This window comes from Schistocerca gregaria, chromosome 2 (genome assembly GCF_023897955.1).
Source record: "Schistocerca gregaria isolate iqSchGreg1 chromosome 2, iqSchGreg1.2, whole genome shotgun sequence".
Classification (NCBI taxonomy): Eukaryota; Metazoa; Arthropoda; class Insecta; order Orthoptera; family Acrididae; genus Schistocerca; species Schistocerca gregaria.
Window position 1 is genome coordinate 500,827,833 of NC_064921.1, and position 144,179 is coordinate 500,972,011.

The window sequence follows — 144,179 nt, forward strand, 5'->3', positions numbered from 1 at the left end:
TAGGCCGTCTTCCGCTCACGCCCCAACATCGTGCAGCCCGCCTCCAGTGGAGTCGCGACAGGCGTGAATGGAGGGACGAATGGAGACGTGTCGTCTTCAGCGATGAGAGTCGCTTCTGCCTTGGTGCCAATGATGATCGTATGCGTGTTTGGCGCCGTGCAGGTGAGCGCTACAATCAGGACTGCATAAGACCGAGGCACACAGGGCCAACACCCGGCACCATGGTGTGGGGAGCGATGTCCTACACTGGCCGTACACCTCTGGTGATCGTCGAGGGGACACTGAATAGTGCATGGTACATGTAAACCGTCATCGAACCCATCGTTCTACCATTCCTAGACCGGCAAGGGAACTTGCTGTTCCAACAGGACAATGCACGTCCGCATTTATCCCGTGCCACCCAACATGCTCTAGAAGGTGTAAATCAACTACCCTGGTCAGCAAGACCTCCGGATCTGTCCCCCTTTGAGCATGTTTGGGACTGGATGAAGTGTCGTCTCACGCGGTCTGCACGTCCAGCACGAACGCTGGTCCAACTGAGGCGCCAGGTGGAAATGGCATGGCAAGCCGTTCCACAGGACTACATCCAGCATCTCTACGATCGTCTCCATGGGAGAATAGCAGCCTGCATTCTTGCGAAAGGTGGATATACACTGTACTAGTGCCGACATTGTGCATGCTCTGTTGCCTGTGTCTATGTGCCTGTGGTTCTGTCAGTGTGATGATGTGATGTATCTGACCCCAGGAATGTCTCAATAAAGTTTCCCCTTCCTGGGACAATGAATTCACGGTGTTCTTATTTCAATTTCCAGGAGTGTATATACAGTTCAGGAGATATGACAGCATAAACACAGAGCTCCGTGAAAAACAGTTCCGTAATACATGACATTTAAATTTAATACTTCTTTGCTGCAGACTCTAGTCGTAAGACATTTGCAGACAGTATCTATCTACGCAGCTCAATGTACACACAGAATTATATAATTATGTGACATATAGTTCAAAAGATATGACGTGAACTTTGTGATACATGAAAACGAAACTGCAGGGTGAAATTCTACACATGCCGATAAAATATATGTATAAGTATGTGCATAATATATCAAATATATGTAATACGTGAGTATGCGGGCAAAGCCTCTAGTAATAAGCTCCTTCTAAATCCATGAATCGATAACAGCGCTTGGTACACATACTACTTATTATCTGGAAAGAAGTATTTTGGAGAGAAAAATGGTTCTAAAGGCTCTGAGCACTATGCGACTTAACTTCTGAGATCATCAGTCCCCTACAACTACTTAAACCTAACTAACCTAAGGACATCACACACATCCATGCCCGAGGCAGGATTAGAGCCTGCGCCGTAGCGGTTGCACGGTTCCAGAGTGTAGCGCCTAGAACCGCTCGGCCACTCCGGCCGGCATTCATTTATATAATATGTTTTATATATAGAGGGTGGTCAAGAGCTAAAATGCATGTAAGTGTGTTGTGGGGTATGTTGTGCTGAGAAATAATTGCTAAGAAAAAAATTTAATCGGTGCGCCGAAGTTATCCAATTGAACCGCTCGCACATTCAAGCGAAGTGCTACATACAATTAGTGTCGGTTGTTCTCATTGCTTAGATGATAGCTTACGAGGCTGTTCAGCCTTTGAATCGGCTTCGCTTCTCATTACCATCCAATTCCCTATTTCTGAATCCCTCTCTTGTTCGGTTTTAGGAAACCAAACCAAGAATACGTCTGTTCCACTGTCTGTGGCAGAAGACATCAATTTCCGCGTGCAACAGCCTGATTGGCTAACTTCAAAGCTAATTAACCTACAGAATTTTTGCTGATCAATTATTTCTCAGCATCTCAGCACAACCTACTCCACAACACCCTTACTATCTTTTCAGACTGTTTCTGATCAATCTATAAAAACAAAACAATATTTGCTACTGATCAATCAGTCACTGTACTGGTATATAGCAGTAGTCGTGCCCAAAAGTTGTTAATGTAGCAGCAATGCCACGAGTGCTCGTTTCTTACTTGTGACCTCGTGAACTCGCTCACCTTCTACGCTGGTGGTCCAAGCGACGAATTCGAGGTAACATGGGAAAAGTCGAGTCTTCGAGTTACGGAGATGAAGAGTTCGGAAATTATGTCATGGGAACTGATAGCGAGTTTAAAGTGACTATACGGAGCTCACTTCTGACTTCTACCCTCCAGAGGCAAGTTGGTCCAAACTTTTGTAACTTGTCCTTGCTATGCTGGATTCTGATACCGGAAAGGAGCCAAAGTCCGAGATGGTTCCACGCGACGTGTTGCGACATATTGGGGATCTTCGTGGCCACGTGACTACCTCGTCATCACATCAGTTCACACAGACATCTGACATGATTGGACGAGAATTGTCCTGTTGAACATTGGTGACATGATACTGCCGCATGAGAGATAACGTATAGAAAAATGTCTGCGATGTACCTACCATTGCGCCGTTGGAGTTCCCGAGTAACAGTTTTGAGTTTCTCGAACAGTGGAATAACTGGACCTCTTTCAATGTCGACGTTGTACATGCGGACGACGGTCCTCTGCGGTAGTGCAGAAGTGTCATTCAACACTCAACACAATGACATAACATTGATCAGCTGTCCATGCTTCTCAGTCACGGCCTGTGCTGTGGTGCTAACGCAGCCTGTCGGCTCCGACCGATAGTGCAGGATGACACAGTATGTTATGGGAGGGTCCGTTACTCACGCTCAGATGGCAGGCGCACATATAGAGGGAGTTACGATGTGTTTAAGCCGTCTGCACACGAACCGTGCTGTCGAACGTCAAAGTTGAGCGTGCTGATATCAACGTGCTGTTGAACGCTCAGAGACGATGCGACTCGTGTGTACGGTACGTGGGACCCAATGTGGTATACGCGACCGCAACGCACTCCAGCGGTAGTTGCGGGATGTTTCTAGCTCGTAAATCACTAAACAGACGCGCGTAAAATTCCCACGTTAGCTCTACTAAAACGTACATTTCCTCCATTGTCCATATGCTAGTCATATTGTTCTATATGTAATATACACAAATAAAAACGTCAATATCCAAGTACATGTTTTAAGACGAAAAGGAAAGTACCATGTCCAACCAGTAAGGCCACAGGATAATAAAAGTGATATTAAAGCAGTGCGATACAAGTTTTCAATAGTTCTCCACGTAAGATAAACATTATTTCATCGTTCCCACATTTCAGTAAAACACTAAGGTCATTCTTATTTGACCATTGTTCCTACCCAGTAGCAGAATCTTTACAACACGTGAATTACGAAACTTAAAAGAAAAAGGAGCAAAATACCTTTATACAAATAGTGCAAGCCGTCCTGTAGATTAAACCAATCGAACAAACTCAGTCCTCAAAAAAAGGTGAACTTATATTTACGTAACAACAAATATTACAGTATATACTTATATTAAAGCATTAGAACCTATTAAAAACGCGAATGTTAGGGAAAAAAATCTAGACGCGACGAGACGCAAACCACCACCACCAGATCACACGTCATATTGACAATCGTTCTCGCTGTCCACCACACCACACCAACATGTCCGTCGTGTCTGATCCTACCATCTTTGCACTTTCTAAAAGTATTAATTGTAGCTGTGTTACTAATTGAAATTTAACTATGACAAATTGTACCAAGAACAGTGGATTTCAGTGTGTTGTGGCCTTCAAATGGCATATTCTCATAATACACAAGTTACAATAATTTTTTAGCCACGAATATTATGTTTCTCATAATTTTATTGCAACGAATCGCACAGTTAACAATGGGATTTCGAGTTATTCTCAATTTTCTGGTGCTCACAAACGCCATATATACGTATAGACTTCAACTGAATGTCAATATGGTGCCTCACAGCTCTGTGCTGAAGGGAGATGGCGTGCACGTGACGTAGGTTGCGTTCTGTCAGCCCATTGGTCAACGCTCGGACGCACGCTCAAATATGTGCTAGATATCGCTCTGCACGTTCGGAAAGACTCCAGAACGTGCTATTCCACGGCACGACGTCAGAAACTCGGCACCCTCAACGCTGAACGTTCGGATGCAGGGTCCGTGTACCGACGGCTTTAGGCACAAAACGGTGATCCAGCCTTAGAATAGTGAGAGGTGGTCGATCGGAACCTTGACGCAGAGCGTATCTGCCCTCACGTTCCCGTGCAGCCCAACGTTGGGGCAACGTAACATTTGAATGCCTCACAAATTTGGATATTACACCATACCACCAACTGGCCAAAAACAGACCCACAACGAAGCCCCTTTGAATCTCTGTCAGTTGATGATAACGCTGTTTCACACAAGTTGACGGCGTCTCCGAATCCTTCACAGTAATCACTCAACATCTGATGTTATTTGCGCCCCTTATATACCCTATCAGTCTTGTTAACATTACGAAACACGAACAACTGTAATGCACTCGGGTGGCCTTTCTACCTGACAGTAATCATTAATGATTTATGTACCCGTCAAGTTGCATTGACGTCCAAGCATGTCTTGTGGATGCTTTATTTTTTATTTTTGTTACAAAATGTGTAATGTCATAGACTCACAAGACAAAGGTCAATTTAAATAAAATCATTCTTCGTATTGTTGTTGTTGTTGTCTTCAGTCCAGAGCCTAGTTTGATGCAGCTCTCCATGCTACTCTATCCTCTGCAGGATTCTTCATCTCCCAGTACCTATTGCAACCTACGTTATTCTAAATTTGCTTGTGTATTCATCTCTTGGTCTCCCTCTACGATTTTTACCCTCCACGCTGCCCTCCATCACTAAATTGGTGATCCTTTGATGCCGCATAATGTGTCCTACTAACCGATCCATTCCTCTAGTCAAGTTGTACCACAAATTCCTCTTCTCCCCTATTCTATTCAATACCTCCTCATTAGTTATGTGGGCTATCCATCTAATCTGGAGCATTTTTCTGTAACACCACATTTCGAAAACTTCTATTCTCTTCTTGTCTAAACTATTTGTCGTCCATGTTTCATTTCCATACATGGCTACACTCCATACAAATACTTTCATAAACGACTTCCTGACGCTTAAATCTATACTCGATGTAAACAAATTTCTCTTTTTCAGAAACGCTTTCCTTGCCATTGCCAGTCTACATTTTATATCCTCTCTACTTCGACCATTATCACTTATTTTGCTCCCCAAATAGAAAAACTCATCTACTACTTTAAGTGTCTCTTTTCCTAATCTAATTCCCTCAGCATCACTCGATTTAATTCGACTACATTCCATTATCTTCGTTTTGCTTTTGTTGATGCTCATCTTGTATCCTCTTTTCAAGACACTGTCCATTCCGTTCAACTGCTCTTCCATCTCCTTTACTCTCCCTGACAGAATTACAATGTCATCGGCGAATCTCACAGTTTTTATTTTTCTCCATTGATTTTAATTCCTACTCCGAATTTTTCTTTTGTTTCTGTTACTGGTTGCTCAATATACAGATTGAATAACGTCGGGGATAGGCTAAAACCCTGTCTCGCTACCTTCCCAGCCACTGCTTCTCTTACATGCCCCTCGACTCTTATTACTGCCATCCGGTTTGTGCACAAATTGTAAATAGCCTTTCGCTCCCTGTATTTTACCCCTGCCACCTTCAGAATTTGAAAGAGAGTATTCCAGTCAACATTGTCAAAAGCTTTCTCTAAGTCTACAAATGCTAGAAACGTAGGATTGCCTTTCCTAAGATAAGTCGTAAGGTCAGTATTGGCTCACGTGTTCCAAAATTTCTATGAAATCCAACCTGGTCTTCCCCGAGGTCGGTTTCTACCAGTTTCGTCTCTAAAGAATTCGTGTTAGTATTTTGCAGCCTTGACTTATTAACGTGATACCTCGGTAATTTTCACATCTGTCAACAGCTTCTGTCTTTGGGATTGGAATTATTATATTCTTCTTGAAGTCTGAAGGTATTTCGCCCGTTTCATACATCTTACTCACCGGATGGTAGAGTTTTGTCAGGGCTGGCTCTCTCAAGGCTATCAGTAGTTCTGATGGAATGTTGTCTACTCCCGGGGCCTTGTTTCGACGTAGGTCTTTCAGTGCTCTGTCAAATTCTTCACGCAGTGTTACATCTCCCATCTCCACTTACGACCTCTTACGTTTCCATGCTATTGCTTTCAAGAACATCTCCCTTGTATGGACCCTCTATATATTACTTCCACCTTTCTGCTTTTCGTTCTTTGATTAGTAACGGGTTTCCATCTGAGCTCTTCATATTGATACAAGTGGTTCTCCTTTCTCCAAATATCTCTTTAATTTTCCTGTAGACAGTATCTATCTTACCCCTAGTGATATATGCCTCTACATCCTTACAATTGTCCTCTAGCCATTCCTGCTTAGCCATTTTGGGTTTCCTGTCGATCTCATTTTTGATACGTTTGTGTTCCTTTTTGCCTGCTTCATTTACTGCATTTTTATATTTTTCCTTTCATCGATTAAATTCAATATTTCCTTTGTTACCCAAGGATTTCTACTAGCCCTCATCTTTTTACCTACGCGATCCTCTGATGCCTTTACTATTTCATCTCTCAAAGAAACCCACTCTTCATCTACTATATTTCTTTCCCCCATCCTTGTCAATCGTTTGCTAATGCTCACCCTGAAACTCTCTACAACCTCTGGTTCTGTCAGTTTATCCGGGTCCCATCTCCTTAAATTCCCATCTTTTTGCAGTTTCTTCAGTTTTAATCTACAGTTCCTAACCAATAGATTGTGGTCAGAGTCCACATCTGCCCCTGGAAATTTCTTACAATATGAAACATGGTTTCTAAATCTCGGTCTAACTATTATGTAATCTCTCTGAAACCTTCCAGTATCTCCTGGCCTCTTCCATGCGTACAACCTTCTTTCATGATTCTTGAACCAAGTGTTAGCTATTATTAAGTTATGCTCCGTGCAAAATTCTACCAGGTGGATTCCTCTTTCATTCCTTACTCCCATTCCATATTCACCTACTACGTTTCCTTCTCTTCCTTTTCAGTCACCCATGACTATTAAATTTTCGTCTCCCTTCAGTATCTGAATAATTTCTTTTATCTCATCATACATTTCATCAATCTCTTGATCGTCTGCTGAGCTAGTTGGCATATAAACTTGTACTACTGTCGTAGGAGTGAGTTTCGTGTCCATCTTTTTCGTATTAGGTTGCATCATTATGAAACACTAAAACAAATAGAATGGCGACGTTTCGACTGACTTTGCAACAGACTCTCCAGAGCGACAAACTGTTCAGCACACGTTTAAAGAGCTATCCTAGAGAAAACCTGTGGCTCTGATGGGGCACGCTGCTCTGTGGTAGAATGCTAATATACCATTTGGATGGCTTGGTTTGGATGACCATCCATGACAAAAATTTTAAGCAAAGGTGCTTATTAGATGATCATTTCTGTGAAGCATAAAACACGTAAAGATGATAAGAAATGAAGTAACTTTTCTAAAATTTAAAAACTCTTGTATAAAAGATCCGTAATCAAGAATTTATGTTCACCGTGAAAACTGAATTTTTATGTACGATATATACAAATACACTGCGTAACAGTAACAAACGAACACTTCTTCGAAACCCTTAATGGTCTCCCATTGCAACGCATATCTTTCAAAAGATGTCGAATAAAGATAGTAACTGTTCTCGAAAGAACAGATACCACTGATGACCGTGCACCCTCTCCAGAATTAATGACAATTAATTGAAACCCTGAGCTGCCGACAGGTGTTGTTGACATACCTCGATGGGGACAGCCGAAAATATGTGCCACCACCCGGGACTCGAACCCCGGATCACCTGCTTACATGACAGACGCTTTATCCATCTTTTTTTTTAACTCATTTTATTCGTTCATGTTCGTAGCCTTGTTCTCGGCGGACGTCCCATGACAGCCATTGAAGTTCGTTATTGATCCATTAACTCATCTTTTTTATTGAAGAGGGCTGATAACCCACCGATCGAACACGGTGAGCTACCGTGCCGGCAAAAATCTGGTTTTCAATTCATCTGCGCCACCGAGGACACAGATAAAAAGCGCGACTGCAGGGACTTACCCTTGCACGCTTCTCGTGCGACCGACATTCCCAACTGTCCACAATCTATATACGTAATCTACCCAATAGATATTTGCCTATTCACTCATTAGTCGCGCACGCTAAGGTGACGATTACCTCAAGAGTTTGGGAAACCTGTGCGCATTCGCACAGACTCTTACGGGAATCGACACCTTAGTGTGCGCGAGTAATGAGTGGATGGGAAAATATCTGTTAGGTACATTACGTTTGTAGATTGTGGACAAATTTGGAATGTGGGTCTCACGGGAAGCGTGCAAGGCATAAGTCCCTGCAGTCACGCTTTTCGTCTGTGTCCTCGGTGGTTCAGATGGATAGAGTGTATGCCATGTTAGCAGGTGATCCTGAGTTCGAGTCCCGGGGGAGGAGGGCAGGAAGGTCGTGAGTTGGGCACATACTTTCGGCTGTCCCCATTGAGGTATATCAACACCTGTCGGCAGCTGAGGGTTCCAATTAATTATCATTTATGTTGAATTAAACACCTTTCACCCATCTAGTTTCGAAACTTATTTTACTTGGCTTCAAGTTTCGACGATTTACTACGCCATCTTCAGGCCCCTGACAGACGTGTAGGAAGACTCCTCCTTGGTTCTGAAGAAAACAGGGCCAGCAGTACTGGTATTAGATGATGGCGTAGTAAATCGCCGAAACTGGTAGCCAAGTAAAATAAGTTTGGAAAGTAGACAGATGAAAGGTGTTTAATTTGTCAACCTGTATGGAACAGCCGAGTCTCGCAACCGTCTTCAAAAAGATGGACATATCTTTTAAATCTGGTTCACAGTTGTCTACAGCTTTACTTTGTAGTGGTACAACAGCGAGGCTCCCTGCGATATCGCACTCGGGCTCGGCGACGCTTCACACGCGAGAAAAATGTCACAGCTCAGAAGTTCATGTGAGCTGTAAAGTGGGCTAATGGTGTCACATTGGCACCAGATTTTACCGCAGTCCTGCCTAACACCATCCTGGAAGTGTCACACGATGCGAAGGTCATCACAGTTCCTTTTACCCACGCTTCACTCCTTCTTTTGACGTCTCTGTGATGGCGGTCAGAACCGCGACACCCTGCGTTGACACCAGGTGGTTTTCTTATGAGTGGCCGAGGAAAACATTTCAGACATACCATACCATAGACACGAAAAGGTATCAGGAGGTGTAAAGGCCGTCAATGAAATCGCCGCCTTCCCTGGCGCATTGCTTTCCACATACACTACTGGCCATTAAAATTGCTACACCAAGAATAAATGCAGATGATAAACGGGTATTCATTGGAGAAATATATTATACTAGATCTGACATGTGATTACATTTTCAAGCAGTTTTCGTGCATAGATCCTGAGGAATCAGTACCCAGAACAACCACCTCTGGCCGTAACAAAGATCTTGATACGCCTGGGCATTGAGTCGAACAGAGCTTGGATGGCGTGTACAGGTACAGCTGCCCATGCATCTTCAACACGATACCACACTTCGTCAAGAGTAGTGACTGGCGTATTGTGACGAGCCAGTTGCTCGGCCACCATTGACCAGACGTTTTCAGTTGGTGATAGATCTGGAGAATGTGCTGACCAGGGCAGCAGTCGAACATTTTATGTATCCAGGAAGACCCGTACAGGACCTGCAATATGCGGTGTGCATTATACTGCTGAAATGTAGGGTTTCTCAGGGATCGAATGAAGGGTAGAGCCACGGGTCGTAATGCATCTGGAATGTAACGTCCACTGTTCAAAGTGGCGTCAATGCGAACAAGAGGTGACCGAGACGTGTAACCAATGGCACCCCGTACCATAACTATGGGTGTTCCGCCAGTATGAAGATGACGAATACACGCTTCCAATGTGTGTTCGCCGCGATGTCGACAAACATGGATGCGACCCTCATAGTGCTGTAAACGGAACCAGGATTCATCCGAAACAATGACGTTTTGCCATTCGTGCACCCAGGTTCGTCGTTGAGTACACCATCGCAGGCGCTCCGGTCTGTGATGCAGCGTCAAGGGTAACCGCAGCCATGGTCTCCGAGCTGATAGTCCATGCTGCTGCAAACGTCGTCGAACTGTTCGTGCAGATGGTTGTTGTCTTGCAAATGCCCCGATCTGTTGACTCAGGGATCGAGACGTGGCTGCACGATCCGTTACATCCATGCGGATAAGATGCCTGTCATCTCGACTGCTAGTGATACGAGCCGTTGGGATCGAGTACTGCGTTCCGTATTACCCTCCTGAACCCACCGGTTCCATATTCTGCTAACAGTCATTGGATCTCGACCAACGCGAGCAGCAATGTGTTGGTACGATAAAGCGCAATCGCGATAGGCTTCAATCAAACCTTTATCAAAGTCGGAAACCTGATGGTACGCACTTCTCCTCCTTAAGCAAGTCATCACAACAACGTTTCACCAGGCAACGGGGGTCAACAGCTGTTTGTGTATGAGAAATCGGTTGGAAACTTTCCTCATATCAGCACATGATAGGTGTCGCAACGGGCGCCAACTTTGTTTGAATGCTCTGAAAAGCTAATCATTTGCATATCACAGCAACTTCTTCAAGTCGGTTAAATTTCGAGTCTGTAGCACGTCATCCTCGTGGTGTAGCAATTTTAATGGCCGGTAGTGTACTTATCGATTGAAAACGACAGGATTAGCAACAGGAAGATATCCTTGACAACCTTCGACACTGCTGACAATTCGTACCCTTCAACGCTTCAATAAAGACATAGTTGGTTTGCTTCCGTACTGAACGTTTTCGCACCCTTTTGCTGTGCAGTGTGACCGCAGTTTTGGCTTTCGTGTACAGGCTGAAATCACTAGCGACCGTTCGTTACCATTCAAAGAAATCTGATTGCGATTCGAAGTAATAAAGAGTACTTATGCTTTCTGAACCCTCCTATTTTCCGCTCGTCTGTGGCGTGATCACGCGGGAGTGCGACATTTACGTGCGCATGAATAAAACTGCAAAGGGGTCTCTCTAAGCTCCTCCCCGTCCCTCTAGTTCGGTAACACCCTCGGTGGGCACCCACGCTACCATCGAGGAAAGCCACCTTACTTTAGTGTATCAAGGATGGTCCGAAAAATTCAAATTGAATTTTCTCGACAATTTCTGAGGGTTGCGTCGAACTGCTTGGCAAACTGATATCTGAATTCTAGACTTCACGTACCACAAATAAAAAAAATTACGAAAATCTGACTGCCGTGTGGTCTCCTTGTAAGGTGCAGTACTCATGAAAGTAATCGGGCTAGGGCAATAGAATCACTGACTTCTGACACATCATCGTCCTGTTACTAAGAACGCTGTGTACTTTAGTGTCTCCATCAGGCCAGGAATATTCAAAGATCCCAGGGCACGACGCAGGAGTAGCATTAATCAGAAGGGATGCCTGTCAGTTTGATGTAACGGTGCCGCAACAGCTTTGAAACCGTATCAAAGGTGCGCCATTCCTGGGTGGCGTAACAGCCAGGTGGATAAAACCTTCCGGTATGTAGCCGTCCATGACTCACATATCAGATACGAGCAGCAGCGCAGACAGCGTAAACACATAACCCTGAGGTTACGCGTGTTCTGTCTAACATCACTGCAAAAAAATGGTTCAAATGGCTCTAAGCACTGTGGGACTTAACACCTGAGGTCATCAGTCCCCTAGACTTAGAACGACTTAAATCTAACTAACCTAAGGACATCACACATCTCCATGCCCGAAGCATGGTTCGAGCCTGCGACCGTAAACATCATTGCAAAAGACTACTTTTTCCAAACGTACGTGTCATGTACGGCAATATTTTTAAGATCATAGCAAGAAAACCTAACAATAAGTACATAGATTCCATGGCCACTGTTACTGTCAACAAAATACTTCTGGGTGTGATGTGACAATATTGTCAATATGTAAGATTCTCCAACGTATTGGCCACTGTTGCAAAAGGCCTTCCTTAGGGTGTTGTATTGAACTTTGAATGACTTCGTATTAGATCTAGACGAATTAAAAATATTTTTCTTCTTCGTTTTTGGTTACGACGACACATTTTTACCTCTTAGAAATTAGCTAACCGCGCTTGAATTTCTACGTACATCGACAGCTATTTGCGCTTGAGAATAATTCTTGGAAACCTTAACATTTGTTCGTTACAGAAGCAGTATTCCGAGGCTACTGAATGCGGGAGATTTAAATGTTATAGTAAGGGAGGATGGAAAAGAAAAAATAATTGAGTATACGGGGTGATGGAGAAAAAGTGGACGAAGAAGACTGAAACTTTGAGATGGATTTTCATTGGCTGCAGGCTACAAATCACTACATCTCTTTCCCACTGTTTAGCCACTCCTATGGGGAGGGAGAACCGATAGAGGTACTCAGGGTACCCTCCGCCACACACCGTCAGGTGGCTTGCGGAGTACGGATGTAGATGGGGTCCGGTGTTCTCATGGTTTGGCAAATTTATTTTAACTTCATGGCCGGATTATCTTCTTGCCGCCGCAGTCGATAGTTAACACAGCAGAGGAATGTCGTGTGCGACATCTCTGTGTGAACTGTGCAAACTTTGATGTGTGTGTTATCATATTGTAACAACTGTTTGTGAATCTTATTTTGTGTGGTGGATATTGGGTTCCAGCTCTCTCACCCACCCTCCTCCCACCGTCTTGTTTTAGTGATCGTTCTTTTCACTAGTTTCAATCCCTGTCTTCCACCACAGTTTTTACACTCTACAGCTCCCTCAAGTAGTATGCAAATTATTTCCTGGCGTCTTACCATACCGTCGTATGTCCCGTCCTCTTTTTAATGTTTTCCACATATTTTTCTCCTCGCTGATTGTGCCTGGTACCTCCTCATTTCTTACCTTATCAATCTACCTAATTTTCAACATTATTCTTTAGCATCACATCTCGTATGCTTCGATTCTGTCCTGTTTCGGTTTTCCTGCTGTCCAACTTTCCCTTTCATACAAAGCTCTGATCCAGACGTACATACCAAGAAATTTATTCTGTAAGTTAGGGCGCATTTTTGATACTAGTTGACTTCTTTTTGTCTAAGAATGCTCCCATTGCTTGTCCTAGTCTTCTTTTTATGTTCGTCATTTTCTTTTCCGTCCCTTCTTCTACTTCATGGCCACCTCATCTCATTTCTGCTACAATACTCGTCATTACTCTCGTCTTTATTAGGTTCACTGTTGACCCAGAGTATGAGCTGGTTAGTTTGTTCATTTCATTTCAAAGGTTCCTCAATTCATCCTCACCTTCACTACGGATGATAATGTCATCAGAGAAGTCGTTATTTATATCCTTTCACCCCCACTCCCAAACCTTTCTTTACTTTCCAGCATTGCTTCTTTGACGTACAGATTGAACAGTAGAGGCGAAAGAGTGAATCCTTGACCCATTCCTTTCCAATCCGAGTACTAGCTTTTGAGTAACCGCGCGTGGAAAAACGACTAAACAGTACATTAAAGCTGGTCGGCTGCCGCTCGGATTCAGTCTTGTCCTGCAATCTGCTGTGTTACGCGATAAGCTATGCGCATGAGTCAACAAGGGTTCACCCATCTCAGAAAAAAACTGTTTGGCGAATTACTTGCAGTTTTCTGTTTGTTATTGCCGTAATACGTATTCTTCTGTCGTTGATGACACGTGTTTACCATCTTCTACATTTATGGACCGTTAGAGATATCTTCTCACCGTAAAATGCTGGAGTTGGCTGTAACGGTAAGAAATTACGAGCTTGTTCGCAGAACTGTCAAGGAAAGAAGTGTGTGGTAAACACTAATTTGAAAGAGGGGCAGAAGCATAGAACGTGTGTTAAGCCATTAGGGCTTGATTGCCATTATAAAAAAAAATAGAATATCTTGGAAGAGGCCAAAGATCATGTTTAAATCTCCATAGCAATAGAGCTGCAGAGGGAAAAAAGTATCGCGGGAAACAGAGAGCGAAATTAAAAAAAAAAAAAAAAAAAGGTAACGGAGTACGTGCGGTGTAAGAGCTACTCTGAGACTAAAAGAATAATTTCGTAGGTAATTCAGTAGTAGGTCATCTGAGATTATCAACTAGAGTATCTATCTCATTTTCGTGGCGAATTGTATTCACTCCTTAAATGCTGTATTATGAGGACGGGAAAACATTTCACAAACTGTCAACGAAAAATTTTATTATTTAAGATGAAAAATGCTAGTTGATCTTCTGTAGAGATGCTTTTACCCCAGTGCACTTCGTCCACCGTTTTCCGATAGTTGCTAATTGCAAGGTCTCTAAAACATCCATATAGATGTGGCGTAACCTACTGATAGAAAGAGAAACTTTTTCGATAGACTAAGAGTAACATCTTAAGACATGGAAGAAAGCAAACTAGAGGATGCCAAATCTGGTGAGTGGTGGCCTCCTAATACCTCACTACCAATGCATATTTATCTTTTTTTCTCTAATCCACTCTTTCTCTCGCATTTTTTTTATATGCGTGTTCTTCAGAATTGCGAATTTTTTTTCACTATTGGATTTTCTCTTTGCAACGTAATCCAAGAAGTATTTCTTTTGCATTTCAGAGGAAAACTATCTTGAGACTATTTTACTGTTTCATTGTATTACAAAGTAGTACAGTCCCACAGAACCTGGTGTGGTACATTTCAAGTACCAGACATCGTTCATTCATGAAAAGTGAACATTTGTACTTTACTTTCGTAGTTAAAATTTATGTTCTTTTGGGGACGAGGCTGAGTTCAAATAATACGTGAATTACAAGTTTGTTTGTGTGGCCATCCTCCGCAGCAAGCATATAAATACTTGTTTTGCAAATCAAACTGCATTTTCCTGCTGCTAGTTATTTTATTAATCCCACACCCGTTTCGCCTTCTCCTTTTCTAAGGCATCATCAGTGGGATCTATAATGATATAGATTTTGTTAGTTATAGATTATCAAACAGTAAGTAATTACATTTTTACAAAAAATCGCAAAGTGAACTGTGTGATAATCTATAACTAACAAAACTGTATCATTATAGATCCCTCTGATGATGGCTTAGAAAAGGAGAAGGCGAAAAGCGTATGGGATTAATAAGATAACTAGCAACAGGAAAAGGCAGTTTGATTTGCAAAACAAGTATAAATACGTGGATTGCTTAAAGTGACTTCTTATAGATGGCAGTATTACTTTTTTTTAAATAAAATTGAATTTCTGTTGATACTTTGTATGTTAACAATTCTCCATTGCGCAATATTATAGCATCTAAACACCATTCACTATAATGTATGCATGGCACACTCTCAGGATTACATTTCTACTTGGTATGCAGATACAATAAGACTGTTAACCAAAAATGCTTTTAATACCACGACTCAAAATCAAATGAGCACAAAGGAAATGTGAAACCCTTGTGCCCTCCAAAGGACACGAAAATCCACGGTGGTGACGTCAGCCTGAACGGCTTTCGCACTCGACTTACAACAGCACAGGTATCATAGATCGACCGTTAAAAAGCTATTCAGTTATACAAGTTGTAACTATTTTGAAAGATGAAACCCCCCACACCGATACTCTATAGGAGCAAATTGTACCTGTGTAGCCCACATCAGTGTGGCAATGAAAACGGTCACTCAGTGTTAATTGCAGAAAGTTAGATAACTGAAGTTGAGTTTTATGACTAATACAAGTCGTGTGCATTTGACTACATCTCTTTACGACTGAAGCGAATGTTCGTATTTAATACTGAGCTTGGATGTGAGCATGATATTGTAATTCCAGACAGTAAAGTAATTTGAAGAACAGTCGAATGGAGTGGGTATTCTCAAAAATTGATTCTCAGGTAAATCTTAAAAAAACTAAAACAAGAGTAATAGAACATCGTCGAATTGGGAAATGAGACAATAAAACAGTCGATTAGTTTTACCATCTGGGCAACAAAATAACTGACGTTTTTTGAAGTGGAGAGAGCATAAATTGCAGTACGTCATTAAGAAAAAAACTTTTGTGAATTATAAAAACAGTTAATATGGAATATAAATATAACTATTAGAATGTCTAATATGAAAGGATTTATCGGGAGTGTAGCCTTGTACAGAAGTGAAACATAGATGACAAACAGTTTGTCCAAAAGAGAACAGAAGTCTTTGAAGTGTTATCTCGTATATGAATGCTGAAGATTAGATGGGTAGATCAGATAAATAATCAAGAGGACTGAGTCGATTAGGGGGGAAAGGAAATTTCTCACATACCTTGTCTAAAAGTAGGAATCAGTTCATAACACATATCCTGACATAATGTGGAATCGAAAGTTTGGAGGGATGTAAGGCAGGTGCAAACTGCAGAGAGAGACAAAGTTTGACTACGGTAAGCAGTTTCGAATGGATGAATGTTACAGTAGTTATACAGAGTTTGCACAGGACAGACTAGCATGGAGAACTGCTTTAAAATCATTTTCGGAATAAAGACCACAACAACAACAGCGAATTCTGTACACCTCCGGTATAAATTACAGAAGTTCACTCTGAAAAGACGTGATACCCCTTACACTAATTCTGATGACTGTCGGATACCCATCTGGTTTTTCGATACGGCATTTATTTATATTACTTTCTCTTTCTACGAGTCATATTCATTTGAAAATCGGGTATCAAGGATTAATTTATGATTCCAGTTTAATTTATCTACACTCCTGGAAATTGAAATAAGAACACCGTGAATTCATTGTCCCAGGAAGGGGAAACTTTATTAACACATTCCTGGAGTCAGATACATCACATGATCACACTGACAGAACCACAGGCACATAGACACAGGCAACAGAGCATGCACAATGTCGGCACTAGTACAGTGTATATCCACCTTTCGCAGCAATGCAGGCTGCTATTCTCCCATGGTGACAATCGTAGAGATGCTGGATGTAGTCCTGTGGAACGGCTTGCCATGCCATTTCCACCTGGCGCCTCAGTTGGACCAGCGTTCGTGCTGGACGTGCAGACCGCGTGAGACGACGCTTCATCCAGTCCCAAACATGCTCAATGAGGGACAGATCCGGAGATCTTGCTGGCCAGGGTAGTTGACTTACACCTTCTAGAGCACGTTGAGTGGCACGGCATACATGCGGACGTGCATTGTCCTGTTGGAACAGCAGGTTCTCTTTCCGGTCTAGGAATGTTAGAACGATGGGTTCGATGACGGTTTGGATGTACCGCGCACTATTCAGTGTCCCCTCGACGATCACCAGAGGTGTACGGCCAGTGTAGGAGATCGCTCCCCACACCATGATGCCAGGTGCCGGGTGTTGGCCCTGTGTGCCTCGGTCGTATGAAGTCCTGATTGTGGCGCTCACCTGCACGGCGCCAAACACGCATACGACCATCATTGGCACCAAGGCAGAAGCGACTCTCATTGCTGAAGACGACACATCTCCATTCGTCCCTCCATTCACGCCTGTCGCGACACCACTGGAGGCGGGCTGCACGATGTTGGGGCGTGAGCGGAAGACGGCCTAACGGTGTGCGGGACCGTAGCCCAGCTTCATGGAGACGGTTGCGAATGGTCCTCGCCGATACCCCAGGAGCAACAGTGTCCCTAATTTGCTGGGAAGTGGCGGTGCGGTCCCCTACAGCACTGCGTAGGATCCTACGGTCTTGGCGTGCATCCGTGCGTCGCTGCGGTCCGGTCCCAGGCCGACGGGCACGTGCACCTTCCGCCGACCACTGGCGACAACATCAATGTACTGTGGAGACCTCACGCCCCACGTGTTGAGCAATTCGGCGGTACGTCCACCCGGCCTCCCGCATGCCCACTATACGCCCTCGCTCAAAGTCCGTCAACTGCACATACGGTTCACGTCCACGCTGTCGCGGCATGCTACCAGTGTTAAAGACTGCGATGGAGCTCCGTATGCCACGGCAAACTGGCTGACACTGACGGCGGCGGTGCACAAATGCTACGCAGCTAGCGCCATTCGACCTCCAACACCGCGGTTCCTGGTGTGTCCGCTGTGCCGTGCGCGTGATCATTGCTTGTACAGCCCTCTCGCAGTGTCCGGAGCAGGTATCGTGGGTCTGACACACCGGTGTCAATGTGTTCTTTTTTCCATTTCCAGGAGTGTATATGCATTGACGTAAAACATCGCAAAACAAAAAAATGATGTTGAGTGCTGAAATTTTGGGAATACATTTGTCTAAGGATAATATTGAACTGATTAACATTGCAAGATCACAGGTTAATCTCAGCGAGAGATAAACCGTTGCAAATAAGAACTGCTGGTACAATAATAACCCAGCCGGCCGCGGTGGTCTCGCGGTTCTAGGCGCGTAGTCCAGAACCGCGCGACTGCTACGGTCGCAGGTTCGAATCCTGCCTCGGGCATGGCTGTGTGTGATGTCCTTAGGTTAGTTAGGTTTAAGTAGTTCTGAGTTCTAGGGGACTGATGACCACAGCAGTTAAGTCCCATAGTGCTCAGAGCCATTTGAACCATTTTTGAATAATAACCCATGTAACCGCCAACATGTTGTATGCAGGCATGCAAACGTGCATGCATTTAATTGTACAGCATCAGGATGTTAGTTTGTGAGATGGAGTTCCAAGCCTGTTGCACTTGGTCGCTCAATACAGGGACGGTTAATGGACGTTGCGGATGGTGCTGGAGATGTCTGATGATGTACCATATGAACTCGATTCGAGACGGATGGTAATCGAGCAGCCTGAGGAAACGTGTCGATACTCTGTACAGCGCAGTGGGCTACAACACCGGGATGTGGACGAGCGTTATCCTGTTGGAAAACATCACCTCGAATGGTGTTCATAAACGGCAGCATAACAGGTTTAATCACCATATTGACGTACATTTTAGCACTAAGGGTGCTTGGGTACCCACCAGAGTGCTTCTGCTGTCGTACGATATTGTACCCCAGACCATAACTCCAGGTGCAGGCCCAGTGTATCTAGCACAGAGACAGGATGGTTCCAGGTCTTCAACTGTCGTCCTTCTAAGTAACACATAGCCATCACTGGCACCGAGATAGAATCATCTTTCATCGGAAAACGCAACAGACCTCCATCCTGCCCTCCAATGAACTCTCGTTTGACACCACTGAAGCCGCAACTGGCGGTGGTTTGGGGCCAGTGCAATGCACTGTCTCGGAGCTGCCCTTGAAGTAACCGATTTGTAACAGTTCGTTGTGTCACTGTGGCGCCAACTCTTTTTTTTCTTGTCGCTGCTGCACATGCACTATGATGTGTCCTAGCCATACACCGAACACGATGGTTTTAACTCTTGGTAGTACCACGTGGCTGTTTGGAGCCTGGTCATCTTGCGACTGTACATTCTCGTGGCCACCGCTGCCAGCAAACATGTGAGTGGCTACACTTCTGCCAAGTCTTTCTGCAATATCGCAGAAGGAACATCCAGCTTCCCATAGCCCTGTTACACGACCTCGTTGAATCCCAGTGAGTTATTCATAATGGAGTCTCTGTCGCCTTAAAGGCACTCTTGACTAACGTCAACGCACCATGGCCAGTCTCGTAGGTAACTAACTCTCAGGACCGGTACAGGGTGTATGTGAAGTAAAGCTTATTTGCATCCTCATAGTGACGCCACTAACGACACACTTATGCGACTGGTTCTAAATTTGGATAGACAATTTCGTTCAGATGTAGAAGCAACTCCTTCTTGGTGTTGGAATTATTTTCCATCACTATATAACATCTCCAAATGACTGTACTGAAGATGTGTAACTGTGATAAACATTGCCTTTTGTAAGAAGTATTGTTCCTTATCGTGTACACGGTGCATTTCGGGCCCTGTAGGTTCACCTTTAAGTGTAATTTTATTACTTATCAATTGTCCTTCTTTCTCTCAGGGGAAAAACTAATTCCAATTAGAGAAACATACAAAATTATATTTTATAAAGGACATGGCGAACAAAACAAAACAAAAGTAATGAATTTTAAGCAGTCTGTGATGTATCTATTATGTACCTGTAGAAAAAAGCACGTCATAAGTATGGTTTTCCGAAGGGTTAGGCAAAGGTAAAATTTCTTGCCCAGTACCAACTTTACATTATTTAGTACCATTTCTCCTCTTTTTATTACTATTGTTTTAAATTATCATTGGACCATCGCCATACCATCTTGCATCACATTTACATCGTTCTTCTTTGTGGTTATTCTACTGTGCATTGGTTCATTGCTGCTTACAAAAAGTACGATCTGAATAAATGCTTGAAAGACAACACCGCTATCAACTAATCATTAAATAATTGTACTGTAATAAAAGACCCTTGCATCATATAAAATACCCACACATCATGTACACATTATATCTGGGTAGTTAAATCACTCGTGTTTAAGTAGTCCACTCTTCTGTGTTGACAGAAGCACTGCGTTGCGTGAAATTTTAGTATTAAATGCTATGAAGTTGTAGAAAGTCCTTGAAATAGCCGCAGCTATTATTTCGGACTTTTTGTGTTTTTCTTTACGTTGTTATAATACGTTTTGTGTTGAGTGTGAGTTAAAGAACGATTTCTCGAAATGATTTAAAGAAACCCATGAGAAGTATTTGTTAGTATTTATATCATACCCGACCTTCCAAGCTCTTCCATTTTACCCTCTCCATTTCGACAGTAATTGTCCCTGAAAATTAAGTGCCAGCCTCCCTACCCTGTTGATAGTTTCGCAAATGCTTTCATTTTCTCATGTTTTTCGTTTCCTGGTGTCCATGTTTCACTTCCGTGCAGTACTGTTCCCTAAACGTACTGACCAAGAACCATTTCTTCTAAATCTTGGCCGTTATCTTACCTAGAGAGAAACGTTCTTCACGTGCACCGTTCTCTCCATTAGACGTTTGTCTTGTCTCAGACATCTTATATAATATTGTTTTTCTTCTGCTTAACCCACATTTTGCTCTTAGCAAACCGACCAGCTCATTTTACAGCCTTCCCGCGAGAAAGGTATTTGCGAGGCTGTGTGTTGGTATTTGCTTGTACTCCATTTGCTTGTACAACACACTTTCACTGCCTTAATTGTCCTTCGATTCGTAAATCAAACATATGAGACAAAAACTCTTATTAAATACGGCCTGCTTTTCTTAACTTTTACTTTCATTTGACCTTCCCCTACTTCAGTATGTGTTATACGTTATGCTTGTTGTCTTATCTCCTCAGAATTTCTGACATTTTTAAATTTCACGTTGTTCGAGAGCTATGCAGAATGAACAGATATAGGTTTATTTCAGTGCATCTTAGTTTTTTTAATGTATAGAATAAAGTCATAGATTCGTCCCCAACTCTTCTGAAACGGAAACCATCGAATGTGTGGAGCTCTAGGTTGTTGTTGTTGTGGTCTTTAGTCCTGAGACAGGTTTGATGTGGCTCTCCATGCTACTCTATCCTGTGCAAGCTTCTTCATCTCCCAGTGTCTACTGCAACCTACATCCATCTGAAACTGCTTAGTGTATTCGTCTCGTGGTCTCCCTCTACGATTTTAACCCTCCACGCTGCTCTCCAATGCTAAATTTGTGATCCCTTGATGCCTCAGAACATGTCCTACCAACCGGTCCCTCCTTCTAGTCAAGTTGTGCCACAAACTCCTCTTCTCCCCTATTCTATCTAATACCTCCTCATTAGTTATGTGATCTACCCATCTAATCTTCAGCATTCTTCTATAGCACCACATTTCGAAAGCTTCTTCTCTTCTTGTCTAAACTATTTATCGTCCATGTTTCACTTCCATACATGGCTACACTCCATACAAATACTTTCAGAAACAACTTCCTGACACTGAAATCAATACTCGATGTTAACAAATTTCTCTTCTTCAGAAACGCTTTCCTTGCTATTGCTAGTCTACATTTTATATCCTCTCTACTTCGACCATCATCAGTTATTTCGCTCCCCAGATAGGTAGTACTCTCATTTCCTGTCCTACTTTTGTATAGAATGAGAAAATAACATTTTCGTCCATATGGAAGTCTGACCACGTTTCTATAGCTTTATTTAGGGCAGCAGAGTGAATAAGCCTCTTTTCTTACGTCTGCCAATGACGTTAGTTATTAAAAATGTTGGTCTTCGATACCCCCTAGTTTGTATGAGCTAAACACATTCAATTTTACTTACAAATTCTAATAGTAACAATGCATCAAATGTATCACGTATTTCTGTCACAGCTTCTTTCTCTTATGTTTTCCTAAGCGTAATTATTTCTCTCTTTAGTGTATTAATGTTTTCTACTGAGCTGCCCTCTGTATTTTTGCATATGGCAGCTGTCATCCCGTATGAATTTCTGTTTCATCTAATCAATATCAGATTTATCCTTGTCACACGTCATAGTAAGGTTTCTTCTTTTTTAAAATCTTTTATTACCCAATATTCGATCATCTCATCAGACAGTCTGTCTGACATATCAGAAATTTCCTTCACGTATGCCATCCTATCCCGTGATTATTTTTAAATGGATGCACCAATAGAAATAAGTTTACCTCTCTTTTCTTTTCCTTATAGGGTATATTCACAGAGTTATCTGCCTTATTCACGTTATCAGTATGTCACATTCCAGTCTCTCTTTCCCATCTGTTTTTCAAACCTTTCTTGTGTTATGCCACCCTGATGTCTTTCTTAAATGCTTTTCAGTATCTTGTCAGTTTATGAGTTAGGTACATAAACTTCTACAATGTGATTCCAACTGTGATCAGAATAATTATACAACTATGCTATGAGTTTTTTGACACAGCATACCCAGGAGGGCAGACTCTCTTCCCTCTTAACATACATTTACGAGTATCATTAGCGTACAACAAATGACACAAAGTACACAGACTTAAGATATCAATATTACGTTCCACCATTATTTAAAAGGAGGACTACAATATAGATTATTTTATTACCGATAAAACTGTGTAGATCAGGGATTCAAAAACGTGATAATATCTGGACATTTCAGTTTTTTTGCTTATCACGCAAGGAAGAGCAAGTAAGTAATAAATTAATCACAGACACACAGTCACACTTTTGAAACGTTTTAGCTTGTTCCTGAGAACATAAAGAACAAAATTATGATGAATCACAAAATGTAGCTTTCCTCCACTTTCATTGCCTAACCAAGCAAGCGGAGCCTTTCGTTGTAGAGTTCTCAGGTCGTTTTAGCCAAATCTTAGCGATGTTGTCTAGGGGCAAGGTGTTCCTAATTGAAAACAGTTGGAAATTATCATTTTCTTCCTTTGGCTTACGACGATGGTAAATTGCCTGGAAACCTATATCAGAATATAGAGCTTCTTTTTTCTGATTATTATCTTTTACACAGTGCATACGCAAAAACGAGGGCAAGTTGGCTAGAATTTGTTTTCTCTCTAATCCGACCAAATATTGGGTGGGGTGAAGGGTTCCCGTTTGGGAATATTTGTAGTGGGCTTTTTTCAGTTCCAACAGTTTCCTGATAGCAAATCATAAAACGGTATTACGAATGGCATTTTAACAGCAACTGTCCACTATTCTTTCTATTTCAGCGTAAAATATAACCTTGAGAATTTGTGTTATTTTCTTTCTGTGATATCCCTTTTCACTATTGAGTGTCTTTCATATATTCATAGTCTTCACGCGGTTTACATTACCTTAACTTCATTCATTTTGTGTGTTTCTTAGATATCAGCTTTAGTTTGCAAAATACGTGGATGTCATTTCATCTCCGAGGATATTTTTTTTATTTCGAACTAGATGTCCGCTGATGAGCTGTAGCATTATGATCTTCTCAACAACGTATGGGTTCACCTTTGGAATCCATTACAGCACCCATTTCTATAGGCATGACTTCCACAAGTTCTTAGCAAGTTTCAAAAGGTTTGTGGCACCTGCTGTCTAAGCACAGGTTGCCCAAACCATTTCAATTAAAGGTCGGTGGTTTGTGGGCACGAAGGAGACTCCGTGTAGCGTTCCAATAGTGTTTCATCGGGTTCCGATCAGGCGAATTTGGTGGCCAAAACTTCAACGAGATCCACTGTCATGCCCCTCAAACCACTGCGTCTCGAATTTCGCCTTGTGACACGGATAGTTATTTTGTTGGAAGACTCCGTCACTGTCGGGACAGACGGTAAGCATGAAGGGACGAAGGTGGTCCGTAATGATGTTCAAGGTGTCCACAGTTGTGATGACGTCTTCGACTACTACCATTGGTCCCATGGAAGCCTACGTGAATATCGCTCATAGTACAATACCGCCCTCGTCGGTCTGAAGAATGAGGAGGTCCTTATTTCAAGCAACCGTTCCTCTGGGTATCGTATCGTATCGTATCCGGACACGACCGTCGACCTGAATGTAACAATAAACGTGATTCGTACGACCATGCGACAGATTTCCATTCATTGATGGCCCAATATCAATTATCCCGTGCCAGACGCAGTTGTAAGTGACTATATCGACTACATGGGAATATGGAGTGTGTCATACCGAGCCCCATGATCAACACAAGACCAACAATGAGCTCTGATAGGAGTGCTCTCAAATACTTGTACCTGCTTCGGCACTGTAATCTGTCATCAGGTCTGCCACAGATCACTGTTTGTCCTGCTTCACAAAGCAGACAAGTCTCAGACCTCCACGTTCTGTGATGGACATGAATGGTCAACACTCGTGGGTTCACCGTCCTTTAACGATATTCTGTACATGCTCACGACAGTAAAACGCTAACAGCCGACTAGCCTCTCCTGTTCCAGGATCATAGCTCCAAGCGACGGGCCATAACAATCTATCCTTTGTCAAAGGCGCTTTTCTCAATGTATTTGGTAGCGCCCTCCTGAATATAACAACAAACATACACCATGAGTGTTTGGACTCTCGTCAAATCCATTTACAGAGGAGTTCAGGGGAAAATGTCGAGTCCGGCGATAGGGGTACGGATTCCAGCGAGGATATTCTCGCGGTGACCTCGATGGCCTCGTGTAGCCAGCACGAGTGTCCCCTGGCGTACCACAGGCGGCGCTGTCGGCGAGTTTCTTTATACTAGGGAAGAATTACACAGACCAGTCAAAGTGCAACCACCTGATATCAAGTTACCGGCTTTGCAGAGCTCCAGTGAAACCAGCGTCCTCGGACATGCACTTCGTTGACGGGTGTGTTTTAACTACAACTATCGCTACATTTCTGGAGTTGGTTTGGCGTCGTGACCCAGCTGGTGATATAACAAGTGTTCTTAGACCACTTCGGAAATCTGTGATGCATGAACTCCTTGTTGTAATTGTCTTGTTAATAACCAGAGACTTGAACTTTGGAAGGATGCCTTTTCATATTTGTTAAATCTGTCTTCAGTGTGAACGTGATTCTGTATGATTTACATCTTTGTGATTGAAACGCCTAAGGTCTCAGCCCTTCATTTTCTGCGTCTTTGTTGCATTTTTTTATTATTGAAAACAGTGAATATAGCCATAAAATGAGGTAACACGAGGTAAGTATTTTAATCGTGGTTTGTGTTTATTTAGGTCCTAATTGGACCACCTCCTCCTACGATGAGTATTGGAACTAAATTATACTTTCATTATAGTTCTAACTTTTTTTCTCTCAGTTTTCATTGCGACGTTGTTGTCCAACGTGCCGAAGTCACTGTCGCTTTACACAGTAAACTGTCAAGTTAGGTGAATACCTTCAGACACGACTTATTTTCTACTCCCGGTATAATACTTTTGTGCAAAGTACGTAAGCCGTCAACGAATTACGAAAAGAAATATTGCATTTCTCAATATATCAATACAACACACCGTAAAATGCGCTTTCTAAGGTTGTGGGAAAAAAGATTTCTTTGTTTCCAACTGCAATTGCAATATCGAGTCAAAAAACGCAATTTATATTCGATTTGTGTCATGCTTTTGTTGATGTCGGAATCACTTTGTGGAAACTAAGGAATCCTACATTAAGACAGTTTTTCGAGAAGTATACGAACGTATCAAAGCCCAGTGAGCCAAGTTTGCGAAAATGTTGCTTCAATGAATGCTATGGTGAAGTAATACTAATCGTTAAAGATGAAATAAAAAATGAAAAACACCTGGATTTCAATTGACGAGTCAGCTGATCCTTTGGGTTAATTTATTGTCAGTGTCATAACTAGATCATAAATCCTTCAGGAGGTGCATTAATAAAGCTATTCCTGTGTACAACACAGGGTCTAGGAAAAGTTTACGATTCAACTAACGCGCAATTATTTACTAATTCATTTAGGGTAATGTGACCTGAAGGGATTCAATGGAACAGTGGATTACATTTCATTTCAGACACTGCACCAAGTATGTAAAAGTGTGGGACAACTGTAAAAGCGCTATTTACGCCCGAGTTTCACCATAGTCTGCGTAGCACGTGATGTCAGAAGAGATACCAGACTTGAGATGTGGAATTATCGGGTCTACTGCCCGATGTGTGTGTCGCTCGGGCACAATATTTCGGCCACGTAACTCGTTGCCTTCTTCAGGTGCTACCTAAGACTGCCGCATTGGAGGATATTGTCCAGTATTTATGCCCAGAGAGCGCTGGGTGCCCTCTCTGCCGTCCGCGCCCGACTTGGTCGCCATTTGTGGCAGCTATCTGAGGCCCATCCCGTGTCGGGCGTTCCGTTAGCGGTCCGCGCCCGCCTGGTGCTGCTCCTGAGGCAGAGAGAGCTCCCAGCGCCCTCTGGGCATAAATACTGGACAAGATCCTCCAATACAGCAGCCTCAAGTAGCACCTGAAGAAGGCAACGAGTTACGTGGCCGAAATATTGTGCCAGAGCGACACAAACATCCGGCAGTAGACCCGATAATTCCACATCTCAAGATCTCGCCGGAAAAGCCTGAAGGGATACCGAACTTGTTTCCGGATGTCGACAAACTCATCTTCAGTGCTAAGAAGAGCTTTTTGACTGTCCCGTCAAAGATTGAGACAATTAAATGCATTGCACCAAATACCCCTGTTCCCCTATCATAACAGGACGGAGAACAGGAATTTCAGCAGCTTACTACACTTAAGTTTCCCGAGTATGACGAATGTGGTAAATACTGCGCATCACCTTTAACTGTAGCAACTAATAAACTCTCTAATCCTAGGAAGTGAGAAACGACTTAACTTTCATTGTGGTCGAATTCGGTCGGCCAGCATTAAGAAACAGGGCAGCCTCTGATGAAGTCTGTGAACATTGTGGATGATGCAGAGTAAAGATTAGAGAGTATACCAGGGAAACACGGTTCATTACTTGTACTTTGGAAAAAGTGTAAAACGGTGCATTTGAAAAATGCTAGCCTAGACAAATTTAGAAACATTACAAATATTCCACGAAGTGACAATGCTGTTGTAGCAGAAATAGACCCTATAATAGCTCAGTGTTTTATAGTTACTCCATTACCTCTATAGACACGGAGACAACATTTTATCAGTTGAAAAATATATTATCTGACAGGAGACTCAACATGATTACAGAATATTTCGAGAGCATCTGGTTCACATGTGCAACCAATAAACCTATAAGGCATTGTAATAAATAGGCTTTCAAGAAACATTTTCAATTTTCTGATAAGTACAATAAGCATTTTGTTTAAAACTTCAGCTTACTTTAAAAATATATCACAACATCGTCCAATTAGTGCAATCAAGTAAATAATGGGAATACTTAGTTCTTCTGCATTGCCCATTATTGCCTGTTTTAGCAATTTATAATGCCTTTTGCTCCATCTGTCTCAGGTAATAATAAGACCATTAATCGCCATCCAATTTTCTCCTCAGAAGCAGCAGTTAATATCAGTTTCCATACAAGTAATTTTTGAGAACATTTATTGTGGACAAAAGTGGTCTGGTAAAAAGTACTTTAGAAATGGACACAGACTCAACATTTTTTCCCCAGTTCTATTATTTCTCCTGTGTCTACCTGTATTGCTGTAGAAGGTTCATTGGAATGAGTGACTTGTTTTCTTTGAGGAAAATAATTGTATTATCTTAGGAATGTACCATTCATCTATCTGATATTATTCAGTATTGCTTTATTTCCGATTATGTTTCAAATTAGTGCTCCATGATTCAGCTGAGCTGTTGACTCTCAAACAACTGTTTCAGATCAGTATCAGATTTGAAATTATCATTTGCTAATAATCTATACAGAAAATAGTAATTGGTATTTGCTACCTCTTCAGGTTTCACTGATGTGGTTTCATTGTTGAAGTTTTTATGTAGCCTTCTTGGCAAGAAAAATTATAAAGAAATGCATAAAAAAAGAGATCTGTGTCAAGATTGTCTAACGATATGAATACTGTTTGGAGTCTAGCGATTTTTTTTAGAACAATCTCAGACCTTAGTCTTTTTATATAAAATAGGCAGTTTTTTTTGGTTTTTGAAATGTTCTTTTGTGTCCCACATTTCATAACAGATACTGCTGAAAATGAGGCAAGGAAATGTTCCTTTATTAATTAAGTTATAAATACACATGGGTTTCATATCACATATATAAAACACATTTATATACATTTGTATCAATTACATACTATAGTAATTTCACATTTACATTTTTAGATATCATGCAAAAAATGACTTTTTGAAAGGAAGAACAGCTTTAGCAAAGCACCATGATTACATGCAGAATTGTGAGAGTGGTTAGTCATAAGCCTCTGAATGCATATTGCTCACAGTGTCTCAGATATCTCCGTTTATAAAAAATTAAGGTAAGGTACTCGAAGGACACAAGTGTAAGGCAAATTTCCGAAATTTACAATATTCGTTTCATTCACCTTTTCTTCAATGTGTGAGGATGCATTGATCAACTAACATATGCATAACCGATTATGGAATACTATAAGTTTTACCAGACATCACCCTATGTAACTTTTAGCGCTTCACTAACTTCTGCACATTAGTATCTTAAGGCGATTTTTCTCTAGCTTAAAAAAAAGCTGTACAAATTTACATTCTTATTTACACGATAAATTAGAATGGGGCAGTAATGAAATACCCACTTCAGTCTATATCTGTGGACTCACATAACCCTCTATAGTATTGTAGATGTATCTGAGGATGTATAATAATAGAATGTTATCATATGATTAAAATATTTGAGAGTAGTACGAACTGACGATCGTCCAAATCTGTTATTTTCCAGTTTGTAAGAGCTAATATTATTGTTCAGTAACCAAATGGAACAACGTCTTCTGCATTCAGTCACCTTTACAGGTATAATTACTTATTGTAAGTGTACGTACAAATAGTCAAAATGTTTCTAGGCATTTCAAAGAAACTGCAGTCGCTACATTTTTGTAGCACATCAGTTGTTTCTGTAATTTGCACTGCTCAGAATATTGGGATCGGCAGTACATTTGTAGTGACAACATTTGAAGAAGGGGAAAGTGGGGCTTGATCGAGGTGAGAATGGAGATGGAGAGAGAGAGATAGGAGAGAGAGAGAGAGAGAGAGAGAGAGAGAGACCACATTGGCAGTAGGTTGACGGGCGCGAGGTTGGAGCATGTCGTTGCAGTGGCGGGTGCCCTGGCCTACTCATCTGGGAAGAGTAGATTGAAAGGTATCCTCGCCAGCACTTTGTTCGCCTCGTTCCTCATCACTTTGTCCCAGCCCTCATTGGCAAACGGCAGCAGTTCGGTGTACAGCACTGGCCAAAATTCGTTGGCAAATGCCAGCGCCGCTTTGTCTGAAACAGAATGGCTTTGTGTCAGTAAAACTCTCTTGGTTGCTATCAAATAATTCATCCACTTGTTTCCTTGTTTACTTATTGTATTTTTATTTTGGGGCGCTCTTGAATCAGGAAGCATACATATTTTCGAAGCTTAATCTCTAAATTCTTTAATCAGATTACATATGTGTGTCACTGCTCGAACAGTTAATGTTAAGAAATAATTATTTTACTGTGGTAATAGTGATAAGAGAAAGAAGAAAAACAATTTCAAAAAATACAGATCACAAGCAAATATATTAATTTTTGGAAACTGTGGTAATCAGAGGCTATTAAGTTGAAAATACAGTGACAGTGCCTGTAAGCGATAAGAAAGAGAAAGGACACTGTTTCAGTAGATGATTGCTTGGGTGAGGTGAAGGTGAATGAGGTTTCTCATAGTGGACTAACCTGTTGACAACTTTACCGGAATGTTTGTTGTTGTATACGAGAGATACCATTAGCTGTTTTCTGAAATTAGATTTTCTTTTAGTTTCTATGAGATTCTGAGAAGGGTTATCTTTGAAAAAATTAGTTATTGAAAGAATTCAGTTTTAGATTGAAGAAAAATAGGAAGGGCTGTATAAGCTGAGCAGAATACAAGACAAATGAAAGTAACACAATATCTGTGGTTCAATGTGAAAGATTTGTAAGCTAATGGCACTACAGACCTGAGTTGAAGACGTGTGTGAAATCTCTATGATATGTACTTCCAAGAAAAATTGTATAAGGAAAATGTACTGACACATCTGTTTGTGTATTTGTTTGCCCCAAAAATAGGTTTTTGTATTCTCCCTCGCTAATGCAGAGTGTAGAAAAACTATATTACATACATGGATTAGCTAAAAGCAACGTGTATGTGAATAACTAACAACTGCATAATTCATACTTGATGTCAAATTACACAAAATAGAAAAATGGTTATATCCATTATGGAAATAAGCATTTACTACTAACTAACAAACTTCAGCATTGAAACTATAATGAGTTACAAATGTTTCCACATTGATTATACTAATATGGGTTCCATTCAATCTTTTACTATATTTATAAGTAATGTTTCTTGAGTATTTTTCTTAGTCTGTCTCTGAACCCATTCTAGTTTACATATAGATTGTGAAATAACTTACTGTACATGAGTACCTCTATGTATCTGACACTACCATAAGGCTTATGCAAATGCTTTTTCACTATAAAAAATATTATTTAAGTAGTGGGTTTGGTGTTGGTTCACTTTGATGAATAAAACGGACATTTTCAAGGATATACATACATGGTACTGACAAGACATTTGGTTCATGTTATAGGTTGTTGGTACTAGAGGGTAATGAATATTCTGTCATTATTTTCGTACATACTTTTCTGCATGAGGAATATATATCCATAATTCAAATTGATACCTTATGAGATAAGTGACAACACAAATCAAGTTACACTGTTTTGATCATTTATTATTACAGGCATGGTTCAGGAAACAAACAGTATCGAAAGCTACTTCAGCTGCTTGAAAGTTTTTATTTATGTGTAAGCTATTGCAAGGTGTCATCTGTCCACATACCAAAAATTTTTATTACTTTTCTTACTTGATAAGGGTAGTGTCAATGACTATACAATGAATTTCACATGTTTACTCTCACACAAAAGTAAAATTTATGTATGCAGTCTTTGCTTTGTTTGGTAACACTTTCTTGATGTTAAGGAAATTTATCGCCCTGTGGCTGGTATTATCAATCATTTTTACTTTGAAGCAGCAGTAGTACAAACAAAATTCACAGAGGCAGAACATCTTTCAATACGAATATATCGATCAACTAGCTCAAGTGTTGAAAATTTTTTATTGGACGATAAAGGCATGAATAAATACATTTATTTCTGTATTAGTAGTATGAGACTCAAATATTGCTTTGCTGAAAGACAGTGGCTATGCAAGAAGTTTTCATAATATTATGATGATGGTGTCCTTTTGCTTAAAATATTCCAGAGGTAAAATAGTCCCCCATTCGGATCTCCGGGCAGGAACTACTCAAGAGGACATCATCAGGAGAAAGAAAACTGGCGTCCTACGGACTGGAGCATGGAATGTCAGATCCTTTAATGAGGTAGGTTGGTTACAAAATTTAAAAAGGGAAACAGATAATAAAAGTTAGATATAATGGGAATTAGAGAAGTTCGGTGTCAGCAGGAACAAGACTTTTGGTCAGGTAAATACAGGGTTATAAAAACAAAATCAAATAGGGGTAATGTTGGTGTAGGTTTAATAATGAATAAAAAAAATAGGAGTGCGGGTAAGCAACTACAAACAGCATAGTGAATGCATTATTGTGGGCAAGATAGACACGAAGCCCACACCTGCTACAGTAGTACAAGTGTATATGCCAACTCGCTCTGCAGCTGACGAAAAAACTGAGGAAATGTATGATGAGATAAAATAAATTATTCAGATAGTGAAGGGAGACAAAAATTTAATAGTCATGGGTGATTGGAAGTCGATAGTAGGAAAAGGTTCAAATGGCTCTGAGCACTATGCAACTTAACTTCTGAGGTCATCAGTCGCCTAAAACTTATAACTAATTAAACCTAACGAAGCTAAGGACATCACACACATCCATGCCCAAGGCAGGATTCGAATCTGCGACCGTAGCGGTAGCGCGGTTCCAGACAGTAGCGCCTAGAACCACACGGCCACCCTGACCGGCTGTAGGAAAAGGAAGAGAAGGAAACGTAACAGGTGAATATCGATTGGGGCTAAGAAATGAAAGAGGAACCCACCTGGTAGAATTTTGCACAGAGCATAACTTAATCATAGCTAACAGTAGAATTTTGCACAGAGTATAACTTAATCATAGCTAACACTTGGTTCAAGAATCATGGAAGAAAGTTGTACACATGGAAGAACCCTGGAGATACTAGAAGGTTTCAGGTAGATTAGATAACGGTAAGACAGAGATTTAGGAACTGGATTTAAAATGTAAGACATTTCCAGGGGCAGATGTGGACTCTGACGACAATGTATTGGTTATGAACTGTAGATTAAAACTGAAAAAAATTGCAAAAAGGTGGGAATTTAAGGAGATGGGACCTGGATAAACTGACTAAACCAGAGGTTGTACAGAGTTTCAGGGAGAGCATAAGGGAACCATTGACAGGAATGGGGGAAAGAAATACATTAGAAGAAGAATAGGTAGCTTTGAGGGATGAAATAGTGAAGGCAGCAGAGAATAAAGTAGGTAAAAAGATGAGTCCCAGTAGTAATCCTTGGGTAACAGAAGAAATACTTAATGTAATTGATGAAAGGAGAAAATATAAAAATGCAGAAATTGAAGCAGGCAAAAAGTAATACAAACGTCTCAAAAATGAGATCGACAGGAAGTGCAAAATGGCTAATCAGGGATGGCTAAAGGACAAATGTAAGGATGTAGAGGCTTATCTCAGTAGCGGTAAGATAGATACTGCCTACAGGAAAATTAAAGAGACCTTTGGAGGAAAGAGAAGCACTTATATGAATATCAAGAGCTCAGATGGAAACTCAGATCTAAGCAAAGAAGGAAAAGCAGAAAGGTAAAAGGAGTATATAGAGGGTCTACACAAGGGCGAATACTTGAGGACGGTATTATGGAAATGGAAGAGGATGTAGATGAAGATGAAATGGGAGATATGATACTGCATAAAGAGTTTGACAGAGCACTGAAAGACCTAAGTCGAAACAAGGCTCTGGGAATAGACAACATTCCATTAGAAATACTGACAGCCTTGGGAGAGCCAGTCCTGTCCAAACTCTACCATCTGGTGAGCAAAATGTGTGAGACAGGCGAAATACCCTCAGACTTCGAGAAGAATATAGTAATTACAATCCTAAGAAAGCAGGTGTTGACAGATGTGAAAATTACCGAACAATTAGTTTAATAAGCCACAGCTGCAAAATAGTAACACAGTTTCTTTACAGACGAATAGAAAAACTGGTAGAATCCGATCTCGGCAATATCAGTTTGGATTCCGTAGAAATGTTGGATCACGTGAGGCAATACTGACCCTACGACTTATCTTAGAAGAAAGATTAAGGAAAGGCAAACCTACATTTCTATCATTTGTAGACATAGAGAAAGGTTTGACAATGTTGACTGGAATACTCTCTTTCAAATTCTAAAGGTGGCAGGGGTAAAATACACAGCAAAGGACTTGGAAGAACAATTGAACGGACTGGACAGTATCTTGAAAGGAGGATATAAGAAGAATATCAACAAAAGCAAAACGAGGATAATGGAATGTAGTCGAATTAAGTCTGGTGATGCTGAGGGAATTAGTTTAGTAAATGAGACGCTTAAAGTAGTAAAGCAGTTTTGCTATTTGGGGAGCAAAATAACTGATGATGGTCGATGTAGAGAGGATATAAAATGTAGACTGGTAATGGCAAGGAAAGCGTTTCTGAAGAAGAGAAATTTGTTAACATCGAGTATAGATTTAAGTGTCAGGAAGACGTTTCTGAAATCGTTTATATGGAGTGTAGCGAGGTATGGAAGTCAAACGTGGACAATAACTAGTTTGGACAAGAAGAGAATAGAAAATTCGAAATGTGGTGCTACAGAAGAATGCTGAAGATTATATGGATAGATCATAGAACTAATGAAGAAGTACTGAATAGAATTGGGGAGAAGAGGAGTTTGTGGCACAACTTGACTAGAAGAAGGGATCGTTTGGTAGGACATGCTCTGAGGCATCAAGGGATCACCAATTTAGTGATGGAGGGAAGGGTGGAGGGTAAAAATCGTAGAGGGAGACCAAGAATTGAATACACTAAGCAGATTCAGAAGGATGTAGGTTGCAGTAGGTACTGGGAGGTGAAGAAGGTTGCACAGGATTGAGTACCATGGAGAGCTGCATCAAACCAGTCTCAGGACTGGAAACCACAACAACTACATGAGGATATTCAAACTTCAGTTTCATGTAAAAACTCCAATAAGGTATATAGAAATTTCAAGTACATTAACAGACCAGATTCTCTCAAATACACCCAGAGATGTTCAGGTTGTGAATACCATTATTGGAGATCATTTTAGACACACAGTTGAACTGGGAAGTGAGGCCAACATAGTGACTAAATTTAGACAAATTAAACTTTTTGCCAAAATCTGAAAACTGGAATGATTTGTTCACAGAAGGCAGCGAAGACTCCACATAGATTAGCTCGTCCTAAAATATACAGAAATATTTGCATCAAACAAAAGAAAAAAATGGCATACCATAAAACCTTAAAAAGGGAGGTCAATTGATTGAGCTCAGTGATAATAACCGGCAAGGTAAAAGGCATGACAGTAATGTGGCTTCAAGGTGCAAGAAGAAAGCATAAACTAGGATAATAACAGAAGCAATGGGTAGTCATGAAGAAGTTGAAATGCAAAATTCCTCTCGTTTCTCTAAAATAGCCCAGAAATTAAATAAATGATTACAGAAAAAATTGACATCTCTTAAAAAATATAAATATAATACTGAAAAGAGATGGGGAAGAAGTAGCAGACTCACAAGAACTGTGTAATGTTTTCAATCAGTATTATATTGATGTAATGGTGGAACTTCTGAAATAAAACATAACAGTACCAAAGAGTATGGAAAGTCCCAAAAGGGTGGCTGAGAGTTTATATCTACACCTTAATGATGAATTGGAAGTTTCAGAAATAATTGGAGCTCAAAAAAATAAAAATATAGAGGGTCTGAATGGCACATCAGCAAAAATTGGTGAAATAATTTATCTTGCAAAGCCTCTGACATTCCTGATGGTTAAAAATGAGCAAGGTAGTGCCAGTATTTACAGGAGGGGAAAAAGAAGGTCCAGGAAACTATAGACACTGTGCTAGTTTCCTTGCAAAGGCTCTGACATTACTGCTAAATTCAATAATAAAGGAAGGATTTTCCCAAAATGTTTAAAAAGGAGCAGGTAGTACAACTATTTAAAGGAGGGGTAAAAAGATGTTCATGAAACTATAGCCCCATAACAGTCATAACTATTCCCTCTTAGTAGAACCAGTGATTAAGGATAGAATTATAAACTTCATAGGGTAGTATAACTATTTAAAGGGGGGGGGGGGGGTAAAAAGATATTCAGGAAACTGTAGCCCCATAAGTCACAACTATTCCCTCTTAGTAGAACCAGTGATTAAGGATAGAATTATAAACTTCATAGGGAAACAAAACATCCTAAATGAAGCACAACATTGGCTTTAAAAGGATAGATCCACTAAAACTGCAGTTGCAAACTTCACACATCACTGAGGCCCTGGGTCAACATAAGAAAGTATTTACTGTGTACCTTTGAAAAGTTTTGATTGTATCTGACATAAAATTTTCTAGGGATATTGGACTGCTCTGGCCCAAGAGGAAAAGCTGTGGATATTACAAAACAATTTGTTGAAAACAGACAAGTGTGTTGAAATAAAACATAAATCCACATATACAGAGAAAAATGTCCAGTCTGTTACTCTGCAGGTAAAATATGAAGCAGTACTGTACATAAACGACATGTTCACTGCAGGAAATGAAAAAGTGATTAAGTATACTTATGACACAACATTAGTTCTATGCACACAACATTACTTCTATGCACAACATTACTTCTTACTTCAATGAAGGATTTAGAAAAGAGAGACTGTTATTTTAGATAATATAATTTATTGATCAGCTGTAAGCAAACTATGTGTAGAAAATTAGAACAGAACTAATAGCACAGAACTAATAGCACAGAGGGCTGTATTCTTAGCAGTGGATATGTAGACTTAAACAAAATGGACAGTAATAGGTTTTTGGAAACAGAAGTGCACACATTTCAGACACGTAGATGTAGTGTGACTAGGGCCTCCTGTGAGGTAGACCATTTGCTGGGTTCAAGTCTTTAGCTATGACGCCACTTCGGCGACTTGCGCGTCGATGTGGATGAAATGATGATGATTAGGACAACACAACACACAGTCCCTGAGAGGAGAAAATCTCCGACCCAGCAGGGAATCGAACCTGGGCCGTAAGAATTGACATTCTGTCAAGCTGACCACTCAGCTACTGGGGGCGGACTGGGAAAACCACATTGATGAGAGATTTTCAAAAAGAAGTACAAATATATTCTTAATGAGAAAATGTGCTGTAGAGTCTACACAAAAACCTTGCTAAAAAGTACTACAGATTTAACTTATCACACATATTGTATAGTATACCAATATGTGGAGGAGCAGCAGATATATACATTCAAGGAATTTTAAATTTCAAAAGAAAGCCATCAGCTGCATGGCAAAATTAACACCATGGTAATCCTGCAAAAACACATGCAAAGAATTTAAAATATTAACATATATGCAGCAAAAGGTTGAGAATGACAGATATTGAGTCTATAAACTCAGGAAGCTAATTTTATAACGAAATGTCACTTAGCATGGAGAGAATAAAGGAACTGAGCACCCTCAAAGGAAGATTGGAGGAACATCTCATCTCTGGACAGTGGTATAAGGTGAAGCAGTAATTGCAGGCAGATCAATAAGAGAAACGTAAATATAGATGGAAATGGAGTAAATGACTTCCTTTTTCATGTGGAAACAAAGTTACTGAAAGAAGGAAAGGAAACCAAAGTGCAGTGCTGAAAATACAGAAAACATATGGAGCAAGTATATTTCGTGCAAATGTGATTTAAATGAGTTTTGTCTACACATAAACATCTAAATTCTCTGCAGTACAGACAAAAATAAATTACCAAAAAACTAGTTTTAGTTTATATAAATGTATTTACTATTTTTAGCAGTATAGCAAAAACAAACAACTTTACTTTTCCTTTTGTGTCCCATAGTACTGCGTAAATTAATGTATGGTACTATTATACACCATGACTGAAAGTTTCTATATTATCTCTTACGTTATATAAAAATTATTATTGGCCATAAGTGACAAATTTAGAAGAAATTTGTTCTGTATAAAATTGGCAATATGATGTGTCCAATATCATTGTGGAATATGATCAGTTGACAAAAATGAACTGTAACTATATCTTTCCTAAGTATTTTCTAATACTGCTTGAATAAGCATCAAATTATTTATATGATGTATTTTTTATTCTGGATATATGTAAAGTAACCTCTCATTTTTGCACTATTTGTGTATAACAGGGGTTTTCAAGTGGCTGTAGCTTTTATTTTTTATTTTATTTTAGGGCATTGATTTTAATGGGAAGGCCACATCATAATAGTTCTGTAGTGCTCTAATGACCACATCCACCTTTTAGAGCCAACATTACTAGTAGAGTAAACAAACTGTCAGTCTACTGTTGAAAGTAAATTCATCAGCTTAGTTACTTTGATGATTTTCAGTCATCTTTAAATCAGATTACTTACGAATTTTGACCAGAGCAAATACTCCATTTCTGACTTGTGAGGCATTGTCTAGGAATGTAAGAAAATTTTGAATGGTTCATATATTAAAATTTTCTACCAATCAATGTATAGAGTGAATGTCTACATTGCTTACATAACCTACACTGCATCCTTTTCTTTACTGGGTCGAGTTCTCATATGTACTGAGACTGGTTTCTTTCTTTGCACAAATTGCTTAAATGTTATGTGGATGTGGTAAATAGCTCAACTTCATCATGAAACTTCCTGGCAGATTAAAACTGTGTGCCTGACAGAGACTCGAATTTGGGACCTTTGCCTTTCGCGCTTCGGTGGCTCAATTGGTAGAGCACTTTCCTGCGAAAGGCAAAGGTCCCGAGTTCGAGTCTCTGTCGAGCACAGAGTTTTAATCTGCCAGGAAGTTTCATACCAGCGCACACTCTGCTGCAGAGTGAAAATCTCATTCTGGCAACTTCATCATAGTTGTTCTCAAGGTTATGCTAATAAAAGTTTGTATTCTACACACATTATACATCTGTATTGAACATACGCTAGTAGTATAAGGTGATTAATTTGTGCCACTAAATTCTTATATGTTCATAACTTTAGTACTGTTCCGTCAAATAAACAACATGTAGTGCATGCATGCTTTTAATGTTTAAAATTACCAACTGAAAACTCCACTTTCAATTATGCAGAATAAGACAGCTCTGCTAGTCACACTTATAATTTGGTAATTACATAATGTATAAAACAACAGAAATAAAAAAAAATTATAATGAACAGTTTGCCTTAAAATAAGCATAGATCTTACTCTTAAATTTCATTTTAGAAAAGGACTATTTGTGGAAATATATTTTCATTAAACTTAGATCTAGTTACATATGTGGAATTTATTTATGTATATTGCCAGATCTTCATAGGTTAAGCATAACAGCAAGTACCAACTACAAAAACATATTTACAAAAACATAATGGCAGTATCATGTACCTCTGATTGAGGCTGACAATCTTTTCTGTCTGTACGCAGTGAATGCAACCCACAAAATGCCATTGGCAGATTTCTATGTTTAAGACTGATAAGAACATATTCATAATGATGACAGGCAATGGCTGATGAAGCAAGCACTTCAGCTAGGCAAAATGAACCAACTGTAATTATAGTAGCGAGAGTTGGTATAGGTTTGAGAGTTAGATATATGTTGACCCGTAAGCACATATAAAGATCAGACTGAAGACATACAAAATACAATTACAAAGAAAAAGAAAGATTTAGGCTTCAGATGGGGAGCTGCTGTCATCTAATTTAGCAAGACTCGTAACAACAGCTCTCAAGTAAAACAGTAGTTGGTACTGTGACTACTTCGTGATCATTATGATTGTTGATGTTGTTGTGGTCTTCAGTCCTGAGACTGGTTTGATGTAGCTCTCCATGCAGCTCTATCCTGTGCAAGCATCTTCACATTGCAGTACCTACTGCAACCTACATCCCTCTGAATCTGCTTAGTATATTCGTCTCTTGGTCTCCCTCTACGATTTTTACCATCCACCCTGAGCTCCAATACTATATTGGTGATCCCTTGATGCCTCAGAACATGTCCTACCAACCGATCTCTTCTTCTAGTCAAGTTGTGCCACAAACTTCTCTTCTCCCCAATTCTAGTCAATACCTCCTCATTAATTATGTGATCTACCCATCTAATCTTCAGCATTCTTCTGTAGCACCACATTTCGAAAGCTTCTATTCTATTTTTGTCTAAACTATTTATCATCCGTGTTTCACTTCCATTCATGGCTACAGTCCATACAAATACTTTCAGAAACGACTGCCTGACACTTAAATCAATACCCAATGTTAACAAATTTCTCTTCTTCAGAAACACTTTCCTTGCCATTACCAGTCTACATTTTATATCCTCTCTACATCGACCATCATCGGTTATTTTGCTCTCCAAATAGCGAAACTCCGTTACTACTTTAAGCATCTCATTTACTAATCTAATTCCCTCAGCATCACCCAACTTAATTCGACTGCATTCATTTTCCTCATTTTGCTTTTGTTGAAGTTCATCTTATACCCTCCTTTCAAGATACTGTCCATTCCGTTAACTACTCTTCCAAGTCATTTGCTGTCTCTGCCAGAATTACAATATCATTGGCGAACCTCAAAGCTTTTATTTCTTCTCCATGGATTTTAATACCTACTCCGAAATTTTCTTTTGTTTCCTTTATTGCTTGCTCAATATACAGATTGAATAACACCGAGGAGAGGCTACAACCCTGTCTCAGTCCCTTCCCCACCACTGATTCCCTTTAGACCCCTCGACTCTTGTAACTGACATCAGGTATATGTACCAATTGTAAATAGACTTTCGCTCCTTGTATTTTACCCCTGCCACCTTTAGAATTTGAAAGAGAGTATTCCAGTCAACATTGTCAAACCTTTCTCTATGTCTACAAATGAAAGAAATGTAGGTTTGCCTTTCCTTAATCTTCCTTCTAAGATAAGTCGTAGGGTCAGTATTGCCTCACGGATTCTATCAGTTTTTCTATTCGTCTGTAAAGAAATTGTGTTAGTATTTTGCAGCTGTGACTTATTAAACTGATAGTTCGGTAATTTTCACATCTGTCAACACCTGCTTTCTTTGGGATTGGAATTATTATATTCTTCTTGAAGTCTGAAGGTATTTCTACTGTCTCACACATCTTGCTCACCAGATGGTAGAGTTTCGACAGCACTGTCTACTCCCAGGGCCTTGTTTCGACTAAGGGCTTTCAGTGCTCTGTCAAACTCTTTATGCAGTATCATATCTCCCATTTCATCTTCATCTACATCCTCTTCCATTTCCATAATATTGTCCTCAAGTACATCGCCCTTGTATAGACCCTCTATGTACTCCTTCCACCTTTCTGTTTTTCCTTCTTTGCTTAGATCTGAGTTTCCATCTGAGCTCTTGATGTTCATACAAGTGGTTCTCTTTCCTCCAAAGGTCTCTTTAATTTTCCTGTAGGCAGTATCTCTCTTACCATTAGTGAGATAAGCCTCTACATCCTTACATTTGTCCTTTAGCCATGCCTGATTAGCCATTTTGCACTTCCTGTCGATCTCATTTTTGAGACGTTTGTATTCCTGTTTGCCTGCTTCAATTTCTGCATTTTTATATTTTCTCCTTTCATCAATTACATTCAGTATTTCTTCTGTTACCGAAGGATTTCCACTAGCACTCGTCTTTTTACCTACTTGATCCTCTGCTGCCTTCACTATTTCATCCCTCAAAGCTACCTATTCTTTTTCTACTGCATTTCTTTCCCCCTTTCCTGTCAATTGTTCCCTTATGCTCTCCCTGAAACTTTGTACTACCCCTGGTTTAGTCAGTTCATCCAGGTCCCATCTCCTTAAATTCCCACCTTTTTGCAATTTTTTTCAGTTTTAATCTACAGTTCATAACCAATACATTGTGGTCAGAGTCCACATCTGCCCCTGGAAATGTCTTACAATTTAAAACCCAGTTAATAAATCTCTGTCTTACCATTATCTAATCTATCTGAAACCTTCCAGTATCTCAAGGATTCTTCCATGTATACAACCTTCTTTCATGATTCTTGAACAAAGTGTTAGCTATGATTAAGTTACACTCTGTGCAAAATTCTACCAGACGGCTTCCTCTTTCATTTCTTAGCCCCAATCCATATTAACCTAATACGTTTCCTTCTCTTCCTTTTCCTACTGACAAATTCCAGTCACCCATGACTATTAAATTTTCATCTCCCTTCATTACCTGAATATTTTTTTTATGTCATTATACATTTCATCAATTCCTTCTGCATATGCAGAGCGAGTTTGCATATAAACGTGTACTACTGTAGTAGGCATGGGCTTCATATCTATCTTGGCCACAATAATGCGTTCACAGTGCTGTTTGTAGTAGCTTATCCACACACCTATTTTTCTATTCATTATTAAACTTACTCTTGTATTACCCCTATTTGAGTTTGTATTAATAACCCTGTATTCACCTGACCAAAAGTCTTGTTCCTGCTGCCACCGAACTTCACTAATTCCCACTATATCTAACTTTAACCTATCCATTTCCCTTTTTAAATTTTCTAACCTACTTGCCCGATTAAGGGATTTGACAATCCACGCTCTGATCTGTAGAATGCCAGTTTTCTTTCTCCTGATAACGACATCTTCTTGGCTAGTCCCCGCCCGGAGATCCGAATGGGGGACTATATTACCTCCAGGATATTTTACTCAAGAAGATGCCATCATCATTTAATCATACAGTAAAGGTGCATACCCTTGGGAAAAATCACAGCTGTAGTTTCCCCTTGCTTTCAGCCGTTCACAGTACCACAACAGCAAGGCCGTTTTGGTTAGTGTTACAGGGTCTGATCAGTCAATCGTCCTGACTGGTACCCCTGCAACTACTGAAAAGTTTGGTGGCCCTCTTCAGGAACCACACGTTTGTCTGGTCTCTCAACACATACCCGTCCATTGAGGTTGCACCTATGGTACGGCTGTCTGTATCGTTGAGCATGCAAGCCTCCCGACCAACAGCAAGGTGCATAGTTCATTAGGGAGAGGATCATTAAGATATCATTTTCCCATGGACTGAATAATCTTTGAACCCTTGTTTTCACAATCATTAAGATATTCTTGTGAAAACAAGGGTTCGAAGATTATTCAGTCCATGGGAAAATGTATAAAGCAGGAAACATAATTTGATAATATCAGAAAATTTCTATTCATACATTCACAGAACTCATAACAAAGTAAATGTGAGATGAATCACACATTAGCCAAGAATCTCATGTATTTAAAATGTTGATGATAGTAACAGGGGAAATAATAATAAGATAATCAACCAAACAATATGAAATAAAGTTATTTTTAATGGAATTATCATTTGTTTTTAAATGAAATAAATAACTCTGTAATAATGATAAAACAGATGTAAGAAGCAAGGTACAGGAAACCATTAATGCCTGGACATAGTTCCTGCTAAAGCTATTTTGTTATATGTTAACTTTCATATATGAGTCACCACAGCGAAAAAGTACACACAATTTCAGTACATGGATGATAAGTAAGTTATATGAATAGGTTTCTTCTACTAGCAGTTTAACTTTTAACACGGACAGTGTGAGATAAAAATAAAACAAAAATCACAAATTTAAATAATGACTAGTCACAAATTACTTTTCACTTAAGTGACTAATCAAACAGTCTATCGCTAATTTACAGTTATGCACAACCTAAGAAGCCTGTTAGATTAAATCTCAATTTCTATTGGAATTCTAGTCAAGATAAGCATTGTAGAAACTATTATCAGTTGATAATATCAGAATTACACCTTATCACAATATACAGCAGTTCATAAATCTGATCCATACTAGAAGTTGGTAAAGTGTCAGAGAAGTTCAGTCCCATTTACTAATATCCTTGACATATTTTTGCACAAAAGTTTCAAGAAGCCCACAGTCACTGTATACATTGTAGAAAACAGACACTCAGTAACACAATTTAGTGAATGGTAAATTTCTTACAGTATGTGGATAGGGAAAACTGATGAATGGACAGACAAGAATAAAATCTGTATTAATGAAAATGATTTTCCACAGAATAGTGTCAGCTATCACCAAAAGAAATTATTGGATCTTTTATTATCACAAAAATATTTGATATAACGATGCTGATCTTTAGTCACAAAAGCAGCACTGCATTCTAGCACCTAATAAAAGTGTGCTCACCATTTCCAATTTTTTAATATTATAATTCATTATAATTTAAGGTAATATCGAACTGTTTATTAGATGCAGGATATGGAAGCGCTTTTCTCATTGTCATGTTTTAAAATTATTCTTGCTTCTGTGCGTTGTAGATTGTATATTGCAAGAATGTTCCACACCAAACGATATACTAGTGAAGGTATCATATTCTTTGACTAACGGAGTAAAAGCTGCCTGCCAAGAGGTAATTTGGCGAGTAGAAGTGTGAATCAATAGTAAGCCAGCATAACCATGTGGTCTAGGCGTTGTGAGCAATTTGAATAACACATAGTGTTCTTGTCTGTTCCTGCCTGTGTTTCTGGATGATATTCCATGAGCAGCTCGGGTTGTTACTTCCAGGTTCTTGCTATGCATGACTCATGAAGTGGCTTCCTGCGAAGTTGGTTTCTGAAGTTCATTCTCAAACAAGGAGTTACAAAAGTACGGTAATAATGTGGGTAGCCAGCTTGGTATAATATATGCTGCAGCATTTTCAGGTCTTTGAGGTGTCTTTAATTGTGTCCAAAGTTAACGTTTCGCTGTACAGAATCAAGTTTTCACTATGCCTTCCGAATAACAGGCGTCCTTAATACATAACACTCTCATTTATTTAAATGATTTCCAAGAATTTCTAATGTGTAAATGGAAGGGGGATCACTGCTGTTAGCTGCAGCGCGACTTTAAGCGAAATCAACGGCGTCGAGCGAAAATACACATCGGACTGGGATTCGAACCTGGGATCTCCTGCTTACTAGGGAGGAGCGGTTACCACTGCGGCAGCCGGGACACAGCGTTATAGTAGCTGCATGTACTATCTCGGTACGCCTCACTGCCGATCCACACTCCCCCTAGCGTCATCTATCCGCAGTCCCTGTCCATTGTACTCCCTTTCGCTACTCAGATTCCCACAAGAGGTCGGACGTCTTTCGTGCATTCGCACTGAAGAAAGTTAATCTATCCAAGCTTATCAATTAATGAACGCATAGGCGTCTGTTCCTTCGAAAGGACAAGCACTACGCAGGTCCCACAGCTGTGAACATTATATGTAAATGTAAGGGGGATCACTGAGCATTCATATAATTTTCTAATGTGTCTAGAATTCTCCTTTCTTCAATTACATTTTATATGGTGGCCTTGTATACCACGTAGATCACATACGGACAACTGTGCTCGCCTCTCTACCCACGATTATGGTCTTCTTTTTTGTAATAATTACACAATGAACTGATGCTTGTATAATTTTTTTTATATTCCTGTGTCACTGATGAATTTTATTTGAAACATACAACTACTTACGTAGTATTGTATACATTTGCACTCTGGACTTAACTTTGATTAAGAACACTCATCCTTCTTCTGCCTCCAGCAGTAAAGTTTGTCAATACGAGGCACAAGAGCTATCACTGCAATTTTTTTTAGGAACTGCAATCAGCAGAAACCTTTAGTTATTCTTTCTTTTCAGGATAAAAGTAAGTGTATGGATATTCCGAGACTACTGGTTGGTGATCATGTCAATTTGGATGTGATTTCTTTGGATCCTTATACTTCAAAATTTGTACAGAAAAGTGTTATGTTATCAGATGGAGTCAAGCATGCTCATTGCACAATCTTCACGTATAAGGTGGATCGTATATACACTCTTCGAATCATATTACTAAATTACTAGAAGTAACTGTGATCATAAAATTCACACAGATATTCATTTATGCCAAAATTCTTTCTGTTGAGCAAAGTCAGCACTAACTGCTCCTAAACATATTTTGGAAACATGGCACATTGCATTATAAATCATTTCTTGGATCAAAACTTTATGTAAAGATCGACACTTATTCAGGAAATTTATCTGAAGACCACCAATATGTACACAGCTCAAGACACGAAAAAGAGTTAACTTAGAGATTTTCGACTTTAACACTGATTTATAAGGAGCTGATTGCAAGCATTGGTTTAGGACGTTAGAGTTGTACTTACTGAACTCGTCATTTCCAGTGAAAAGGTTGGACGCGTAGACTTCCATGTCACCAACCTCAGGGAACATGTCGAAGCGCGTTAGTCGCAGGAATTTCTTTCCAGATTTCCTGAAGTACTCGCCTGTCACGTTCCATGTGGCTGTCACGTCAGCTGAAATGCAAATAGTGCATTGCTTGGATGTCAGAGAGCAGCACCTTCTTCAATTGGCTAAGAAACCGTTTACATAAAATATCTGAAATACATGCTTAACAGAACAATGATACTGATTATTTAAAGAAATGAAATGAAAGAAATCAAGTAGCTGTATTATTTTGTTCTTTGATAAATCTAATGTACTCTCTCTGTAGAACAAGCAGTGACAGGTGGCCGAAGCAGGGGCAAGTTATGTTAAACAATTACCGCAAGGGGAATTTTTAGTATCTCTGCTCTACAATTAAATAACGCGTACATAATGTTAAGACATTTCATTCTAGAGTAGCCGCGCCTTTACTTCTGTGTCCCGCCCTCTCTCCTTCTCGACACCCTCCACTTCCTTTCCCAACGAAACTTCCAGCATCTGCCCCTCTCAGATGATGAATTTCGCCCTGATGACTACCTCTCCTATCAGCTCTAACCCCAACTCGTTCCTGCCTCCTCCTCAGGGCTCCCTCTCCTCCCCCTCCCTTCTCCTGAGCAGCTTTCCTTCTCCTACACCCTCTCCCTCCCTTGTGCTCCCCTTCAGTGTCTGTGCACTCACTTCTGCCTTGTCTTCCCTCTTCATCTCGTTGCCCATCCTGTCTCTTGTGTTGGTACACCCCCTTACCCCCCCCCCCCCCTATTCCTTTCATCGCACCCCTTCCCTCGCTGCGCCTTGCTCTCCCATCTTTTTCCATCCTCTCAGGCCTCTCCCTCGGCTAGTCTCTCCTGGCAGGTTTTATTCTTTGTCGTGTGTGCTTCATCTCTTCAAGTCGTTTTAAGGTGTCTTTGTTCTGGAGTGTTTTCATACTGAGGCAAACGTTTAACCTGTGTGTCTGACTCCAGTGTCTTTTTTGTGCTCTATGAATCGCCAACTGTGTTTTTTAACTTTATGTAGACTTCTTTAATTGTTCCCCTATGAACGTCTCCATGTCAGTGTATATTTTCCCTCCATTACCTCCCCTTACTCTTTTCTTGTGTCCCCCTTTTTATCACCTTTATCTGTATAATTTTCTCTTTTTATTAGCTGTCATGTCACTCGGCTGATGAGCGGCAGATAGTGCCACTGACAGTCCTCCCCTGTCCATATGGGGCACGGGAATGAAATTTAAAAAAAAGAAGAAAAAAGTACTAGAGTAAAAGAATCAAGTGCAAGATATACATCACACTGAAATCAACCCTTGCTAGGTGTGCACTGAGGAAAGCTATCTCATAAGAAGGGCTTGTTAATTGTTTCAGAGGTCAGAAGACATAGGCAGTGATCAGATCGACTGACTGTTTCTCTTCAGCAGGACTAATATCTTCAGGCAATCCTCAGGAAGCCGATCAGTTTCCTTTATCAGGACTTTGGACTTAATTTTAGGGATGGCAGTTACACCAACGAGAATTTAAAAACATGTATATGAAAAACTAATGCTGTGTTACAGGCGAACGGAAGGTCTAGTTTTAGCAGAACAGAAGGTATGACGAGAACAGACTACACTAAGAGTGGATCAGTGAAGGGTATGTTCAAATGAACTCCCAGTCAATCATGTTCTAAAGAACCAATGCAACCTAGAAAATACGTAAGGTGAATTATTCTGTTCTCGGTTGCCTAGATATAATATCAGTTCTCCTGTTGTAGTAACCAACAATACAAAAGCAACAAGGTAATACAAAATCCATCGCAGAACTGTTAACCAAAATAGAACTAGGATTGTGACATAAATTTTAGTCGTAGATCCTACAATTATGACCACAGACGTCACAGGAATCAAATAAAAAATAAATAAAAACAAGAAAATGTGCAAGAAAAAGGAAATAATAATATACACTCCTGGAAATGGAAAAAAGAACACATTGACACCGGTGTGTCAGACCCACCATACTTGCTCCGGACACTGCGAGAGGGCTGTACATGCAATGATCACACGCACGGCACAGCGGACACACCAGGAACGGCGGTGTTGGCCGTCGAATGGCGCTAGCTGCGCAGCATTTGTGCACCACCGCCATCAGTGTCAGCCAGTTTGCCGTGGCATACGGAGCTCCATCGGAGTCTTTAACACTGGTAGCATGCCGCGACAGCGTGGGCGTGAACCGTATGTGCAGTTGATGGACTGAGCGAGGGCGTATAGTGGGCAGGCGGGAGGCCGGGTGGACGTACCGCCGAATTGCTCAACACGTGGGGCGTGAGGTCTCCACAGTACATCGATGTTGTCGCCAGTGGTCGGCGGAAGGTGCACGTGCCCGTCGACCTGGAACCGGACCGCAGTGACGCACGGGTGCACGCCAAGACCGTAGGATCCTACGCAGTGCCGTAGGGGACCGCACCGCCACTTCCCAGCAAATTAGGGACACTGTTGCTCCTGGGGTATCGGCGAGGACCATTCGCAACCGTCTCTATGAAGCTGGGCTACGGTCCCGCACACCGTTAGGCCGTCTTCCGCTCACGCCCCAACATCGTGCAGCCCGTCTCCAGTGGTGTCGCGACAGGCGTGAATGGAGGGACGAATGGAGACGTGTCGTCTTCAGCGATGAGAGTCGCTTCTGCCTTGGTGCCAATAATGGTCGTATGCGTGTTTGGCGCCGTGCAGGTGAGCGCCACAATCAGGACTGCATACGACCGAGGCACACAGGGCCAACACCCGGCATCATGGTGTGGGGAGCGATCTCCTACACTGGCCGTACACCTCTGGTGATCGTCGAGGGGACACTGAATAGTGCACGGTACATCCAAACCGTCATCGAACCCATCGTTCTACCATTCCTAGACCGGCAAGGGAACTTGCTGTTCCAACAGGAATGCACGTCCGCATGTATCCCGTGCCACCCAACGTGCTCTAGAAGGTGTAAGTCAACTACCCTGGCCAGCAAGATCTCCGGATCTGTCCCCCATTGAGGATGTTTGGGACTGGATGAACCGTCGTCTCACGCGGTCTGCACTCCAGCACGAACGCTGGTCCAACTGAGGCGCCAGGTGGAAATGGCGAGGCAAGCCGTTCCACAGGACTACATCCAGCATCTCTACGATCGTCTCCATGGGAGAATAGCAGCCTGCATTGCTGCGAAAGGTGGATATACACTGTACTAGTGGCGACATTGTGCATGCTCTGTTGCCTGTGTCTATGTGCCTGTGGTTCTGTCAGTGTGATCATGTGATGTATCTGACCCCAGGAATGTGTCAATAAAGTTTCCCCTTCCTGGGACAATGAATTCACGGTGTTCTTATTTCAATTTCCAGGAGTGTATTTTCCGTGGGGATTGGTAAGAGTTAGATAACCATATTAAGTCAGAACGAGAGTTAAGAGATCTGATGGATTCACCGATCGAAAGTATGGTTGGACAAAGGAAAGTTTCTAATTTTCAAAGCGTGTTTAGGCAAAGATTTCAATATGCTCTTTAACGCCTGTGTATCACGTGGCTGCAGCGACTTACCCATGCTGATGTTGTAGACGCCCTTGCCATTGATGGGGAAGACGATGATCTTGCCCTGCGCCTTGTAGTCGCCCTCTAGAAACAACTGCTGGAAGCCGACATCCACTTCCATCCTGAAGAGGCCGCCATCATCGAGGTTGGTCCTGTGGACACAATGTTCCTGCATTTAGCGTTGCTTACCCCGCCTCAGTACATCTACCAACACTGTCCACAATGTTATGTCTCACCATATTGCATGACATTTTATCAACCATTTGATACTGACTTCTTACCCCCAGATAAGTATTAAACATGATACAGGAATGCCATTTTTCAGTTGTCTCTACTAACACCCGCACAAACTTAATTGAATATCGCCACATCAATTCATATATTTATACATTTGTCAGATGCTAGAAATATTGCACAAACAAAATAATATCTACATCAAACTTAGATGATCTATAAGCAAAGACGTGTCAAGTAACAAATGCGTTTTGAAATGTCTAACGATAAACATTGGTTGTAATCAAGGAATTAGGATCTATGGCAACCCTCTGACGGAATAATCGTGAAGCCAGCGAATTCTGCACTCCGCCATATTAGGGAGTGCATTGTAATGTTTTTCATAGAAATAAAAGCTTGCATCAAAAGTGGTTATTCACTGAGATGACAGAAACGAAATAGCTATATGCACATATACAGGAAGTAACACGTACACACCGTGTAAAAGGGCGTTGCATTGGCCGAACTGCATTTTGTACTCAGGTGACTCATGTGGAGAGGTTTAAGAAGTGAACATGGTCGCACGACGGGAATTAACAGACTTCGAACACGGACTGGTACTTGGAGCTAAAATCTTGGGGCAATCCATTTTTAAAATCGTTAGGGAATTCAATATTCCGAGATCACACTGTCAACTGTATGCCTAGAATACCAAATTTCAGGCATTACCTTTCACCACGATAAACGCAGTGAACGACAGCTTTCACTTAACGACTAAGAACAGCTGCCTCCCATACAGTTGTCAGTGCTGACAGACAAGCAACACTGCATGAAATAATCGCAGAAATCAATGTGAGACGTAACGGCCAGCGTGTCCGTTTGGACAGCGCGGCGAAATTTGGCGTTAATGGGCTGTGGCAACAGACGACGAGGCGAGTGCCTTTGCTAACAGCACGACATCGCCTGCAACGCCTCTCCTGGGCTCATAACCATATCGGTTGGAGCCTAGACGACTGGAAGCAGTGGCCTCTCTGGATGAGTCCTGGTCACAGTTGGTAAGAGCTGGTGGCGCAGACTCTAGGTACTCATGGGCCCAAGTTGTCAACAAGGCACTGTGCAAGCTCGTGGTGGCTCTATAGCGCTGTGGGCCGGGTCTACATGGACTGTGGTCCAATTTAATGGACCATTAGGCAACTTGAAGACCATTTGCAGCTACTCATGGACTTCATATCCCCCCCCCCCCCCCCCACACAAAAAAAGGTGAAATTTTTATGGATGAGAATATGAGAATGTACAATGTCACTGCGTCACAGTTGTTCGCGATTCTGGAAAATTAGAGCGAAAGATTTGGCCAGGGCTATCTGCCCGACATGAACCCTACGCAACATTTATGGGACGTAATCGAGAGGTCAGTTCATGCCCAAAATCCTGTACCGGTAACATATTCACAGTTATAGACGGCTGTAGAGGCAGCGTTGGTCAATATTTCTTCAAGGGAATTCCAAAGACTTGTTGAGTCCTTGCTACGTCGAGTTGCTGCTGTACGTTGGGAGAAAAGACGTCCGATACGATATTAGGAGGTATCCCATAATTCTTTCCGGCTCAGTACACAGCTCACTAACCAAATATCGCACCGTATATTCAGAGTGGTACCAACAAGGTGACATTGGACATATGGTTTACCATGAGTGACTTACATGTTTTTCATCTTTTCTGTCATACACATACAATGTTTTTGATTTGAAAGACTGTCTGTCGTTTTATAAGCATAATGAGAAAAATATGAAGACGTACCCGACACGAGCACCACGTCCCAGCCAGCACGTTTGTACCTTTGTAAATTTTTTAAGCCGAGTTGACAGTTGACGCTCCGCTTAGGTTTCACTGAAACACTGCAGATTGGTTTACAAGTTCCAAGTTTTGGTGAGTGAACGTCTAAAATCTGCAGCTTTATAATACATATACTAACTTAGTAGCCCCATTTTCGTCGCACAGGTTGTTCTATTTGAGTTTGACTAAGCACCTGTTACAAGTCGACTGCTAACTCTGGAATGTGACAAAAACATCTTAGTGTAACAACGTCGCTATTAGAATTTTACTGACTGGCGCTTCTGTACCATAAGACACAGTAAACATTAGTCGATATTTCAATAAATGAATAAATGTATTTCCAATTACTGACAGAGATCTTAGAAATAATAAAATCAGATAAATAAATAGCAGCATAGTGTCCACAAATCTGATCCTAGATACTCATCGATGTGTGCTACAGAGCTTATATAGAATTTTTACTCGTTATCGGACATGCTCAACCTATCTCGTGGAGCGACCTAGGGCACGTTCTTTCTTTGTAAAGTTTCAGCCTTGAGCGACGCACAGGCCTGCAGCCTACAAGAGTTGCCATCTGCCTCACACTTAAGTGCACGATTTTGAACTGAGCCAGTCAGCATTCACGAGATTCCCCACCACAAGTAAAGTCATCTCCCGTTATTGCTAATACTAACTGATTATATAATATATATAGAACATACATGTCCCTTAAATGGGAGTCTTTTTAGTTTTAAACATTCTAATTACTTCACATAGCTCAATGTACTTATAATTCGTAATTTAAGATTCACTATTTCATGCCGTAGGCTATTTCTACGGTTTCTCTGTGCATTCAGAACCTCTGTCTTCTCAGGGAGGTGGAGGAATAATGAGCCAATACTGTAACACGTCCTTCCAGGAAAAAAACAGACGATAGGTCGGCTTTGTCCGCTCAGGCAACAGCCTCAGATTACAGATGTCTTGCAAAATGTTTCCATATCATTACCCTGTAACCTCTCGCTCTTTTGTTCCAGTAGCCGAAATGAAGTTTTTAAGGAAATATAGTAAGTTATCCAGACGACTTTATTAAAACAATACCTTAGATAAATGACAATTCCCCCTCCAACGCCAAGTAGAACACTTCACTTCTCGGAGATCACTTTACAACTAAACAGTGATTGATTTGTGAATATTGCGGTGTTCTCTTGATATACAGTGGACGTAGAGCAGTGCACATATTAGCACATATTAGCCTGTCCACTGCAAAACCCCTGCAGATACGGTGAATGGTCATGTACGCACTTCACTGATGGAACGCACTCCACTCTACGGTTCCAGTGATTGCAGCCTGGTTACGCTCGTTGGCCCTTACCTTCTACTATAGTACGTTACATTAAACATCCGTTCTCGATTCTCATATTTCAGGGGTTGCTCAAAAATACAGAAACACCACGACAAACGCATGCTTGAACATAAATGCGGATGCTAGCAAAGTGTGCAGGTTATACTGTTTTATTTGACCACGAACTGCACCCGTACATATCGCAAAGACGTTGGAAGCGTCAGTAGAGGTAAGAACAGTGTTCTGTGCAGTCGTGTGTGCGTTATGTCGGAGCACAGTGAATTACGACGTGGAAAAATTGTTGATGCTCGTAACATGAGTGTTTCCGGAGTTACAGCGCATACAGTGAAAGAGGAATAAACATCATCCACTAACACACAATGCGGACGGAAGTGTGTGTTCAGTGATAGTGACGGAAGGTAATAAAAGAGGATTGCAATGAAAAATAAGAGGACGACAGCTGAAAAGGTCGTTGCAGAATTGAATGCCGCACTCACGAACCCTGTCGATACCAAAACAACTCGAAGCGAGCTCCAGCAGCAGGGAATTGCAGGAACAACTGCAATTTCAAAACCACCGTCAGTGACGCAAATGCTCGTAACAGAAAAACCTGTTAGCGAAACCATAAAACTATGGAGCAATGGAAGAATGTCATTTGGTCGAATTTGTCTTGTTTTACACTGTTTTCAGTTTCTAGCCGAGTTTACTTCCGATAAGAGAAACATGGCGGAGTTCGGAGGTGATTTGGGCAGCCATGTGATGGTATTCCGTGGGCCTCGTGGTTACTCGGTAAGGCCGCATTACTGCCAACGTTTATGTGACCATTGTGGCTGATCAGGTCCATTACATGGTGCAATGTTTGTTCTACAGCGGTGGTGACTTGTTCTAAGACGACAGGTCCCCTGTTGACACAGCTCTTATTGTCCAGGAATGGTTTTGTCAGCACGAGGATGAGTTGTAGGATCTCCCCTGACCACCACGGTCACAATATCAAAAAATGGTTCAAATGCGACTTAACATCTGACGTCATCAGTCCCCTAGACATAGAACTACTTAAACCTAACTACCCTAAGGACATCACACACATCCATGCTCGAGGCAGGATTCGATCCTGCGACCGAACAGCAGCGCGGTTCCGGACTGAAACGCCTAGAACCGCCACAGCGGCCGGCAGTCACAATATCTCAATGTTACTGATCCTTTAGTTTTGATTTGGAGGGAAGCGTGCCTGATCACTACCCAACTCCATAATCGTTATCTGAACTTGTCATTAAGTTGCATGATGAATGAAATAATATTCGCTTGAAACCATACATGTCTTGTATGGTTTTCCTGCAACTAATTACGCTTGGAAATGTGTTCTGTTTTTGGTGTTACCATATTTTTGCTCCTCCTACCCATAGATCTTTGCTCATCCCCAGCTTACCATGGTAATACCGAAACTTGTCTCAAACTGCTAAGTTGAACAACGTAAGCACATATTTTTAACTGGCAGTCTATTTCCATTTGAGGTACTTTTAAAAAGGCATATATACATAGTCCACCTCCACAGGTAAGTGGTCAGCGGTCGGACTGCTTTGCAGGAGACCTTTATTCGATTCCCTTTACTGCCAGGGGATCTTCGTCGGTAGGGAGACTGGAACGGGGTGCATTCAGGCTCAGCTGCTTGAGTGAGAAGTAGTGGTTACAAGGTGTGGGAAGCACACAAACACCAGGTGAGCTGTTGTGCAGACTCAACACCCTTCCATACCCTATAGAGAAAAAAAATGGTTCAAATGGCTCTGAGCACTAAGGACTTAATATCTGAGGTCATCAGTCCCCTAGACTTAGAACTACTTAAACCTAACTAACCTAAGGACATCACACACTTCGATCCCCCGAGGCAGGATTAGCAGTGGCTCCGGACTGAAGCGCCTAGAACCGTTGGGCCACAACGGCCGGCTCCTATCGAGGTAAACAAGGCTGTCATGAGACCATAGAACGTGAAGCAAAACTATGTAGAAAAATAGCACATGTAAAAGAAATTTTTGCTCCTAGAACCATACTTCATACTGAAGTCAGGAGGAGGAGGGAGGAGGAGGAGACTAGTGTTTAACGTCCCGTCGACAACGAGGTCATTAGAGACGGAACACAAGCTCGGATTAGGGAAGGATGGGGAAGGAAATCGGCCGTGCACTTTCGAAGGAGCCATCACGGCATTTGCCTGAACTGATCTAGGGAAATCACGGAAAACCTAAATCAGGATGGCCGGACGCGTGGTTGAACCGTCGTCCTCCCGAATGCGAGTCCAGTGTACTAACCGCTGCGCCACCTCGCTCGGTACTGAAGTCAGGTGGCGACTTATAACCACATATTGATAATTATCTCACAATTGACTCGTTTGTGTACTAGTGTTTGTTTTTGCTCCTTTTACAGTATAAATTTACTTCTGTTAGTTTTCCCTATTAACTATATGATACATGGTGTACAACGACCAGGTAGTACACCCAGGAAGATTTTAATGGAACTGACAGCGGCTGAGAAAGTGTCCGTATTTTTATGATTTTCTCTCTTCTTCCTTGTGCTAAAGGAACCAGCTTGTTTCAGCCAACCTCTTCAAGGTTTTGCGATACATACAACATTTCCTAGGGAGATAAATGTACCACAGTCCTTCTACGCGGCCGACAAACTTTACAGTCTGTCAGATTTTCAACAGCGGAACCACGGTTCTTAACTCTTTGACTTTAGTGATAACGTATTCACGATTCGACGGAAAGCGGTGCCTTATGAAGACGGATTGTCGCCGTCGCTTAGCTCTCAGTAAGTTAACAATAGACCAGGCCCGCTGGTTTAGGAGCGGCCCGGCTCGTTCTAAATGAATGCCGGCCTTGTCGTGCGGGTCCCTCAGACCGGATTCCCGCTGGCCTTCCAAACTTAGGAAGGCAGTCTGCTGCTCCTGGACAGCAAAGCTGCAGCCGACAGCAGCACTCTGGCTAATGGAACGGAAGGGAATCGTGTCCGCTGCTTGAGTTGTGTGAAACGACACACAGTGTGCTGTCCTAAACTTCTCTTTCTACGTACATTGCACCTACCATTAGCATATCTCCGGACGCCGTGCAATTGTACAGTACTGCTCCAACGTCCGGAGTAATTGTCAATTACGCGCGACAGCAGACAACGAACGAAACCAGTGCCACTGTGCTACTGTACCACTTGTGAATGTGTTAACTGATATAAGGAGAGATTAATTACTTCGAATTAGCTGTCCTATCTGATACGACGTTCCTACCATCAGATAAATGAAATCTTACCTGCAGCTCTCCTGTCCCTTCGCTGCCCTATCTGGTACGACGTTCCTAACATCAGATAAAAGACATCTTACCTGCACGTCTCCTGTCCCTTCGTCGTGGCAGCGTTACATGACGACACTTCGGCAGGTGTTTCTGACAGAATGAGTGATACAAAAAGGGGCAGTGAGAAGGCCACAAATCAATGACATATGTGCAGTTAATAAATGGAATGATTCTACAGTCACATGCAAAACCTAAGGACAAGAGTAATTTTCTTGTGATGTGTCACTGTCAAATAACACAACTTGATGAAACTTGGACTATACAGGGTGGTCCACTGTTAGTGACCTGGCCAAATATCTCACGAAATAAGCATCAAACGAAAAAACTACAAAAAACGAAACTCGTCTAGCTTGAAGGGGTAAACCAGATGGTGCTATGGTTTGCGCGCTAGATGCCGCTGCCATAGGTCAAACGGATATCAACTGCGTTTTTTTAAAAAAATAGGAACCACATTTTTTCATTACATATTCGTGTCATACCTAAAGAAATATGAATGTTTTAGTTGGACCAATTTTTCGCTTTGTGATAGATGGCGCTGTAATAGTCACAAACGTGTAAGTACGTGGTATCACGTAACATTCCGCCAGTGCGGAAGTTATTTGCTTCGTGATACATTACCCGTGTTATAAAGGACCGTTTACCAGTTGCGGAAGAGGTCGATATCGTGTTGATGTATGGCTATTAAGATCAAAATGCCCAACGGGCGTGTGCTATTTATGCTGCTCGGTATCCTGGACGACATCATCAAAGTGTCCGGACCGTTCGCCAGATAGTTACGTTATTTAAGGAAACAGGACGTGTTCAGCCACATGTGAAACGTCACCCACGACCTGCAACAAATGATGATGCCCAAGTAGGTGTTGTAGCTGCTGTTGTGGCTAATCCGCACATCAGTAGCAGACAAATTGCACGAGAATCGGGAATCTCAGAACGTCGGTGTGGAGATTGCTACATCAACATCGATTGCACCCGTACCATATTTCTATGCACCAGGAATTGCATGGCGACGACATTGAAGGTCGTGTACATTCTGCCACTGGGCACAAGAGAAATTTCGGGATGATGACAGATTCTTTGCACGCGTTCTATTTAGCGACGAAGCGTCAATCGCCAACAGCGTTAAAGTAAACCAGCATAATAAGCACTATTGGGCAACGGAAAATCCACGATGGCTGCGACAAGTGGAACATCAGCGACCTTGGCGAGTTAATGTATGATGCGGCATTATGGGAGGAAGGATAATTGTCCCACATTTTATCGGTGGCAATGTAAATGGTGCACTGTATACTGATTTCCTACGTGATACTCTACGGTTGTTACTACAAAATGTTTCACTGCATGTCAGAATGGCGACGTACTCCCAACATGATGGATGTCAGGTACATAGCTCGCATGCAGTTGTAGCGGTATTGAATAGCATATTTCATGACAGGTGGATTGGTCTTCGAAGCACCATACCATGGCCCACACGTTCACCGGCTATGACGTCCCAGGATTTCTTTCTGTGCGAAGAGTTGAAGAATATTTGGTATTGTGCTCTACCGACAACGCCTGACAACATGTGTCAGCGCATTGTCAGTGCATGTGCAAACATTACTAAAGGCGGATTACTCGCTGTTGAGAGGAATGTCGTTACACGTATTGCCAAATGCATTGAGGTTGACGGACATCATTTTGAGCATTTATTGCATTAATGTGGTATTTACAGGCAATCACGCTGTAACAGCATGCGATCTCAGAAATGATAAGTTGACGAAGGTACATGTATCACATTGGAACAGCCGAAATAAAATGTTCAAACGTACCTACGGTCTGTATTTTAATTTTAAAAAACCTACCTGTTACCAACTGTTCGTCTAAAATTTTGAGCGATATGTTTGTGACTATTACAGTGCCATCTATCACAAAGCGAAAAAAGTGGTCCAACTAAAAGGTTCATATTTCTTTACGTACTACACGAATATGTAATAAAAATGGGGGTTCATATTTAAAAAAACGCAGTTGATATTCATTTGACCTATGGGAGCGCCATGGGCCAAACATAGTGCCATCTGGTTACCCCCCCCCCCCCCTTTCAAGCTATACAAGTTTCGTTCTTTGTTGGTTTTTCGTTTGACGCTTATTTCGTGTGATATTTGGCCCAGTCATGATCAATGGACCACGCTGTACACAGAAAGTGTTGCTACAGTACAGTATACTACAGTACAGCAAGAAATATGCAGACTGAAAGAAATATATAATGAAACAAACAGAGATGCCTCTTTTATTAAAGGAAACAATACACTGAACTCACTTCAATTCATGATGGTGGCTCTGAGCACTATGAGACTTAACTTCTGAGGTCATCAGTCGCCTAGAACTTAGAACTATTTAAACCTAACTGACCTAAGGACATCACACACATCCATGCCCGAGGCAAGATTCGAACCTGCGACCGCAGCGGTCGCGCGGTTCCAGATTGTAGCTCCTAGATCCGCTCGGCCACTTCGGCCGGCTAATTCACGATGGTCCTCTGAGCGTTAGAAAATGTGGGACGTGATTCATAGTAAATAATGATCACCATGGGTGTCAGTACATGCTGTGCACGCCCTGCCATGCTGGCCACAAGGCTGCTAACGAGTTCCTGTGGCAGCGCTTTCCATTCGTCCACGATACCAAATCACCTGACCACGTTCATAGTCCGTGAGTTTTGCCGAGCGGCCCATTAGATTTGATTAGATTAGATTAGATTTTGGTTCCATAGATCCGTGTTGAGGAGATCCTCGTGGGTGTGGAACATGTCACTTTTTTAAAATAATCTGAAATAACAATACTAATAGTATGAATATATGCAATACATCTTTTGTTTCTGTTAAAAAATTCGTCAGTGGAGTAGAAGGAGTTGGCCACTGGTAAGTGTTTCAGGCTCCTTTTAAACTGATCTTTATTTGTAACTAATTTTTTTATGTTTGCTGGGAAATTATTGAAGATGAGTGTTCGTGAGTAGTGGACCCCTTTTTGAACTAAAGCAAGTGCTTTTAAGTCCTTGTGCAGATCATTTTTGTTCCTGGTATTGTATGTATGAACTGAGCTGTTTGTTGGAAAAGAGATATATTATTTAGGACAAATTTGATTAAGGAGTAAATATACTGAGAGGTAGTAGTTAGTATACCCAGTTCTTTGAAGAGGTTTCTACAAGACGTCCGTGAGTTTACTCCACAAATAATACGTATTACACGCTTTTGGACTCTGAAAACTTTTGTTTGACTTGAAGAGTTACCCCAAAATATTATACCATATGACATTATGGATTGAAAGTAGGCAACGCATGCAAGCTTTTTCACTTTTATGTCGCCTATGTCAGCTAACACTCGAATTGCAAATACAGATTTGTTAAGGCATTTCTGCAATTCTGTGGTGTGCTCCTCCCAACTGAATTTATTATCAAGTTGTAATCCCAGGAATGTAAGACTGCAACCTCTTCTATCTGCTCCTCTTTGTACTTTATGCATATGCTGGGTGGAAACCTCCTACAGGTTCTGAATTGCATATAGTGAGTCTTTTCGAAGTTTAATGTCAGTGAGTTGGCTTTAAACCATTTATTAATATCCATGAAAATACCATTAGCAGATCTTTCTAGAACTACACTCGACATACTATTTATTGCAATACTTGTGTCATCTGCAAACAAAACGAACTCTGCTTCTGGCGGTGTAACTGATGAGAGATCATTAATGTACACAAGAAAAAGCAATGGTACTAAGATGGATCATTGTGGGACACCACATGTAATTTCTTCCCATTATGATGATGACTGATGACTTAATTCCCTAGTACCTTGCACTGACACCCTTTGTTTCCTGTTAGCAACGTATGACTTCAACCATTTTGCAGCACTGCCCGCCATTTTGCATCTCACGATGTCTAATGACTACTGAGGTCGGCATATGGAGTATCTGGCAGTAGGTGGCAGCACAATGCTCCTAATATGAACAACGTATGTTTTCGGGGGTGTCCGTATAATTTTGATCACATAGTGTATGAGAGATGGTAATACTAAATGCGCACAGAAATATTGTCGAACGTGATCGTTTTGCTGGTCCAGGTGTTATGATGTGATGAAGCATGATATTGCATGGGCGTACTGACCTCCAGATCTTGGAACATGCTATGCTCACCGTTCAACGCCAGTGTGATGTTGTACTCCTTTTCCATTAGGATATTTTCAAGGATCTTCATTTTTCTGGACTACAACGCGCCACCGCATGCAGCAGTGCAACTGGAGCAGCTCTTGCAAGTAGAGGATACTCTGCGAATGGACGGGCCTGCCCGTTCCCTTCGCTCAAATCCCATGGAGTGCATGTGATATGCTTTAGGGTGAGACACTGTAACACATTCACATGCACCAACGACCATCCATCAGTTATCAATAACTCCTTGACACCCGTGTGGCCAGCATTGGCGAGACAGAACTTCTCCCGATGTGATTTTACACACAACTGATTCCAAAGTAATGGAATTCAGTCCATGTTAAGTTAAAGATAGTGGGGACCGTCACACTAAGAATCAACAAGATTCTATGTCTGACTGGGTGTGACAATAATCTTTCACCGACTGAGCTTCGTGAAGAATCTCCAACCGAATGGAGGCCGCAGTGATGTTGGTTTTAATTTTCTTGCCTCGGAGTGCTTAAGGTGACAAAAAGCAGTTCTTATAGCCAAGTTTAACAGGTGGCAGCACTGACGGTTTCTTCGACTTCATGGCCGGAGGGACGGGGAATACTTCCTTCTACTTAGGTTGGACACTCAGCGGTGGCGCCTGAACTGTAGCTCCCGCCATTATAAGATCCATTTCTTGTCTCGCATGTCTACTACTACGATTTCAACGGCGACACTTCTTACCTACTTTTGTCTTTTTTTTCATTTTCTTAAAGTATCTGATCGACTTATATTGGAATTAACTGTCTCCCCATCATCCGATGGTTCTGCATCTGCACAACACATCGGTGGATCCAGAAGACTGACGGAAAATTGATATTACAGATGTCTGCCAGTTAATTTTTATGACTGATTATATATTAAAGCTAATCGGTCATAGTTACAGTCGTTCAATTTTTATTCAAGCCTTCATTATGAACCCATGATCGGAATTATCGTTTGACAAACTATTAAGCACTCTTCCTCCGTGAGAGACTGGACTGACAGCTGCTAGAGGCTATCGGTATGTGGGTGGTACATCGAGGAGAAGTCTTAGTTTAGACTACCATCGTAACATGTGAAAGTCTATCCTTCTTATAGACATGGGACAGCATCTAAGAATACAAGTAATGGAAATGGAAAACCATAGCCGTATTTTCAAAGTATTTATTACTCAGGTGACTAGTTTCAACGCTACATTTGAGTCACCTTTACGTCCTACGAGTAACCAAATAAATATTTCCAGTCATTGGATCATGTTTCTTAGGACCCATACAATAAATAAGTGTCATGGATCGTTGTTCGTCAGGAGTGTATATTCCGAACGTGTAGTCACCACTTCACAGTACATGTTTGGTTAACAGTAGAAGCTGAAGGTGGAGAAAATATAGCGTTGAAACTAGTGGTCTGAGTAATAAATACTTTGAAAATACGTCCGTGGTGATCCATTTCTATTACCATCTTAACATGTCAGTATGCACATGTTGAAAAGTAACAGCGACAGCCGTGGAACTTAAACGGTCATTTTTGGAAGAAGGCGACATTTTTGTGATACGCTCTGGATAAATTTAGAAAACCTACGGGCATGGAAGTGTGTGTGACACTCCTGATGGCTCAGTCATACATCTCACGTAGAGATTATGACAATGGGATAGAGATTTCTGGAATAGAATAATAGAGAATATCTTTTACTTTGGTGCGGAGTGCCGTCCATTCTACAATGTTCAATTACTTGCGTAACACATTTGCAGATGTAGATGTAAGTACTGCGGAATGCACAGTCAGCCAGTCAGCTAATACTGACGCAGCCACCGAGAATAGTGGTGAAACTGTCACAACACTAGATTAGAATTCAGAACTACTTAGGTTCGAATCACCGTCTGACCAACCCTAACAGCTTCCTTAGAAAACCCACGGGCGTGAAGTGTCCTTAGCCATATCAAACTGCAACGTAATCATTGATGGTGACAGTGTCTGTGTTGAAGCACTAACTGCATTTGTTACAATTAAGTGTCCTTCAGACTTTTTGCATATCCAAGCACACGCGCAGTGCTGGTCCAAATCGTCATATGCCATACAGTCACTATCCAAAAGCTCGCACATTCGTGAAACCGAGCATAGGCAGACAGGTGTAACTTTTTGAAGGACATCATCTTTACGCCAGTGATTCTTATAGGTTTTTATTTCACTATTGCAATTTCGGCCACAGGTCATTATCAAGTGTAATTTTGAATCGGCATTTTAGCCCCCCCCAGGCGTGAGTGCCACAGCTGAAAATCGTCATAGACAGTGCCAGTTCTTTCAGACATGCATGCACATTTGAGGGACATTGGATTGTAATAAATTCAGTTACTGAATCGACACAAACACTGTCGCCATTTAGTACAGGATAGCGCAGACAAAAGTAGCCCGTGTAAGTATAAAGGAAATGCATTGAATGTACAGAAACTAAGACCTGTAATGGGCTTCCCATATATTTACAGTGAAAATACAGTAAAACATACATTCCTATAAGATGCTGAAAGTGACCTGCAACATCAGTACACAGCTGTGCACGGCTAAGCATATTCAGATACACCTGGCGTAAAGTTCGGTTATGAATGTCGGCAACTTCACGGCTGATGTTGTCTTTCAAAATCTGCATTGTGAACGGATTTTGTTTTTCATAGACCTTGTTCTTGATGTGTCCCCACAGGAAAATATCGAATGTTGTTAGATCCGGCAAACGTGGTTACTATAAATGTTTGCTGAGACTTCGTTCCTCAGTCAAGACATCGTGGACTCGCTCCAGAGATATCTTAGATGTGTGATATATTTGTCTTTCATATTCAGTGAGCTGAACACAAAATGTATCAAAAATTTCGTTATATTCAGCCGTGTTGAGGTGTTGTCAAAAAATATCGGTCTAATAAGGCGCGTTCCTGGAACGCCGCACCAAACGCCGATTTTTTCATAATAGAGTGGTGGCTGACACACAATGTTAAAGAGTTCTCCTTTGCCCAGTACCTCGTTTTCTGTGAATTCACATGACCGGAAGGATGAAACCATATTTCATCGCTCATGATGTAAAGGAAATAGTCTAATAAACCATCGCTGATGTTATTCAAAAGCCACCTACAGTATTAACATATTTCTGGGTGTCAGCCTCCTGTAAATGCTGCACAACCGTCACATGATATAGCTTCAAGTTAAGACCTGTCAGTATCCGCTAGCAACTGCCCCTATTTACATACGTCTTTTGGACCATTTTACGTGTAGAATAATTCTTCGGCAAATGTCTGTAAGAAGTTCTGGTGTCCGAAATGAAGGAATTCTCTGTAGTTTTGCATTTTGCACAGATCCGTAGGTGCGTCAATTCTTATACAGACTCTGTAGTACTCTCTTTGATGGTAGTCTTCTATCCGGATACTTGACCCGAAAATTTCGGGAGTTTAATCGAAGCTGTTTCCATATACGCTTTCGCAATTTCAACTCTTTCTTCTATCGAGAATATTATTTTGCAGACTGCAGAGAGAAACGTCTAATGTCATTGATAAAATAAACGGAAATACTGACAGGAGAATGGTAACAATCTATTACAACATGAAACTGTCCTTTGATGTAGCTGTTTTTCTATTTCAGACGTCAAAATATTGCAATCGAATTCAAATGGGAGGAAGGGTACTTTCAACTGCGTCTAGCCTGGCTAAAATAACGTTACAAAATAACACTTGTCTGCGTATGCCTAATTTCACGAATGTGAGACCATTTGGATTGTGAGTGTGTGACACATGACGGTTTGGGTCAGCACTGAGAGCGAGCTCGGACAGTCGAACTCGTTAAGTCGACCGGCCATACAACTGGCAAACCTGGGTACGACTCCCAGTCCGACACAGATTTTCATGTGTCACTACTAGCGGATGCTAATACATATTCATTACATACAAATCCATTTCAAGATGCAACTAATCGTTTTCTGGCCTCGCCTCGGTGCTCTTACTGTTCGCAATTGCGAATGCTAGAGTCGGTTTCCAGCAGCCAAGGACGTGAGCTTCTGTCCAGTCTCCAGATGATGGGATAGTCTCACTTTTTAAATAATAGACCCTACTACGTTATTCTGGAAGGCGAGTGTCCGTTAGAGACAAGGGTATCGGCAGGAGTGCCGCAGGGATCAATGATATGATCGCTCATGATCTGTATATGTACAAACGACTGACCGACGGGGGGAGCAGCGATTTGCGACTGCTTGCTGGTGACGCTTTAGTTTACGGAAAAGTTTCATCGTTGAGTGACTGTAGGAGACGTACAGCATGTCTTAAACAGAATTTATATTTGGTGTGACGAATGGCTGCGTGCCCTAAATGTGTAAAAAATTAATGCGGATGAGTAGAAAAACAATCTACATCTACATCTACATCCGTACTCCGCAAGCCACCTGACGGTGTGTGGCGGAGGGTACCCTGAGTACCTCTATCGGTTCTCCCTTCTATTCTCGTATTGTACGTGGAAAGAAGGATTGATCGGTATGCTTCTGTGTGGGCTCTAATCTCTCTGATTTTATCCTCATGGTCTCTTCGCGAGATATACGTAGGAGGGAGCAATATACTGCTTGACTCTTCGGTGAAGGTATGTTCTCGAAACTTTAACAAAAGCCCGTACCGAGCTACTGAGCGTCTCTCCTGCAGAGTCTTCCACTGGAGTTTATCTATCATCTCCGTAACGCTTTCGCAATTACTAAATGATCCTGTAACGAAGCGCGCTGCTCTCCGTTGGATCTTCTCTATCTCTTCTATCAACCCTACCTGGTGCGGATCCCACACTGCTGAGCAGTATTCAAGCATTGGGCGAACAAGCGTACTGTAACCTACTTCCTTTGTTGTCGGATTGCATTTCATACAATCCTGTAATATTCGAATGCAGTGTTAGTGGTGTCTTATTTGAAGCAGTCATGCCTGATAAATATATAGGTGTAATGTTGCATAGCGAAATGAAATGGACTTTGGAAAAAAATGACTTAATGTCGTTGCAGAAAATCCGCTTTCAATGGTTGTAAAACATATTTATTTCATCTTAATGTATTAAAATTATCTGTTTGGTTTGAACATGTACCATCCTCAGACCTGATTCTGTCGATTACGAGAGTAAGTTGGACGGGTTACTTTTGTAACCGATACAATCAGATCCGAGAACGGTTCACGTTAAACCGAAACTTACCATTTTTTAAAATTAAGATAACCAAGACGGACATAAAGACCTGATACGAAATGGAACGAGCACGTAAGGTTTGCAGTAGGGAACACAAGTGGTCGACTTTGCTTTATTGGATGAATGGTAGGAACGTGGAACTGGTCTATGAAGCAGAATGCACACAGAAGATTAGTGCGACATATTCTTGAGTACTGCTAGAGTGTTTTGTATCCCAACCACTTCGGTTTCAAGCAAGACATCGGAGGAGTTCAGAGGCATGCGGCTATATTTGTTACCGGCAGTTTCGACTAACTCACGAGTGTTACGGATATGCTTTTTGGACTGAAATGGGAATCCCTGGAGAAAAGAGGACGTTCTTTTAGTGGAACACTACTGAGAAAATTTAGAGAACTCTCCTTGGCAGCTGACTGCAAAATGATTCTGCAGCCGCTAGTGTACATTCTGCGTAAGGTCCGCGGAGACGAGAGAAATTACGGCTCTTACGGAAACAAGTCGACAGTCGTTCTTCCCTCGCTCCATTAGCGAGTTCGCAGGAAAGGAAATGACTGCTAGTGATAGAAGGTACCCTCCGCTATGCACCGTATGGTGGCTTTCGTAACGTGTATGTAGATGCAGGTCTATCGAAATTCTTCTAAATTGGTTGTGGTCAAGGACTGCAAGGCTGGCTTAAGCGCTAACGACTTTCTCTTGGCCGCAGATGTTTTACACCATTCAGTGGAGATAAAGCTCTGAAAGTTATGGCAGGAAGCAGCACTTTATGGGGTAGTGATATTAAGCAACAGCCAACTGAAATGTCTGCATTCGGCTCCTGCAGCGGAATGGTAGAATGGCAGTAATGTAAAGTAACCGCGTGGATCGTACCCTCTTGTGAGGAGGTGGGGCTTCAAAATGATTTTCTGCAGTCAATAGCCATTAAGTGTAAGTGAACAACCGTGTTTATTTCTCAAATACAGAAAACCCTGCTAGAACCCGAAAGCATATTCGTATGTGAGGGCGTTGAATTCGGAACTGAATCATTTCTGGTCTTGTAGGCTGTTGATTTTTAGCGAGTGTGCACACGCACAACAGATAGCACCCACAAATTATATTGTGGTTCAATGCACGAGGCGTGTCTGAAAAGTTTGCTGAGTGGTCTCAGATAATAAAGGAGACAAGAGCCACAAACCAAATACCTTTACTGTCCTTCAAAGTAATCAGCAACACACTTCTGCCATCAGCTGTAAGGCTGCTGGAATCTGACAGTAAACGCTCCTTGTGGAATCGCTCGAAGCAGCGTGGTCACGCGTTGTTGGATATCTGCAACGTCTGAGAATTTCGTGAACGATAGTGCTTGTACTGTATTTGCTCATCGTCAACTCTTCTGCTCCCATTCTGAAATACAGTCGCCGATCACCCGCAACTTTACATTCAATGTCAGAGGTATGCTGTAGCTAAAGGTGATTACTTTGAAGGCGCTAAAGGTATTTTGTTTGTAAATCTTGTTTCCTTCATTTTCTAGGATTTTTCATCGAACTTTTCAAACGCGCCTTGAATCTGCAAGGGGACCGAAACTTACGTTACACATTCGTCCTACGATAAGCATTGCGCAACAAGAATGATGCATTGTCAGAGGAGAACAAATGTTCTGGGTTCCCTGTAGACTAGTTCTCCTGCAGTACAGTTAACAGGTGCTCACAGTGTGCAAATGAAATTGTGCGGCAACTGGAAACGTATTCGAAAGTTGAATTACGTGTGACAGAGCAATTTTTGCGGCCAAAACGTCTAAATACATACATCAAAAAAAGGTGTGCATCACCTCGGTTCCGAGAGTTCCGGAACCTGTACAGAAAATTGAAATAGAGATCAACATAAACATCATTTACGCCCTTTTGATTGCTCATGAAAACCACACATTGCATGTTGTTCCATCATACAGCGGGACCTTCAGAGGTGGTGGTCCAGATCGGTGTACACACCGATATCTCTAATACCCAGTAGTACGTCCTCTTACATTAGTGCATGCCTGTATTCTTTGGTGCATACTATTAACAAATTCATCAAGGCACTGTTGGTCGAGATTGTCCCACTACTCAAGGACGATACAGCGTAGATCCCTCAGAGTGGTTGGTGGGTCATGTGGTCCATAAACAGCCCTTTTCAATCTATCCCAGGTATGTTCGATAGGGTTCATGTCTGGAGAAAATGCTGGCCACTCTAGTCGAGCGATGTCGTTATCCTGTAGGAAGTCATTCACAAGATGTGCACGATGGGGGCGCGAATTGTCCTCCATAAAGACGAATGCCTCGCCAATATGCTTCCGATATGGTTGCACTATGGGCCGGAGGATGGTATTCACTTATCGTACAGCCGTTACGGCGCCTTCCATGACCCTCAGCGGTGTACGACGGCCCCACATAATGCCACCCCAAAACAGCAGGGAACCTCCACCTTGCTGCACTCGCTCGACAGTGTGTCTAATGCTCTCAGTCTGGCAGGATTGGCTCCAAACACCTCTCGGACAATTTCTGGTTAAAGGCACATGCGATACTCATCGGTGAATGCCAATCCTGAGCGGTCCTTTCGGATTGTTATGCCCATCTGTACCGCGCTGCATGGTGTCATGGTTGCACAGACGGACCTCGCCATGGACGTCGGGAATGAAGTTGCACACACATGCAACCTATTGCTCGCAGTTTGAGCCGTAACATGACGTCCTGTGGCTGCACGAAAAGCAATATTCAGCATGGTGGCTTTTCTGTCAGGGTACCTCCGAACCATAAGTCGTTGGTAGCGGTCATCCACTGCAGTAGTAGTCGCTGGGCGGCCTGAGCGAGGTATGTCATCGACAGTTCGGGTCTCTCTGTATCAAAGTAACAATGCGAACGCGATCGAACCGCGGTATTGACCGTCTATGCATGGTTTAGCTACAGACAACATGAGTCGTCTACCTCCTTCCTGGCGGAATGACTGGAACTGATCGGCGGTCGGACCCCCTCCGTCAAATAGGGGCTGCTCATGCATGGTTCTTTACATCTTTGGGTTGATTTAGTGACAGTCAAAGGGACTGTGTCGGTGATACAATATCGACAGTAAACGTCTATCTCCAGCAGTTCTGGAAACCTGGGTGTTGCAAAACTTTTTTGATGTGTGTATCATACAGATTCACCGTAAAATTCTACCGGTGTATGGACCATATGCCATGTCGCGTCCAGTCGTAGGGAAATGGTGTGAACAATTTGTTCAAGGCTGCACAGACTTGGATCGTGCTTATCGGAAAGAAACGTCATCGACATCGACCACAGACGACAATCTCCACGCCGTCGAGCAGTCGCAGACTTTCGAACGCTGGACACGTTCACACAGAGGTTCTCGTATGGCTCCGTGACCAAGGAGCTGATTCCTGTCTTCGATGAAGTGAACGATTGGTATACCGTCCCGACCATTGTTTAGAGATATTTAGTGGCTGTGATGAAAAACAGTGATACGTACTCGTGTCGCTCTGAAGAGCAGCGCAGCATTCAATAAATGTTACTCGGCCTGCCATAATAACGTGTACCTTACTATTTGAACTCCTCTCGTAGCTGGACGGTGGTGTTATTGTGAATGTGATGAAGTCGGTGGGGTTTGATTGAAGCCAAATTCCAATTGTTTCTGAGGAAAATAGAGCGTTGCGTGTTTTTGAGGCATTTTTCCTGTTGATTTCTATCTGTTTTCTTGTCTTATTCCTGCAGAGATGGTCGCAGAAGCTACTGGAAACCAGCTGAAGGCAGTATATGAAATGGTAGTGGTGTGCATTTTTCTGTCCAGAGGTCGAATATCTGAATCATTTTGCGTTCGAAGCTTACAAGTTATTTATTACTGTTAAGAAGATTAACCCTGTCTCATGAGTCGCATTCAGCCCTTGTAAGGAAAACTGAGAAGCTACTCCCCAGCACCATGTTGACGTGCCTAACAGCCGCATTAAGGTGAGGCCGATCATGACGCTGTAACGGTTGCACGAAATGCACATTAGTGCCACCAGTTTGAATAGCTATCTAGCGTTGCGTTTGTCCACATTCACGTGGCTTACTTTATACGTACATCATCGTTGATATGTGAAGTACAAGTGGTTTTTTCACAGATCCAAGACTTTTTTTTGTATTGAATGGCGGTCGGAAGACGATTTTGGTGTCCTATTTGCTAATCTGTAAGTGGCGGCACGTAGGGAAGAAAAGCGGGTCTCTTGCAGAAGGCCGGCCGCTGATGGCGAACGGTTCTAGGCGCTTCAGTCTGGAACCGCGCTGCTGCTACGGTCGCAGGTTCGAATCCTGCCTCGAGCATGGATGTGTGGGATTTCCTTAGGTTAGTTAGGTTTAAGTTGTTCAAGTCTAGGGGACTGATGACCTCAGATGTTAAGTTCCATAGTGCTTAGAGCCATTTGAACCATCTTGCAGAAGAAGAAGACATTCAAATAATTACGGTGTGACAGAACCTCGTCCGAGCTAGTAAGTCGAGGGCATTGTGGCCTCCAGTTGCGTAGAAATAGCACGCTACGTCAGATATGGCGCTCCTTTCACTTTGTCACAGTGAGTGAGCGGCATCTCAAATTACAGGCATCATTTGTAAAATTACAGTGCATCTCCAGTATTGGCGCCTTACCTCCGCAGAAAAAAAAAAAAAAACCACGGAAGAGCACCACTTCGCTCCCCTATTACTCTTGGTCATTTACTTCTTTTCAGGAGATTCTGTGATACTTCTGGCGTTATGCTGCTGAGATATTACTGGCAGACTTCAAAAAGTAAGATTTTTTAAACAAGGCTGCGCTATTGCAACGGTGCATGCAGAAACGTGATAGGATTGGAAATAACAGCCAACCAATTGCAAAATTAAAGGTTTATTAACCCTTTGCATTGGTTTCGACAAATATAAAATTCTTCAGTAGGTAAATGGATCTACTAAACAAATTATTACTACATAGTTACAAATGTCAACCAGAAAAGGAACCAAAATTGATAAACAATATATTAGAAGTTGTTTAGAGGAGCATTCTCACTCGTAAAATCACATGTCGAAAAAACATATAGTGGAGCCAAAAGGCTCTTATCTAGAACAATGTGCATATCAACCATAAATATCGACGTTTAAAATACATAAATGAAGGTAGTAGCTCGATACTGTAAGGCTTTGTCGTAAATCTTTTAAAGTAAAACACAAGCGCAATTGAGTCCAGCTGACTTTTAGTACCCCTTCGTCGTAACACTTTTAAAATAAAACACACTTGACAATCTATCTGGTTCACATGTACTATGGCACATACATTGCTAGCGACAGGAGCGAACTGATTAAGATGTGCAGACACTGGCAGTATGTGAAGTATGGTAGGTGATGCTTACTGCTCTAATGAATCTGCGCACATACTCGCACTGAGCAGCCAGTGTCTAAATCAGCAAATGAAATAGTTAATAGCTAATATTAAAACAATTTAAAATAGGAAAAACGCGGGAGACAGGGTGAGTGAGGAGTTGAAGTCATGTAGCTTCCAAAGGGCAAGCAGGCTTACTTAAACAGTGCTAATTATAGGCAAATGCGTACATAAAGCGGCACGGGCAGAACTTGTAAATAAATAAATGTCAGCAGGATGCAGTGTTTTACTTTAAACGTTTTACGGCAAAGCCACACTAAATGTCAGCTGGATGGAAGGGCACTTGTACTCCTGAGCATTGGGCTACTACCTTCAGTTACGTATTTTAAAACTAGATGTTTGTGATTGACGGTGAATTGCACATTGTACTAGACAAGAGCGTTTTGGCATCAATATCCGTTTATGTGTTTCTACGAGTGAGGTATACCCTTCTAAATAAACGGAAAAATAAACAAAGTTATTATTCATCGAATTCGTTCTCCTTCTTGGTTGACATTTCTCTTCAAAAGAAGACACATTTATATTTGTCGAAGGTTTGATAAATCTTTAATTCAGAAAGTATTGGCTGTTGTTATCAATCCTGTCAAAAGGTAAGTTACACTACTGGCCATTAAAATTGCTACACCACGAAGATGACGCGCTACAGGAGCGAAATTTAACTAACAGGAAGAAGATGCTCTGATATGAAAATGATTATCTATTCAGAGCATTCACACAAGGTTGGCGCCGGTGGCGACACCTACAACGTGCTCACATGAGTAAAGTTTCCAACCGATTTCTCAAACACAAATAGCAGTTGACCGGCGTTACCTGTTGAAACGTTGTTGTGACGCCTCGTGTAAGGAGGAGCAAAGCGCACCATCACGTTTCCGACTTTGATAAACGTCGGATCGTAGGCTATCGCGATTGCGGCTTATCGTACCGCGAAATTGCTTCTCGCGTTGGTCGATATCCAATGACTATTAACAGAATATGGAATCGGTGGGTTCAGCAGGGTAATACGGAACGCTGTGCTGGATCCCAACAGCCTCGTGTCACTAGCAGTCGAGATGACAGGCATCTTATTCACATGGCTGTAACGGATAGTGCAGTCACGTCTCGATCCCTGAGTCAACACATGGGGACGTTTGCAAGACAAGAACCATCTGCACGAACAGTTCGACGACGTTTGCAGCAGCATGGACTATCAGCTCGGAGACCCTGGCTGCGGTTACCCTCGACGCTGCATCACAGAGAGGAGCGCCTGCGATGGTGTACTCAACGACGAACCTGGGTGCACGAATGGCAAAACGTCATTTTTTCGGATGAATCCAGGTTCTGTTTACAGCACCATGAGGGTCGCATCCGTGTTTGGCGACATCGCGGTGAACGCACATTGGAAGCGTGTATTCGTCATCGTCATACTGGCGCGTCACCCACAGTGATGGTATGGGGTGCCATTCATTACACGTCTCGGTCACCCCATGTTCGCGTTGACGGCACTTTGAACAGTGGACGTTACATTTGAAATGTGTTCTGGGTACTGATTTCTCAGGATATATGCTCCTAAATAGAATGAAAATTTAATCACATGTCAGTTCTTGTATAATATATTTGTCCAATGAATACCCGTTTATCATCTGCATTTCTTCTTGGTGTAGCAATTAATGGCTAGTAGTGTACGTATTATTGTGGCGAGGCAAGTATCTTTGGTAAGCCAAGTATCTTTCATTGACTGCTGCACTACATTCCAAAGTGATTAAGAAATTTGACGTTATATCCCAACACAGTCACGAACTCTCTGTAAACAACGGTCGTAAAGTTCTAGCAGTTGTTCAGTTTCTCGCCGTTAGAAATCCGCTGCTTGGTCACGGAGATATTCGAGGACAATTGTGTGAACGTCCTCATCGTCGGAAAAACTGTGATCGCTGCCAGTTAGTTCCTCGGTTAAGTAGAGATTGTAGTCTGTGGTCGATGTCGATGGCCTTCGTTGCCGACCAGCATCAGCCGCGTCTGTGCGGCCTTCGTCAGATTGTTGCCACCATTTCATTACGGCTGTTCGCGACATTATATCTCGTCCATAAATCGCCCAAATTTGACGATGTATCTGTGTGAAGTTTAGACATTTTGTTCACAAGAATCGTTCTGTCCTGTGTATTTCAACTTTGTAGTACATTTCCAGTTGTCACGCTATTCCATCGCACCCTGTTATAGGCACCACAGGAGAACAGTGTGTGCCGTAAACCCAGAAAATGTATTGGTGGTGGTAAGTTCCTATGGAACCAAACTGCTAAGGTCATCGGTCCCTAGGCTTGCACACTATTTAATTTAACTTAAACTTACACTAATGACAACACACACACACATGCCCCAAGGAGGACTCGAACCTCCGACGGGGATAGCCGAGCAAACCGTGGCAAGACGCCTAGACCACACGGCTACCCCACGCGTCCCAGAACATGTATTGTCTTCTGACATTGCGCTACTCTTGTTAAGCAACGATTTAGCGTGGGACGACAGTGTACCTTACTTTATGAAGTCCCCTAGAACGTCCTTTGTGAAGAGCAGTGCAGTGACAATAAAAATGTATTTTGGCGCAAATGCCGAAGTCTTTGTCATCTGAAATTATATTCCTTTTGTATAGCATCGCCCATTGTTATTTTCCGAATTATAAAGAACTTGTATTCAGTCAAATGAACATCAATACTGAAACAAAGCATTATTGTAAACAATGCTTTCTCTTTTATGTTTTATCATGTCTTCTTTCTCACAGTAGACAGATATATATACACCGAAGAGCCAAAGAAGCTGGCACACCTGCCTAATAACGTGTAGGGCCCCCGCGAGCACGCAGAACTGCCGCAACACGAAGTGGCTTGGAATCGACTAATGTCTGAAGTAGTGCTGGAGGCAAATGACACCATGAATCCTGCAGGGCTATCCATAAATCTGTAAGAGTACGAGAGGGTGGAGATCTTTTCTGAACAGCAACTTGCAAGGCACCCCAGATATGCTCAACAAAGTTAATGTCTGAGGCGTTTGGTGGCCATCGGAGTTGTTAAAAATCAGAAGAATGTTCCTGCAACCAATCTGTAGCAACTCTGGAGTTGTGGGTGTCGTATTTTCGTGTTGGAATTACCCAAGTCCATCGGAATGCACAATCGACATGTATGGATACAGGTGGTCAGACAGGATACTTACGTGCTTGTCACCTGTCAGAGTCTTACCTAGACGTATCAGAGGTCTCATATCATTCCAACTGCACACACCCTATCCATTACAGAGCCTCTACCACCTTCAACCGCCTACTGCTGACATGCCCCAGGGTCTAACAACTGTTGTCTTATATAAGCGTTGCCGACCGCAACGCCGTATTCTGCCTCTTTACATATCTCTGTATTTGAATATGAATGCCTATATCAGTGTGTTTGCCGGTTGAGTATATATATAAATTTCAACTTTCACTTTACTCCATCTGACAAAGAAGCATTTTATACATTTTGTTAGACGTTCTGCGTTGCATAATCACATTAACGCTTGAGAATGGTTCGTAATTGACTAGTAACAATCCGTGTCATCAAAAAATTGGCAACTGGAGCGTCTGTTTCCAATAAAAATAAACCTTGCCTTTCGGAAACCTACGCTATCCTCAACATCATGAACAACAGATCGTTGTATCAGCTACTGTGGTATCCTTTTTACATATTCGGTCAGCCTGTAATTTGTATATACATAAACGCCATGTCTCGGAGACGTCGAGCAATAAAATGCGTTTGCTGTTAAAGAGTACGGCGTTATCTCAGAGAAGAAAGTTACTATCGGCTGTACTCCAGTTGAAATGTAAAGAAAACCTGCTCCCATCCACAACAAAGTAGCGTCGCTGGTCCTGTTAAAGGTTTGGCATTCATTTCTGTTACCAAGGATAACCTTAATACAAGAATGGGAAAACTCTTGATTTTTATTGTGTTGTGGCGTTACTAACGTTCTTCCATCGTCGGTATCGGAATTGTGTGTTACAGAACAAACATGTTTATTCCTTGCAGTCTCATTGATTTCGTGATGTGGTAAGGCCAGTTGAAAGCTGAATTTTTAGCTGTAAAGCCAGACTAGACCATTAGTCTTTGCAGTTAGGTCCAATGACGACGATCCAATTAAAAGCCATTAAAGGCGAATTTCAGTTATAAAGCCAGGCTATATCATTAGCAGCTGCATTACTTCCAATGACCATTGCAAGTGAAAGCAAAGCACTCCGTCTTCAGGAGTGGCCCATCGGGACCATCCGACCGCCGTGTCATCCTCAGTTGAGAATGCGGTTAGGAGGAGTGTGTGGTCAGCACACCGCTCTCCCGGTCGTTATGATGGGTTTCATTGACCGGAGCTGCCACTATTCGGTCGAGGAGCTCCTCAATTGGCATCACGAGGCTGAGTGCACCCCGAAAAATGGCAACAGTGCATAGCGGCTGGATGGTCACCCATCCAAGTGCCAGCCGCGCCCGACAGTGCTCAACTTCGGTGATCTGACGGGAACTGGTGTATCCACTGCGGCAAGGCCGTTGCCTACGGCTCGTGAAATTAGAGAAAATTCGACTAGCCACTCAGATTTCGTCCGTAAGAAATGTGAAATCTAGTTAGGTAGCCATCTGTTTAGAATTTTATCCATCACTGAAGTAAATGTTCCAAACATCCATTATTTTATACATTACGAGAGAGTGCTTTTATGATATTTGAGATTCACGGTCGTGTAGAACAGTGTAAATAATAACATTTTCGCTATTTAACTATTCTTTTATTTTATTTGGATACTATTTGACACTGCAGTGTCAAAGTTGCAGTAGAGTTCGAAAGAAAATAAACGAACAAGCAATTCAAAAGAAAATAAAAGAACAGCCAAATGGCGAAATTATCATTTAGACATTTAACATACGGATCCCAAACAAAACATGTTTAACTCTGGTTGCCAATAACTTTCATGCGGACATCGCTTCTTTGTTTCGGTGTGCTGTTTCCTGAACATACTTTATTTTTAAGCAGGATTTTTTTTAACGGGCCGGCATGTTTGCCATTCGAGGTGCCCTGTTTCTTCTATATCTTGAGGAGATGGTCTTTAAGTCAGCAGCCTTTAAACCAGCCTGTGTTTTGGAGGTACGTTATAGTATTGTGGTGTGGTCCGACTGGGAAGAGAAATACATCTCATACGTGGGCTTGCCAAAAAGTAATGCCTTCTAATTTTTTATTCTGTTCTCGGTATTGATTGAGATACTATATGGTATGCTTATTACTCGGTCGGCTGCGCCAGTTCGCTCTGGCGCTAGAGGGCTCCAAATTGTACCGGGTAACATGACGGTGTGTAACGTATCTATGTCGATGCGTGTTGTAATCCCACAGAAAACGAATTCGAAGAGTTCTTCCACACATGGGGCACCCTCTCCAACATGACAATGGCAGATCACACACGAACGCTGCGAGATCTGCAAAAAAAAAATGTCTAGATATGCGTGAATTGCTGAGAGACCAAACCTCTGAGCTCATCGGTCCTTAGCCTTACACACCACTTAAACTAACTTATCTAAGAATAACACACACACGCCCATGGCCGAGGGAGGACTCGAACCTCCGGCGGAAGATGCCGCGCAGTCCGTGACATGGCGCCTCAAATTGCGCGACCGCACCGTGCGGCGGAGATCTGCAGCAATCCGATGCCTTGGCTTCACAGTCAACGACCATTCTCCTTAGAGTCCAGACTTGGACATACTCGATTTTCATTTGGTTATATGTTTCCGGAACGTAAAGAACACTTCGAGAACTTTACTTTGATAGTGATGAAGCGGTGCAAGCAGAGGTGAAATTGTGGTTCCGTTAGCGGAATCAAACATTCTATAGTGACGCTATCAACGAGCTAGCCTCTCGTTGGGAGAAATTTGTTTTTCGCCAGGGTGATTATGTTGAGAAATAAATTTTTAGTCATGAAGGAAAGAGATGTAGAATGTTAATGAAGTTTGTTTTAGTTAAAAATCCTTACGGGTTTTCATATAAAAAAATAAGGAGACCCTCGTACATACAGCATTTCAGATCTGTTCAAAAGAGTAACCAGCTCACCATCGTAGTAGAGAAATATAGCTGTTCCATATTCCTGAATGGTTTGATCAGACAGATGAATAATGGCTCTCTGAGGAAATAGATTCAACGTAATCTCACTTACTCTAATATTTTGTTTCAATCTCTTTTGTTCAGCCAGTTGTTGTAATTGTCCTTGGGAAATCAAGGCGTGCTCAAAACATAATGCCCAGAATGCATACTGGAATTAAAATTTTCTCTGTGTTACAGCCGCGTCATGCTTCTTTTCAGCTTCTTCCTGTGCAGTTGCCGTTTGATCCCCTCTGTCGGGATCTTCTGATGTCCCAGTTAGTTGAGCACTCAGGCAACCATACACACGAGAGCAGCCTCAAGAAGATCACAGCATAGGGGTGGAAACGTTAGCTGTGTAACAAGAAACTGCAAAAGATATTGATGCGGCCACGAAATCTTTCAGGCTTACGTACAATACATACTATTTTCGATGCGATTGTTTTGATTTAGGTCAAATCCTAGGAGAAACTAAGTATAAGGACAATAGATTTCGAGTCCGTCAGCATAACAGTTAAAGCCATAACCCAGCCAATGGAGGCTGAGGACAGAAAGCGCGCAAAATACGTAACTTTGGTTCCGTATTGAGTGATTCATCTAAGACAGTCAAACTCCTCCGCATATTTCAAGTTAGTGACTTTCCACTCTCCACCTGGTATTACAGACAGAAACGCTCACTGCTGCAATAAATTGGAATAGGCAGAATGACATGGTATATGTAGATCGGACCACACGCACTGTGGAAGAGATTTGCAGTAAACACCAGTACTAAAATCTCATTTTTTTAACGGATCAAGTCTGCTTTTGCCAACCATCAGCTCTCCAACAGACACGCAATGAAACAAGGGAACAATATATTTCCGGCTGCAGAAACATCATGGTCGGACTGGATTATAGAGTTTGTGGAGGTATGCATTACGGATAATCTAATTAACCAGTTTAGCGACTATCAATTAGATACACTGTGTGATAAAAAGTATCCGGACACCTGGCTGAAAATGACTTACAAGTACGTGGAGCCCTCCATCGGTAATGCTGGAACTGTATATGGTGTTGGCCTACCCTAAGCCTTGATGACAGCTTCCACTCTTGCAGGCATACGTTCAGACAGGTCCTGGAAGGTTTCTTGGCGAATGGCAACCCATTCTTCATGGAGTTCTGCACTGAGGAGAGGCATCGATGTCGGTCGGTGAGGCCTGGCACGAACTCGGTGTTCCAAAACATTACAAAGGCGCTCTATAGGATTCAGGTCAGGACTCTTTGCACGCCATTCCATTACAGGGTGGTTATTGTCATGTAACCACTCCACCATAGGCCGTGTATTACGAACAGGTGCTCGATCGTGTTGAAAGATGGAATCGCCATCCCCGAATTGCTCTTCAACAGTGGGAAGCAAGAAGATGCTTAAAACATCAATGTAGGCCTGTGCTATGATAGGGCCACGCAAAACAATAAGGGGTGCAAGCCCCTCCATGAAAAACACGACCAAACCATAACACCACCGCCTCCGAATTTTACTGTTTGCACTACACGCACTGACATATGACGTTCACCGGGCATTCCCATAGCCACTCCCTACCATCGGATCGCTACATTGTGTACCGTGATTCGTCGCTCCACACAATGTTTTTCCATTGTTCAGTCGTCGTTTACGCTCCTTACGCAAAGTGAGGCGTCTTTTGGAATTTATCGGCGTGATGTGTGGCTTATGATCAGCTGCTTGACCATGAAATCAAAGTTTTCTCACCTCCCGCCTAACTGTCATAGTACTTGCAGAGGATCCTGATGCAGTTTGGAATTCGTGTGAAATGGTGTGGATACATGTCTGCCTGTTACACATTACGACCGTCTTCAACTGTCGACGGTCTCTGCCAGTAAACAGACGAGGTCGGCCTGTACGCTTTCGTGCTGTACGTGTCCCTTCACGTTTCCACTTCACTGTCACATCGAAAACAGTGGCCATAGGGATGTTTAGGAGTGTGAACATCTCACGTACAAACTTATGACGAAAGTGACACCCAATCACCTGACCACGTTCGAAGTACGTGAGTTCCGTGGAGCGCCCCACTCTGCTCTCTCACAACGTCGAATGACTATTGAGGACGCTAATATGGAGTACCTGGCAGTAGGTGCCAGCACACTGCACCTGATATGAAAAACGCATGTTTTTGGGGGTGTTCGGATACTTTTGAGTACTTGGTGCGTGGGATCCCGTCATTCCCACAGTTGCTCTCAGCGTAGACGACGGAACACGCCGAAACCCCTGACGAGCGGCAACCCATCGGACAGCTGAGTTTCGCACGTACACAGCCGTTGGCGCTGCCCGCGGCACCACCTACTGTGATTAGCATTGTTATCAAGCTTCTTAACACTTCGTGAACTCCATCCACGGTGCTAATAAATAGTGTGACATGAGTAGCCCATGTAAATTGTCTTTCCTACAGTTGAAAATGACTCGTACGTGCCTAGTTAAAATATCGTGCTGGAAAGTAAACAACAGCTATACGTAAATGTGAAAATTCAGTTAGTATTCAGTACGTCGTAAAAACCTCTAGACTTTCGTTATCGTTACCGGTACATGGTATTTATCGAACAAATGAATGGAAGTCGTGGGAAGGCCCCATGTTTGTTAAAGTAAATACTTCGTCTGAATCCAGTTAAAACTGAAAAACCTGCAGCTACCACATGAGTGAATCACTGACAACTTACATGAAGGCAGACTATAAAAATGATCACAGTAAGAAGTAAATTGTAATGTCACTCAACAGTGGACTAAAAATGATAGCCAGCATTTGTGAGTATTTGCTAATACTAATAACGGATCGAATGTAAACCTGTGACGCACTGCTTCTGGTCTACTCCACGGTTCAAGGCTGTATACTGATTTGGATGAGCCGCTATCACACGAGTTATGTGGACTTTCACATAAACGAATTACTTTGTCAGGACGAACAGAATAAGATTGCTCATCCAAGTAGCGTTCATCTTGTAATACCTGAGAATGGTTGCACCATGTATCTTGTACGCTACTTCATAGGGATTGGAGACTGCAGTTCACAATATCTCAGAAAGAGTCATTAGATTTGACAAGACTGTACCTTCACCACGACGAATATAGAAGCTTGAGAAAAATCTTAATTTACTCATAGGACTAGAATTTTTTATTTTCAAAAAACCAGTGTGTTTTTCCAAGCCCATATATTTTACATGCATGTTCGTAGAATCTCGGAGTACTTGCCAAAAGTATGTTAATGATTAAAGCTTTGGTCTACAGCCGGCCGGGGAGACCGAGCGTTTCTAGGCGCTATAGTCTGGAACCGCGCGACCGCTACTGTCGCAGGTTCGAATCCTGCCTCGGTCATGGATGTGTGTGATGTCGTTAGGTTAGTTAGGTTCGCTGTTAAGAAATATTCTCACACACATGTGTCAGTACATTGGTGTTCCACCCTGTTGGAAACCGAATTGTCAACATGTTCTCGCAGTTGTGGAAAAGAAAGATTTCCAACAGACGCAGGTTCGTAATTCCTGTACCGTCTTTTCCTCAAAAAAGTACCACCTTTTTTTTTTTTACAAGAAACAAAAAGTGTTATAGAGTCTCTCTCGCGCTCGACTATCGTATGTTGTTGCTGGATCCCCCATATTATTACGTTTTCACGACTTACTTCTCTTCTTAAATGGAATGCAGTTCCGTCACTGACGACTAAAAGGGAAAGGAAATTGTAATTTTCCCTCTCTGCCTCAAATCTGACTTCACTCCGGGCGTTTCTGTTTATCACAAGCGTGAAGGTTTGTAGCAATTGAGAATACTGTGTGGGTTGAAACACAAACGTCGCCACAAAAAACGCCGGATAAACACTTGAGGAATAGCTAACTCTCGGTTGGCACGATTAGAGTTCTGTGGACTACGTACAGAACTCTGTTGGAAGACGTAGAGCCTACGGCTTGGATGAGCACACTAAGGCAAACTGTGAATGTTCCGCTAAGTAAACGACAAGTGCCTCGAAACTTATGCTGCCATTGCCGAATTCTTTGAAATGTAGGAGCTGCAGTGCCGTACTTTACGCGAAAATCACGTCACACAGTTGTAAATGAATTGTATTTGTTGAAACGGAGAACTCATAACGCCTTTTGCTGCTGTCTTGACGCCATCCCGAGTGGCCCTACATTGTTTTCGTTAACGAGATAATAATATCATAGAACAACCATGTGACTCAGAAACTCACAACTGGCGCCAAGGTAATCTTTTAATTTCGATATGTAAGCCAAAATCTAAGCCAAGTTTCCATCTTCGTTCGTATAGAAGACATAGTTTTGTGAAACCGGATGAATCTTTCTGAAAAAGCACGTATTTTTTAGTGGAGTGGTGAGGTATATTACCACTAGGACGGTCGGAGTACAGTACCTGACATCACCGACGATGACGTCGGTGAGGCCGTGGGTGCGTGAGTTCTTGATGAGCATCTTGCCGGCCACGTCTCCCTGGCGGTACTCCACCAGCATCTCCCGCACAACGAACGGCTCCAGGGGCGGCAGGCCCAGCTCCGAGATGCCTGCGGAGCAAAACCACTCCCTGTAATCTAGAATCTGGTTAGCAATGTCAACTGAAACACCTAATCAGACACAGGTTGACCTGTGGGTCGGGAAATGAAATTTGTTGGAATCATGGTTTCATAGAAACTGGAATTTTTGTACCAATGGAAATATGACACGAGGAAGGAATTAGCTCTAGTGTTGGAAGCAAACATCTTCATCTCATTCTTTTTTGACCTCGTCGTACAATAATCGCGTCAAGAGATAGGCATAATTTCTCGCAACGGCCACACATGCACGTGATAAGTTAGCCCGTCAGTGGCATATGGAGTGTGGTCGAGGGAAAGTGTCAATAAGAATGTCAGGCGGTATTTATCGGTTTAGACGGAATTTTTGAACATTTTTCAGGAGATATTCTGGAATTGAAAAGTGTCCGGATATGTTTTGTCGGATAAAATATAACATCGTGTTAATTTTACAAGTAAAGTGAAAATTACCAGTTTTTCGTCTTTGCCACATTCGTATCATTGTGCGTTATTTCGTGCAGCAAGGTGAGAAAAGGTACAGACGTACAGTCCTTGATCACTACCCTGTACACCAGCGTTCTAAGTCAAATGCAGAACTTCGCTGCTATTTCTCACTGCATGACGCGTGCTATATTGTTGATCATAACCTGTTCGTCGGTATGGGCTTCAGGTTCAGTGATTTCGGGGTAATATTCGACAGAAGCAGGCAATGTACCTGCAGTGGATTTCGCCCTCTTTGTTCCTCCCGTTTTCGTTAACATCTGTTACAACTGTAATACAGGGTATTTCAAAAGTGACCGGTATATTTGAAACGGCAATACAAACTAAACGAGCAGCGATAGAAATACACCGTTTGTTGCAATACGCTTGGGACAACAGTACATTTTCAGGCAGACAAACTTTCGAAATTACAGTAGTTACAATTGTCAACAACAGATGGCTCTGCGGTCTGGGAAACTCTATAGTACGATATTTTCCACATATCCACCATGCGTAGCAATAATATGGCGTAGTCTCTGAATGAAATTACCCGAAACCTTTGACAACGTGTCTGGCGGAATGGCTTCACATGCAGATGAGATGAACTGCTACAGCTGTTCAATTGTTTCTGGATTCTGGCGGTACACCTGGTCTTTCAAGTGTCCCCACAGAAAGAAGTCACAGGTGTTCATATCTGGCGAATAGGGAGGCCAATCCACGCCGCCTCCTGTATGTTTCGGATAGCCCAAAGCAATAACACGATCATCGAAATATTCATTCAGGAAATTAAAGACGTCGGCCGTGCGATGCGGCCGGGCACCATCTTGCATAAACCACGAGGTGTTTGCAGTGTCGTCTAAGGCAGTTTGTACCGCCACAAATTCACAAAGAATGTCCAGATAGCGTGATGCAGTAATCGTTTCGGATCTGAAAAATGGGCCAATGATTCCTTTGGAAAAAATGGCGGCCCAGACCAGTACTTTTTGAGGATGCAGGGACGATGGGACTGCAACATGGGGCTTTTCCGTTCCCCATATGCGCCAGTTCTGTTTATTGACGAAGCCGTCCAGGTAAAAATAAGCTTCGTCAGTAAACCAAATGCTGCCCACATGCATATCGCCGTCATCAATCCTGTGCACTATATCGTTAGCAAATGTCTCTCGTGCAGCAATGGTAGCGGCGCTGAGGGGTTGCCGCGTTTGAGTTTTGTACGGATAGAGGTGTAAACTCTGGCGCATGAGACGATACGTGGACGTTGGCGTCATTTGGACCGCAGCTGCAACACGGCGAACGGAAACCCGAGGCCGTTGTTGGATAACCTGCTGCACTAGCTGCGCGGTACCCTCTGTGGTTGCCGTACGCGGTCGCCCTACCTTTGCAGCACGTTCATCCGTCACGTTCCCAGTCCGTTGAAATTTTTCAAACAGATCCTTTATTGTATCGCTTTTCTGTCTTTTGGTTACATTAAACCTCCGTTGAAAATTTCGTCTTGTTTCAACAACACTGTGTTCTAGGCTGTGGAATTCCAACACCAGAAAAATCCTCTGTTATAAGGAATAAACCATGTTGTCGACAGCACACTTGCACGTTGTGAACAGCACACGCTCACAGCAGAAAGACGACGTACAGAATGGAGCACCCACAGACTGCGTTGTCTTCTATATCTTTCACATCACTTGCAGCGCCATCTGTTGTTGAAAATTGTAACTACTGTAATTTTGAAAGTTTGTCCGCCTGAAAACGTACTGTTGTCCCAAGCATATTGCAACAAACGGTGTATTTCTATCGCTGCTCGTTTAGTTTTTATTGCCGTTTCAAATATACCGGTCATTTTTTAAACACCCTGTACATTAAAAATAAATAAATAAGTCTATATGCAAATAAGTAAATAAACGACGCACCACGAAGGAATCATCCGAATGAGACGGGAATCGATAGATGTTGTAATGAAACGGGCTTCCGCAAAAGTCAGAGGAAATGTCTAATATCACTTTTTTTTGTATGTATCCGGTTGGTTGTCGGACGATTTGATGCTTCCTAGGACTTTATAGAGATACACATACAAGTGTCATTTGCCTCCAATTTGCTAGAAAGCTGAATATTTTGTGAAGACTTGTAACATGTTTTTGGAGAAACGTGTACTTCATCATTATCAAGAGTTGTTGCCATTAACAAAATTACGTACAAATGCTGAATTGAATGTATAATAAAGAAATTGAAGCGATAAATATTTGGCGGAAAATATTAAAATTCTGTAGAAGTGTTGGTATAGGTGGCCGGCGCCTCAATCGAGTAACGAGTTAAGACAAAGAACCTCATTATCTTGAGAAATGGCTTGAAAGTTATTACCAAGCGATGTATTTTCATGTGTTATTTATTTTTATGCCTTCCTCTGTAATTAATATTCTTTGCAATTACATTTCTAATCAACACTCCAGTTGTTTACATGTCACAGTTTTCCAACTTACAGAATTTGAGATTTTATTTGTACGTTCTACGTATTTAATCGGAAAAAGCACGAGCTCAGTACTACCATTACATATTAGTAACCAAAACCGAACTGTAATAAATTACATACCTAATGTAATACAAGAGACATTACTGTAATTAAAGCTCAGATCGATTTTCATATTTGGAACTAGTGATGATACTACAAAAATTACGTCAATTAATATTGTAATTTTTTCCTTATTCGGCTCTAACTTCAGTTTCTCTACATTTTGTAAATTTTAATTGTAACATTGAAATTTTACAAAACTAACGATGGAATATTTTGGAAAGGATTGTTAAAATTCATATATATAGCGATGCAGCGAGACAGTTGTTATTGAGTCTGCTTGAGAGTGTGTTTGAAAGTCAACCCGTGAGGTCAGTTTGTCAAAGAGATTAGTCTTGTCTGTGAAGTGCTTTGTTTAAACGTGTCGAGAATGCTGTTCTGTTGTCAATAAATAATGAGAAGTAGCAAATTTATGTTGTTTTATCAAAATTAACTCCAGAAAAAAGTTAAGTGATTTTAAGTAACGATCAAGAAGAATGTAGCATCGTTATAATGTGATGTACATGTTCAGACAAACACAGGATTACAATTTCAGAAAAATTGGACAAATTATCCAAGAGATAGAGTTTCACAAACTGAGCAAGTCGCCGGCAGGAGTGGCTGAGCGGTTCTAGGAACCGCGTGACCGCTACGGTCGCAAGTTCGAATCCTGCCTCGGGCATGGATGTGTGTGATGTCCTTAGGTTGGTTGGGTTTAAGTAGTTCTAAGTTCTAGGGGCTGATGACCTCAGATGTTAAGTCCCATAGTGCTCAGAGCCAATTGAATTGAATTGTTCAGCTGAAAGCGAGAGTGTTTATACGAAATACCATTGATTAGACAGAAGCAGAACGTAGCCGTATCAAAACACAGGTTACTAAAATTCTTGGAAGAACTTAAGCTTTGTTTTTTTCTTTTGTATGCGTGTGTGTGTGTGTGTGTGTGTGTGTGTGTGTGTGTGTGTGTGTGTATGGGGGGTTAAACTTCGTTAGTTAGGTAAGTTAGGTTTAACTAGTTCTAGGGGACTGATGACCGAAGTCAAGTCTCATAGCGCTGAGAGCCATTTTTTCTGAGCAAGTCAATAACGTGTGGTTGTAGCTCTGGCCCTTATGCTGACAGTTATTCAGTTTGTCATTGATAGCTGGAGTTGTTGCATGTCTCCTTGAGCGAAATTGTGCAAAATTCTTCCTAACTGAAGCTACATATCGTCAAAATCCCAAGCTGGTTGGAGGGTCCTGCCGATAATGCTCCAAACTTTCTCAGTTGGGGAGAGACCCGGCAACTTCCTTGGCCAAGGCAGGGTTTGGCAAGTACGAAGACAAGCAGTAGAAACTCTCTCCGCCTGCGCAAGGGGAACTATTTTGCAAAATTTAAGCCCAGGATGGCTTGTCATGAAGGGCAACATAACGGCGTATAGAACATCGTCGATGTAGCCTTGTGCTGTGAGGGGGTCGTGGACGACAGCCAAAGGGATCCTGCTATGAACCGAAATGGCACCCGGGACCAACGGTCCTGGTTGTCAGGCTGTACGGTGCGCGATACCACTCCTACTTGACTACGACCTCACCATGAGGACGCAGTGTGACGACACAGAGGTTAGCACTCTCCGCAGTGATGGAGAGGCTTCAGTCTTCAGCTAGAGAAAGTACTTCCTCACGTACAGTAAACTTCCTCTGATGACAATATTTCTTCGGAGATGACGCTGCAGAGGCGTCGCTGAGTTGGCGCGCCCACGGTTTCTCCTGTCGGTCGCGCCATCAGAACTGTTTGTCAGCAGAGCCAGCTTGCCGGCTGCTTCCCGCCGCCTCCCGTAAGCGGGCCGCGCGTTGAGACGCGCCTTGTTGACGGAAGCCCGCAGGCTGGGACGGGCCGGCCTCCCACGCTTTCACTCTGCGACTGACAGCCGCACGGCTGGGTAATGCGCGCTCGCTCTTCTCTGTCCCCGCACTCTCCAAGGTCAAACGCTGCACGGCGTCCTGACGCACGCGTTTCCACGAAGTGTATTACGACTGCATCAATAGCTTTCCATCTATAACGGGTCGCGGTCACCTTAACTACCGGTACAATGTCTGTTGTCTGCTCCGGTAGGTGCAGTAGGCGTTCAGCTGAAAGCGATGGTGTTTATGCGAAATACCATTCATTAGACTGAAGCAGAACGTAGCCGTATGAAAACACAGGTTACTAAAATTTTTGGAAGAACTTAACCTTTGTTTTTCCTTTTTTGTGTGTTCGTGTGTGTGTGTGTGTGTGGGGGGGGGGGGGGGTTAAACTTCGTCTTACGCAAAATACAATGTATTTCTTTTTCTGTTTACCCACATATGTTTCGACACCTACGTGTCATCTTTTATGGGTCTCGATTTATCTCTTAAAATATCCCACGAAGTTCGCAATTGCTTTTTGGGTTAAACCTCAAAAACTACAACATGTGTATTTATTTTATTAAAAACCTAAAAACCGCCTCGATTGCGAAAAAAGCACCTAGTGTGGTCATGGGCCATCGAACATAGGCCGGTGTGAGGTGGAGCGTACACCATTAGGTTAAGTAGTGGTTTTGACTATGCACATAAGTGCTGTTTGTGTTTCCTTTTCTTTTTCGTTTATAAATGTATAGCCATGGTGTTCTTTTAATCATTGACAAAGGTCTTCTGAGGCTCTTGTGGGTTTCATTGCTATTCTGAAGAAGGTGTAGTTATCTACGCCGAAACCTGGGTTAACACTTAACACTAGGTTCTTTTTTCGTAATCGAGGTGGGTTTTAGGTTTTTAATATACTAACCAACGATTGCTGACGCGCTGCGATGTTGAAGGTTCTGTGTATTTATTAATTTGTTTCTAGTGCTCACCTGAAACTGCATTACTTATAAAAAAATTTTGCTTTTATACCTTTTTATCGTTTTTATAGCAAGTCATCTAGAAAGTACTCGTAAATAAATTTGTTTATATTTGAAATGATTTTTCGAGAGTAGTGCTTGCGTATTTCACTGACCTTGCCTTTTTCGTGCAATTGCGCGTCTGTGGTCGATTTTCTTTTTGCGTTGCCATTGTATACGCAGTTTTACACTTCTTTTTTAAGTTCCACTCTCATCTGTTTCGACTTTTTTTGTGCACAAAATCTGATTCGAGTAAACACTTAAACCTCTCTATACTCATAGAGAAGCGCTATTTTATTGTACCGGATGACCTCTTCATCGTGTTGTTTCTGTTCAGTGTGGCACTAATTTTGAATGTTTGGTGAAAACTATTGTGACCTGTCTGGTGGGGGAGGACGTTCGTGTGTGTTTGTGTGTGTGTGTTTGTGTGTCTTCGAGTATAGCCATCTAGTTCCCAGTCTGAGTGGGATACCCAGTTCATCGCACTGCTGCTCAGTGTTACTTACATTCTTTACTTCTTCCTGACATTGTTCTACTGTGTAGGCTCCGCATTTTAGTCCCTGATCTACACGGAAACGGCACTTGTTTCCATCGATGGACGATCTTCCAAACGTTATAGCTCAGTTCCATAGCTTCACACTACCTTCACCTTCCATGAACCATTTTCTTATTGTTGTTGTTGTTGTTGCTGTCGGCATCAATCCAGTTACCATTTTATTGCAGTTCTCCACTCTAGTATGTTATGTGTAAGCCTCTTCATCTTCGCATAACTGCTGCAACGCACATCCATTTCACCATGACTCCTGATGTCGCGCCTTTCTCCCCTTGTAAAATTTTTACCGTCCACACTTTCCTCCATCACCAAATTGACTATTCCTTCATGTCCTATCAAACCATCACTTCAGTCAAGCTGTGCGATAAATTTATTTTCTCCACAGTTAGACTCAGTATGCCTAATTACCTATACGGTTCACTCATCTACTCTTCAGCATTGCTCTTCATCAAACATATTTCAAAAGTCCCTATTTCCTGCTTGGCTAAACTCTTTATCGGCGACGTTTCACTTCCGTACAAGCCTACACTACAGTAGAACCAGTTGTTGTTCGCACTCCGCAAATGATATTAGAGCGTCAGTAATTCTTGATTTCCGATAAACCTTGCTGAAGAAATATTTGCTTTACACTTTACTGTTATTTTGGTACACCAAGCAATAGGTTATTCTATTCTAGTCTATTGTAACATGGAGACCGCTTTCGTTTTCTGCCATTGCTCACTCTGACATTAAAGACTGTGTACATTAGTTAGCTGCTTTTTATAATAACTGGCTATGCTGACAGCAATTAATCATAAATGTATAGAATTCAGAGGCTCTCAGACATAATTTGACTGTCATTAGTAATGAATGATACGAAATTTATAAACTTTGTTTACGGTACAAATGCCGTAAACAGTAAAGATACAAGCAGTAAAAGAAAGAACGTTTATTGTTTTAATTTTTCTCTAAACAGATTGTCAATGGTCTTCAGAACAGTTTAGGGTTGATAAACGTGTTCCAGAGGTATACTAATACGTCGAAACTCTGTAAAAATTATCCTACTACTGAAAGATGTGCTGATAGCCATACCGTAGAACAGTATCCAGTTTCCTTTTACTGCCCGGAGTACAAGGCATGTGAGCACGCTCAGGACTCAAATCAGATTCATGGTGGAATCACTGACATTAATTAAGTAAGAGCGAGCGACACGGCGCAGTGGCTGGCGAGGCACAGGAGTCGCGTTCTACAGGATGGAGTCGCCTATCCGGCCTCCTGATTTACGTTTACTGTGGTTTCCCCTAAATCACATAAGGCAAATACCGGGATCTGATGTAGAGAACATCCAAACTTGAGAAATTCAGTTCTTTTTATTTAACTGACGATTAGATTCTGGCGTCAGTTCTCTGCTTGTCGTGCCAATGCTCACAAAAATTTTGACTTAGATACAAACATGCACAGTTTTAACATGGTTTTCGTGCTGTAACGGGAACGCCATTTTTATGTATGGATGGTTTGAGAATGGGTTTTGATACCCAAAAACGATCACTGAATTTCACAACTTGGGCTGTTTTCTACATCGAAATGGTTAACACAAATTGCTGTTGTGTTATTAACCCAGCAAGCTGGAAATACAAAAATGCCGGGAGGGTTCCTTTCAAGAGAACACGGGGTATTTTCTTCCTTCCTCCTAAGACAGATAGGTCTTGATTGCTTTAGTAGTGTGTATGGCGCGTTTGCGTATAAGACTGTGTCTTTAATGAGAATTAAAAGAATCGGTGATCTTTGGTTGAGGACACTGACTTGCATTTCACATGTGGTTTTTAAGAAGCAGAAACTAAGAAGAAACGGGTGCTCGAAGATCTGTTTCCTGTGAGACTATTAGAACATGATTTCGTGTTTCGAGTGCTTTCTGATCATCTTGGCTGATAATAATTCTGAGATTACCTAGACGTGAACTTGGTAGTCTCCGCTGAGTTCGAAGTTTCTTTTCAAGAGACATTGCAAGGCAATCCTGACATCAACAAATGTTTCATAGCCAAGATGCTAAGGTCTTTGCACAGCAAGCTACAAGTGTAAAAATACACTTGCACATTACTCTTCAGTAAAACTCGTACTTAACAATAACGTCACTGAAGTTAAAAATTTAGTGAACACTTTTATACAGACACATGAAGGTAGCTTTATGAGGCTATTCCTTGAAGGCCCGTTGTAAACGGGAAATATCGCATGAATACACAAGTGCTGTTAAAGCGTAGGATAATCTGCAGCTGATCAACACATAGCGCTGAAAGTGGAAGGTGACCGCCGACGTAACCAGACGTAATAATCATAAATAGGAGAATTCACCCGATTTCATTAATGGCGAACAATTACTGCAGTCAATCTCAGCCTTCAAACAATTAAGGTTATCCATCCACATGGGTCCATTGATGGTGGAGCGACCACTTAAAGATAGCGATGGAATGCAGATACCATAGTAAGAGGTATTACAACAATGATAAAGAATTGGATGCACGAAGAAGCCGGTGCACGAGGCTCTGATCGGTCCTTCTTCCCTGTATTGGTTAACACTGTGGGACACTGGCCATTAAAAATGCTACACCACGAAGATGACGTGCTACAGACGCGAAATTTGACCGACAGGAAGAAGATGCTGTGATATGCAAATGATTAGCTTTCCAGAACATTCACGCAAGGTTAGCGCAGGTGGCGACACCTACAACGTGCTGGTATGAGGAAAGTTTCCAACCGATTTCTCATACACAAACAGCAGTTGACCGGCGTTGCCTGGTGAAACGTTGTTGTGATGGCACGTGTAAGGAGGAAAAATGCGTACCAACGTTTCCGACTTTGATAAAGGTCGGATTGTAGCCTATCGCGATTGCGGTTTATCGTATCGCGACATTGCTGCTCGCGTTGGTCGAGATCCAATGACTGTTAGCAGAATATGGAATCGGTGGGTTCAGCAGGGTAATACGGAACGCCATGCTCGATCCCAACGGCCTCGTATCACTAGCAGTCGAGATGACAGGCATCTTATCCGCATGCCTGTAACAGATCGTGCAGTCACGTCTCGATCCCTGAGTCAACAGATGGGGACGTTTGCAAGACAATAACCACCTGCGCGAACAGTTCGACGACGTTTGCAGCAGCAAAGACTATCAGCTCGGAGACCCTGGCTGCGGTTACCCTCGACGCTGCGTCACAGAGAGGAGCGCCTGCGATGGTGTACTCAACGACGAACCTGGGTGCACGAATGGCAAAACGTCATTTTTTCCGATGAATCCTGGTTCCGTTTACAGCACCATGAGGGTCGCATCCATGTTTGCCGACATCGCGGCGAACGCACATTGGAAGCGTGTATTCGTCATCGTCCTACTGGCGTATCACCCATAGCGATGGTATGGGGTGCCATTCATTACACGTCTCGGTCACCTCATGTTCGCATTGACGGCACTTTGAACAGTGGACATTACATTTCAGATGTGTTATGCCCCGTGGCTCTACCCTTCATTCGATCCCTGCGAAACCCTACATTTCAGCAGGATAATGCACGACCGCATGTTGCAGGTCTTGTACGGGCCTTTTTGGATACAGAAAATGTTCGACTGCTGCCCTAGCCAGCACATTCTCCAGATCTCTCACCAACTTAAAACGTCTGGTCAATGGTGGCCGAGCAACTGGATCGTTACAATAAGCCAGCCGCTACTCTTGATGAACTGTTGTATCGTGTTGAAGGTTCATGGGCAGCTGTACGTGTACACGCCATCCAAGTTGCGTTTGACTCAATGCCCAGGCGTACCAAGGCCGTTATTACGGCCAGAGGTGGTTGCTCTGGGTACTGATTTCTCAGGATCTATGCACCCAAATTGCGTGAAAATATAACCACATGTCATTTCTAGTATAATATAATTGTCCAATGAATACCCATTTATCAGGTGCATTTCTTCTTGGTGTATCAATTTTAATGGCCAGTAGTGTATTAACGGAAGAGCTGGCTGCGATGCGAGCAACACGATTCGTCCCATGCTGACTGAACCATGCAAGAACGCCACAGAAATGCTCATTAAACTATGTAAGTCGGTAGCAGAAGGAAACTGTCCCCGACCGAAAGACTTACTGTTGAATTTCTGAGACTCGACCTTCTAAGAGGAAACGAGCTTTTGCTGTTGAGAACTTCCAACGTAATAAAGTAAAGTCGTGTGGCAAGGCTAACTGGAATGCGCCAAGGAACAGGTTCAGACGCCGAACTGGGAAGGTTTTCCTATCCTTCGTGCACACTGGCACTTCTCCTTCACAAAATGTGAGAGTAGTGTGTATATGGTAAGTGTAGGTGAATGTGATGTGTGTGTGTGTGTGTGTGTGTGTGTGTGTGTGTGTGTGTGTGTGTATGTGTATGTGTGTAGTGTAGTATAATGTTCGTGTTAGATGATGAAGACAGAAGAACGAGCCTTGAACCCGGTGCCGGCACGTGCCTACTCCTCTCAAAAAGTACCAAAGTGGCCGCCGACCTTAACGTCCCCATCCGAAGGACGAATGATGTCGTCAGCAGCTTCACTGTATGAGACAATGCAAAGAGGTTTAAAATTTAATCCAGGACATTGGCACAAAGACTGACGATCAGGGGATTACACCGTCACCGCTGCTCCCGTTTGTCGTAAAGGCAGGGAAAGCAGCCAACACTATGGGTCGTACCCAGCCAGTTACCCATCCAGGTGCTGACCATGCCCAACGTTGCTTAAAGGGGGCACCTTAACGAAATCGCCCAAAAAATTCAATTTATTTTTATTTATTAGTAGAACTCATGGAAAATAAGTTCCTAAAGTTTCAATGATGAAATCGCATCCGAAGTACCTGAAAAATAATTAAATATGTAATGCGACCTTCCATTGACACTTTTTAAAGCAATATTTCAATACTATCTAGGTGAACAACGATTCCCTGCATTACTTCAGAGCAAACGTGCACGAGATACATTGTTCTCTTTGGTTTTATGCATCACCTGTGATTCTGTTCCGTATCTTAGAAACAAATGAGTCTTTAAATTCACGCCTATGGAAACAATGCCTTAGAACCAGATTTTTATCTGCTACAGTTATCAGAATTGCAACTTATAATGTAGTTCTTGTATTTAATGATGGGAACCTCGGGAGGATAGAGGTATTAGAGAGAATGGGCTTTAAGCCAGGAAATTTCACTCAAGACATCTTGAGAAAAATAAATTTACGGCGCGTCAGTTGAAGGCCGGGTCAAGGAAAGAAGCCAGAACACAAGAAACCAGAAGAGAAGCCCTGAAGGGCAAGAGGACCCTGATTACAAATATGGGGCCTTCTGAAGAGGTCACATATGAAAAATCGTTAGGTTGAACCTTAAGTTGCATTTCCTGAAAATTTAATTTGAAGTTTATGTACCTTTCTCTCAGAATCTACGAAAGCTAGAACTAGGCCGGCCTGGGTGGTCGAGAGGTTCTAGGCACTACAGTCTGGATCCGCGCGACCGCTACGGTCGCAGGTTCGAATCCTGCCTCGGGCAGCGGTGTGTGTGATGTCCTTAGGTTAGTTAGGTTTAATGAGTTTTAAGTTCTAGGGGACTGATGACCTCAGAAGTAAAGTCCGATAGAGCTCAGAGCCATTTGAACCAAGGTTAGAACTAGAAATTTAGCACATTTATTTCTATAAACAAAATAAATGCTGTCTCAATAGTAAATTTTGAAATTCTCAGAAAAAGCTGAATATGGGGAAAGGTGCTTATAATTTTGCATGAATTTTATTTTATACCTACAAAATTTTAATTAACGATTATTTCAATTCTCCTATTCGATATGTTCAAAGAACCTCTTGAGAGAAGCTTACTATATGCAAAGATATTAAACAGAGAAAATTTTGTAGAAATCTCACTAATAGTTTCTGCGAGAAAGGTACATACATTATCTTTTCAAAATAAAACTTTTAAATTACATAAAAAGTTTAATATATATATGTCGAGGAATATAAAAGTAAATTTGTTAATTTCCTGCAAAGCACGGTACAAAATTTCATTGCCGTATCTCCAAAATCGCGGAGTTGTGAACTTTTTAAATAGTTTTTTTTATGTACGTTCCCCCTTAGCTTCGGTGATCTGGGGAAAAATGCTGTGTTCAGCGAGGCAAGGCAATTGGCTACATCTGTTATAATGACAATGAAAGTCTTTTTCCCGCGTGACACCCGCGAAGGGAATGAGGCCGAACTATACGTCTCCGGAAAAAAAAAAAAAAACTGGTAATGGAAGTATCCTTAAACATTTTCCCGATCAGTGACGGCAAAACCCAGAGATACAGCCCGAAATCCTTGTACTTAAATTTCGTGAATTTCCTGCATGCTACTCATTCTTGTATATCTGACATGAGCTTGTATGGTTAACTTTTTTACTGCAGCATGTAATTATGCGTTTCCAACAAATGAGAACAGCTTACGTGGTTCTAACGGTTTCGTAGCAGCAGTTAGCAGCTGTGTTGTTATACCTCATTACAGAGCTCTGACACGAAATATAAGTAACACGAGTGACCTGGTGGTTGCGACATGTATTTTTGCACTGTCTGCTGCGTCGGCTATCCGTGGCGGCAACCTCAACGAAAGAAAGTGAGTGCTTAATGGGCGACGGGAGGCATTGTGTGGCCGGCGCCTGCGGTTTGCGGTGTAACGGTTTCTTCCGCTCCGCCTCCTCCATGCTGTCCGTCTCTCTCTCTCTCTCTCATTCTGTCTTTGCCTCAGCCTGTTGCTCGAGACAGCCTGCCTGTTTTCTCTGCCCCGCCTCTGCCAGCGGCCTGCCTGACCCACTCACCCACAACCTTACAAGTGGTGTCGCCACTGGGAAACGAAGTTCAGTCCAGCCCATCCTGCACAAAGACAGGAAACTCCAGTCAACTGGAATTCGCATCTATGTTTTAAATCACGTCTGAAAGTCTGGCTTTGGAGAACGGTAGAACGTCAGTTTTACTTTTTTGTTATCATACGTATCTCTCTAATATATGCAGCATTAACGAAACGACATCTCGGTAATTCAACATAAATTAGTAGGCATATTTGAACGTGACGACTTTGTATGATTGATTTTGAATGATATGGCGGACTTTTGGAAGAGTTTCATTCGCGGCGATGTTAATTTCTGTCACATTTAGCGATTTCTGTTACCTGGGACAAAAGTGAAATACATGTTAATGGCATAGTGCAATATGCACGAAAGGGGTTACATACGTAGGCGAGTGTCGCGGTTGTAGTGAGCTTCCATTCTCTGTCTGGTCATATTCTGCAGTTTCCCCAGAAACACTTAACGAGCATGTCGGTGTGGTTCCAATCACAGCCGATTTCCTGTCGTATTCTTCGCCAGTTGGGATTTTCGCGGGTCTTTTATGACCTCATTGTTCGTGGATTGACCGCACATGGAAGGACAATGCGACACCCCACATGTCCAGAATTATTACTCTTCTGAGTTTAAACACTTCCGCTGGCCACCAAACTCCACAGACATGAACATTATTGAGTATGTCTGGGATGCCTTGCAACGTGGCGTTCAGAAGAGGTGTCCACCCCTTCGTACTCTTACGGATTCATGGACAGCCCTGCTGGATTCATAGTGTCAAATCCCTCCATCACTACTTCAGACATTAGTCGAATCCACGCCACGTCGTGTTGTAGGCACTTCTGCGATATTAAGCAGGTGTACCAGCTTCTTAGGCTCTTCAGTGTACTATTCACGTAGAATGACTCTCCAATAGGCTAAAGTCTCATGGATTAAAAGGAGAAAGGTATCTGTCAAGTTGCGAGTCGAGTCCATATATCTTTCTAGAAATTTCACCCCATCCCCCCTCCAACCACCATAAAGCAGATAGCTGTATCACAGAGCATCCACAATGGAGAGGTATCTGTTGAAAGGCCAGAAAAACGTGTGGTTCCTGAAGACGGGCAGCAGCCTTTTCAGTACCTGCAGGGGTAACAGTCTGGATGATTAACTGATTTGGCCTCTTAACAAAACCAAAGCGGCCTTGCTGTTCTGGTACTGCGAACGGCTGAAACGGAGGGGCAACTACAGCCGCAGTTTTTCCAGAGGGCGTATAGCTCCACTGTATGGTTAAATGAAGTAAAATAGTCCCCTATTCGGACCTCCGGGCTGGAGCTACTCAAGAGGATGTCGTTATCAGAAGAAACAAAACTGTCATTCAACTGATCGGAGTGCGGAATGTCAGAACCCTTAACCGGGCAGTCAGGTTGGAAAATTTAAAAAGGGAAATGGATAGGCTTAAGCTAGATACAGTGGGAGGTGGTGAAGTTCAGTGGCAGGAGGAACAGGACTTCTGGTCAAGTGAATACAGGGTCATAAATACAAAATCAAATAGGAATAATGCAAAAGTAGATAACAAATAGGAACAGGATAAGCTACTGTGGCGAGCATATTGGACACATTATTGTCGTCAAGATAGACACGAAGCGCACAGCGACCACAGTAGTACAGATTTATATGTCCAATAGCTCCGCAGATTATTAAGAGACCGGAGAAATGTATCATGAGATAACAGAAATTATTCAGATAGTTGAGAGAGAGGAAAATTTCATAGTCATGGGGACCAGAATTCGATAGTAATAAAACGAAAATAAGAGAAAATAGTTGGTGGATATGGACAGGGAGAAAGGAATTAAAGAGGATGCCGCATGATAGAATTCTGCACAGAGCATAATTTAATTATAGCTAACACTTGGTTTAAGAATCATGAAAGAAGGGTGTATACGTGGAAGACACGTGAATTTACTGGAAAATTTTACATTGATTTGATAATGGTAAGACAGAGATTTAGGAACTAGATTTTAAATTGTAAGACATTTCCAAGGCACATGTGGAATCTGATCAGAATTTATTGGTTATGAACTGTAGATTAAAACTGAAGAAACTGCAAAAAAGGAGGAATTTAAGGAACTGGGATCTGGATAACCTGAAAGAACAGGAGATTGTAGAGAGTTTCGGGGAGTGGATTAGGGGACGAGTGACAAGAACAAAAGAGAAGGGTACGGTAGAAGAAGAATGGGTACCTTTGAGAGTGAAAGCAGCAGAGGAACAAGTAGACAAAAAAGGCGAGGGCTGGTAGAACACAAGAGATATTTAATTTAATTGACGGCAGGGGAAAATATAAAACCACAGTAAATGAAGCAGGCAAAAGGGAATACAGACGTCTATAAAATTAGATTGACAGGAACTGTAAAATGGCTAAGCAGGAATGGCTAAAGACGAACGTAAGGATTTATAAGCATATATTACTAGCGAAAGACAGATGCTGCCTACACGAAAATTAAAGAGACCTTTTGAGAAAAGAGAACCACCTGTATAAATATCGACGGCTCAGATGGAAAACCAGTCCTAAGCAAAGAATGGAAAGCTAAAAGGTGGAAGTAATATACAGAGGGTTCATATTACAAGGGAGATGTTCTTGAAGGCAGTAGTGTGGAAACGTAAAATGACGTAAGTGAAGATGAGATGGGAGATATGACAGTGCGTGAAGAACTTGACAGAGCACTGAAAGACCTACGTCGAAACAAGGCTCCGGACGTATGCAACATTCCGTTAGAACTAATGATAGCCTTAGGAGAGTCATTATTGGCAAAACTTTTCTATCTGGTTAGGAAGGTTTATGAAGCAGTTAAAAGAAATACCCTCAGGATTCAGTAAGAATACCATAATTCCAATTCCAAAGAAATCAGGAGCTGACAGGTGTGAAAATTGCCGAACTATCTGCTTAAAAAGTCAAACTTACAAAATACGAACACTGTTTATTTACAGAAGAATGGAAAAACTTGCAAAAGCCGTTCCGGGGGAAGGTCAGTTTGGATTCCGGTGAAATGTAGGAACACGCGAGGCAATACTAACCCCACGACTTCTCATAGAAGATAGGTTGAGGAAAGGCAAACCTACGTTTCTAGCATTTGTAGACATAGAGAAAGCTTTTGACAATGTTGACTGGAATACTCTGTTTTAAATTCTAAAGGCGGCAGGGGTAAAGCACAGAGAGAGAAAGGCCGTTTACAATTTGTACAGAACCAGATGGTAGTTATAAGAATCGAAGGGCACGAAAGGGAAGTAGTAGTTGAGAGGAGAGTGATTTTATGCAATCTGTATATTGATCAAGCAGTAAAGGAAACAAAAGAAAAATTTGGATTAGGAACTGAAGTCCATGGAGAAGAAACGAAAAGTCTGATGTTTGCTGATAGCATTGTAATTCTGTCAGAAAAAGCAATGGACTTCGAAGAACAGTTGATTGGAATGGACAGTGTCTCGAAAGGAGGATATAAGATAGGCATCAACAAAAGCAAAACGACGATAATGGAATGTAGTCGAATTACATCGCGTAATGCTAAGGGAATTAGATTAGGAACTGAGATGAGTTTGCTATTTGGACAGCAAAATAACTGATGATGGCCAAATAGTAGAGAGTATATAAAATGTAGACTGGCAATGCCAAGAAAAACATTTCCGAAGAAGAGAAATTTGTTAACATCGAGTATAGATTTAAGAGTTACATAGTCTTTTCTGAAAGTGACTGGAGGGTAGCCATGTATGGAAGTGAAACATGGACGAAAAACAATTTCGACAAGAAGAGAATAGAAGCTTTTGAAATGTGGTGCTACAAAAGAATGCTGAAGATTAGATGGGTAGGTCCACGTAACTAATGAGGAAGTACTGAACAGAATTGGAGATACAAGAAATTTGTGTCACAATCTGACTAGAAAAAGGGGTCGGTTGGTGGGAAAAATTCTGAGACTTCAAAGAATCACAAATTTAGTACTGTAAAGAAGTTTGGGGGGGGGGGGGGATAGTAGAGGGAAAGCAAGAGATGAATACAGCAAGCAGATTCAGAAGGATGTAGGTTGCAGTAGTTACTGGGAGATGAAGAGGTTTGCACAGGATGGTGTAGCATGGAGAGGAGCATCAGACCAGTCTTTGGACTGAAGAACACAGCAACAACAACAACAACAACATCCTAAAAAGCGAGCAATCCTTAGTTTTTATACAGACTCGGCAAAAAAAGGCTGGCTAGGAAAAATAAATTCATGCACCTTACGATAAGCAAACCAACCTACATCAACCGCAATTTGTGCCAATTTCATTCCTTTTATTTTGTGTTCTAGACAACAGTAAAGCTGTCGTTAATCTTATAAGAAAACTGGAGTTCAATACTGTAGTGAGTTGTTTGATGGCGTATTTGAGACTCATGTTTCATACTGTACAGAACAGATGAATTCGTAGGGATATGACACACGGTGAAAAAGTTGTTGGCTTGATTTCTAATGTTTATACCAAAGTTACAGCGGCTTTCTGAGATACTCACCAATATATGCAGCGATGCCTCCTGAAGTATGGGCGTTTAATCAAACTAAACTGAAAAGATACAGCAATTAGTTTTATCTTCCTCGACAGAGGATTCTGCGTTTCATATTTTTTTCTCACTGGAACTGTTACAGCTACTGTTAAGTGTTTGGACATTGATTCAGTAGAAATCAACTTTAAACCTACTCTGGTTATTATGATCTGAATTTCCAATATTTTTCATCTCACTTTAACCAAATGCCGCCATGTTTTCCCTACAAAATTTCCGTAAAATCACTCCACAAATTGATGCAATGTTAATTATAAGCATTTTTCTGCGCTTTGCCATTGACTATGCACAAGGCTTAAAAATCATATTTTGTCTAAGATCTAACGTAACTTATGGATTCTCCTACTCATATCGATTTACAGTTTTTTTCTCGCAGCGTGTCCTTGTCCCTGGTAGCCGTGTGAGCTAAAGCTCTCGAAATCATTTAGTGTATTTGATCCAGCCCTTTCCAGAGATACTGCATTTACAAACGGACACAGTGGAACTCACCTGTCATTACCATATTCTATAGCTAGAGATATTTGTGGAAACCTAAGTCTCATAAAGGGAACGTGTGAGAAAATATTTTTCCCTCCACGATGTCGGTAATGTAACGGCCGTCAAGGGCAATGGCACCATTAAAATGGGAAGAGTAGCCGAAATTGTATTTGGGCAATTGAAGTGATTATCGGCAGTAAACTCTCAAGTAAGTACACGAAACAGCAAATTCATATCGTAGCAGTTGTTGAAACTTAGCTAACGAATTCCGTATCTAGATAAGTATCAGCTCACTTTTAAGTCAAATATATTCTACTTTTTAGAAGAAGCGTTCCAGAAATCAAGTAAGTCTGGAAAGTTTCTTCTAAAAAGCAGAACTTATTTTGTAAAAGTGAAAGTAGATTTTCACATTATTTCATAGTTTCTAAAATGCGCAAGTAACGCGAAAGACACAATTTTCAATAAGTATTGCGATGTGTAATCAAGTTATTTAGAATCCTAGGAAACCAAAAAGAAATGACATTTCAGTGTGTTAGCGGATTTCTTAGTGTTATGTAGAGTAATATAGAGTCTATCAATTACGTGAAAACCTCTAATGAGTACTTACCGTCTTTTGCTTTGCGTATGTTCTTGACTAGTTTATCCTTGATGCACAAGTTAAGGTCTGGGTCGTTTCTGCCACATACTTCAATCCAGTCGGCTGAAACAGAAATGGGTTTTGGTCAGTACAGGTTCGACCTGTACATTAAGTAAGCATACTGGTGTGACAGCTAATTCTGCTTTATTATGGATGGAAGATGCTGGAACACTGAAGGAAGAATGTTCACGGTGACGTGTTGCATTGGGCAGGTGTCTGACTGGTATGTTGGAAACAAGAAACGAGGAAATTAGTTGTTTCTCTTACCGTGGCAATCTGAGCGTTTCTACCAGGGAGAAGGTCATCTTCATAAACAATGCTGTTAATGATCTGCCCCAACCTCAGGTCTCCACTGGACTCTGTCCAGGCAGCGAAAGCTGTTTACTCGTTGGGCTTCCGGTGTCTAAATGTTCTTGTGGATAAAGAAACTTGCAAAGGACGTCTTGGCTGTACGTTATAACATGAGGCAACTGCTTACTATGGTACACAGGTATTGGGGGCAAATGGTGAGGGAAAGGTGTTAAACAACTAATCCATTTGCAAAAACATAACTGACACTAATTTAGGTACAGGTGACTCAGCTAACGAGATTTTTTGAAAAATACAAGTTTATATCTCCTAACATGGCACCAATCGGCCGAAGAATGGCCAAGCGTTGGGAGATATATGTCAAACAAGAACAGACGTTACAATTTTTGAAATTTACGTAGAATGCCTTGTATTCAACATATGTGCAAGTAAAGCTATAAAGTTCATCAAGGCCTGTTATGAAATCATCATGGTACTTTGTTTGAGACAGTAGATATAAAATTGTGTATTGTGATATTTTAGGTCAGACAAAAAAAGCGCATATTTTAAAAAAAATGAGTTATAATTGTAGATGTATAAGCGAACTACGATAAATTAATCCGTCACTGAAAGAACAGTTTATTGTGTGCTTTAATGTATTACGTTACCTCTAAGCAAGATCGCCGAGATTTTGCCGTAACGGCGAAGATTTAGTGAAAGCCGTGTGATGTTTAAATGATGTTGATTGTTCATGATGTAATATGTATTGCAAGCAACTGATTTTAGCGGCTGAGAAAAGGAAAGCGTCTTATCACGGCTAAGTGAACTAAACGAAAAGCGATGTAGGCAGCGCTGGACTGAGTTTGTAAAAGTGATGGGTAAATATTCTAGAGCAAAACTTTGCATCTGACGAAAACCAAAAACCAGAAATACTGCTAGAATTAAGAGTAGGTCAGTGAATGCTTAAAAAGTAGAAAAGTACAAAACTCGCGAAGGAGAAAGAGTGACATGAATAAAAGATGGTAAAAACAATATGATAAATACATGATTGGACTATTATTTCGGCTGGCAGTTTTCCTCTTCAAGTGTAGCATATTACCACTCACGAACAATGGCGTGTGTCCACAAGTTTAAGTATACGCTGTCACAGTCTTAATATGTTCTATGTATTCGCGGCAGTGGGTGCTCGATTATATTTCGATGCGTGTCAAGTAGGTGAAAAAGTGTCGAGTCTTTTGTAATTCGTTGTTATGGTTGAGCAAGGGGAAGGGTGGGGGGGGGGGGGGGGGAAAGCCCAGATTTCTCAGAAAGAAAATTAACGCTTCGTTTCCAATACTTACTTCTTGTTGCGTTCCGGCAGTATGTATCTGGAGGAAAGCTCCATACTTTTCCTGTGATTCGTTCTTGTAATACGATATATTGTTTCTGGCAACATCACTGAACATTCGTCAGGTAGTGTAAGGCAACAACAAAAGAGTATAGTTTGGTGTATTTATTTTCCAAGACGAAAGAAATGTTGATGGACAAGCGCAAGTTGAGTCCCAAGAAACGAAGACGCCACCACTTTAAAAAACACCAATGGAAAGCGAAAGGTGTCAGATGGAACCAGTATAATGAGTGCATTACAGGACGAGACGTTTGGGCGTTTGCCAAGTCGAGCAGACTGGTTTCATTTCTGTAATATTAAGTTAAATGCATGTGAAAAGGATAATGCACGACAGCACTAGGAGATGGAGAAGTTTGCACTCTTAGCTTAATATAGCGTCGACAAGGAAAATATTGGGACAAAAAATGAATCGTACCACCATGAAAACTATACATGAGTAACCTGCCGTCATAGTAGTTTGTGTGTTCTTGATTTATAAAGTCTTAATCGGTTTTGGCGTAAAGTGAAAGTTAGTTCCTTCTGCAAAAGGCTACTAGTGGAAGACAGAACGAATTGAAACTATTGAATAAAGTAATGCAAACCCTGGAGGAGAGAAACTTCCTCAAATCTCTGTAGCAGTAAACATCGAATTTGGTCGTGACATAGCTGTCGTAACTAAAATGCCATCTGTCCACGATCTTCGCGAAAAATGTCATCGAAGACTTGTAGCAAGACTCTCGAAACGTTCAGTACTTATGAATCATAGTACTTTACTGAACTAAATTGTCGTCTACGTTATCGGTTTTCTTGGAGGATGTCCGTAAACAGTAACTCATATTCGTGCTCTACAGATAGTCAGAATTTTTGTGGTGGACAGTGCATTAAACATAACTACCGAGTCAGTACTGTAGAAGAAGACGTCAGGGTATCCACTCAACAGATTGATCTTACAACTAAAGGTCAAGGAACTACATACAGCAAAGAGGTTCTTGATTATCCCTCAACAGTGTCGTATGGATTTACGAAGTAACATAATTAGAAGAGAGACACCACGAATGTCAAAGACAGCAGTCCGCCTGGTGTGTCCAACAGATATACAAAGGATATTTACGTATTTTAAGATTCATACTTTCACTATTTACTTTACAGGAGGTAAAGACTCTCCGGTCAAGGAATACCACATATCAGCGTAAAACTGCTTAGTTGGGTGTGGAAAGCGGTTGGTTCCATAAAGGTGAATTGATTTCCACTAAATGATAAAACATCTCTTCGTGACCAAACAGTGACACATATGAAATGCACCTGGGCAATCTGTGGTATCAATGAAAATTTTGTTTCTGGGTTAGTGAATTCAAATCTGGTGATGTCAACAGAGGGTGGCACCTTCCGGCCATCAGGGTGGTGCCTTGACCATTGAAGAAAAACAACTAACTCATAGTACGGTCATACAATGCCACCACACAACATTTCATCCGACTTGGGTTTTGCAAGCGTATCATTTCACAGGGGATATCATAACTTGGGTCAAACACTGCAGATGAGGGAGCACTTTAGAGAATGGATACCAGAAGTGAAGACTATCGACCAAAATCGAAGAATGTAGACTTTTCCAGCATCATCTGATAACCTTACTTGCAACTCAGATTATTGATAAATGGTACGCGGGCGTGCTGGAATCTAATACCACGATTTTTTATGTGAAAACTCTTAAAGCTTGTTAAATAAAACAAACGCTATTAACATTCTTAATCTCTGTTCCTCACGTCTACATGTTTTTTTCCTAACATAGTTACCATGGAGACGAATACATTTCTCCCAACGAGAGACCAGTTTGCTGATACCGTCACTGTAGATCTTCTGATGTTGTTGACAGAGCCTAAACCTCACATCAGCTTGCACCGCTCCATCATTATCAAAGTGAAGTCCTCGAAGATGTTACTTAAGTTTTGGAAAGAACTGCAAATCGGATGGGGCCGAGTGGGGACTGTATGGAAGATGATCGATGACGGTGAACCCAAGGCATCGGATTGTTGCAGCGCTCGTGTGTGGTCTGGCATTGTCACGCTGAAGGATAGGTTGCTCCATCTGTGGACGACCTCTTCGAATACGAAAGTCGATTACAGCACGCTGTTTCTCACGCACCGACAGAGTTATGCTATACACCGCCATGTTACACGCTACAATGCGGAGCACATTAAAGGCAGATGGTTATAAATATGTAGACTTGAAGAACAAATAAAAAATGGTTCATACGGCTCTAAGCACTATGGGACTTAACATCTGAGGTCATCAGTCCCCTGTTCTTAGAACTACTTAAACCTAACTAATCTAAGGACATCACACACATCTATGCCCGAGGCAGAATTCGAACCTGTGACCGTAGCAGCAGCACGGTTCCGGACTGGAGCACCTAGAACCGCGCAGCCACAGCGGCCGGCGAAGAATAAACATGTAGACTGTAGAATGTTAATATAGTTTGTTTTATTTATAAACCTGTAAGAGTTTTCATATAAAAAATTCGGAGGCCTGTATTTTCAACACGCTCTCATACAAATGGACGGGAAGTGAATGGATAACCAAACAACGGTGAAAGTGGTGCCTTGAATCATTTCATAACTCAGTGAAAATGTGAAGGCCGTTGGCAGCGGGTATGGCTCTAGTTTCAACGAATTGGGACTTTAGAGGTGTTGCCCTCACTCATTACACGAATAGCGCCCAAAAAGTGTCAATAAGGGGCTCCACATTGCACTGGCACATTCGTTTGGTGGACTCCGAACGTTAATGAAAAATGAGACCTAGACAATGTACCGGGTCACACAGTGCCCATACAGAACCTGAACACCACAAACTAACCTGCAGCTCGCTGCCTTAGAACCTGTTACCCAAATTTATGGAAATTGTGGCAGCGAGTCTTACACGCACCACTGCTTTCAATTTGACGACCAGGAACTACGCGATTATACGTTTAACACAATTTTCCCATAGTGCTCCACGCTGCACAATAGCGTAAACTTTAGGTAAGCAAATGCGAGACTACTTGCTTAGGACGTAGAGAAACATTAAGCGAGGTCCCTGCATGTCACACCCTGTGTTCAGTCATACGCACACGCTAACGAGACGAGACGGCAGCGTTGTACTCACGCAGACTGGAGACGGGCCCCGGCCTGTTGCGGGAGGCGGCTAGAACTGGCGCCAGCAGGCAGGCGAGCAGCGCGATCCTCATGGTGCCGCGACGGGCAGCTGGTGGGCGGTGGCTCCTGGTAACACTGGCCGCGTCTCGGGCAGTCCGCAGCGAGAGTGAGTCGCGCGCCGCGCAGCCGCAGCCACTTAAATAGCAAGCGCTAGGCGGGTGGCCGACCTGCCAGGCGCGCGGAGAACAACACACTAGAGATGGGCAAACTCGTTCAACCTTGGGAACTAGTTCACTGCTGATAGTTCTTTTTTGGGAACCGTTCATTTTTACTCGTTCACCGTTCATTTGTCCTTGGTATATGGTTCTTGTGAAAAACTGAAAACTAGTAGTGTAGTGGAGGGCCCCAAGAGAGGGCACTTGCCTCCCCCCTGGATTACAGAGTTTTTATTCATTACAGAATTCTTACACACTTAAAAGTAATTTCTGTGATTCTGCAGAACCTCTCGTTTAGCCAACTGTAGCGTTGTGTGACTGATCGCAGGGAAATAATATAGGGTGACGCACGGAAAACCGGCCCCGAGTACAGACTGCTCGCCAATTACGGACGATGTGTTGCCCGTTACGAGTAGATACAACAAACAGACAAACATGTAATAATTAGGCAGTGAAGAACTAACAAGCTAATACAAGCAACGATGGCGAAACAATCAATGACGATGTGTAGACAGCTGGAGAAGAGAACATGAAAATCTCACTCGACGCGCATAGGCTATAGCAAATGTAGTCTTGTAAACCTGTTGGTGGCTGTTTCCCAATTTAAGAGACCACAAGTGTCTTCTATAAAATTCTTGGTTTCGACTTCCACTACATAGCTATGCTACGTTGTAGACAATAATCCTTTACACCCTATATACACTTCAAGTTGTCTCTGAGTTCGTAGGCGAAGTAGACTTTATGGAAGCATAAAATAAAATGTGGTTTTCTCATCATACATGCGTCACAACGACACACGCTTAGTAAAAGTCAATGCAGCAATAATAATAATAAGTTCGCAGTAATAAAGTTTTTGGTTTCAAAGCTCCTTCTGAACAAATGTTTTTGAAGTAATAAGTAAATACGATTTTATGGCAATCTATGTCTTGTGACTTCTGAAATTTTCCCGGCGTATTTGTTCTTCTAATAATTTCAGGGTATGCAGATGGGTCCCGACGACATTCTGCCACGATATTTCGGCCCAGAGACGTCCGGCCATCATCAGGTGAGTACACAACTACTGAAGAGCCCAGGTGCAGTCGCGGTATTTATGCCGATTCTCGCGCACGTGTTGACATGCGCGGCATAGCCGAGTTGTACGTGCTGCCCTCGGTGGTGAAAGTAGAAGATCATCTAGTCATTGAGTATCGAATGACGCTGTCTCCTCCGCTGTGAATGTATAATTTTAATAACAGGCTTCCAATTTTTATCCAGTTGAAAGCCGTTGTCACGATTTATAAGATTATCGGCAAGACGTATTTCCACTGATTCCTTGATTACGGAATCCCAAAATCCGGAAACCGGAGCTAAAATTTTTGTTCCATTGTATTCCATTGAATGTCCCAATGAAATACAGTGCTCTGCTACTGCCGATTTTGACTGTTGCCGCAGACGGGTGTATCTTTCATGTTCTGTACATCGTTCATGGACAGTTCTTGTCGTCTGGCCAATATATGCACAGTCTTTTCAAATGGAGAAGCACCGCTTTTGCTACTGAGCCAAAATGACCCACAACCCACTTTTTTTTCTCAAGGAAACCAAACTAGCAGGTAATGCAAATTAGAAACAACCAAACTTAAAAATAATTAGAGCCTTCCTAAATGTAATGTTTTGTATATGAAAGATACACGAAAATCGTTTTATATGAATTTTCTTACACTAGAAATTAGGCAAATTATTGAAAGTTAGTTGCTAAATCAAGTCGATGAAACCAAAAAATATATGAATAACAAAAAACAAATTGTCTTGTTATAAGTATGTCTTCTGCTGTTCATCGATATAATGAAATGAGCTGATATGCCCTTTTGTTACCAGAAAAGACGTACCTATTACATACAACCTGATTTTTATGTAATTTTCGTAAGTATAGAATGCGTTTTGATTACCGGTCGTGGACGCTGAATAGCCAGACCCAAGTGGAAGAACAGTTTGGAACACATGTAAAATGGGCGAGCGCAGTGAACGAAACGAACAACTGGATACTGGACTAACTAGGAGCACTCGGCAGTGGAACTGGGACAGGTGGTCATGCGAAGAACGACGGGTGCGGCCGAGGGAGACCGAGACTGAGACGAGCACGCGACCGAGGCTGGAACGAGAACTGCCCAAGTGACCGCCGCGTCCGGAGTGAACTAGTGAACTATGAACCGGTCGTTCCTCGTTCCCAGGAACTATAAGTAGATCGCCGCGACCGAAGTGAACTATGAACCGATTGTTCCTCGTTCCTGCGAACTATAAGTAGACCGCCGCGACCGAAGTGAACTACGAATCGATCGTATCTTGAAATTCGTTCCTCGGCCCTTTCGTTCACCTTGGTGAACCGTTCCTTTCCACCCGTTCGTTCACAAATTACCCATCTCTACAACACATAAGAAACCCCTTGCGCCCGAGGTCAAATGTTCAGTCTTTAGTAAGGCTCATTTGAAAGTATTATGGTAACAGTTATGACACCTGCTAATGGTTCATCATGTGCATGAGGAGGGCAATAGAACATGAATGTCCGGGGGTTGCAGGGATCAACTTTCTATTGGATGCATGTATTATACCACACTTCGCGAAACGGACATCGTTGACATTCAAGAAACGTCTCAACAGACCATTAACTTACACCATGAACACGGAATGAAAAGCTGATCACAAAGATTCCCACCGTCAAGTTCTAAGGCGAATTCCTTGGGAGGTACAACGCATGCAGGACGTTCAGCTAGGTATACAGTCTTAAAGAATGCAATTGCCATGATATTGGTGTAATGGGATGGTGAGAACTGATGGAAAGTGATGGCGTGAAACCAAATGTGAAACAGTCTGTCGTGGAGCTTAATGTGAAACTGTCTATCTTTAAGGCGTAGTCCCACACAGTGCCTTAATGTTTTCTAGGCACGGAAAAAAACAAACTTCCAGAAGCTGAATTTGTCCAATGGTTCCATGTGGCATCAACTGCAGTGTCAAACACTTCCCAGGTGGGATACTTTGCTCTATAGAAGTATTATTTTTAGAAGCGGACCAGGATTCGAGAAAAAGTAAGTTACTTTGAACAGCTATTGACCAAAAGCAATGCTCACACCGTAGTTGTAGCTCTCTTACGCCCATGTTCCCACTCTTGGTTGCTATGACGTAAATATTCCATGCCGTCCTGCAAGATCACGCACACGACAAACAATCGTAGGGAGCAGAACACCCCCAACTTCTCGCAGCCCAATAAATTACTTTTCAGCCAGTTTGCCATCCAGATTAACATTCGGCAAATTGTGTACTAATGAGTTACGGCATTCATGTTAGTTGTCTTGATACAACTTTTTGGTACTTCTAATCTTCCCTTCAAATACAGATTGGTCAGAGTCGAAAAAAATCCTTTACTTAACGAGGGGGTATGTTTGTTAATCACATCTACAAATTTTCGTGTCTATTCTGCAGTCTGCTGTGTATCCTCAAGTTGACGCTTTGTTAGAAATTTCGTTATCTTATGTCTTCCAGTCCTATAGCACTGTTTGGAGTTATGAAACCAACCATTGCTTCCATTGAAATCACTGTAATCCTTGTCGCGCTCAATCTGAGGTGCATAACTTAGTAAGTCACTATCATGCACATCCTGTATATTCTATCGACCATTCTTGAAACGCACAAACTCCTATTTTTGTAACAAATTGCTTCATCCTTCCTTGAATATCCATAGTTTTTCTTATGCACTACAGGTCATATTGCTACGGATTATTCGAAATCTGTTCACAATTTCTTTCTTTGCTATGATGCGGCTACTCTTCCATGTACATAATTATGTTTTGTATCCGCTCCTTCCTACGTGTCACTCGAGGCGAGGTTTGTGGCTCCCTGCCCGACAAGGGTGATGAGCTACATGGCTTGAGACCTGTTTCAATATCACCGTCACTTGTTAAGAACGTATGTCATCACTACCCGCACTGTGGAGCGCATACGACACCACACATTCCACTGACTCATCTTGCATAAACGCTAGTATTTCATCTGCCACACTTTTACCACTCTGCGAAACTCCTTGGGTCCTTTTCTGACAAAATTTCAACTTCGACAGATGGTTGTAGATATAATGCAATGTTGTTCGGCTTTGTATCAACACCACTGGCGCTGTAGCACTGTTGTGAATTATTCGTCCGACTAAGCACTTTAGAAATGTCTCAAATGGCTCTGAGCACTATGCGACCTAACATCTGAGGTCATCAGTCCCCTAGAACTTAGAACTACTTAAACCTAACTAACCTAAGGACATCACACACATCCATGCGCGAGGCAGGATTCGAACCTGCGACCGTAGCGTAAGCACTTTAGCTACGCTCTACATTATCATGGTATTTCTCACCGTTGGATGCCTCCAGTCTCGCCCGCTGTTGCCGTTAGCAACTAATACAGGTGTTTTAAAATGAATACACGGGTTTTAAGGCTTTGTAACACACATTACATTCACCTTAAATCATAAATAATACACCAAATGAAAGAGAAACACATAGACGAGTTGTTCCGGAACCTTGATCAATTTGTCAGGAGTAACTGTTGCAATAACACTGTTTGTACAGTCGGATAGATCAGCTAGTATCGGAGACACATACACATGTTTGCGTCACATCGTGTGTGAACGTGGAGGTCATGCATATAGTGATGTCAACCGGCCCCTTGCGCCCAATCGTCTAACCAGTCGCGTACTGAGTTAAGCCAGTGAGGCGGTGCACCATCTACATCTACATCTACATCTACATGACTACTCTGCAATTCACATGTAAGTGCTTGGCAGAGGGTTCATCGAACCACAATCATACTATCTCTCTACTATTCCACTCCCGAACAGCGAGCGGGAAAAACGAACACCTAAACCTTTCTGTTCGAGCTCTGATTTCTCTTATTTTATTTTGATGATCATTCCTACCTATGTAGGTTGGGCTCAACAAAATATTTTCGCATTCGGAAGAGAAAGTTGGTGACTGAAATTTCGTAAAAAGGTCTCGCCGCGACGACGAAAAATGTCTATGCTGTAATGACTTCCACCCCAACTCGTGTATCATATCTGCCACACTCTCTCCCTATAACGCGATAATACAAAACGAGCTGCCCTTTTTTGCACCCTTTCGATGTCCTCCGTCAATCCCACCTGGTAAGTATCCCACACCGCGCAGCAATATTCTAACAGAGGACGAACGAGTGTAGTGTAAGCTGTCTCTTTAGTGGACTTGTTGCATCTTCTAAGTGTCCTGCCAATGAAACGCAACCTTTGGCTCGCCTTCCCGACAATATTATCTATGTGGTCCTTCCAACTGAAGTTGTTCGTAATTTTAACACCCAGGTACTTAGTTGAATTGACAGCCTTGAGAATTGTACTATTTATCGAGTAAATGAATTCCAACGGATTTCTTTTGGAACTCATGTGGATCATCTCACACTTTTCGTTATTTAGCGTCAACTGCCACCTGACACACCATACAGCAATCTTTTCTAAATCGCTTTGCAGCTGATACTGGTCTTCGGATGACCTTACTAGACGGTAAATTACAGCATCTTGCTCCCAAATAAAGATGTGTTGTTCAGGTTCTTCGATTTGAGGCACGGGCCATAGCTGTAGCACATCAAGATAAGAAACATCACTTACAGTTGATTCACCGAAAAGGAAAGCCCCGTAAATGTTTTGCGGGGATATTTCTTGGGGCTAAGCGTGTAAGACTCGCACTCGTTCAAACTTCAGTCACACTTTGTCATTCCATACTCTTCCCATTGCATACCGGTATACAAACAAAACTGTTTGAGTTGCCCTTTCATTTGGTGTATTATTCACAATTGTAAGTTGAACGTAATCAATGCTACAACGCCTTAAAATCGGTATCTTCATTTTGAAACACCCTGTATTGTGGTTGCATGGTAGTCAATAATTAGGGTGTGGAATGCCTTAAACATCATTGGCCTTTTGCGATCTCGCCTGTTAGTGGACCCATAAAGCTGGTGCGACGCTACGAAGTTGTCGGGTCAAGATTAAAGGATTAAGATAAAAACACAGGCATTGCAACTATCTGACTGCGAAGCCCCATGTTCAGCAATGTTCTCTCACTGCCAGGACCACTCAACAATGCGTTCTCAGTAATAGTGGAAACGTCAGTACCTGTCATAATAAAAACCTCAATAATAAAGTTTCCCGTCCATTGTACCTAACAAATGCTCTGACCAGAGGCGGTTTACCCCTATATCACTTGTAGTACATGGTACTTGATTTCAGGGGCCCCATACTATTTTTTCTGGTGACCCATATTGTCTGCTGATTTTCGAGTCGTCATCTTTGTCCGACATCTCAAGGGCGGGAGAAAGGGGGGAGGTGCGTGAGAAGGTATACAGTACATATTATTATTATTACTGAGCACGAGGGGCGTTGAATCAGTAATGCAACACATTTCTTATAGAAGCAGGTTGGTTTTATCCAGGATTACAATACGCTGTATTATTCCCCACTCTTTTGGCTAGCCGCGTGGTCTAAGGGCGTCTTGTCACGGTCCGCGCGGCTCCCCCCGTCGTAGGTTCGAGTCCTCCCTCGGACATGGGTGTGTGTATTGTCCATAGCGTTAGTTTAAGTTAGATATAATAGTGTGTAAGCTTAGGGACAGATGACCCAAGCAGTTGGATCCCATAAGATTTTACCACCAATTTACACATGTTTTCTTTTTACTACAAATTCTATTTTTCAACATAATATCTGTCCATGCGAGGGCCTTGTGCTACCTTACTGGGAGGACCTGTATTCCTGGATGGTACCACTCTACTGGTCGATCTCTTGCTGTAGCAATAACCTCGCCATCGTCCTCGTTTCGATTCGCGCGGAGTGCATCCTACAATGGGCCAAACAGATGGAAGTCGGAATTTAGTGAGCTCCTCTCGGGTACGCAAACGTGTGTGAGACCTTGCAATGTCATGAGGAGGAAGAGTTCCTTTCCATATTAATGGCGATGAAACGCTGAAGTCTTTTTCTTCTATTTCCTAAGGTTAGCAGAATAGCCTTCCGAGATGATAGTTGCACTGTGAGGAAGGACATGAAACAGAACAGCCCCGTCAGAGACCCAGAGGACCATCGCCATAACTTTATCGGCTGAGGATGCAGCTTTGAACTTTTTGTTCGAAGGACTGCCATTTTTCCCCCAAGATTGAGGTGATTAACCCGCGTCTCATCGCCTATGACGATGTTCGACTAAAAATGTCATTATGATCTTCGTAATGCGCAAGAAATTCCACACAGATGGTCCTTCGTTGTTCTTTATGGTTTCTGTTAGACAGCGAGAGCCCCAGCGGGCTCACACCTCTGAGTGCCGCAGCTGGTGGACGAGTGTGTCAGCACTACCACGCACTGTGGAGAGGAGCCCCATCTTGTTGGAATTAGAATTATTCATTACTCTGCTATATACATAGCTGTGAAATATCAGTATCTTGCGGCATCTCGAGTTATGCGCCGAGGGCAATAACTCTGTCGAAATAAAGCACGCCCAAAGATTCCTTGACGCTAAAGGCGCGTCCGAACCGTAACCCCAGGTTGATTCAAATGAAACTTCGTGGCAGATTAAAACTGTGTGCCTGACCGAGACTCGAAATCGGGACCATTACCTTTCGCGGGCAAGTGCTCTACCATCTGAGCTACCCAAGCACGACTCACGCCCCGTCCTCACAGTTTTACTTCTGCCAGTACCTCGTCTTCTACCTTCCAAACTTTACAGAAGCTCTCTTGCCAGGTAGTTTCATATCAGCGCACACTCCGCTGCAGAGTGAAAATCTCATTCTTGATTCAAATTTTTTCAATTGCTGCATTGAGATTTTCTGTGGTATAGTACACAGTTATGCCCATTAACAGCGTCTGTCAGCTTAAAATTCGCTTCAACAGACAAAAAAAAAAAATTTCGAATTACGCCATCACGCTGCACTTCTTCATACAAAAGAATCTCGCTGAATTCTAAACGATGATCTGGATCATACTCTAGTCTACGTCTACATCTACATCTACATCCATACTCCGCGAGCCACTTGACGGCGTGTGGCGGAGGGTACCCTGAGTACCTCTATCGGTTCTCCCTTCTATTCTAGTCTCGTATTGTTCGTGGAAAGAAGGATTGTCGGTATGCTTCTGTGTGGGCTCTAATCTCTCTGATTTTATCCTTATGGTCTCTTCGCAAGATATACGTAGGAGGGAGCAATATACTGCTTGACTCTTCGGTGAAGGTATGTTCGCGAAACTTCAACAAAAGCCCGTTCCGAGCTACTGAGCGTCTCTCCTGCAGAGTCTTCCACTGGAGTTTAGCTATCATCTCGGGTAACGCTTTCGCGATTACTAAATGATCCTGTAACGAAGCGCGCTGCTCTCCGTTGGATCTTCTATCAACCCTATCTGGCACAGATCCCACGCTGCTGAGCAGTATTCAAGCAGTGGGCGAACAAGCGTACTGTAACCTACTTCCTTTGTTTTCGGATTGCATTTCCTTAGGATTCTTCCAATGAATCTCAGTCTGGTATCTGCTTTACCGATGATCAACTTTATATGATCATTCCATTTTAAATCACTCGTAGTGCATACTCCCAGATAATTTATGGAATTAACTGCTTCCAGTTGCTGACCTGCTATTTTGAAGTTAAATGATAAGGGATCTTTCTTTCTATGTATTCGCAGCACATTACACTTGTCTACATTGAGATTCAATTGCCATTCCCTACACCATGCGTCAATTCGCTGCAGATCCTCCTGCATTTCAGTACAATTTTCCATTGTTACAACCTCTAGATACACCACAGCATCATCTGCAAAAAGCCTCAGTGAACTTCCGATGTCATCCACCAGATAATATATGTATATTGTGAATAGCAACGGTCCTATGAAACTCCCCTGCTGCACACCTGAAATCACTCTTACATGCTGCTTTCTGTTATCTAGGAACTCCTCAAATCAATCACACAATTGGTCTGATAGTCCATATGCTTTTACTTTGTTCATTAAACGACTGTGGGGAACTGTATCGAACGCCTTGCGGAAGTCAAGAAACACGGCATCTACCTGTGAACCCGTATCCATGGCCCTCTGAGTCTTGTGGACGAATAGCGCGAGCTGGGTTTCACACGATCGTCTTTTTCGAAACCCATGCTGATTCCTACAGAGTAGATTTCTAGTCTGCAGAAAAGTCATTATACTCGAACATAATACGTGTTCCACAATTCTACAATTGATCAACGTTAGAGATATAGGTCTATAGTTCTGCACATCTGTTCGATGTCCCTTCTTGAAAACGGGGATGACCTGTGCCCTTTTCCAATCCTTTGGAACGCTACGCTCTTCTAGAGACCTACGGTACACCGCTGCAAGAAGGGGGACAAGTTCCTTCGCGTACTCTGTGTAAAATCGAACTGGTATCCCATCACGTCCAGCGACCTTTCCTCTTTTGAGCGATTTTAATTGTTTCTCTATCCAGCTGTTGTCTATTTCGATATGTACCATTTTGTCATCTGTGCGACAATCTAGAGAAGGAACTACAGTGCAGTCTTCCTCTGTGAAACAGCTTTGGAAAAAGACATTTAGTATTTCGGCCTTTAGTCTGTCATCCTCTGTTTCAGTACCATGTTGGTCACAGAGTGTCTGGACATTTTGTTTTGATCCACCTACCGCTTTAACATAAGACCAAAATTTCTTAGCATTTTCTGCCAAGTCAGTACATAGAACTTTACTTTCGAATTCATTGAACGCCTCTCGCACAGCCCTTCTTACACTACATTTCGCTTCGCGTAATTTTTGTTTGTCTGCAAGGCTTTGGCTATGTTTATGTTTGCTGTGAAGTTCCCTTTGCTTCCGCAGCAGTTTTCTAACTCGGTTGTTGTACCACGGTGGCTCTTTTTCATCTCTTACGATCTTGCTTGGCACATACTCATCTAACGCATATTGTACGATGGTTTTGAACTTTGTCCACTGATCCTCAACACTATCTGTACTTGAGACAAAACTTTTGTGTTGAGCCGTCAGGTACTCTGTAATCTGCTTTTTGTCACTTTTGCTAAACAGAAAAATCTTCCTATCTTTTTTAATATTTCTATTTACGGCTAAAATCATCGACGCAGTAACCGCTTTATGATCGCTGATTCTCTGTTTTGCATTAACTGTTTCAAATAGTTCGTGTCTGTTTGTCACCAGTAGGTCTAATATGTTGTCGCCACCAGTCGGTTCTCTGTTTAACTGCTCAAGGTAGTTTTCAGATAAAGCACTTAAAAAAATTTCACTGGGCTCTTTGTCCCTGCCACCCGTTATGAACGTTTGAGTCACCCAGTCTATATCCGGCAAATTAAAATCTCGACCCAGAACTATAACATGGTGGGGAAATCTAATCGAAATATTTTCCAAATTATGCTTCAGGTGCTCAGCCACAACAGCTGCTGAGCCCGGGGGCCTATAGAGACATCCAAATACCAGGTCTGAGCCTGCTTTAACCGTGACCTTCACCGAAATCATTTCACATTTCGGATCTCCGTCAATTTCCTTCGATACTAATGCACTTCTTATCACTATAAACACGCCTCCCCCTTCACTGTCCAGCCTGTCTCTGCGGCATCCGTGATGCAGTATTGGTTATACACTTGCAAACCGAAACATTGGATTAGACGACACATGGATGGTTGGGAAACGTTTAATTCAATACAGGCACTCATTTTTATTTCTTTGGGGTTTATATAAATGCCTGAGCAACTAGAATTTGAAACTTCCTGGCAGATTAAAACTGTGTGCCCGACCGAGCCTCGAACTCGGGACCTTTGCCTTTCGCGGGCAAGTGCTCTACCATCTGAGCTACTGAAGCACGACTCATGCCCGGTACTCACAGCTTTACTTCTGCCAGTATCCGTCTCCTACCTTCCAAACTTTACAGAAGCTCTCCTGCACACAGTTTTAATCTGCCAGGTAGTTTCATATCAGCGCACACTCCGCTGCAGAGTGAAAATCTCATTCTGGGAACTAGAATTTGATTTTCGTGGATAGAAACACTCAATTGTCGACCGCTCTTAGGCACATTACAGATAGACCAACTTGATCAAATTTGTCGTGCGACTTGTAAATTGATATTCTGCTTCGTGTAAGTGTATTGAATTCTTCTGTACATTTCTGTCGAACCTGTTCAGCATTCCGTGTCTTCCAGTATTGTTTAAGTATCCACATCCGCTGGATGATTGGAATAACTGAAAAAATAAAAAAGTGATAAAATATATTGTACCTACGGGTATACCCGCATATACAACCCCCTGTATTTGGTGACATTTCTGACGTTTTGCCTGTACGAGTGGCTGGCATTGTCTAGACTACCTTGCTGGTGGCGGACTGGAGTCGAGCCTGCTGCCGGAGATTACACTGGGTGGTTATAAATAACGAGGCAACGGCCGTGCCGCAGTGGATACACCAGTTCCCGTGAAGTCACCGAAGTTAAGCGCTGTTGGGCGTGGCCGCCACTTGGATGGGTGACCATCCAGGCTGCCATGTGCTGTTGCAAGTTTTCTGGGTCCACTCAGCCTCGTGATGCCAATTGAGGAGCTACTGGAACAAATAGTAGCGGCTTCGGCCAAGAATACCATCATCACGACGGGGAGAGCGGTGCGCTGACCCCACGCCCCTCCCAACCGCATCCTCCACTGAGGATGACGCGGCGGTCGGATGGTTCCGGTAGGCCACTCGTGGCCTGACGACGGAGTGCTTTTTACAGATAATGCTGATCGTGACAGAGGTCCACTGTGGCCGTAATTATCGTATGGCAGCGAATTTTGGTATTGCTACAAATTCAAATGCGTTAACGCGGAACTGATTTACACTGAAAAAAATAGTTCCAGTCTTGTCCACCAGCTACAATGTAGCACTGTGAACGCAAGAGAGATGTATATAATTAATGTTTCCAAATGTAATGAATTAGGAACTGGACGTGGGCAGAAAAGGTCAAACAAGTGATAAAGGTAGAATATTGATTTTATTAACTGCCGCTTACACAATTTTTTTCAATATGAGCACTAGAGACGTCCAAGAGATGCTGTACGGCGCCAGATTTGCACGTGTTGGCCCAAATTGGAACTAATTTTTTCCATCGTAAATCAGTTTCCCATTAACGCTTTAGCATATCTACCAAGTTTTGCTGCCATACGATAAATGCAACCCGCAATGGACCTCCATCATTAACCACCTGGTATGTAATTGTCGCATCAACGTCTGAGGTTCTTTCATTGGTCACTAACGCTGCATTTATTACTTGTTAAATGCAACCATCTTTGACTTCAGGACAGAAACCCACGATCCCTTCACCTTGAGGCTGAGTTGTAAATTGTAATTACTGGAGATTACTCATTAACAGTTTTGATTTGATGTCATATTGTCGTGTTTATGACTTTCAGTGGCTTCTGTGAACAGGGAGAGTCCGCTTGTTGTTAAGCATTAGTGCACTGTCAGTCTCATTCAGCGAGTGCTCCACCACGGTCGGTTTCTCCAACTGTCTCAATCTACGTGCAAAGATCCTGGTATAATGGGTCGTTTGGTCACTCCAACAAAGACATATTTACACGTGCATTATCTATCTGGTACTGCGAGAGGGTTCCTTTTCTCCTTTGCAAACTAAGACATTCTCTGCTCTTCTAGGTCGATTTGTGTACGATCGTACGCAGCCTTTGCGCAATATACGGTCCGTTCTGTCGGTAACACTGGGGATGTACGGCTGAAAGACCGCACCCGACAGTCATCTTTCCAACGTGTCGCTACACCAGGTGTTATGTCTCGTAGCACTTCTTATGTAACTGATGTTCACTTTGTTCCTTAGAGCGCTTGTCAGATGTTGCATCTCGGGCATGGTGCTGCGGCTCAAATGTTCGACCTATTTTAGTTACTAGCATATTGATCGTACCCCTTTTCTGTCTCGCGAAATGATTTGAAGGATTTCACAGGTATTGGTCAGTGTGTACAGGTTTTCCTCAAACCCTGTGGAGGACGTTTCCGCCATTTCCCATAATTAACACAACAGTACGCACTGACAGACAGTAATTGCTTAACACTGTTAACAAAGTACGTCTATATTGTTTGCTGGAATACTCGGCCAGGAAACGATTTCGGCCGATCGGTATGCTTCCAAAGTATGGCGGCTGTTCGTCTAAATTAAGGTTAGTGATAATCTCACTTAGTGCAGCTTTCGTGAACTTATTTTATGTTTCTTACACTAATTTTGTGTTTAGTCACAGATTGCTTTCCACTATGTTCAAATGTGTGTGAAATCCTATGGGACTTACCTGCTAAGGTAATCAGTCCCTAAGCTTACACACTACTTAACCTAAATTATCTTAAGGACAAACACACACACACACCCATGCCCGAGGGAGGACTCGAACCTCCGCCCGGATCAGCCGCACGGTTCATGACTGCAGCGCCTGAGACCGCTCGGCTTTACAGTATGTTTGTCTATTACGTATCATAGCATTTAGGTCAAGTTTTCAACCTTGTTTTAAACTTTAATACAACAAGATAAGCCAGAACCTCATTATCTCCCATCAAATGTTACAGTATCTGGGTTTCAGCTTCCATCACTAAGCAGTTAGATTCTCCAGCTGATGCGTCACGAAAAAGATCTGTATAGTGCCTCGTGAAATTTAGTTCTGTTCTGTGATCTAAGCCTTGTAAGTCTATAATATGACACATCTTACTTCGTTACGTCAGCTGTAATAATTTATAATAAATTCATTTGTAATAAATTTTTGTCGTAATACAAGTTTAACAAGAACAAAAACAACAAATTTAATAGGAATTTTGTCTTGCGGTATTTATCAAATGCATTTTTTCTGCACTGTGATTACTATTTAACAATGTTGCTCGTGGAGACTTCATATTGGATGATTTTCAGTCTTTTGTAATTAATTAATGAACCAACTGTTTCATGCGTACATTGAATGACATTATAAAAGTTATCTGAACTATGCTTAGTAAATAGTTTCCAGTTCATCTACAGATGTGAAAATTCATGAAGCGCTGTGCTACGAGCAAATGGTGAGTGCAGTCATTCAACATCGAGTACATTACCTTACCCGTAGATCGCACGGTGTGTGCACGTCACGATGGGAAGCTACAAACACAGCTGAGAGGGCAACTAATGCCCATATAAGGGGTTAATAGATGAGTTTAGCTATTTAATGACGGGGAGTCGTACGGCGACGCCTTAACGATGATATCGATCCTGAGGGAAAAGCTTGCAAAAATCTAGAAGACTTTTTACTCCCTGCCACATTACAGATCACTAACTTCAAGCTGCAGCTCATCATGAGTCGGGTGCTGGAAGGTTATCATTTTCCATTCAGGTGTGGTACAAATCCTGACTTTAATCCAACACAAATGGCGCTCTGTCCCTAGATAAAAAGAGTAATAAATTCCACTACAAAACTACATTTCCTACTCTCTCTTTAACGCTGCTATGAACTTCTTATGCTGCTGTGAGCCTGCGATATCTACACTCCCATTGAGAGCGAGAGAATATGCAAAATCTCTTTACAATGATTTTACAAGTTGGCTCTGAACGTCGTCTTCTATAACCTGTGTGGCTGGCATGATTGTAATGTATTATAACGCCATGCGAAATTGTTCTGCCTATTGTGGGCATAAATGTTAAGCTCCAACAACCAGGTATTTTTTTCTGAATCACAGAATCACCATTCATAAAGGGAGGCAAGGACTTTGAGAAAAGTTGTGCTCTTCTTTTTTTTTTTTTCATCCGAACCTCACACCCACTTAATTCTGTTTTTTCTTCTTCCTCTTCAGATAGCTGCTTAATATTTCTCGTTTTCGTATTCTTTAACGTGGTTAGACATATGGAGCCTTTGTAAGCTGAGCTTGGTGAAACTATTCAGCGTATTAAGATATATCAAATATAATTCGAAACCATGGTTTTTGTATAAAACGACGAGATCCGTAGCACTGCGGATTGAACTGCGAAGACTCGGTGTTACATAATGCTGACTCACCATTGCTGCTATTACATGGCACCACCGTTAGAACTGACCCAAGAGGCGCATATAACGTGCTTTAATGGACCCCTTTTTTGGACAATCTTACATTACCTTACCCGTAGATCGCACGGTGTATGCACGTCACGATGGGAAGCTACAAACACAGCTGAGAGGGCAACTAATGTCCATATAAGGTGTTAATTGGTGAGTTTAGCTATTTAATAACGTTATTGGACTGTTATGGGAGGGAAGGATTATTTAACTGCGTATGTGGTATTTGGACAGAACGTCAAAGGTTGGTGGGTAGTTTTATGTTCGTTACTAATTAATAATGAATTAACCTTAAATTAAGCTCTATTACAAGTGAACTGAGATTCTAGATAAGGGTTTCAATTAACCACTGCAGTGTACAGTACGGTGTTATCCACGTGAGACTACACGATTGATTCCAATTTTGCGGAAAGGATTACGATAAAAACTACGTGAGGAATTACGACGGTTATTCGGAAAGTAAGGAACGATCGCTCGCGAACTGGAAAATACAGTGAAAATCTGATGAAACTTTGCACAGATGCGTTGGACACTGTGTCTAGTACGCCCTTCAGTCGCATCATGTCGCTGTTTTCAGTTCTGAGCTCACCCTGAGAACGTAAAAATGACTAGAAATTAGCGTCTCCCGTCATGTATGAGGGCCTGGTGAAAGATTACGCCAGAAGCTATGCAATCCACATAACATAACTGTCATACGATTCGTTCTGCACAACAATTCTCGGCTGCACTCTGCAGGGGCAATGAATCTGCTCCTGTAGCGTTTCCGATGGGAAGCGTTTGATTTGCCACAATACAGTCCGTATTTGGCTACCCCTGAGGTTCATCTCTGAACAAATGAACCGCTGGCTATGAACACAATATTTTGACACAGACAACGAGCTGCAGTCCAGAGTAGAAAATTGTCGAAAAGCACTGGCGACTGTCTTCTGTAACGAGGGAACTGAAAAGTTGGTACAGCGCTACGACTGAGGGGCGACTGTGTAGAGAAGTAGCTGGAAGGTGTAGCTAACTGTTGCAAATAAAACAGTTTTGATTTTCACTGTGGTTTCCGTTTGCGAATAGCCCTCGTAGTCTATATTATTTGTCTCTTGTACGGAAATGTTAAAAGAAGAATGGCTTATTTCGTCTAGGCGCCGCGTTGTGTGAAGGACTGCTTGTATCGGGCGATTTAAATTACCTGACCTGGATATAGCGTGGTGTATGTACATCGTTATGGGGAATTCAGCAGGCACCCGAGAGGGAAACGACTGTCCGGACAACGGGGATTTTCCATGTGTTAATAGAAATTTATGTGTGCTGCAGAAAACATAACGTAAGTTACGGGGCGCTGCCGCTAGTAAAATCAGAGACTCAGACGGCTCTGGGACCGTGTAGGCTTACAGATTTCTTTACTTGCGCCATAGGGTGGTGGGGTTTCGGATTCCGCTAAATAGGTCAGGAGTCCATCACACGCAGAAGGCGGCTACACTGGTAGCAGAGGCTGTGTGGCGTGGACTGGGCAATCTTTTTAGTTTAGAGGGTCTCAGGGAAATACAAAAAGGGTTTCAATCTCAAAGGGCGCAGGTCGAACACAGGAAAAACGCAGGCCTAGGAACCACCAGTGTAACAGCTATAAATTGTCGTAGCTGTGTTGGTTAAGCACCAGAGCACCAAGAGCTAATAGAAAGCACTGGTGCTCAAATCGTTGTAGGCAATGAAAGCTGGCAAAAAACGGAGATACGTTCAGCCGAAACTTTTGCGAAGGACCTAAAGGTGTTCAGAAAGGGTAGGCTAAACACAGTTGGCGGTGGCGTGTTTGTTGCGATTAAAAGTACTTTATCTTATAGTGAAATTGAAGTAGTTAGTATAAGTAGACGTCATTCGTGGCAACCGGAATAAAATAATAATTACACCCTTTTACAAACCTCCCAACTCAGATGATACAATTGCTGAAGGTTCAAAGAAAACTTGAGTTTAATTTCAAACACGTTCCCGACTCATACAATTATAGCTGGTGGCGACTTTAATTTTCTCTAGACATGCTGGCAAAAATACGTTTTTAAATCCGGAGGTGTGCATAAAACATCATCCAAAATTGTGCTAAACACATTCTTTGAAAAGTATTTCGAGCAATTGGTTTCTGAGCCCACTCGAATAGTAAACAATTGTGAAACACACATTTGAAGTCTTAGAAACGAACAATCTAGAGCTAATAACGGCCATCAAAACGGATACAGAGGTTAGTGAACACAGGGTTGTCGTAGCAAGACTCCCAAATCCGCCAAAAATAAACGAAAAATACAAGTATTGAAGAAATCAGATAAAAATTCGCTTGACGCCTCCTGAGTGTCATTCTCCACTCCTCCCAAATTAACAGGGTATCGGTAAACGTGGTCCAGCTGCTTCTCGAATTCAAAGAAATAATAGCGACAGAAATTGAGAGACTTGTACCAAATAAATTAACAAACAAGGAAGCTAATTCCCCTTGATACACAAAACGGGTCAGGGCAGTTTAGCAGAAAGGACGAAGAATGCATGCCAAATTGAAACGAATCCAGAATCCCCCAAGACTTGCGATATTTTGCAGAAGCTCTAAATTTAGCGCGGGCCTCAATGCGAGATGCTTATAATAAATTCCACAACTGAACATCGTCTCGAAACCTGGCCGAAAATCAAAAGAGATTCTGTTCGTACGTAAAGTATACTAGCGATAAGACATAATCAAAGCCTCCTCTGCGCGATAGGAATGGAAATATTATCGATGACAGTGCTGCTAAAGCAGAGCTACTAAACACAACCTACCGAAATTCCTTCACCAAAGAAGACGAAGTAAATATTCCAGATATGGAATCAACAATAGCTGTCAACATGGGTAACTTAGAGGTAGATATCCTCGGAGTAGCGAAGCACCTGAAATCTCTTTAATATAAGCAAGTCTTCCACTCCAGACTGCATATGAATTAGGGTCATTTATTCCGAAGCAGCAGCTCATTATTTAACTAAAAATCATGTACAGCCGTTCCCAAAGACAGAAAATTAGCATACATTACATCAATATTCAAGAAAGACAATAGGAATAATCCATTAGATTACAGGCCCATTTCATTATCGTCGATACGCATTAGGGTTTTGGAATATATTTTGTGTTCTAACATTATAAGTTATCTCGATGAGAACGGTCTACTGCCGCACAGTCAACACCGATTTAGAAAGCATCGCTTTTAAGAAATAAAACTAGCTCTTTACTCACGCGGAGTGTTGAGGGCTATTGACAAGGAATTTCAAATTGATTCTGTATTTCTAAATTCCCAGACATCTTTTGGCACCGTACCTCACAAGCGGCTTGTAATGAAATTGCATGCTTATGGAATATCGTCTCAGTTATGCGACTAGATTCGTGATTTCCTGTCAGAGAGGTCGCAGTCCGTAGTAACTGAAGGCAACTCACGGAGTTAAACATGATTGCTGGCATTCCCCAAAGTAATGTCACAGGCAGTTTGCTGTTCTGTATCTACATAAACGACTGAGGAGCCGTCGTAGCTTGTTTGCAGATGACGCTGTCGTTTACTGTCCAGTACACTCATCAGAAGATCAAAACAAATTACGATGCGATTTAGAAAATATATCCGTATGGTTATAAAATTGGCAATTGACCGTAAATAAAGAGAAGTGTGTGGTCATCCATATAAGTGTTAAAAGGAATTCTTTGCACTTCGGTTACACGATAAATTAATCAAATCTAAAGACCGTAAACTGAACTAAATACTAGGAATTACAATTGCGAACAACTTAGATTGGAAAGAAAGCGCAGAAAATTTTGTGGGAAGACGAACCAAAGATTTCATTTTATTGGCAGAACACTTAGAAGACGCATCAGATCTACTAAAGAGACTGCCTACACAACGCTTGTCCGTCCTCTTTTAGCGTACTGATGCGTGGTATGGGATCCTTACCAGATAGGATTAACGGAGTATGTCGAGAAAATTCAAATAAGAGAAGCACTTTTTATACTATCGAGAAATAGTGGAGAGAGTATCACGGACGTGATACAGGATTTGGGGCGAACATAATTAAAACAAGGGATTTTCTCGTTGCGGCGGGATCTTCTCATTAAATTTCAGTCACCTACTTTGTCACCCAGCCGCGCTGAATAGCAGCGTGGCCTTGAGCGCTTTGCCACGGTTCGTACGGCCCTCCCCTCGGAGGCTCGAGTTCTCCATCGGGCATAGCTGTGTGTGTTGTCCTTAGCGTAAATTAGTTAGATTAAGTAGTGTGTAAGCCTAGGGACCGATGACCTCAGTAGTTTGGTCCCATAGGAACTTACCACAAATTTCCAAAATTTCATTTCTCCACCGAATACGAAAATATTTTGTTGACGTCGATATATATAGGGAGGAACAATCATCATAATAAAATAAAGGATATCAGAGCTCGCGCGGAAATATATAAGTGTTAGTTTTTTTTCCACGCGCTCTTCGAGAATGATACAATATAGAATTATTGTGAAAGTGATTCGATGGATTCTCTGCCATGCACTTAAGTGTGATTTGCGAAGTATCCATGTAGATGTAGATGTGGAACCGAGTAGCTGGGTCGATAGCAGCATGTAGCCGATCTCAGCCATGTCGAAAGTAGATCCCGCGTTAAGTAGTCTGTCAAAGAGAAAGACTTTATAATAAAATTGACTGATACGAACATTTCTGTGGAACAAGTATAACAACTCATTCTTTAGCAAGGAAATGAAATTCCATCATTTATGAAAAGCAAAATTTAAAATAATTAAGTAAAGATACTCAGTTTCTTTTGCGACATGGCGTATGGATCTCATCTATGAGTATAAAACAATTACAAATCTGCCTGTAGAGCCGTAATAGAAAACTCTACGTTATATATCTCACTTACCGAGAAACAGAACATCAACTCTTAGCCATAGGGATAACATGCCTGATGCATCGTACTATCGCTGATATATCAAAGTATGTGCATGGCTATGATATTGCATTATGTGTCACAAGCATGTAGGTGCCCCCACTTTGCGTCCTGTAAGGTAGTGCGGCATCAACGCCGAACTAGCGGTCAGTGGCGCCTTCGCTGCAGTCGGAGTGGTACATCTACAGAATTCTTAATGTTTCAAGTGTATATGAATGGTGTCGAGGGAGCCATACAATCTAGATCTTCGTTAGAGGACGGAGAAACTGTCATTCCAGTTACGTCAGAAGAAGAAGAGAAAACCTTCTGGACCTAGAAAGTATAGAACATCGTGAAATTGGTGGCGCCAGTGTTAGCCAGTATCAAGACTCAGAGTTATCATTTGTGAAGAATCCCTCCAATTGATTTTTGGAACAAAAATTTTCGAAAATTTGGAACTACTTCATGATCACGAGCATGTTAAAATTGGGAAAATCAGACTTGGCCCGGAAGGCTACGTACCAAATAACCTTGTGTGAGACTGCACAGCTCAACTTCAGGAAAACACGTCTGTCAGGTTGTCCGAGTAGCAGAGCTAGTGATTAATGCAGTAAACAACACGTAGTACTATACGGCCGTGGTCCTTCATCTGTGTAAGGCTTCTGACAACGCCGGGCGCACATATCTGTCACATACGCGTAATCATCGGAACGTTGCTTCAAAATGTGTAGTACAACAGGCTGTGTTTGAAGCTCGCTACAAACTTGCATTTGAAACAGGAATCTCATAAGGCTTATGTTCTCTTCCGTTCTCCATTCCTTGTTGTCTGCAGAGAAGAATTAACGATGTCGACACTTGTGAATAAAGATAGATATGTAAGTAACAGAGCTATTCTGAGCTTCAGGAGCGTAGAACTTCTCGTGTGTTTACGACGACGACGACGACGACGACGACGACGACGACGCCGACGACGACGGCGGCGGCGGCAACAGTAACATAAAAAAGTTGGCAGTTGACTGTAGGCAATGGCCTTTAATAACTACTCCAAAAGCCAAACCACGGTAGTAAAAAGGAAACGAAACCAGACCATCAAGAACACCACATCTTTGACGGCAAGTGGACATTTTTTGGTGGGGTGGGGGGAAGAAGGAGGGGGGGGGGGGAGTCATCAGCCTTACTATTGGTTAGATGAGAGCAACCTCAAGTTTCTCTACTGTGCTAACTTCTTCATGTCAGCGTAGCACCTGCTCTCAGCGTCCTCAACTTTTGCCGGATTATTTCTGTTTCTTATGTAATAAAATGGAACTCCTACAGCCGGTGTTTCGATTTTACTCATTATATGGCTACTAGTTTAGGTGAAAATACGCCATCTTCAGGCCTTAACTGGTCCTGAATGGGTTAACTCCAATCGTATAGATGATTCCATCAGTGGCCATCATCTGTGAACCGGTTTTCGTAGACAGTAACAACGATGACGTGATCCTACCTATCAACTAATTGATAGTTGCTTTGGAGGCCCATACGCGGCAACATTCGCTGAACGGTCGTTGACCGGCCACTGTTAGTACCGCCTTGGTTGATATGGGCTATTAGTTACTCAACAGTTCCACATCTCTAAGCCATCGTTCGCCCCTGCCATTATGGCCTGTGATGCACCACAGTTGCCTCGGCGAAGATTCTGAATAGTACCAGGTTGGTATGCATGGTACACTTTATCCAAGGCGGCACACGACCGTTTTACAAACTTAGCCGTTTCGGAAGTGCGTCCATCGTTGGCCCGAATGCCAATGATCATGCCGTTTTGGACGTCAGATGAATCGCATTAAGGCAACGGCTGCACTGTTTCCCGCGTCCCTCCACCCACACACCACCATCATCCCCGACAAGCTCAATATACCCTTCACCACTGGTGTTGCCACGTGCCATCTGTGAGTGGTTATTGCACGTTGACGCCGAACGTAGGTGGTGGTCACATTCATGTGACCAGGTCGTGTATATCTAAGGCATTTTACTGTTTAATTTCGGATAGCTATTTCAGTTTACTTAAATTCTATCTGGGTGTAAAAACAAAGCCAATAATTGCAGTGTTATAGATCAGTTTAATGAGAAAGAGTCTTACATTCATTTGATGGGTCGCTTTGTTGGAATACTTGAGCAAAATTTGTTTGCATAAAATCATTTTCTTAAAGTCTCGAGAGTAAATTATCTGGTCAAATGAGAACTGCTCACTTTAAATGGTCTTTGAAAACACTTAAAGTATGGAAAGGAAGTCGAGAAGTATCTTAACAGTTCCATTTTGATTCTTCAGGTTAAGTTTTCATCAAAACACACCTTATGTAACTGTTTCAACGTGACTAAACAGCTTTACTTTTCAAATTCGTGGTATTATAACTTGCCGATTTAAAATAGCAAACAGTACAGTTGAATTTCAGGAGGAAGTTCTCAAGGTGTGTTTGGTTACATTTCCTGTTCCAGTTGTAAATACAGTCACTATGTTTAATGGAAAACATAAATTATCGAAACGATAATTAATGGTAGTGCAGTGAATACTTTGTTTCTATACAGAACAGCGCAATAGTTTGTCTACTAAACGCCTGAGAAGAAATTCGATAGGTAAATTAAAATTCGCTAAGTAAACACGCGGTCAAAAATGAGTCAGAGAGTATAGGATAATTTAGCATAGTATTCAAAGCGTTAATATCGTTATTTATATTCGCGAGCAAGAAATTAGACGTTACAGAAGACAGAAAAAGTGGCAACTAGTTCATGTTGCTTGAAGAACGCTACCAGACTGTCGTAAATATGGAAGTAAAGAGAACATTATATCCGAAAATAGGAAAGAGGGTGATAAAATTGTTACGTAATACTTGAATCGACATTTATCTGACTTACACGATTTTCGACCATTTACTCGACAGTCATGGGTATACGCTTCGCCAAGCATGTCTAAATAATTTAGTTCAGTTCCACTAATTCATTGTACGTTTGTCATGAATGAATGCCAGCAGCAATCGGGAGTGTCAAGTTGCCTACAAAATGAGGCCGCAGGAAAAATTGTCCCGTATAACTTCCTTAAGTCACAGGGTCGGAAACTCTGCGCTGCACTCTTCCTACAATGCGCCTGTAAACAACTTTATTTTCATCTAAGGTGGTACAGTGTTTCTCCCTACCCTTGGAGCATGACGCACGCCGTGCTGCGGCGCCATACCGCCCGGACGAGTAACGTTCGGCAGCCCAACTGATCCCGAGCTGAAGCGAGGCCCAGAAGCCTGGCGCCAGGCCTGTCCACCCGCTCCAGAACCTGTCCAGCCGGATCTCTGCCTGTGTGTCATCTCGTGGGGACTCCGCTCTGGCCGCTGGACTCACTGTTTTCCATACTGGAAGCTCACCTTTTTCTTTGGTCACCGCTTGACACACTATTCAAAGACTTTATGTGAATATGGAAACTTTCTCTTATGCATCTACATTTATTTCATTACTCTGCAATTCACAATTACTGTAAGTGCCAGGTAGAGGGTTCCTCGAACCACCATTAGACTATTCCCCTACCGCTCCACTCTCGAACAGCGCGCAGGAGAAGCGAACACTTAAATCATACCGTGAGAGCTCTGATTTCTCTTATTTTATTATTATGACGATTTCTCCCTATGTAGCTGAGCTCCAGCAAAATATTTTCGCATTCGGACGATAAAGCTGGTGACTGAAATTTCACGAGAAGGTCGTGACACCACGAAAATTGCCCTTCTTTTAATGACTGCCACCCCAATTCTTGTATCATATAAGTGGTACTTCCTCTCCTATTTCGCGATAATGCAAAACGTGCTGCCCTTCACTGAACTTTTTCCATGTACCCCCTCAGTACTGTCTGATGCGAATCCCATACTGCAGAAGAGGTCGGACAAGCGTAGTGCATGCAGTCGCTTTATTATGATATTTTCTAAGTGTTTTGTCAATAACAAGTTTGTTTGTGTGGCCATCCTCCGCAGCAAGCATATAAATACTCGTTTTGAAAATAAAACTGCCTTTTCCTGCTGCTAGTTACTTTATTTATCCCATACGCATTTCGCCTTCTCCTGTTCTAAGGCATCATCAGTGGGATCTATAACGACACAGTTTTGTTGGTTTTAGAGTTTTAAACAGTTCACTTCTCGATTTTTTTGTAAAAAAAGTAATTACTTACGATTTGCTAGCCTGCGTTTCCTCACATCTGGTCTGGAGGACGCACTACCACTTTTATCACTGCCGTATAATCACACCTTTGTGCTCTCGCCTTCCACACGCTGTTCACCATGTTTCTCACTCTTTTTGTGGTGGGCTATTGTTCTTTTGTCACTTTATACAACTATTTCGTCGTGCACTGTTTTTCACAACGTAAACATACCAAAGAGGATGAAACACGTAATGGAGTCGCAATATAAAGTAACTAGCAGCAGGAAAAGGAAGTTTTATTTACAAAACGAGTTCTGTCAATAAATTGCAGTCTTTGGTTTGATTTCTGCTGAGCATTATCTGTGTGATCGTTTCAACTTAAATTAGGTGTAATTGTAGTCCCTAAGTATTTAGTTGAATTCAGTCTTTAGATTTGTGTGATTTATCATGTAACCAAAATTTAGAGGATTCATTTCAGTTCTCAAGTAGATGGCTTCATACCTTTCATTATTTAAAGTCAATTTCAACTTTTTACACCACACAGATGTCTATCTCATTTTGCCGTTCGTCGCGATCATCTGATAAGTTGTAAATGACAGCACCGTATGCAAACAGTCTAAGAGGGCTGCTGAGATAGTCTCGTAAATGGTTAATGTGGATCATGGACAGCAGAGAACCTATAGACAAAACAGATTTCGATGACATCAACGGAAATTTTTCATTGTTGTCTACTCGCATAACGATATATGAAGGGTAGTCATGAAATTTTACACCTCGAAAAAATGGAGCTGTGGGCACGAGACTTGTGTTGTTGTTGGTCTTTCTCCGAGTATTCACCCCCGTCAAAGCGGCGCATTCTTCTTAACGACAGATGACTTGAAGAGGACCTTGGTTGTAGAAGCCTACATCCTGACTGTTCAGGAACCCACCCATCATGAAAATCACTTAGTAGTAGTTCTGGACATAACTGCAACGCTACAGTTTGGTCATCCGAGAGAAGAGGAAGGAGGCACTGGGTGCCACGCAGGAAAATACGGTGCGTGAGGCAAAATGTGGCAGCCGAAAGCAGCATGTGTGAATGTGTATTGTGCAGTATGAGCTGGGACGTTCTCGTAGAGCAAAATCACCTCCTTTGATAGCTTTCCGCCTATTTTTTGAGTCTAACCGAGGATAAATTTTTGAAATTATTTAAATGTTCAGTCTATCGCTCGACGGAAGATCCGTACTCTAAGACTGGAAAGTTGCACAGGTCACACCAATATTCACGAAAGGTAGTAGGAGTAATCCACTAAATTACAGGCCCATGTCGTTAACGTCAATATTCAGAAGGATTTTAGAACATAATATTGTGTTCGAACATTATGAATTACCTAAAGAAAACGGTCTATTGGCGCACAGCAAACATGGGTTTAGAAAATATCGTTCCTGTGAAACACAACTAGCTCTTTATTCACATGAAGTGTTGAGTGCTACTGACAAGGGATTTCAGATCGGATCCGTATTTCTGGATTTCCGGTAGGCTTTTGACACTCCAGCACACAAGCGGCTCGTAGTGAAATTGAGTGTTTAAGGAACATGGTCTCAATTATGTGACTGGATTTGTGGTTTCCTGTCAGAGAGGTCACAGTTCGTAGTAATTGACGGAATGTCGTCGAGCACAACAGAAGTGGTTTTTGACGTTCCCCAAGGTAGTGTTATAAGCCCATTGCTGATACTCATCTATATGAACGATTTTGGAGACAGTCCGAGCAGCCGTATTCGGTTTTTTGGAGATGACGCTGTCGCTTATCGACTAATAGTCATCAGAAGACCAAAACGAACTGGTAAACGATTTAGAAAAGATATCTGAATGGTGCCAAAAGTGGCAGTTGACCCTAAATAACGAAAAGTGTGATGTCATCCACATGCATGCTAAAAGGAACTCGTTAAACTTCGGTTACACGATAAATCAGTCTAATTTAAAAGCTGTAAATTCAACGAAATACCTAGGTATTACAATCACGAACAAGTAAAATTGAAAGAACACAAAGGAAATGCTGTGGGGAAGGCTAACCAAAGACTGCGTTTTATTGGCAGGACACTTAGAAAGTGTAACAGACCTACTAAGGAGACTGCCTACACAACACTCGTCCGTCCTCTTTAGAATACTGCTGCGTGTTTTGGATTCCTGACCAGATAGGACTGACGGAGAACATCGAAAAAGTTCAAAGAAAGGGAGCACGTTTTGTATTATCGCGAAATAAGGGAGAGAGTGTCACAGAAATGATACAAGATTTGGGCTGGAAAGCATTAAAAGATAGGCGTTTTTCGTCGCGATGGAATCTTCTCACGAAATTCCAACAACCAACTTTTTCCTCCGAATGCGAAAATATGTTGTTGACACCGACCTAAATAGGGAGGAACGATCACCACGATAAAATAACGGCAGTCAGAGCTCGTACGGAAAGATATGGGTGTTCATCCTTTCCGAGCGCTATACGAGACTGGAATAATAGAGAATTATGAAGGTGGTTCGATGAACCCTCTGCCATGCACTTGAATGTGATTTGCAGAGTATCCATGTGGATGTAGACGTAGATATTAACAGTTTACTGAAACATTAAACTTTATTTATTAAGTTGTATTTTTCTTTCGGCAGCACATCAACAAACCATCTTTTTGTCAGTTTTGTGTTTTTTCACACACTGCAAAGGATACGGAGTCAAACTTTGAGCAGTTTCACCTGACATTTCATTAAAATCTGAAATTTAACTTTTGACTTCCCTTCTCCTGACTGAAATCTCTTTCAACAATCGGAACAAGTTTTATTTCACATCCATTTCAGCAATCTGTCGTTAAAGTCAGATAATTATTACTTTCCAAAGAACGCAATACGTTATCAAATATAAATGGTGAAATAACGTTAAGAATAAATGCCTCGCTTTTGGTTCTTTTGGGCCACATGACTTTTTTACCAGTTTAGATGTTCTGTTTCATGTCTTGAAACTAAGTTCTTGTTTATCAGTGTGGAATGAAAACGTATTAATGTAGTAGCACTTTCTAGATCACTGCACTTTCCATCTTTGGCCTTAAAAAAGTCTTATGTTTGGTGAAGCAGTAGCAGTAATAGCACTCGTATATTTAGCTGTTGTCACGTGCTCTTTAAAATCACTTTCCTTCATATACTACAGAAAGCTCTCTAGTACATACTGCGCAAAAAAACACGTTCATTGATACTGCCATTGCACAGTTTCAACGTATTGCAGCATAACGCTAAACACGCACTTTCTTTTGCCCAGAAACGATTAGAGATAGAACGTTCAGACACTTGTAGAAGAGTTACTTTACACGAAAACAACATAAACACATTGTCGCTGGTGTGGTGCCAGATGACTAACTGAAAAGTTGTGGCGGAACCGGTAACCACGTCTCCCCATCCACGTCAGAGCTTTCATCAAGGTCGGCTGAGCGAGGCACGGCCGTAAGGGAATGTTTAAAACCACTATTTCGAACATGTAGGTCTAAAATTAAAAAGAAAACAAGAAAGAAATTCTCGGCAGTCTCAGGCCTCGGAAGTTTCGCAACTTCGGACTTCAACCTCCTCACAGCACTAAAAAACCAAAACCCTCCGGGCTATCCTGGACGTATGGGAAGCATATTCCTGCCATGCTTCGTTCTGACAGCATCCCATAAACCAGACAGGAGATTTCGGCAGTATGCTCCAGTGACGGTTTTCCCATTACAAGTGAAATGTCTTACTACCACAGCATGGCAGTCACTCAGTCTGACCTTTCCCGATGATGGACGTGTCTTCGCCTTTTTCGGCGGTGGTCAATCCACAAGTTCCACTGCTATCTCTGCCTCTTTGTCTTAAGGTCATAGCGATACAACTGGCTCCTATCCGCGGTGGTTATTTGACTAAAGGAGTTATCTACATTGTGCTGATACAGCTCTCGCCTCGGTGCGACGGGTTTCTTGTATGGGTGTGAGCAGTTGTGGAAACCACCGGGTGGAGACATCTGTCGTGCGCAAGACGTTTTAAAACTATTTATGGCAGATTTTTACATCTTGCACTACGGCCTCGATTGTGACATACCGATCATAATAGAGCACTAGGGCCAGCAGCTCTCTTGCGACTTCCGATTTTTAACAGAGAGATGGTCTGCCACTTGAGCCTTCTTCATTGTTTGCTCACAATGGAAGCATCTGCGGCATCTAATCCCTGTCTGATATGATGATGAACTGTTGCCATACACTTTCTGCAAATTGGTATAGGTTGTAGCAGCGTTGCTTCCTTTCAAATGCAAAAAAACGAAATATCGCACGACAGTACACTTTATAAAGGCGCCATTTTTTTCTCTTCTAATGGGGTGCTGAGGTGGGGTGAAGATTTTATTGCGTACTAAAACTGCATGTATGTACTGGAAAACAAACAAGAAATTATTTACGGAATATCTTTTCGAGCTGATGATTAAATATTTTTTACTACTCCACGTAGGAAGATTGTCACTGTTATGAGAAGATTATTGATTATACGATTTTTTTTATTTTTTTTATTTTTATTTTTTAAACCTGGGAAACTACCAGTCTTTGTCGTGAAAAGCGAAAATTCATCCGGGATGGGTGGAGTGTTGTAACGATCTGTTTCTTAATTTTAAAGTTAAAAATTTGGCGTCGTTGAACTACTGCGTACTTATCTAAAAGCAAGGAAGTGCAAAGTAAAACTCTCATAAAAACATAGTTCCTGGAAAGGCATAAGTTCTCACATCCCAGTTACAGTCTCTGTTCTTTCATTTCTAATTAATAAATTACGTACTATTAATAGATTATGAGCAAATAAAATCTGTTCTTTATTATTATACTACACCCAATATACAATATGACACGATTTTGCGTTACGTTCAATTTTCTAAAAATGTTATACAATGTGTAATTTATGTACTACATTTATACATTTAACTCATTATGTGCAGTATTTTTCATCTATATAATTTTGCCTAATCTGCACAGAAAAAGTGCTCAACTGTAGAAAAGTCCGGAAACAACGTCGTTTCAGCACATTTTCTTTACAATTGTAGAGTGGTGAACACGTATAGCGAGAATTTCTGAAATCAGCAAGTCGCGGGAATACGAATTTCCGATTCGTGGCGTGCTGTCGGCGGCAGGCATGTGAGTGGAACTCGGACAGTGGAGCAGCTATGAAGGGCACAGCGCGTCCTGTCCTTCTTTGGCAAAGACGCTTCACTCGCCGCCATCGCCCCACACCGAGCCAAGAATGGCGCTTGCATCACGGAACGTTGCGGTGTAATCGTTTTTATCGGCCCTTTCCCTTTTAGCGTATGAATAGCAGGAAACGGATACGAGATCTGTGGCAGCAGATATAAATACTAGTTCCGATAAGGCGATCCACGGGGTGTCATTTGTTTTTAGCTCTACACAAGCCGCGGAATGGATCTTCCGTTCTCAGAAGTATAAAAAAATAAATGACAACTCCCACCTCCCCTGTCTCCACTACCTGCCTCAACTGTAGTAAGTCAGTTGTTCGTATACCTTAATGTCAGTGGGTGTCCCACTTCTGACGATTAACTTTTCAACATCCTTGTGTCTCACCACATTTTAATTGTTGAAAAATTCTGCGTTCTACACATCGATGCTTGCACACTTCTTCCTAAACTCGAGGCTACTGTCATAACTTCATGTTTGAAGAGAAAATATTCTTTGTCTTTATTGTTTCGTCATGCCTGTTCTGGTTCAAAATGGCTCTGAGCACTATGGCATTTAACTTCTGAGGTCATCAGTCCCCTAGAACATAAAACTACTTAAATCTAACTAACCTAAGGACATCACACACATCCATGCCCTAGGCAGGATTCGACCCTGCGACCGTAGCGGTCGCGCGGTTCCAAACTGTAGCGCCTGGACCGCTCGGCCACACCGGCCGGCATGCCTGTTCTGCTTTGCCGTGTTTGATATACAGGTGTTATGGGTATAAGTGCAGATATTTTATATGTGGTATCTTAATATGTACAGACACATTAGTGTGTTGGTTCCTTTTTCTCTGCTTCTAAGAAACTTTGCACAAACACGTTAAATAAGCTACTACTTGATGTTTACTGTTTGGTCGTAGCGGCACCACTAAGTGGACTACGCCCGCCAGAATAGAGTAATGGTTGCGCAGGGGAAAATAAGCATTAATGGCTTGCTTTTGCCGCACATACTTACAAGTAATTATCAGCCTAAAAACAAACTACTCATGATAACTACAACCCGCTTATCTACAAACGAAGTAAATAATGATGAAACGTTGTTCAGTACAGTTCTCAATCACCAAAAAAATAATTGCGCTTATAACCATTGTGCCCTGTATTTTGCTTTTTATGAATTAGGATTTGTGCTCTTTTCTATGCTAGAAAGTATTGGGCCAAACTTCCATTACTGGTATCTTGTTAGTTGTGTGTCTGCCGTTCGTTGATGTTCGGTGTATCCTTGACCTGAATTCCGTAGTGGACAGTGAGTTCCCTCCTTTTACCACTCACTCCATGTTTTTGTTAATTAAATGTAGAAAGACCGCTTCTGCAAACCTTAACGTTGCTGTCGTGAATTTTTCTACTGTTATTCAGTTTATGTACATTCGAGGCCAATCCCAAGCTTACACAACCGCTTTATTTATTTCTACTTGGTTACTGCAGCTTCTGTAAATGATTTTAATTTGATTCTGCAGCCTCTGTAAATTACCACCGGACCTCGTTAGCCTTCCCCCGAAATCCGGAAGTTTCATCAACTTCTGCGACACATAAAGAAATAAACAGAAACATGAAAATCAGCGAACGTGAAAATTGTTTCCAGTCTATAAGAATGGTAAGACTGAAGTATCTCACCCAGTATTAAAGCAAATAAAATGCAAGTCACCAACGATGTTTCGAATACAATAAAATCGGAACATGTGATCAGAAAAAAAGTATCTGCACATCACACTTCTGCTATATCATTTATTCACGTCCCTGCTGTTAAAATATGTGCGATAGTAATCGTTTTACTAGCGATCAGTCAATCTACGAAAAAAAAAAATAAACGTATACAATAACATCAGCTGTTATTTACGGACTGATGTGTCATAACTTGTGGTGCTAAGGCAAGAAGTTCGAATTCGTGTTCTGCTGAAAGACTACTTTTTCTGTGTAGTCCTACAGGTTTTTCTGTATTATTGAGCTGGTGCATAAGTACCTAGAGTGTTTCTATAACTGTAATAAACACAGCAGATACCCATAACAGAGACTTTAGTGATCAACAATACATTTTCTTTCAATATTTACAACAGTCTGCCATTCTGGGGTAACTTTTCGATTCCGCGAAGAACTCACAGAGCGATGTTCAGAGCGCATTTTCATCCGGGTAGGAAGTTCCTTGAAGAGTATTCGATAGATAGCGAAAAAGGTGAAAATGTGTGGGCGCAATATGAGGTGAATAATGTGGGCACAGAACGATTACTGAAATCCCGTATATTGTTTCCTGTCAACCCAGCAGTATGCGACAGGTGTTATCATAGTGTAGTATAGTAGTTCTTAGATTGCGTATGCAAGACTTTTCAGTCATTGAAAATAAACGTCTTCAGTGTTGGTTGCACCTGGGAGAAGCAATTCGTAGTACATCAGAGAGTTCCTGCTCCACCAAATGCTTAACATTCTCTTTTGTACATGTGCGCAGGTCTTTGAATGGGGAACTGTTGTTTCGTTTGGGCTCAACCATTCCTTCCTATTCCTTACGTTGGCATGAAGACCCAATTTCTCGTCATCAGTAACGATAGAGGATAGGAGTAATCCGTGCTGTTTACCAGCCAACTGACCACGAGCAAGAAGAGATAAACATGTGGCCATCCGCTGATTTTTGTGATTTTTGCTTAGAGCAAGCGGTACCCATACACACGATTTTTGAATCTTCCCCGCTGCATGCAAAAATGTGGCACGATCGGGGAATGTTCACAGCTCATCACTTCTGCCAACTCTCGAGTACACTAATGTGGATCATTGTGGATTAATGCGTCTGAAAGATCTTCATCAAACGCCGGAAATCTTCCTGTAGAGTCACTAATGCCAAAACGATGCTGCTTAAAATGAGAAAACCATATTTTTGTTGTGCTGAGTCCAATGGCATTACCTCCATACACGGCTCACATGTTCCTGGCTGCCTCTGCTGGTCACTCCTGTATTTATCTCAAACAGAAGAACGTGTCGCAAATGTTCCCATTTTTCCACTTGGCACTCCATATTCTAGAGTCCACAACTCCACTCGGTATCTCCAGATGACAAAATGGCAACAGTGAACTACAAATGAAACATGTCAATCGATAAGCAAACCGATAGAAAGCGGAGTAGCAACATCTGAAACAAAAACACTACAAACTTAAGCACCAACATAATACGTACAAGCGAAGCAGAAGACCATATAGGTAAAAACACAAGGCCTAACAGAAATCCTTGGACAACTCAAGAGATAGTGAATTTAATTGACGACTAGAGAAAACATAAAAATGCATCAAATAACCAGCTAAAATGGAGTGCAGGCGTCTAAAAATTACATTGACAGAAAGTGCAAAATGACTAAGTAAGAACGGATAGAAGATAATGTAAACCTGTAGAAGCATGTATGAGTGGGAGGAAAGACAGATGCTGCCTATAGGAACATTAAAGAGATCTTTGAAAAAAAGAGATTTCACTGTTTCAGTATCAAGAGCTCAGATGGAAAACCAGCACTAAGCAGAGCAAAGAAAGGAAAGCTGAGAAGTGGAACGAATGTATAAAAGGTCTATACATGGTGAAAAAATTGAGGGTAATGTTATAGAATGAGAAGATGAAGTCGGTTAAGATGAGAAGGGAGATACGTTACTGTGATAAAATTTGGCAGTGCATTCGGAGACTTAAGTGGAAATAAGGGCCCTGGAGTAGACGACATTCCCTCAGAATACAGAGATCCATGACAAAATTATTCTCCTTGTTACGTACGATATATGAAACTGGTAAAATACCCTCAAACGTCATGAAGAGTTTGATAATTTCAGTTACAAAAAAGAGAGGCGCTGACTAGTGTAAATGCTGCCGAACCATCAATTTAATAAGTCAGGGTTGCAAAGTATTGACACTAATTACTTCCAAAAAAATGGAAAAACTGGTAAAAGCCAATCTTTTTTTTGTAGTACTGAAGATAATAAACTAACGTAACACATTTATACAAAGCAGTAATTCATACATATACAATATAACAAAGATAGAATTTAGATTTTAGAATTAAGATTTTTATGTTTTATATTATTACATGCATTTGTTGGGCTTATAATAGATTATGTTATTTGTTGATTGTGCTTAGTAAGTGGTTTGATAAGTAGAGTGTGGAAGTTTTTCAGAAATATTCGGTTTGGCAGCTCTGTTTGGTCGTTAAGTATGTCAGACGGGGATGCATGTTTATGTGAATAAATTTCGATTTCTTCTAGGAGGTTCATTCTTTTTCCTTTGTTGGCTAAGTGGAGAACTTGTAGGTTATGGGATATGTCTGTTACTTGATTTTCTTCTTCTGCTACATGTTGGGCGAATGTGGACTTTAAACTCGCGAAATAGAAGTAAATGATTGGAATCGTTGCTTTTGCACAGGCCTGCTGCAGCATCCAAACTGCTGTCGAGATTGTACTACTGTAGTAACTGAAGATCCATGTAATTTGCCAGCTGAAGATGGGTGCACACCCGAAATGCATATTGGCGTAACTAAAACGCATTAAAAAGTGGCTAGTTGCAGTATTTTTACAGTGAAATATCATTATCCACGGCCACGGAGCTCAATAGTCCAAATAAAATGGACAAATTGTTATGTCCTACACTTCCCGTCAAACCGAAATTCTCAACTTGTCCGTTCACTACTTACACCACAGTTTTAATTACATCGAGACTGGCCAATGATACGTTCAGTGCAGTTGCGCACCAAGCTCGAAATTTGTGGTAATCGGCGAAACGCCGCAGGTAATGTGGATAATAGGTAGGAGCACTGCGTCAGTACTGTGCAGAAAGTTGAGGTGGAGGCATACTAGGATAGCACGTGCAGTTGCCGTGGCCACTGTGTCCAGACGGCTCTGAGGTCACAGCGTCTGCCTAGTAAGCAGCAGACTCTTGTTTGACTCCTGGTCCGGAACAATTTTTCAACTTCCCCCATTGATGTAAATCAGGGCCCACTCGCAGCTACATGTCGTAATTCCTTCGTGTCTTGATTGATAATGGCTGCAGGATCAAACTGGTGTCTGTTCTTGCGGACGTTTAGGAAAGCACAGACACCATATACACAATGTTTATTGCATTTATAGATTTACAGAAGAATTTTGCAATGTGGACTGCAGGGCACTCTTTGAAATTTTGAAGGTAGCAGGGATAAAATACAAGAAACTAAATGTTATTTGCAACTTGCACAGGAAGTATCCCGCAGTCGTAGGAATCGAAGGACATGGAAGGGAAGCAGTAGTTGAGTAGGGAGTGAGACAGTGGTCTTATGCCTATCCCCCATGTTATTCAACTCGTGCGTTGAGCAAGCTGTGAAGGAACCCACATAAAAATTTGGGAAGGGAATTAAAGTTAAGGAAGAATAAACAAAAATTCTGATTTTTGCCGATGACAATGTAATTCTGACAGAGATGGCTAATACTTGGAAGAGCGGTTCAAAGTAATGGGTAGTGCCTTGAAAAGACATTATAAGGCAAACATCAATAAAAGTAAATCAGGTGTAAGGGAATACAGCTAAATAAAAACAGTTAATGCTTACGAAGTTAGATTACTAAATGAAACAATAAAAGTAGTAGGAGAGTTTTGTCATTTGGGCAGCAAAATAGTTAATGATGGCCGAAGTAGGGAAGATATAAAGTGCACATTGGAAATAGCAAGAAAATATTTCCTGAAAAAGAGTAATTTGTTAGCACCTAAAATAAATTAAAATGATGCTTAGTATTTTCAAAAGGTATTTATGTGGAGTGTAACCGTGTATGGAGGTGGAAAGTGGACGATAGGCAGTCCAGATAACAAGAAGACGGAAGCTTTTGAAATATCGTGTCATAGAAAAATATTTAGGTGGGCAGACCTAACAATAAATGAGAAGACGACGAATCTTATTGGGGAGAAAAGAAATTTGTGCCGCAACTTGAATAAAAGAAAGGATCGATGGGAAGAACGTATTTTGATAATCAAGGGGTTGTCGGTTCCCTAATAGATGGAGGTATGGAGTGTGGCGCGCTTAGGAAAATTTCAGCATTAGAGTTTGGAGGGCTAAGAGGATCACCATACAGATCCCAATGATCCGTGTTAAATTCATAATTCTTCTACGATGACCTGTTGATTGCGGACAATGGTCCATCTTCGGGTGGGGGCGATAAGTTAAGCTGTTCGTCTGATTCGATCCAGGAGCGAAATCACACGCGTCGACACACGTTTCACCCACTCCCTTCTCTCTTGATTATCAGCAGTACAGTTAATAGTATAAATTTCAAACAAAGGATCGTACATGAGAAATCTTGTTCGAAAGACTGTTATTGTTGTTGTTGTTGTGGTCTTCAGTCCCGAGACTGGTTTGATGCAGCTCTCCATGCTATTCTATTCTGTGCAAGGTTCTTCATCTCTCAGTACCTACTGCAACCTACATCCTTCTGAATCTGTTTAGTGTATTCATCTCTTGGTCTCCCTCCACGATTTTTACCCTCCACGCTGTCCTTCAATACTAAATTGGTGATCTCTTGATGCCTGTCCGCAGCTCGTGGTCGTGCGGCAGCGTTCTCGCTTCCCGCGCCCGGGTTCCCGGGTTCGATTCCCGGCTGGGTCAGGGTTTTTCACTGACTCGTGATGACTGGGTGTTAGGTTTAAGTAGTTCTAAGTTCTTGGGGACTGATGGCCTCAGAAGTTAAGTCCCATAGTGCTCAGAGTCATTTTTTTTACCCTTGATGCCTCAGAATATGTCTTCTAGTCAAGTTGTGCCACAAATTTCTCTTCTCTCCAATTATATACAAAACCTCCTCATTAGTTATGTGATCTACCCATCTAATCTTCAGCATTCTTCTGTAGCACCACATTTCGAAAGATTCTATTCTCTTCTTGTCGAAACTATTTATCGTCCACGTTTCACTTCCATACATGGCTACAATCCATACAAATACTTTCAGAAACGACTTCCTGACACTTAAATCTATACTCGATGTTAGCAAATTTCTCTTCTTCAGAAATGCTTTCCTTGCCATTGCCAGTCTACATTTTATATGTTCTCTACTTCGACCACCATCAGTTATTTTGCTCCCCAAATAGCAAAACTCCTTTACTACTTTAAGCGTCTCATTCCTAATCTAATTCCCTCAGCATCACATGATTTAATTCGACTACATTCCATTATTCTCATTTTGTTTTTGTTGATGTTCATATTATATCCTCCTTTCAAGACCCTGCACATTCCGTTCAGCTGCTCTTCCAAGTCCTTTGCTGTCTCTGACAGAATTACAATGTCATCTGCAATCTTCAAAGTTTTTATTTCTTCTCCATGGATTTTAATTCCTATTCCAAATTTTTCTTTTGTTTCCTTCACTGCTTGCTCAATATACAGATTGAATAACATCGTGGAAAGGCTACAGCCCTGTCTCACTCCCTTCCCAACCACTATTTCCCTTTCATGCCCATCCACACTTATAACTGCCATCTGGTTTCTGTACAAATTGTAAATAGCCTTTCGCTCCCTGTATTTTACCCCTGCCACCTTCAGAATTTGAAAGAGAGTATTCCAGTCAACATTGTCAAAAGCTTTCTCTAAGTCTACAAATGCTAGAAACGTAGTTTGGCCTTTCCTTAGTCTATTTGCTAAGATAAGTCGTAGGGTCAGTATTGCCTCACGTGTTCCAACATTTCTACGGAATCCAAATTGATCTTCCCCGAGGTTTTACTGACTACGAGCTAAACTGAAGCCCTCTGAACCAGAAGTTAACAAGACACTGTTTCAAAATTTCAGTGGTGAGTTAAAGTTTTGAAAAGCAGTCTGAAATACTAAAATACCAATGCAAATAAATGAAATTTATTTATTTAGTCAGGTTGGATATACACAATATTGTAAGGAATATGTCTCACCTTTTTGAAATATATTGTCATGTGTGATCGTTGTGATTTAACAGTTGTCGTCTTAAAACGGACGAAAAGTTAAGTCGTTGACTTAACAACTTCTGATCTTTAATGTCTGGATTTTTCCATAATAACGTACAACAAGATGTTACCATAGACTTGATCTAGTCCTCCCTTTTCCTACTTAATACTAACAAACATTCTGTTAGTGGGCATGTAAGAATCTGCTGTGATGGTGTAGTTAGATAAACTTTCTAAAAACTTACCTCAGAGAGATGCAACTAGAATACAAACCCTCTTCTGTTTTTGCATTATTATGCATAGTTGTCGATGAAAACATATAACTCTTTGACACACTGATCGAATGCGTTTGCAAGGAACCATCTCTAGCACCATTCGTCGAAGCGGCGTCAAATCGAAAGACTTGCACCCGGCCTAGTCACACGACATTTACATCTCTGACACCTAATAACTTCATTTGGCGGTTTTCCTCGAATAGTACAGAGGACATATTGCAGAGAAAGTAAATACAGCTGAAATCATTGGAAGCCAAGCTACATACACCTAAACTATGCAGCCATAGTTGCTTTTTACAGTATTGTTTCCCATTGTTTGTCACCGGAAGAGGATACTTCCTTTTTGTGACAATCAGAACAAGTTTTCTGTATTGTTGTACTTTTCACAGATGCTTCCTTCACTGTCCTCAAAGATGTGGAGAATTATTCAGCTTTCTACCAGTGCAATTTTTTTGCCATCATGACATCAGCCTCAACTTGCTCACTAGGTGCTATATTGCACTGTGCATCCACTTCAGTGCAATCGCCACTAATATCTCTTTTCGGCTTATGAAATTTCAAAACCATTAAGTCTGTATGTAATTGACGCACAGCCAGTTGAGCAGATAAATACTTCAAAGTTGTACTTTTGGAGCGACATTAATGACTCTCCTGAGTGGGAATTTTGGCAATAAAATCACATGTCTTCCGGTAAAGTAATCAGGTGTCTTACGTCCAGGCGCAGGTTTTCCTCTGCCATTCTTCGGCGAATGACTGAAATTGCTTACTTTCTGATACAACCTACCTCGCTGCGTACCACGAAGAGCATCTATACTTTCCCATTTGACGTAATAGTGATAGATAAGTTCCCTCTGTTTGGCATCCAGCTTGCGAAGACGACGAGTCTGAACTTGTGAAGTAGGATTATTTTCATTAAGATGGCTCTAGATTATAACGTATCATTCTTTGCCTCAAACCAGAATAATTATAATATTGAATAATTATATTTAACAGTAAAATTTTAATTTATATAGTATTGTGGGTTGACTATGTCACTTACACAATATGCCCCCAATTATTATTAAGATTATTATAATAATAATAATAATTATTATTATTATTAGCGAATGTACGCATTGGGAATGATAAGCAGGTGATTTTCAATCTTTCTTAAGGTTCTTCTTATTCCCCCTATATTTCTTCATTTTCTAACCAAAGGTATTCTCTTTTTTTCGGTCCACTTTTGTCGGTATGCTTTTCGTCCCGTCTCTGGAGTAAACTTCCACTTGTTAGTTTTGCTTCCGAATGTATCCCTG

The 144,179-nt window shown here is 41.8% G+C and overlaps 1 protein-coding gene across 1 annotated transcript; it reads right to left on the reverse strand.

Annotated features, from left to right (window-relative positions):
* Positions 1–28,410: 28,410 nt before the first annotated feature.
* Positions 28,411–105,703, reverse strand: LOC126328393 (protein takeout-like). Its single transcript, XM_049996031.1, has 6 exons — positions 105,191–105,703; positions 100,366–100,458; positions 81,312–81,459; positions 49,379–49,521; positions 45,788–45,937; positions 28,411–29,666 (listed from the first exon to the last, which is right to left on the reverse strand). Exons 1-6 carry the CDS (start codon positions 105,525–105,527, stop codon positions 29,512–29,514), a joined length of 1,026 nt encoding a protein of 341 aa, XP_049851988.1. The 5' UTR covers positions 105,528–105,703; the 3' UTR covers positions 28,411–29,511.
* Between the last annotated feature and the right edge of the window lie 38,476 nt (positions 105,704–144,179).

What these genes read in the sequence shown, in the direction of transcription:
- LOC126328393 (XM_049996031.1), bottom strand. Translation starts at nt 105,527, where the DNA reads ATGAACGGTGAACGAGTAAAAATGAACGGTTCCCAAAAAAGAACTATC. An exon ending in GGGGCCCGTCTCCAGTCTGC is followed by an intron (nt 100,459 to 105,190) that starts GTGAGTACAACG and finishes TTTCTGTTTCAG; the next exon opens with CCGACTGGATTGAAGTATGT. An exon ending in GTCATCGTCGGTGATGTCAG is followed by an intron (nt 49,522 to 81,311) that starts GTACTGTACTCC and finishes TTGTGTCCACAG; the next exon opens with GACCAACCTCGATGATGGCG.